A 144179-nucleotide genomic window follows, 5' to 3' on the forward strand; every position below is an offset into this window, starting at 1 on the left:
CCGGGTCTCAGGCACTGTGAGGCAGCAGTGCTAACCACTGTGCCACCGTGCCGCCCACAATTGGGTTGGGATATCTGGTCAGCATGGACGGGTTGGACCAAAGGGCCTGTTTCCATGCTGTACATCTCTATGACTCTATAAGTACAAGAAGGACGGATTGCATCTGAATTGGAAGGGGACTAATACAGGGAGTATTGCTGCTCATGAGGATTTGAACTTGTAAACTAGTCAGGTGATGGGGCTGGGATCCAAGGAGGTAGTGAGGAAAGAGATCAATCTGAGACTGGTACAGTTAGGAAAAGAAGTGACTCAAACAGTTAGGGTAGACAGGGACAAAACAGAGAACAAGGCCGGACTGATAAATTAAACTGCATTTACTTCAATGCAAGAGTCCTAACAGGGAAGGCAGGTGAACTCAGGACATGGTTAGAAACATGGGATTGGGATGTCATAGCAATTACCGAAACATGGCTCAGAGATGGTAAGAATTGGCAGCTTAATGATCCAGGATACAAATGCTACAGGAAGGACAGAAAGGGAGGCAAGAGAGGAGGGGCGAGTGGCGTTTTTGAGAAGGGAAGCATTACTGCTGTACTGGGGGAAATGTTCTTGTGAATATATCCAGGGAAGTTATTTGGGTGGAACTGAGAAAAAGGGATGATCACCTTATTGGGATTGTATTGTAGACCCCCTAACAGTCAGCGGGAAATTGAGAACAAACTTGTAAGGAGATCTCAGCTATCTGTTAGAATAATAGGGTGGTTATGGTTGGGGATTTAACTTTCCAAACATAGAATGGGACTGCCATAGTGCTAAGGGTTTAGATGGAGAGGAATTAGTTAAGTGTGTACAAGAAAATTCTCTGATTCAGTATGTGGATATACCTACTAGAGAAGGTGCAAAACTTGACCTACTCTTGGGAAATAAGGCAGGGCAGATGACTGAGGTGTCAGTGGGGGAGCACATGGAGGCTAGTGACCATAATTCTATTCGTTTTAAAATAGTGATGGAAAAGGATAGACCAGATCTAAAAGTTGAAGTTCTAAATTAGAGGAAGGATAATTTTGAGAGTATTAGGCAAGAACTTTCAAAAACTGATTGGGGGCAGATGTTCGCAAGTAAAGGGACGGCTGGAAAATGGGAAGCCTTCAGAAATGAGATAACAAGTGTTCAGAGACAGTATATTCCTATTAGGGTGAAAGGAAAGGGATGACTAGAGAGGTTGAGGTTTTGGTTAAGAAAAGGAAGGAAGCACATGTCAAGTACAGACAGGAGAGTCTGAGTGAATCCTCAGAAGAAAACAAAGACAGTAGGAGTATACTTAAGAGGGAAATCAAGATGGCAAAAAGTGGACATGAGATGGCTTTGAAAATAGGGTTAAGGAGAATCCAAAGTGTTTTTACAAATACATTAAGGACAAAAGGGTAATTTTGGAGAGAATAGGGCCCCTCACAGATATGCAAGGCAGCCTTTGTGTGGAGCCACAAGAGATGGGGAGATACTCAATGAGTATTTTGCATGTGTTTATTGTGGAGAAGGACATGGAAGATATAGAATGTGAGAAATAGATTGTGACCTCTTGAAAAATGTCCACATTACAGAGGAGGAAGTGCTGAATGTCTTGAAACACATAAAAGTGGATAAATTTCTGGGACCTGATCAGGTGTACCCTAGAACTTTGTGGGAAACTAGGTAAGTGAATATGGGGTCCCTTGCTGCGATATTTGTGTCATCGATAGTCACAGGTGAGGTGCTGGAAGACTGTAGGTTGGTTAATGTGGTACCATTATTTAAGAAAGGTGGTAAGGAAAAGCCAGGAAACTATAGACCAGTGAGCCTGACCTTGGTGGCGGGCAAGTTGTTGTAGGGAATCCTGAGAGACAGGATTTACATTATTTTGGAAAGTCAAGGACTGATTAGGGATTGTCGGCATGAATTTGTGTATCGAAATTCATATCTCACAAACTTGGTTGAGCTTTTTGAAGAAGTAACAAAGAAGATTGATGAGGGCAGAGCAGTGGATGTGATTTACATGGACTTCAGTAAGGCGTTCGACAAGGTTCCCCATGGGAGACTGATTAACAAGGTTACATCTCATGGAATACAGGGAGAACTAGCCATTTGGATACAGAACTGGCTCAAAGGTAGAAGACAGAGGGTGGTGGTGGAGGGTTGTTTCTCAGACTGGAGGCCTGTGACCAGTGGAGTGCCACAAGGATTGGTGCTGGGTCTACCACTTTTCTTGATTTAAATGATTTGGATGTGAACATAGGAGGTACAGTTAGTAAGTTTGTAGGTGACAACAAATTTGGAAGTGTAGTGGATCGCGAAGTTTACCTCAGAGTACAAGGGGATCTTGACCAGATGGGCCAAAGGGCTGAGGACTGGCAGATGGAGTTTAATTTACATAAATGTGAGGTGCTGCATTTTGGAAGAGTAAATCTTCACAAGACTTATACACTTTATGGTAAGGTCTTCAAGAATATTTCTGAACAAAGAGACCTTGGAGTGCAGGTTCATGGTTCCTTGGAAGTAAAGTCACAGGTAGATAGGATTGTGAAGAAAGCATTTGGAATCCTTTCCTTTATTGGTCAGACCATTGAGTATCAGAGTTGGGAGGTCATATTGCAGCTGTGCAGGATGTTGGTTGGACAATTTTGGAATATTGTGTGCAATTCCTATCATAGGGATGTTGTGAAACTTGAAAGGGTTCAGAAAAAAATTATAAGGATGTTGCCAGGGTTGGAGGATTTGAGCTATAGGGAGAGGCTGAATAGGCTGGGGCTATTTTCCCTGGGGCATTGGAGGCTGAGGGGTGTCCTTTTAGAGGTTTATAAAATCATGTGGAGCATGGATAACATAAATAGATACAATTTTTTCCCTGTTCAGAACTGCCCTGTGGGGAGTTCAGAACTAGAGTGCATAGATTTAGGGTGAGAGGAGAAAGATATAAAAGGGACCTAAGGGGCAACACTTTCATGCAGAAGGTGGTGCGTGTATGGAATGAGCAGCCAGAGGAAGTGGTGGAGCTGGTACAATTGCAGCATTTAAAAGGCATCTGGATGGTTATATGAATGGAAATGGTTTAGAGGGATATGGGCCAAGTGCTGGCAAATGGTACTTGATTAGGTTAGGATATCTGGTCGGCATGGATGAGTCAGACCGAAAGGTCTGGTTCTGTGCTGTACGTCTCTATGACTCTATCTGCTTGCATTTCCAGCTTCTATTCATTCCATAATATGAAAGGTCCCACAGGTTTCCTCACAATATCCAGCATTCTAGATGAATGTGAAAGTTTATTTTGGAGAGACTTGACTGAAACATATCGAAATCTTAGGGGTTTTAATAGGGTAGATAAAGAGAGGTAGTTTCCCCTTCTGGAGTATCTAGGACCAGAGGGCATAATCTGAACATAAGAGGTCATGTCAGTCAGCTACTCTCACCCATTGGGAACAGGCAGCATGATGCCCAGATGAGAGCAGTTAAGTAGGTGATGCCTCTGATGTGGGACAATAGCTGATTGAGTGCCACACTCCTTGCACCCAAATCATGACAGCACCTGACTGGATTTCCTGCTCCCTGCACCCGGTGAACACATAACCACAGGATTGTTAGTGTGGAAGGAAGCCATCCAGCATATTGTGTCGTCATTGGCTCTCAAGCTAAGTGTTTTGCCTTAGTGCTATTCTCCTGCCTTTTCCCTGCAACCCTACATATTGATTCATTCAAATAATCACCTAATGCTCCCTTGAATGCCTCGATTGGACCTGCCTCCACCATTCTTCTAGGTAGTGCATTCCAGAGTCAAACCAATTGTTAAGTGAAAAGGTTTCTTGCACGTAATGTTTGCTTCTTTTGAAAACCATTTTAAATCTGTGCCCTCTCATTCTCAACCCTCATACAGGCTGACAGAATTTCTTCCTATCTACCCTGCTCAACCCCCTCTGATTTTGTACATTGCTACCAAGTCTCCTCTTCTCCCCAAGGAGAAATTCCCAACTTCCCAACTTATCTTCATGGCTGAAATTTCTCATCCCTCAACCATTCTCGTAAGTCTCATTTTCTATTCACTGATAAGGTGTAGGCTTCACTGGCTATGCCAGCATTTATTGTCCAACTGCAGTTAAGAGTTAACCAGATTGCTATGTGGTCCGTCATCGCATATAGGTCAGACCAGGTAAGGGTGACAGATTTCCTTTCCTGAAGAGCATTAGTGAGTTTTTGCAGCAATCAGCAATGGTTATTGGTCACCATTAGGCTAGTTCTTCTTCTACCAGACTTTTATTGAATTCAAACTTCGCCATGAGCTTCATGGGATTCAAACCCATGTGCCCAAAACATAAACTATGGACTATGGTTCATAAATAGTCCAGTGACATTACCACAATGCGTCCATGCTCTGCCATGCCACCAATACTTCCGTTCTTCACTTTCTGCAATGCATTCATCTCCTTTCTAAAGTGTGCTACCCAGAACTGTACACAGTAATTCAGCAGAAGTCTTACGGATGTCTTATGCAATTACAGCATAACCTCTCTGCTCTCAACTACTTTATTAATTCAGTATGCTTTATTAGCTGCTCTCACCACTGTTTCTCACATCTTTCATTATTTAAGTAGACATTGTATTAAGGTTTGGGCAGGGGTTGTTGTACTCTGGATAGTCTCCCACTGCCCCAGTGATGGGGGACAGTGGTACACTGGGCTGTCTCCCTCTGTCCACCAGTGGTGGGGACAGTGGTACACTGGATGATCTCCATCTGCCCCAGCTGGGTGACAGAGGTACACTGGATGTTTTCTCTTTGCCCCAGGTGGGGGAGGGGGGCTGAGATAATGGTAAACTGGATGATCTCCCTCTGCCCCCAGTGGGGTGACAGTGGTTTACTGGATGATCTCCCTCTGCCCCAAGTGGGTCACACTGATGATCTCCCTCTACCCCAAGTGGTGGGGACAGTGGTACACTGGGTGATCTCACTTTGCCCCCAATGGTGGGAACAGTGGTACATTGGGCGATCTCACACTGCCCGCCAGTAATGGAGACAGTGGTACACTGGGTGATCTGCCTCTTCCCCCAGTGGTGGGACAGTGGTACACTGGGTGATTTCCCTTTGCCTCCAGTGGTGGGGACAGTGGTACACTGGGTGATCTCATTCTGTGCCCAGTGGTGGAAATAGTGGCACACTGGGTGATCTCCCTCTGCCCCCAGTGGAGACAGTGGTGATCTCCCTTTGCTTCCACTGGTGGGGACAGTGGTACACTGGGTGATCACCATCTGCCCCCAGTGGTGGGGACAGTGGTACACTGGGTGATCTCCCTCTGCCCCCAGAGGTGGGGACAGTGGTACACTGGGTGATCTCCCTCTGCCCCCAGAGGTGGGGACAGGTACACTGAATGATCTCCCTCTGCCCCCAGTGGTGGGGACAGTGGTACATTGGGTAACCCCCCTCTGCCCCCAGTAGTGGGGACAGTAGTACACTGAATGATCTCCCTCTGCCCCCAGTGGTGGGGACAGTGGTACACTGGGTGATCTCCCTCTGCCCCCAGTGGTGGGGACAATGGTACCCTGGGTGACCTCCCTCTGCGTCCAGTGGTGGGGACAGTGGTACACTGAGTGAGCTCCCTCTGCGTCCAGTGGTGGGGACAGTGGTACACTGGGTGATCACCATCTGCCCCCAGTGGTGGGGACAGGGGTACACTGGGTGATCTCCCTCTGCCCCCAGTGGTGGGGACAGTGGTACACTGGGTGGTCTCCCTCTGCCCCCAGTGGTGGGGACAATGGTACCCTGGGTGACCTCCCTCTGCGTCCAGTGGTGGGGACAGTAGTACACTGAATGATCTCCCTCTGCCCCCAGTGGTAGGGACAGTGGTACACTGGGTGATCTCCCTCTGCCCCCAGTGGTGGGGACAATGGTACCCTGGGTGACCTCCCTCTGCGTCCAGTGGTGGGGACAGTGGTACACTGAGTGAGCTCCCTCTGCGTCCAGTGGTGGGGACAGTGGTACACTGGGTGATCACCATCTGCCCCCAGTGGTGGGGACAGGGGTACACTGGGTGATCACCATCTGCCCCCAGTGGTGGGGACAGTGGTACACTGGGTGATCACCATCTGCCCCCAGTGGTGGGGACAGTGGTACACTGGGTGATCACCATCTGCCCCCAGTGGTGGGGACAGTGGTACACTGGGTGATCACCATCTGCCCCCAGTGGTGGGGACAGTGGTACACTGGGTGATCACCATCTGCCCCCAGTGGTGGGGACAGTGGTACACTGGGTGATCACCATCTGCCCCCAGTGGTGGGGACAGTGGTACACTGGGTGATCACCATCTGCCCCCTGCTGCCTGAATGGAGGATCCGCCTCCCCGTTTATTACGTCACGGAGTTCCCTGATTGTCACGTGACCCCGGGTGCCTCTCTCGCAGCTGCAGCCATGATGGTGGGTCTTCTCGGTTGGAGTTCATTCCTGGATTTTTCTTGGTTTTTTTTTGTAACGGAGCACAATGTAAGGCGCGGATATTAGTGTTGCTGTTGTGCAGTGACAATGTTTTGTTCTGTTCAATCAGCAGGAAGGGTTGGACGACGGCCCCGACTTCCTGTCAGAGGAGGACCGAGGAGTAAGTTTTTGCTGTTCCCAGTTTCTGTGTCTCCAGTCTTGGGCCCTCAGTTGGGCCTTTCCTGGGAAATCAGGGAAATTCAGTCACCTGAGGGCTTCAGCCCTTCCCTTTCGTGGATCACTCACCATTTCATTCGCCAGCCTGTTCTGTTTTCGTAATTTATTACACTTAAGACGCCTTTTATCAAATGTGTATCTGTAGCAGCTTTCGTATGTCCCCAAATTCTTTATTTTCTCACATCGACGTAGAGTCTTAAGTCTTAACATTAATTTACATTCCTATTTGCTATTGCAGGTTTTGATTTCTAGTTATTAAATCAGCTTTTAAGAAGTTTAGCTGCGAAAGTGACCAACAGGCTATTCATGTCATTTGTGTATGTTGGTTAAAGAAGCGCGTATGAATATTGCGGTTTAGGAAGGTCTTTCGACAATTGTAACTTTTCATTCCTCAGGCAGCTTATTTTTTTTCTCTGGGAGTAGATAGGCAGAGATCAAGGGTCTCCAGTGGCTGTGATCTTTGCAGCTCCATTCCCACTTCAGTCTGAAATTCAGCTGTTTGAACTGTAAACAAACAGAATAAACTAGAAATCTGTTTGCTGTTCTGCCTTCATAAAAGATCTGGAGCATTGTGAAATCAGACTACTTTTTTTAAAGCAAGTTATTGATACTGCCACAAATTATCTCCTAAGATTATAATGTTATTATTGTGTTTTATTTTCTCTTTCCCATGTCCTGCTTTATATCAGTGGGAACAGTTATCTTGATCATTTTGTGATATATTTTTGAGATTGCCCTCTTGCAAAAGTAGTGGCTAAATCAATTTGCCAAATTATGTACAGGAATAGCATGCATGGAAACATGTTGCAAGGGTGTTGCATAGTGCTGAATGAAATTGTGAATTCACCCCTCCATAAAATGTGAATAGATAAATTGGATCTAACATATTTTGAATTTTTGTGTGAAAGTGCATAAGTTTTGTTAATGGTAATCTAATAATGCCGATGTTTTTGTCTAAAAGGATAGATGAATGTACATGTTTATTTGCATATCAAATAATACTCCAAGGTACTGATCGAGCACAATATTTAAAGCCAGTATTAAAATCACTTCCCTAAGTCATCAAAATACCTTTTCCAACATACATCGTTTGCAACTTAATAAATGATATTTAACTGAGAGGTGGTGTTTGTTAATTATTTGCATATTGGTTTCCTCAGGATAGATCTCTTGTCAGCCCTTAAGAAGAAGAAAATCCTCAGTGCTTTAAGTCCAGTGGTTTTGAAGTTAGAGATGTTGATCAAATATGATGAAGGACACAATTATTGGTCACACTACTAAGTTGTAAGTGGCTGTTTGTGTCAAGATCATGTACAGTTTAATTTTCATGTGAAGAAAAAAACAGTTGACCAGGTTTATTTCTAATTCAATCAACCTGACCTGGTGTTTCCTGATCGTTTTTCAGTTTAGCTCTGAACCATTTCAAAGTTGTTGAATAAACACCAAAGTTTATATTTTATCACACAATTTGCTGAATGTTGTTGAACTGGCTAAGGGGGAGGCTGAAGAGAATGAAACGTTACACAATTAATTGCTACTTGGCATTATTGAAAATATTTTAACAGAACAAACAGAATGCTTTGTTGTGAAATTAGTGTAGAGCATAAGTTTGAAGACATGGTACAAAAGTTATTTTGTGTTCTGGTTAAAGTTTAACTTATGTAGTACATTTGGTATCAGTTACTAAAGCTTAACCAGAAAACCAAGCTTGGAATCAATACAAAGAAGAGCTGCAGGGCAGACTCCTGAAACCTGATTTATATCTCTGTGCAAATGGATGAGTTTTGAATAGGTTAAAATCAGGCCTGCAGCCAATCTCAGCATAGCCCAATTTCACAAATAAGCAGTATTTGAGGAATAAATGGTGAGTGGAAAAGTTGGTTTTCCCATATTGACATAAGTTACCAAAGTAGATTAAAAGTCGTTAATTTAGGGCACTACTTTAAACTAAACTTTTAACTGTTGTGTAAAGAGAAATTGTTAGATACTGGTCAGGGAAAAGTTAAGGATTCAGGTGGCACTCCAGAGTGATTAATGCTTAGCTTAGTGAAAGTAAAAGCTGGAATCATTCAAAATGTAGTTTGTGTTGGAGGGATACTAAGTTTCTACAATAAAATAACCTTCCTTATCTGTGCTTTATTTTTGTATGCCAAGGTCTTTTCCTGGGTTGGGGAAGTCCAAACTTAGAGGGCGTAGGTTTAAGGTGAGAGTGGAAATGTTTAAAAGGGACCTGGGGGCAACTTTTTCATGCAGAAGGTGGTGCATGTATGGAATGAGCTGCAGAGGGCATGGTGGAGGCTGGTACAATTACAACATTTAAAACACATCCAGATGTGTTTATGAGTAGGAAAGGTTTAGAGCAATATGGGCCAAACACTGGCAAATAGGACTAGATTAATTTAGGATATCTGGTTTGCATAGTTAAGTTGGACCAATAGGTTTGTTTCTGTGCTGTTTGACATATGTGTTTGCTTTGGGCAGATTGATGAGGACAAAGCTAAAGTAAGTTTTTGTTTGGTTTGTCTCCTGGCCATAGCATACCAGCAGCCAACAGTCAGTAATGGTGCTACTGAACCATTCTTAGTGTTAGTCATTAAAGTTCCTCACCCAGAGTTAATTCTGTGTTCGTCCCAATTGTTGCTCAACATAAAGGAGTGCTGATTTATCAAACATGTTGTGGGGGGTGTGTGGTAGGGGTAAAAACAATGACTGCAGATGCCTTCCACATCCATCAAAGTTTTACTTGCACATCCACTAATATCATTTATTGTATCCGTTGCTCCCGATGTGGTCTCCTCTACATTGGAGAGACTGGGCGCCTCCTAGCAGAGTGCTTTAGGGAACATCTCCGGGACACCCGCACCAATCAACCACACCGCCCCATGGCCCAACATTTCAACTCCCCCTCCCACTCTGCCGAGGACATGGAGGTCCTGGGCCTCCTTCACTGCCGCTCTCTCACCACCAGACGCCTGGAGGAAGAACGCCTCATCTTCCGCCTCGGAACACTTCAACCCCAGGGCATCAATGTGGACTTCAACAGTTTCCTCATTTCCCCTTCCCCCACTTCACCCTAGTTCTAAACTTCCAGCTCAGCACTGTCCCCATGACTTGTCCGGACTTGTCCTCCTGCCTATCTCCTTTTCCGCCTATCTCCTTTTCCACCTATCCACTCCACCCTCTCCTCCCTGACCTATCACTTTGATCCCCTCCCCCACTCACCCATTGTACTCTATGCTACTTTCTCCCCACCCCCGCCCTCCTCTAGCTTATCTCTCCACGCTCCAGGCTCACTGCCTTTATTCCTGATGAAGGGCTTTTGCCCAAAACGTTGATTTCAAAGCTCCTTGGATGCTGCCTGAACTGCTATGCTCTTCAGCACCACTAATCCAGAACCAGGTGTGTGGTAGGGGAAGAGTAATTGATAATCAGCACAAAGTTTCCTTCATGAGATCCAAAATGTTGGAGGCAAGTCATTCCTGATTGTACATCACTATACCACACCATTTGATGCTTTATGCTGTCAGGAGAACAGGACACATCCAGAGATGATAATACTGGTTTCTGGGACATGATGAATTAGAATTCTGTGAATATGAGTATGTAAGGCTGATACTTGACTAGTCTGTGAACAGTTCTCCCAATTTTGATACAAACTTTCAGTTGTTAATAAGGAGGACTTTGCAGGGGGAAGTGTTCCAAGGATATGTCATATTGCACTCAATTTCAGCTCTGTTTCTCTTTCCACAGATGCTGTCAGACCTATTGAGTTTCTCGAAAATTTCTGATTTTATCTCAAATCACCTCTGTTTGTAGGGCTAATGTTCAGATTTATTAGGTAAAAGAATAATGGTAGATAATAAACATATGTTCAACTTGCTTCAAATAAGTTGATTAATGTGAAAGTCCTATTTTGTACCAATTGAATTGTGGATCCAATGTCTACTAAAGCTTGTAATATTACTTTAGCAGAAAGAAAATTCTGTCAAAACAAAAATGATCATTGTTTTCAGATTTTCAGTGTAATAATGGACATTGACTTTATATCTATTTGTGCTAGCAGTTGGGCATTCTTAGATTTAATGAGATTACCTTCATGTAAGTCTAACCATTCTTCGAGCACAATTAGAATTGTAGACCCATTACACCTGCCATATTTTGTGCCACGTGGTCTATCCAAATATGCTGTCTTTATTCTTAATACATGAAGATTTTCCTTTTTGTTCTGTTCAGGCAGCTGTTAATTCTTCTGTCAGAATTTGTGTACCCTGCTTTAACAATACTATGAGGGATGGGGTTTCTACTCTGAACACTAGCTACGCAAAGATTATTTTATTAATACATCCCCATTGGTTCTATTTGTGATTAGTAAAAAATTGTTAGTGTTCGCAAAGTAGTGAGAATGATCCACAAATTTTTCAATTCTCTTTCATCACTTTGAAGATTATGGTCGATCAGCCTTCAACCATTTTGGCTCCAGTCTAAAATCTTCAACTTTGCAATTGCCTTCAGAAATATAACCTTGCCTGTCTGGCAATTTCCAAGTGAATCCACGTAGCAACTTTTTATGTCACCTTTCAACCTTTCTTATAATGGGAAAACCATGAACAATGCAGCTGACTGTTTAGACTCCATAGAAGTTGAAAATCATCTATTTGTTTTGTATTCTGTGGTTAGAGGCATTATTTTGACAATTGTACTACTACCTTTTGTGACTCACATACCTACTCCCAAGTTATTTTTTGCTGCTTTTTCTAAAATCTTACCATTTAGCATTTGTTTTTAATTCCTCTTCTTAGTATCAATGTGTATTCATTCATATTTTCTGCATTAAACTTCAGATTCAACTGTATTTTTGAGGTAATGTACATGTTAAGGCTTATTTTTATTTATTTTTACATTTCAGCCGAGACCCGTGATTGTAGATCTCCAAACAGATGCCATTCTTCAGGTTGACATTTCAGATGCTCTGAGTGAGAGAGATAAAGTGAAATTTACAGTTCACACAAAGGTGAATTTAAATTCTTTCTCTTATGTTGTAAACAGTGAAACATTGTGCTGTAAATTTACAGCAAATTTTTTTTTAATATTTATCTTCAGCTTTAAGTAAGAGAACAATGTAGCTTTTATCACATCATTTCTGTTAAGCATAGCTTTAAGAAGAGTTTGAATCTCTTGCCTGAATTGTTTTAGGTCCTGCCTGAATTTTCAAGTACGTTTGTCAAGAGTGTTTTGACATGCTGGCATCAGTGACCCCTTCCAGTTGAGTTGAGACAAAGTTTTGGTACATTTCTGTTCAAATAATGCACACCTTCACAAAATTGGGGCAGCATGGTGGCTCAGTGGTTAGCACTGCTGCCTCACAGCACCCGGGTCCCAGGTTCGATTCTAGCGTCGGGCGACTGTCTCTGTGGAGTTTGCACATTCTCCCCGTGTCTGTGTGGGTTTCCTCCGGGTGCTCCGGTTTCCTCCCACAATCCAAAGATGTGAAGGTTCGGTGAATTGGCCATACTAAAGTGCCCATAGCGTGAGGTGCATCAGTCAGAGGGAAATGGGTCTGGATGGGTTATTCTTTGGAGGGTCGGTGTGGACTTGTTGGGCTGAAGGGCCTGTTTCTACACTGTAGGGAATCTAATCAAAACACTTGATGTTTCTATTGCTTGGCATCTTTGGTTCTTAAAGTGCCAGAGCTAAAAATATATACAAATGATAATTAATATTGCCCAGTTAAGTGGCAAAATTGATTGCTGGTTAGATGGCCTCTTGTGCACTGTGGTGCTTATTAAGATTGGGAACTTATTTGGGGAGAACTCTGGTGCAATGATGTGGTGTATTTTAGAATGTACAGAAAGTAGTATTTACATACCAATTCTAATTCTGTATTGAAATATCAATCATTGTTGAAAAGAAGCTAGAATTTTGTTTGTATTTGTAATTGAATCAAATGTGGTTACTTAATATTAAGCTTCATTATGATTGTATTGTTTCTAGAAAATGGAAACGACTGCGTCGGCTTTCCTTATATGTTTGTAATTTCAATGATTGTGGAAACCACAAATGGATTTGCTTCCTAGATTGCTTCTGTGTTTTCCATTGTTGAAATCATAGTTGTATGTTGTCAAAGTTACCTTGAATCTTTTGCTCAGTTCTTTGTTATTTAATACTACACGCTATACAAATTGTAAAGCTTCTTCAAATCAAATTTATTAACAGTTTGTATGTAGTTAGGGCAATCTCTTCATGTTAACATCAACATCCTTTAAAATGGAAGGTCAATTCTGAACTTAGTTTCTAGTCATTTTTGTGCTCTGCATTATATGGTGAAATAACACACTGATTAATTATATTGTGTGTGGGTGGGGTCAGTCACTAGACTAGGAATCCATAATCTCAGGCTAATTTTCTGGGGACGTGGGCTCAAATTTTGTCCTGTTAGATGGTAAAATTTTACTTCAATATATTAAAAAAGAATCTGGAGTTTAAACACTAATTTTAATGTCAACCATGTAATCACTATTGTTGTTTTAAACAAAAACCCATCTCGTTACCAAGTTCTCTGTAGGAAACAAAATCTGCCATCTTTATCTGGTCTGGCCTACATGTGACTCAAGACCCATAGAAATGTGTTTGACCCTTCTGTGCCCTCTAGGCAATTAAGGATGGGTGATAAAATAAGCTAGGAAGGCTCACATCTCGTGAACAATTTTTTAAAAAATGATTTTTTTTTACACACCACCGTGGTTAATTATAAGGTGCCAAGTAGATATATAGTCTTAGTTACAAAGCTATTTGTAAGAAAATAATTTTCAAAGTTTTGTTTAAGTAGCAGAAATTAAAATTTTGGACAAGTTCAAAAATCTATTTAAAAACGGAAAACGCTGGAAATACGCAGGTCTGGCAGCATCAGTGAAGCGTGAAATAAGAGTTAATGTTTCAGGTCAATTTTGTTTTTGTTCTGGTTTATTTAAGTTACTGTTTATGTTGTGTCAGCAGTGATTGCTCAAACAGAAAGCAATTTTGAGATGTCACCTTGTCTAATGCCAAAGCAATATTCAAACAATGTAAAAACTTCTTTAGACTATACCCCAATCATTGTCATCTGGCCCTTTTGAACTATTTTATTCAATTTTGAAATGTAATTCTTCACTATTCATCTTCTGACTTGGCACCTTGTCCCATACACACACACCACTGTCTGCATAAAAAGGTTACACTTCAGGTCCTTTTTAAATCTATCTTCTCTCACTTTAAATCTATACCTTCTAGATTTGGACTCCCCGCCCTCAGAAAAGACCTTGGCTATTTACCCTATCGACTTCCTTTATAATTTTACAAACCTCTATAAGATCACTCCTCAGCCTCCAATGCTCCAGCGAGGCAAAAAAAAACCCAGCCCATTCAGTATCTCCATATAACTCAGACCCTTCAGTCCCAGCAACATGCTTGTAAATATTTTCTGCAGCCTGTCAAGTTTAATAATATCCTTCCTTTAGAAAGGCGACAGGAATTGTACGCAGTCCTCTAAAAGTCGACTCACAATGTCCTGTATAGCTGGGACATGATGTCCCAACACCCATACTCAGTATTCTGATCAATGAAGGCAACGTGCCAAATGCTGACTTCACCACCCTGTCTACCTGCGACTGTACTTTCAAGGAACAATGCACCTGCACCACAGGGTCTCTTTTGTTCAGCAACATTCCCCAGAGCCCTACCTTTAACAGTATGAATCCTGCACTGGTACCGAAATGCAATACGTTTATCTACATTAAACTCCATCTGCTGCTTCTTGGTCTATTGGCCCATCTGATCAAGGTCCCTTTGTAATCTTAGTAATCTTCTTCACTGACCATGCCACCACCTATTTTACTCTGGTTAAGAACTTTTTTCCTAAATTTGTAAAATTTTTTTTTAGTGTTAATTGTATCTACCACATTTTTCTTTTTAAAAGAAATGAATTTATGGATGCTGTTTTTTTTAAAAAATGTGTTTGTTTTCCTGCAGAGCACCCTACCTAATTTTAAACAGGATGAATTTTCTGTTGTCCGTCAACATGAAGAATTTGTCTGGCTTCACGATGCTTTTGTTGAAAATGAAGATTATGCTGGTTATGTTGTGAGTATGATAGCATTCAAATAGTTTTGAGTACAAATTTGGTTTTATTAAATCAAGGGTCCTGACAGAAATTGGAGTTATTATTAATTTTTATTTATTGCAAGAAAATCTTAAATTATTTAAGAAAATGTTGCATTGGGATATGTAATGTTGTGTTCTTCCTGTTCCAAACAGTAATCTCTCCTTTAATTGTTAAGTGCTGGTATTGATAGTGAAATCTAATAGCTTGCAATTTACTTATTGACCATTTTTTGTCAACAGTTACTGGAGATAAACAAACCACTAGTACTCAGTACTTAAGCACATTTGCCAAGCTACTTTACATACAGTTTGTGCAAACAAGATAAAGCACAAGAATAAATGTTAGAGTGCAGGAAAATCTTAAAGGGGGAAGCCTACTGATGTGACAGAAGCTAAGCTCTGTGCTGCTGCAGATTATAAACTTATACTTGTATGAATATTAATCTTTTTCCTATGATGCACGGGTGTCCCCATTGGTACTGAACTTGGCTATCTGCTCGGCCACTTTTCATTGTTGCCTGTCCCGAAGTCCACCTTGGAGGACAGTCAGCTGAAGGGCCAAGGTCGAATATCCTGAACCACTGAAGTGTTCTCTGACTGGGAGGGAATGGTCTGTTGATTATTGTGCGGTGTCCATTCATCCGTTGCTGTAGCCTCTGCTTTGTCATGCCATTGTACCATGCCTCAGGGCATCCTTGCCTGCAGCGTATGAAATAGGCAACGTTGGCTGAGTCGCATGAGTGTCTGCCACGTACGTAGTGGGAGGTGTCCCATGCATAATGGTGGTATCTGTGTCAAAATTCTGATACGTTTCGCAGCGTCCACCGTGACAAGGTTGTATGGCGTTGTCCTGAAAGCTGGGCAGTTTACTATGAACAGTGATCTATTTGAGGTTTGGTGGTGGTTTTAAGGTGAAAAGTGGGCGTGTGGGGAAGGTCTTGGTGAGTTGCTCATCCTCATTGATAACGTGTTGCAGTCTGCAAAGAACATGGCATAGTCTTTTGGCTCCCGGGAAGTACTGCATGACAAAGAGTACCCTGTGGTTGCAGCTCGTGTCTGTCTCCCCAGGAGGTCATTACAGTTTCTTGCTGTGGCACATGGGAACTGGCGGTCGATGAGTTGAGCATCGTATCCCGTCCTTATGAGGGCATCCTAGAGTACTTCCAGGTGCCTGTCACGTTCCTCCTCATTTGAACAGATCTTGTATTTGCAAAGGGCTTGCCCAGAGGGAATGTCTGTTCTAATATGTTTTGGGTGGAAGCTGGAGTAGTATAGCATCGTGAAGTTATCTGTTGGTTTGCAGTAGAGAGAGGTACTGAGGTACCCATCCTAGATGGAGATGTATGTGTCCAAGAATGAGACAGATAGTAGAGATTAGTCCATGGTGAGCTTGATGATGGGATGAAACTTGTTGATATCACTGTAGCTGTTTCAGTGACTCCTCGCCATGGGTCCAGAGGAAGTAAATGTCATCAGTGTAACTGGTGTATAGTGTTGGCTGGAGGTCCTGTGTAGAGAAGAAGTCTTGTTTGAACCTGTGCATGAAAATGCTGGCATATTGAGGTGCAAATTTGGTCCCCGTGGCTGTTCCATGTGTCTGGATGATGAACTGGTTGTCAAAGGTGAAAATGTTGTGGTTGAGGAAAAGGGGGTGAATTGTAGGACTGTGTTCAGAGATTGGCACTTGTTGGTTCAGAGTACTGAGGCTGTTGCCATGATGCCATCATTGTGGGAGATGCTGGTGTAGAAACATCTATTGTGACTAGGGATACTCCTGGTTCAACTGGTCTGTGGGTACTGAGTTTCTGTAAGAAATCTGTAGTGTCGTGACAGAAGCTGGGGGTCCCCTGTACAATGGGTTTCAAGATGCCTTCAACATAGCCAGAGAGGTTCTCAAGCAGGGTCCCATTGCCTGATGTGAAGGGATGTCATGGTGTGTTGGCTTTGCGTATCTTTGGAAAGCAGTAGACATCGCCTACGCGAGAAGTACGAGGGCGATAGGGAACTCTGAAGGACTGGATCCAAAGTTCTGATCAATGTGTTTAGTTCACGGGTGTGCTCAGTCGGTAGTTCCCTGTAGTGTTCCTGGTTATTTAGTTGTTGGTACATTTCCTTGCAGTAATCTGTTCTATTTTAATTTTTTTCCCCACACTACCGCCCAACAGCAGTAGTGCTTGTATTCTCCTGTTTATATATTTTTTTGAAAGAAAAGGGGGGAAAAAAGACAAAGAAAACTCTTCTCCTCCTCAATTCCAGCAGTAACACATTGACTGGAGCATCAGCCAGCACAGAGTCAGTGCTCCAAACTGAAGAGACTCTAAAATCTCTTGGTAATATTTTTTGCTTTACCCCCCCACTACCGCCTAACCGCGGTAGTGCTTATTTTTCCCCAGCACCCTATTGTGTCTGTGTGCAGGTGTGAGACAAAGTGAAAGATACAGGTGTATAAATCTTTATACAATTTCCACCACCAGGAAAAACAAAGAAACACCCAAGTGGCCAGTGACGAGCAGTGTCTTTCTTTCTCTATGATCAAACAGTGAAGAACAGGGCAGGGATTAAACCAAAATAGAGTTGGGGAGGGAAATAATACACTCCACTCCCGGTGGTGCCCACCTCTCCCTGAACAGCTTGAGGGTGTTGGTGGACACCGTGTGCTCCTTCTTCAGAGACACCCTGGCTCAAACATAACTGCAGAATAGGAAACTGTTCTATTCTGAATGACTATAGCTCCTCCTCCACCCAGGAACACTACAGGCAACTGCCGGCTAATCTGACCAAAGAGCACTCCGGTGAACTAAACATGTTGATCTGGACTTTTCCAGTCCTTCAGAGTTCCCAACACGCCCTCGGATTTTTCACGTAGGCGACTTCTACCGCCTTCCAAAAATGCACAATCAACACACCAGGACGTCCCATCGTATCAGGCATTAGGACCCTGTATGAGAATCTCTCTGGCTACATTGAAGGCATCTTGAAACCCATTGTACAGGGGTCCCCCAGCTTCCGTTGCGACACTACAGATTTCTTACCGAAACTCTGCACCCATAGACTGGTCGAACCAGGACCCTTCCTTGTCATAATGGATGTTTCAGCACTCTACACCAGCATCCCCCACACTGATGACATCGCGGCAACAGCCTCAGTATTCAATACCAACAACTGCCAATCTCCGAGCATCGTACTACAACTTATCTGCTTCATCCTCAATTGCAATGTTTTCACCTTTGACAACTAGTTCTTCATCCATCCAGCTGTGGGGACCAAATTGATCTGTCACGGTAGATGCTGCAAGATGTGTCAGAGTGTTGACGTGGATATCATCATTATACGTGGGGGCACCTCCCACCATGTCCATGGCAGGTACTCATGATTTGGTCAATGTTGTCTATCTCATACGCTGCAAGCAAGAATGCCCTAAGGCATGGTACATTGGTGAGTCCGAGCAAAGGCTACAGCATTGGAATGCACACAGCACAACAATCAACAGACAAGAATGTTCCCTCCCAGTCAGAGAACACTTCAGCAGTCTGGAACATTCAGCCTCTGACAGGCGGACAGGTGCGCGTGCTCAGACAGGCAGGCGGACAGGTGTGTGTGCTCGGGCAGGCGGGCAGGTGTGCGCGCTCTCACTCAGGCAGGCAGACAGACAGACACACGCTCAGACACACTAGCTTAGACAGACAGATAGACACGGTCAGCCACACTAGCTTAGACAGATAGATAGACACGCTCTGACAGACAGGCAGACACACACATCGCTTAGGCAGACACTCGCTGTGACAGATAGACAGACACACTCGCACATGCTCAGACATGTGCTCTGACAGACAGCCACGCTCCGGCAGATAGACGCGCGGGCGCACAGGCAGGCAGGCAGTCACGCACACTCACGTTCAGGCAGGCAAGCATGCACACGCTTGCGGACAGACATGCACGCTCACAAGTTTTTGGAGTGAATTTGTACTTATAGAATTACATTTTATTTTTCTCAAAAGCCGCTTGAATCCATGGAAGATTGTGTAAATCCGTTTTTTAGGTTAGAATCAGTCTGAACATTGTGGCACAGACAGCCTCACACAGGGCACCTCACACCTTCGGCGCATTATCTGGGCTAGCATGGCACGCGCTATTGATAAAGTTCACTTGAGAATGTAACTTTTAGAAAGTTCTGGAATTTGCATATGAAGGAACTGAAACCAACATTCCCATTCTAAAAGATGAGAGACTTCACAAACAATCCAGGTCTTTTTCAGTTTCAGTTTCATCACACTGTAAACTTTTGCTATAAGTTGTATCCTACGATCTAACACTCCACAGCCCCCTTGATGAAGGAACAGCACTCTGAAAGCTAGTGCTTCCAAATAAACCTGTTGGACTATAACCTGGTGTTGTGTGGTTTTTAACTTTGTACACCCCAGTCCAATACCAGCATCTCTACATCATGAAGTTTAGAAGGAATTCCAGAGGAATTTTCCATCCAAAGTGTGAATGCTTCACTGCTTGATTTGATGATAGAGGGGAAAACCTTCAACATTTAGAAAGTACTGAGACACACACTTTAAACCCCACAAGGTTATGGACTGAGATCTTAAAGAGATTAAACTTGATGTTAGGTGTCTGCCTGTTTTGGCAATGGAGCCAGCAACACCTGAAGTGCTATAATTTGGGCAAGGCTACAGACCAGGTCCTGTAAAGTGAGATTAGAATGAACAGTTCATTTTTTTGATTACTTTTTTTTCAGTTAGTGCGAACATACTGGACTGAATGGCTGTCTATGTTGCCCCATACCTTTCCTGTGGTCCCATCATTGGCTGACCTTGACACATTGGACCAGCAGACTTCCTCTGTCATATTTTTGAGTTAATGATGAAAGATGAAGTTAAATTCTATACTGTCTTTTGTATGCCAAAATCAGCTGGAATTTATGCCTGCTTTAAGTATAATCTTAAAGATTCTGAAAATACATAGCTATCAATTTCAGTAGACTTAATTAGGTGTAGAGCTGGTGTTGACGTTTGAGTGGACTGAGATTGTATATTAAAGTTGGATTAGATAAAGCTAAGTAAGCATGTGAATATGTGAAGGCAATATTTAACTCCGATGAAGGCTTTATAAGCTCGGGCCTAATTTACTGGTAAGCAAGTGCACTGAGTTGTGGAAATTTTAAAATTTCTGGGTATTATATACTTGGATCAAATGTTGACTTATATTTCTTTCTGGTAAGAAATACCTGTATTGAGAAATTGTGTGGTCAAGCACAATTATATTGAAAATGTTTCCTGGTACAGAGAATCGCAGTATAATGGAATATCATAGAATCCTTTTAGTGCGGTAGCAGGCTATTCAGCCAATTGAGTCTGTATGAACCCCTGGAGAATATCCTAACCAAATTACGCTCCTTAATCAAACTATGCTCTCACCCCCCCCCCCCCCAAAAAAAAACAAATCTCTGCAACCCTGTATTTCCAATGGTTACTCCATCCAGTCTACACATCCTTGGTGCTAGGAAAAATTGAGCATGGCCAGTTCACCTAACCTGCACATCACCTGGAGGAAACCCATGCAGACACTGGGAGAATGTGTAAAGTCCATACAAACAGTTGTCAGAGGATGGAGTTGAATCTGGGTCCCTGGCACCATGAGGCAACAGTGCTGGTTATATTGAGCCACCGTGCTGGTTATATTTTTATGGTCCTTGATAGTTGTGACCATAAAACTGGGTTTTTGTTTTCTTTTTGTTGAGCTGTGTATTCTAGAGTTTATAATTTTCTTTTAGTCTAGAATGTCTTGGCTAGCCAGGTCAGCTTTCCTCTCTTCAACTTTCTCTATGCTGTGCCATTAATTTCACTGCAATATTACAAGGGCAATCAAGGATTTTGGTAAGTTTGGTTTGACTACCTAATGCTAGAATCTGATATTGCTGAAAACGTGAGGGGTCAGGTTGCTGGATCTGCTTCAGGAATGCAAGAAAATAGTAAGGATGAGAAAAAGCAGTTTGGTTCTTTCAGCTTAACACTGGTGAAATTTCAGTTCATTGTAGCGAGTACTGAAGTGCATTTTGTATAACCTTGCTATCTCTGATTCTAGAATTTACCTGATGGATAATTTGAGACACCATTGTTATTTGAATAAAATATTTATCATCTTAAACACAACAGTCATGATGCATAGTATCACTCTAGGAAGCTGAATTTCAAAATATTTTCTTTGCAAGATCGAAGAAAATGATTACTGTTCCACCAAATCAAATTCATAGATTTAGTTAGTCTATTTTGGTTTTAATTGGAAAATGAGGCCTAAATTGTGTTTAGGCTATAGTTCAAGCTTCCTGTAAAATGTAATTTCCCAATCACAAATGCAAACCTATTCATGAAACAGCACTTTCAGTCCATGTAATGGAAAGTTCACCCAATTCTTCCAAAGAGTGACAGTCATTGTCTAGTTCTCAGTCCACTCCTGCTTCTGCCACTCTTTCACATTTTTGATTGGGTCTTCCATAAGACCATAAGACATAGGAGTGGAAGTAAGGCCATTCGGCCCATCGAGTCCACTCCGCCATTCAATCATGGCTGATGCGCATTTCAGCTCCACTTGCCAGCGTTCTCCCCGTAGCCCTTAATTCCTCTAGACAACAAGAACCTATCAATCTCGGCCTTGAAGACATTTAGCGTCCCGGCTTCCACTGCACTCCGTGGCAATGAATTCCACAGGCCCACCACTCTCTGGCTGAAGAAATGTCTCCGCATTTCCGTTCTGAAATGACCCCCTCTAATTCTAAGGCTGTGTCCACGGGTCCTAGTCTCCTCGCCTAACAGAAACAATTTTCTAGCATCCACCTTTTCAAAGCCATGTATTATTTTGTACGTCTCTATTAGATCTCCCCTTAATCTTCTAAACTCCAACGAATACAATCCCAGTATCCTCAGCCGTTCCTCATATGCTAGACCTGTCATTCCAGGGATCATCCGTGTGAATCTCCGCTGGACACGTTCCAGTGCCAGTATGTCCTTCCTGAGGTGTGGGGACCAAAACTGGACACAGTACTCCAAATGGGGCCTAACCAGAGCTTTATAAAGTCTTAGTAGTACATCTCTGCTTTTATATTCCAACCCTCTTGAGATAAGAGACAACATTGCATTCGCTTTCTTAATCACAGACTCAACCTGCATGTTTACCTTTAGAGAATCCTCGACTAGCACTCCCAGATCCCTTTGTGCTTTGGCTTTATTAAGTTTCTCACCATTTAGAAAGTAGTCCATTCCTATATTCTTTTTGCCAAAGTGCAAGACCTCGCACTTGCTCACGTTAAATTCCATCAGCCATTTCCTGGACCACTCTCCCAACCTGTCTAGATCCTTCTGTAGCCTCCCCACTTCCTCAGTACTACCTGCCTGTCTACCTAACTTTGTATCATCGGCAAACTTCGCTAGAATGCCCCCGGTTCCCTCATCCAAATCATTAATATATAATGCGAACAGCTGTGGCCCCAGCACCGAACCCTGCGGGACACCGCTCGTCACCGGCTGCCATTCTGAAAAAAAACCTTTTATCCCAACTCTCTGCCTTCTGTTAGATAGCCAATCCTCAATCCATCCCAGCAGCTCACCTCGAACACCATGGGCCCTCACCTTGCTCAGCAGTCTCCCGTGTGGCACCTTATCAAAGGCCTTTTGAAAGTCCAGATAGACCACATCCACTGGGTTCCCCTGGTCTAACCTACTTGTTACCTCTTCAAAAAATTCCAACAGGTTTGTCAGGCATGACCTCCCTTTACTAAATCCATGTTGACTTGTTCTAATCAGACTCTGCTCTTCCAAGAATTTAGAAACCTCATCCTTAATGATGGATTCTAGAATTTTACCAACAACCGAGGTTAAGCTGATTGGCCTATAATTTTCCATCTTTTGCCTTGATCCTTTCTTGAACAAGGGGGTTACTACAGCCATCTTCCAATCATCCGGGACCTTTCCTGACTCCAGTGACTCTTGAAAGATCTCAACCAATGCCTCTCCAAACCTAGCTGCTTCAGAAATGTGAAAAAGATTTTATTAGTTCGTTCTGTTTTTTGGCATTCTTTTGTTTTTGTTATTTAGTCACTTATTTGAGTTCTTGACATAATGCTTTAAAATTTTTTTCCCTGAACTTTACTCTGAAGTTTACAGTTGTCAAATCTTACTTTTCTAAAATTTTCTCACTAACCCCACAAGTGGTAAAAAAAAATTGAAATGTGGCCCCCTCCGTGTGAAAATGTTCCAAAACTAAACAGACAAAGAGCATCATTTAGTTTGTATTTTGGAGAACATTGGGTTAAAGGAATGTAACTTAGATTTTCAAAATGTAATAGGAAGAATTAAATGAATGGAATTAAATATGTAAAGTGGCCTTTATTTTCAGGGAAACATTTTTGAGTGGTCAATAAACTAGATTTTACAGTTTGGTTTCCATTTTGAATTTACTTTTGTTTCTGACCATGTATTTTTCATGGCTCCTACATGTGGACGTCATACTTGAAATGCAAAAGCGAGACAACACTAAATGAATACAGTAACTAAACTTATATAAACTGAAGTAAATATCATCTCAACAGATCCCACCAGCACCTCCAAAGCCTGACTTTGATGCTTCAAGAGATAAATTGCAGAAACTAGGGGAAGGAGAAGGATCAATGACCAAGGAAGAGTTCACAAAGATGAAGCAAGAACTTGAAGCGTGAGCATTCTAGTTATTGTGCTGTATAACGCAACCTGCACATTGTCTTGCAGTTCTTAATGGTGACTTTAAACGATTTTCTTGTTACAGAGAATACTTGGCTATATTTAAGAAAACTGTTGCCATGCATGAGGTCTTTTTGTGTCGTGTTGCTGCACATCCAGTTCTTCGAAATGACTTAAACTTCCATATCTTCTTGGAATATAATCAAGATGTCAGTTGAGTTTATTTTTATAAGGTCTTTCTAAATGTAATATGTACATTGATGAGATCACTTTTATTTACAAACTGTCAAATTAGCAGTTAACGGAAAAATGCCTTCTACTTCGTCTGTATTTTGACAGTGCTCATATATACTGTGTGCTCAATTGCTTTCTTTATTCTCTGCATTTCAAGTATTTGGTTTGCTTGGAATGCACCTTCAGTGCATGTTGTTCAGTAATGGAAACAAATGAGACATTTATCAGTGTTTTAAAGGTTTGAACTTTAGTACAATTTACACTGCATGAATGTTGTTTAGTTTGGATTAGATTAGACAGTATGGGATCAGGCCCTTTGGCCCAACAAGTCCACACCGACACTCCGAAGTGTAACCCACCCAGACCTATTCCCCTACCCTTTATTTGCACCTCACACTATAAGCAATTTAGCATGGCCAATTCTCACCTGACCTGCACATCATGGATTTTGAGAGGAAACTGGAGCACCTGGAGGAAACCCATGTAGACACTGGGAGAATGTGCAAACTCCACACAGACAGTCGCCCGAGGCAGAAATTGAACCCGGGTCCCTGGTGCTGTGAGGCAGCAGTGCTAACCACTGAGCCATGTCACCCCAAATATTGCAATATCGAAAGTGTATGTTTTATTTTGTTGGCTATTTTGGGCAAATAGTTTTGGTGTTAGAACTTGATATGAATAAGGACTTCTTTTTAATGGGCAGCAATCTCTAGTGATCTGAATCTGATCCCCAAGTATAAACATTTCAGAGGACTTGACAGCTTTACCTAAGTTCAGAATGGATAACTTTCTCCGTGAGATAAATTACCTCTCTTTATTAAAGAATTGTGCTGTTGAATTAATAATCTTTTGTTAAAATTGAATAAATATAGTTGCAAAACCTCTTGTTCTGATCATAATCAAGCTTAGCATTGCAGACTGAGCTATTTATAAATTTTAAAATGTAGTCTATTCCTGTTAATTTACTGAAAATATTAGTTTGTAGAATTATGGTTGTAGGTTTGTTCGCTGAGCTGGTAGGTTTGTTCTCAGACATTTTGTCACCATGCTAGGTAACACCATCATTGAGCCTCTAATGAAACGCTGATGTTCTGTCCTGCTTTCTATTTGTGTCTTGGACTTATGGTAGGTGATATCATTTGTGGTTCTTTTTCTCAGAGGTAAATGGGATCCAAATCGATGTGTTTGCTGATGGAGTTCTGGTCTGAATGTCAGGCCTCCAGGAATTCCCCAGGCTAAATTTCTGCTTAGCCTGTCCTAGAATGGATGTGTTGTTCTAGTCGAAGTGGTGTCCTCCTTCGTCTGTGTGTAAGGATACTAGTGAGAATTGGTTATGTCTTTTGGTGGCTAGTTGGTGCTCGTGTGTCCTGGTGGCTAGTTTCCTGCCCCTCTGTCTGATTTAGTGCAGTCATTGTAGAGTATTTTGGAAATGGCATTTGTTTTGCTGTTGGTTGGTCCTTTAGGTTCATCAGTAGCTGTTTCAGTGTGTTGGTAGGTTTATGAGCTACCATGATGTCAAGAGGTCAGAGTAGTCTGGTAGTCATCTGAGATGTCTTTGTATGGTAGTGTGGCTACAGTCTCTGGCTGTGTTGTGGCTTATTGTTTGGGTTTGTTGTTTAAGAATCGGTGGACTGTGTTTATCAGGTACTCGTTCTTGAATATGCTGTGCAGGTATTATTCTTCTGCTGCTAGTAGTTCCTGGGTGCTGCAGTCTTTAGTGGTCCGTTTAAATGCTGTCCTGATGCAGCTCTGTTTGTAGGTGTTGAGATGATTGCACCTGTAGTCGTGTATCTGGTCTGTGTGTGTTGCTTTCCTGTAGACACTGGTCTGTAGTTCTCTTGAGCTACAAATCTCAAAAATCGCAAACTCCTGTGGGCGCAATATGCTCAATCTAGCCCAAAGATGGGAAACCAACACCATCTGACTGAGCGCCACCCACCAACAACTGTACTTCCTACATGAATGTCTCAAAAAGCAGGTATGACCAAAATGTCTCAAGTACAAACTACCCCTCAACACCTCACAAGCCAGAAGAATAGCAGAACAGAATGATTGCAGAATGTTGCGAGAAATGATTAATAATGCCTACAACCAACTCCACAAATACAAATGGGTAATTTCACACCAGAAAACTTTGTACACCAATGCAACTGACCAGGAATGGACAAGCGCATTAGAATGAGCCATCAGCATCAAATAACAGACCAAGACAAAGAGAAAAACTATCCCCACAAGAAAAAGTGGACAAGCTTGCGCAAAAGAACAACACAGGCAATTCAGAAGCTTGGATTAAGAACCTGTCAGACTGACCACAAAAAGATTGGAAAAAGCTGTCTTAGTAAGAGCAATGAACTACAACTACAGAGACACCGACAAAAGGACTTCCAAGCAACATTGGACTCGACCCTAAAAGACAACGGACGTACATAAGAAACCCAGAAGACCATCAGACAGACAGTAGCATCAATGCTAAGCAGGAAGAAAAAAGGGAGCACCCTCAATACACAGGAAAGGAGAGCCCTAGAAGGACTTGGAGATATTGTAATCCTACTTGCAGACAAAGGGCGCATGACTGGCATCTAAAATACAACACAGTTCATTGAAAAGGTGCTCTCAGATGCTGACATCCACCAGTGGGTGGCGATGGAGTCCACTCCACAGCTAGAAAGCCTTATCACAGTAATCACTGAAGAAACTTCACAAATCAGGTGAAATTAATGATAGACTTTCAAAGAATGAAATCTGAAGAATCCGACGCATCCCACTTCTACAGAATGCTGAAGGTGCACAAACCTGGAGCTCTCCTCAGACCCATAGTCTCACTTCCCAGCACACCGATATACAGACAACAAAGGAATTTCACCATAAACTGAAATATTTAGAAGACTCATGCCACTCCATCCACTCCACCTAGGAATTCCTGAACATCACCAAAGACAGCAGGATAGAAGAGGATGAAGTCATAGTCTCCTTCAACATAACCGCCCTATTCATATCAATTAACGTCAGCCTTGCCAAAGAAACACTGACCGCACTACTCGATGAACCAAGGAGACGAACACCAGATAGCATCAACTCCATCACCAAGGACAGAATCCTCAAGCTAGTAGGTCTATCTCATTACCCACTTCACCTTCAATGACGAGACATACAAACAAATCAACGGAACACCCGTGGGATCACCAATATCAGGATTCTTACCAGAAGCAGTGATACAGAGACTCCAACAGCTCTCCCCACAATCCAACCCAAGCTTTGGGTCCACCGTGTGGATGACACTTTTGTCACCACGAAATGGAACACATTAGAGGAATCCTACAATGTCATTAACAACAACCTTACTGGCGTATATTTCACCAAAGAGGAAGAGAACAACAACAGACCCCCCACCCCCTCACTTCCTAAATGTCACAGTGGAATGAATAGGCAATGGAGAACTGCAGACCAGATACTCCACTACAGGAGCAATCTACTCAACATCCACTAATGGACCTGCATCAGGACATTATTTAAATGAACCACAATACAACCAGGAACTACGAGCAGCAGAAGAAATATACCCACACAGCGTAGTTAAGAACAATGGGTATCCAATATACACAGTCTGCCGATTTATAAAGCAACAAACCCAAACAAGAAATCACAACACGCTCAGAGACTGTAGTCACACTATCAGGCTACTTTGACACCTTGACATCATGGTAGGTCATAAACCTACCAACACACTGAAACAGCTACTGGTGAACCTAAAGGACCAACCAACAGCAAAGCAAATGTCATTTCCAAAGTACACTACAAGGACTGCAACAAACACTACGTCTGACAGATAGGCAGGAATCTAGCCACCAGGATACACAAACACCAGCTAGCCAACAAAAGACATGATCAGCTATCACTAGAATCCTTGCACATAGACGAAGAATGACACCACTTTGTCTGGGACAACGCATCCTTCCTAGGACAGGCTAAGCAGAAATTTAGCCTGGGAAATTCCTGGAGGCCTGTCATTCAAACTGGAACTCCATCAATAAACACATCGATTTGGTACCCACTTACCAACCTCTGAGAAGAAGAACTGGAAATGATATCACCCACCTTAACAGGCCAAGAGACACAGATAGTGGAACAGAACATCAATGCTTCACCGGAGGCTCACTGATGTTATCTAGGTTGGTGACAAAACATCTGAGAACAAACCTACCATTTCAGCAGTAAACTTACAACCTGAACCTCGACCTGAGCTACAAATCTTCTCAAATTGTAGAATTATGACTGATAAAACTAAAGTCGCAAGATTTCTCATTTTCTACCCCAGACACAATGATTATTATATATTCAGGGTAATGTTAGAAGAGATGTGAGCTTCTTAACTACATCACACAAAGCTGGTCGAACATTGAAATGGTCAGAAACTGAGGGTCTGATGGTGGGTTTGCTCAGCTTTTAGGGAAGAAAACCCCTTGGGGAGATGTTTCCCTCTCCACCCAGTCAGCTTTTTAGAGAGGCCATTCCCTCCATGATTTCCTTGTCAGATCCATGCCCTCCCAACCCATACTCCACTCCTGGCACCTTTCCCTCTGCAAGAAGTGCCCACACCTTCTCCACCCCCCCCCCCCCCCCCCCCCCCCCCCCACACCTCTGTCCAAGACCCCAAAGGATCCTTCCACTTCCGACAGAAATTTACCTATACTTCCATAACTGTCATCTGCTGTATCCGTTTCACCCAATATGGCCTCCTCTACATCGGGGAGATAGGACGCCAACTTGCGGATCATTTCATAGAACATTTGTGGGACATCCGCACCAACCAAATCCTCCACCCTGTGGCTGAACACTTTAACTCCCCTCCCACTCCTCTAAGGGTACGCAAGCCCTGGGCCACCTCTGTCGCCAAACTATAACCACTCGACGCCTGAAAGAAGAATGCCTCACTTTCCGCCTTAGAACCCTGCAACCACACAGGATTAATGTGGATTTCACCAGTTTCCTCATTTCCCCTCCCCCTATCTTATCGCAGTCCCAAGCCTCCAACTCTTGACCTGTCCATTGTCTTTTCCATCTAACTGCTCTACCCTCCTCCCTGATCTATCACCTTCTCTGCCAGCTTCATCCACCTATTGCATTCTCAGCTCCCCGGCCCACAAGCCTCCATCCCTGGTGAAGGGCTTATACCTGAAACGTTGATTATCCTGCTCCTTAGATGCTGCCTGACCTGCTGTGCTTTTCCAGCACCTCTTGACTCCGCTTTTAGGGACTTAAGATAACCTGTTATAAAATTTATTGTTTCTTTTGCAACATGTCCAATTTCTGCTTGCTGATATCCAGTATAGTGGAGAGGATATAGAACTCATCATGAACAAATTAAATAATCCTCTGATAGCTGTAGCATTGTGTTTTGTTCATTCACTGTAATTTACTGTCATTATTTAAAAATGTAATTTGGAAAAAATAATATGTATTTTCACCCTTATGGTTTTTTGTAATTCTCTTGGCTACAGAGAATAGTTGAGCTGCTTTCGTTTCTAATTCATTTATGTTAAATCCATGACAAATTGAGCAAAATGACATGAAATTAATACCTGTGCTGAAATTAATATGTTGTGCTGGATTGCACTCTTATTTTCAGATATACTGGGTATGCTAGATATTGGGAACAAGGAGAGCAAAACTTGACCCCCTGTCAATCCTTATTTTGTAAACTGTCCTTTGTATGATTTCAGTTGGGAAAATAATAATTGTAAATGTTTGTTTAAAACCAAGATGTTAGTTTGTATTATTTTTTGGGAAAATGTTTCAGTACATATTGTACCAACTAAGGTAATGTTTTTCTTTTGCATGTAAGTTGAGTATTCGTGGGAAAAATAAAAAGGAGAAATTGGAAGATTTTTTTAAGAACATGGTAAAGACAGCTGATGAAGTTCTTGTTGGAGGTGTTAAGGTGCGTTAATTTTCTTTATTTAAAGACCAAGAAAATTGATAAAACTGTTACAAAAAGATTAATCTGTATTATTGTCATGCTGTGTTGTAGTGAGTATGTACTGTTGTTGTACATGTGATACCATATATCAGTGCTTTGCAGACTTATTTCCCACTGTGACACTGTGTAGCTGCTTGAAAGTTTGTGCAGCTCCAAATTGAGTGTGGAGGGTGGGTGGGTGGGGGTGCGGGCACGGTAAATTGAGAGTAGTAGAATCAAGGAACAGAATTGGTGGCATTGATCAAGTCTTGGAGATCAGTTCTTTAGATATGCCCTCTAAGGCACAGGAAGTAAATAAAATCTGTCTGTACATTTCATGGGGCTATGAACCTTTTCAGCTGTTCTGCTCCATAGCCACCATTTTGCGTTGGTCGGCCTTGAAACTGGATTGTAACCTGCGGTTTGGGAACTCTTTCCATTTATTACATCTAATATTTGCTTAACCTACATTATGAGCGGAGAAACCCACCCAAAGCAAAATGTATCAGAATTCCTATTTATCTAACTGTTTCTTGATTAATGTTTCTTAATGCGTGTGAGAGGAATTTCTAGAAAGCACAGCAGAGATGAGGAGTAAAGCACTTCTGAAATAAAACTAGAATCAGACAAGAAAGCAGGAAATTTTCTTAAGTAATACATATAGGAGAGGGAGTAAGTTGGCTGTAACTAAACCACCACCTTGATGTCCTAATTGTTATCACCAGCATCCTGAGGGAAAAAATGAGAGCAAAATCCATGTAAATCTATTCAGAGAGTCACAAAATCAGTTAGTTTTTGTTTTAAGTACCATATACCAATATAGAATTAGGGTGCTGAACTTATTGAGTTTACCAAGCTGTAGGTTGCTTGGAAAAGGGAGTGTAAATTTCATGTATTTTTGTTTGCATCATTTCCAGTAAATGCCGTGGTGGATTTTCAAAATATGTTTTCCTAATTGAGTTGTTAATGTGGTTTAAGAAAATTCTAATGTGGCCAATTTTAAAATATATGGAAACACTTGCTTTACTCAGTTGTGAGTCTCCTGGCAGTATGCCAACATGGATGTTTGCAAAATTATCCAAAAAAAAATGTTTGTTAGATAGCTACTAACCTAATTTTTTTTAAAATTAGCTGCATTACTGATCCTTTACAAATACATGTTTTTTTTGAGAATTTTAACTGTATCTGAGCATAAACAGATATTACAGTTTGTGAATTAATATTTTTAATCTTAAAACATTGAACACGTTATGTGTACAGGAGAGCCTCGATTATCCGAACAAGATGGGTGGGGAGTATTGTCACAAAGCTGGACCTTTTTTCTCAAAGCTGTTCCTTTTCTCAAGGATACTGTGTCCTTGATTTTTTTTTCTTGATAGGTCGTAAAGCAATCCAGCTCTGGATCGGCTGGGTTGGTACAGAGATGAAAAGGATATTGGGAGGCCCCTTTTTGTTTATACGTAAGCAAGTGAGACTTTAGGCCACAGCTTTCATATATTAGAAGTAACCTGTATAATGAAAGGGGGAGTGGTCAGTCCTGAAAGCTGAAGTCTTGTTTGAGTCAGTTCAGCAGTGGGCTGTGTGGAAACAGGCTGCTAGACACTCCCTCCTTCTGCCCTTCTAACTTTGACCTGTAAGCCTCTGTTTCATTTTTACTGTGTTTAAGGAGTTTGTTTATTGGGACTGTTGTGCATATTCGGGACAGCATAATTAAGTCTAGGTTGGATAGACTGAGTTCTGAGGGTATTCTTTATTCTATTCTTTGGTTTATTCCGTAATTTTGTGAATAAATTTTTGTCTTGTTTTAAAACCTGGTAGTCAACCTAGCTAACGTACTCTGGGTAATTTTCACTGTACACTTACCAAAACAAATTGCAAAGTTATGGCCTGAGCTGCCTGCTTAAGAATGTTTTGAGTGGTCTGGCCTAGTTCATAACAGTATTTTGTTCAGATAATTGTTCGGATAATCGATCTGATCGTAAACAAGTGGTAATTTATGAGTGCCAGTTATCCGAACATTTCTCGATTATCCGGCAATGCACGCCTTAACTGATAACTGAATGCTGAGTTGCCTAATGCCATTTTTTAGGGACCTTGAGATCTTGTTCGGATAATCGAAATGTGGATAATTGATATTCAGGTAATCAAGGTTGTACTGTATTCACGTTTATCAATATATCCAAGCTTGTTCCTTGCCAGAAGATTGCTTTAGGTCTGTTGTCTCTTTTTTTTAGTGGAAATATTACTTCAGGCCTTTTGAAGATATTTATCTGTGAGGTAGCTGCTGCATATAAAGAAGATATACTACAATAGACTAGGAAAAAAAGCAAGAAAGAGAATTTAGCTACATTTTAAGGTTTGACTAAAAGGTCGAAATTATAAATTCAAATTCATATTGAAATTGAATAGATATAAATGTCTGAGTTTACCATATCATCAAATTAAATCATGTAACTAGTTAATTAAACTACATTCTGCATTAGTGTTGTTGCTGCATAAACTTGATATTTGCTTAGTAGACTTTTTACGTTTTCTAAATTTTGAACTGCAATTGGAAAGCATTTTCACCTTTGCCTCAACACCACCCCGATGTTTTCAAACTCCAAATAATTTCTTCTTCACTATGTTCTGTCCTTGCTAATTTATGTTAACTCTGTATTCCCCAGAATATTCCATTTTAAACTTGCAATAACTGTTTAGAAAACCTTCCACCACCTTGTATCTGGCTTATTTCTTGGTTCCTGTTCTCCATTTCTCTGAATCTAGTAAATCTCTGTATTTTGCTATTGTCCCTTTCTCAGTTGGCTCAGAATCCACTACTTAGTCAAAAATTTTGATCACTTTCCAATTATTTTCATTTGACTTTCCAGCTTCTTTGGTGTGAAGGATTTCCAGATTGATCTTAAAGTTGTATACCTATCTACATAATGAGAAAATTGAAACCTCTAAATGTCACATCATTATCAATTTTTAACAAAAAGCAAATCTGCTTGTTATCCACTTGCAGTTGCATAAAGGAAAATTTGTTAGGATACATCTAACCAGAAATGACAATATGGCAACCATTGATTAGCTGACTAAGATTAGCTATTATTTTGATTTAGATCTGAGACCATAGAAGTACTCTAGCAAGTATGTAAGAATTGACTTGCTGTTTAAGCAAACCAAGTTTTTGAATTATGTATTAAGTTGTTTTTAAACTAGCTGCAAAATATTTTTAGGATGTTGATGATTTCTTCGAACACGAGAAAACCTTTCTTCTTGAATATAATAACAGAATAAAGGATGCAGCAGTCAAGGCTGACAAATTGACAAAATCACACAAGAGTAAGTCGCTTTTTTTTGTTCTAAAGCTTTGAATGTGAAGCAATACTATAGATACATTTAAAATATGTGAAACAAAATTTTTTTGTAGTATTTTATTTGTTTCTGTGGGGCTAGTACCTAAATCAATAGAAAAATTTAGAGACTGAGTATTTTTTGGAAAAATTATTTAGTTTGTCTAGTTACTCAAATAATAATTGCAATTTTAAATAGTCATTTATTCAGTTCCTAATGATGGAACACATTAATCTTTTTTAAAAAAAAATGAATAGCTGATGAACCCATAGAAGTAGTTATGATGGTATTGTTGACTAGCATAGAGATACTGAAGCATAAATCAGTATTGTGGTGGGAAGGTTTAGTTGAAAGTGAAAAAGAAAGTTCAAGATTGGGAAAGGAATTGAAAGTCAAAAGGGAAGATAGAAAGAGGAACTAAGACTCGGGTGACTTTGATGTAATAACTGGGGTTGAAGGGAAAGACTACACACAATACACAAGCAGGCATTTTGAACAGTTACTGAGAAACCATTTCTACTACTTTTATGTAAAATATCTTACTGTAGTACACTACATGCTTTTGCTTTTCAGATGTGGCAGATGACAATAGTAGAATTAGTTCAACATTGCACACACTAGGAACTCAAGACTCAACAGATCTGTGCAAGTAAGATTTACAATATTTTTTTCTAGATATTTAATTTTACTTTTAGTGTCACTTGAATTATGAAATAGGAGATTTCATGATGGCTTGTTGGTCTTGATGGAATATTAAGTCTTAAATTTGGAAAGTGTTATCTTTGATTTCTGTATTTTGTTCACTTCAGTATTATGCTCACTTCAGTTGAGACCATGATGTGGAGATGATGGTGTTGGGCTGGGGTGGACAAGGTCAAAAGTCACACGACACCAGGTTATAGTCCAGCAGATTTATTTGAAATCACAAGCTTTTGGAGGACTGCTCCTTCATCACGTGAAGTGGAGAGTGTATCCAGGACAGACTTTATAATCAGAGAGATTAGAAAAACCATACAGTGGTATGAGTGGTTTGTATGATCTTTTCATCTCTCATAATTATGAAGTCCTGTGCCTGGGTGCTCTCTTCTCTTCACCTAACAAAGAGGCAGCGGTCCGAAAGCTTGTGATTTCAAATAAACCTGTTGGACTATAATCTGGTGCTGTGTGGCTTCAGTTGAGGCAACAGTTGAATTATTGGCTTTGCTGTCTCTGTATAGTGGGGAGAAAAATACCAGCCTGTTGTTGATGCCCATTGTTGTTTTTGTTACTGACTCCTTAGAAACATCATGTGATTAGAATAGAATCTGCTTTGGTTATGATGAAATAGTCAATTGATAAGTCATTGCCACACATGAAGAAAGATCACCTGAGTGAGGCGACCGAGTACTACTGGTGTCTGTGGAGATGGATTTAAGAGAGAACGGGGTAGAAATTAATATTAGAGTGTTTCTTTATAACAAATGAGTAGTGCAATTAAAATTCAGTCAACAGTGTGATTATTTTGCCTAGTCTAGTTTTACAGCAATTCTTATTACAAGTGTTTTTATTTTCACACCCTCCATAATGATTTGGAACTGTATGTTTTACTGATAGGCTTGCATGATATTGAGGATTAACATGCAATAATTACATAATATGTTCATTGTTGTAGGCAAATTCTCATGCATTACTGAATGAAGGGAGGGTTTTGTACATAATTGAACAAAAAGAACAATGAGAAAACCTGATCAACTGTATCTTATTCATTTAGAGGTGCAACCTTACGCATTACTCACCAACCTCTAAATCCTATTACCCTAGGAGAGGGGGCAGAAACTGCAGCCAGTTCTAGGATGATCGTTTGTGATTGGAAAGACAACCAAGAAAAGTTGCAACCTATTTGGAAGTGCAGCATTTCCTTGTATGCCTGTGTCAAGTTCTTTTCTATTAATCACTCAGCGCTCAGAATGTGTCAGGAGATTGTCCTGCAGGCTGATGATTGCCATTTATTCTAAATCTGCATTTTGATTTTATGGAGAGAGCCTCTATTCCTACCTTCTGTGTACATTTTAAATAATACTCAGCTAGACAATATCCAGTTTGTTTGCTTTCAAAGCCAGTGTTTATTGCCCATCCCTACTAGCCCTTGTGCTAGCTTTTTGAACTGTAGATGTGTGCTGTAGGTAGATCCATGGTGCTATTGGGAAGGGAGTTCCAGCATTTTGACCCAATGACCCAGAAGGAATAGCAATATATTTTTATGTCAGAGTGGTGAGTGGCTTGGAGGGGAATTACGGCAAATTAATTCCTGTGGTGCAGTGTTTAAGTCAACATTCCAGGTCACTAAAGAAGTTGGCAATTGTAAGTGCATTGATCACCATCTTCTGAAATTCTATACAGGAAGGCATTTTTAACCAGTACGCTGAGGAACCCACTAGAAAGCATGTAATCTTAGATTTGGTTTTGTGTAATGAAATGGAGTTAATAATCTTTTTGTGTGAGGTACTTCAGGAAAAATGGGATAACATGATTGTATTCATCTCTGGGATTGAAAATGAAGTAGTCCAATCCAAAGCTATGCTTTAATCCTAAATGAAAGAAAAATTGAAAGGTGAGTTGGCTGCGACAGACAGGGTAATCTCACGAAAAAGCATGATAGTGAGTAGGCAGTTGTTACAATTTAAAGAATGAATGCATGCATTGTCACCATTCTACTTTCTTCTTGGGCAAAGGATTACATCAGGAAAAATGGTCCAATTATGGCTAACAAAACAAATTAAGTATAGATTTACACCCAAAGAGGAGTCAGATAAAATTGCTAGAGAAAGTACCAAACCTGAGAACTAGGAGTGGTTTGGAAATCAGTGAAGGAGGACCAAGAGGTTGATTAGAGAAGAAAAATAGTGAGAGTAAACTTGCAAGTACATAAAAGTAGACTGTAAGAGCCTCTATAAATTTGTAAAAAAAAAAATTAGTGAACACAAATACAAGCCTCTTGAGGTCTGAAATGGGAAAATTGATAATGGAGAACAAGGAAGTGGCAGAGCAGTTGAACAACTGGTTTAGATCTGACTTCACAGAAAAAGACAAAAAAATCCTAGAAGGGCTCGGGAAGCAAATATATTTTGGAAAAGAGGAATGGAAAGAGACTAGTATTAATTTATTAAAAAGTGGTAGAGAAAGAAATGGGACTGAAAGCTGACAAATCCTCAGGGTCTGATAATTAACATCCCAGGTCACTAAAAAAATTGGCAATCAAAATCACAAATACATTAATTGCCATGTTTTGAAATTCTATACATCGGAGGATGAGAAATATAAACCACTATTTAAAGATGAGTGAGGCAGAAAAATGAGGGGGGATAAACAATAAGTCTAACATCAGAAGGCCATTAGAGTACCACAGGGATCAGTAACTGGGCCCACAATTATTTATAATATATATTAATGATTTGGATGATGGAAGTAAAGGTGCTATCACCAAGTTTGCGAATGACATGGAGTTTACAGAAGCTAATTAACAGATTAAGTGAGTGGGCAAAAACTTGGCAGATAGAATATAATGTGGAAAAATGAGGTTATGCACGATGGTAGAAAGAATAGAAGGGCTGATTATTGTTTAAATGGGGGAAGACTGCAGAAAGCTGCAAAACTAAGGGGTTAGAGGGTTCTTATGCATTAATGGGGGTGGGGAGGAAGCTAGCATCCAACTTCAGGTTTTAGGGAGACAAATGAAGTGTTGATCTTTATTCTAAAAGGAATGGAGTATAAGAATAGGGATGTCTTGCTAAAACTACAAGGCGCCAGTCAGACCACTTGGTCTCAAAAGATTCACGAGGTGAGAAAGACTGTTTTCGAGAGGTTGAGTAGGTTGGGGTCGTACACATTGGAATTTAGAAGAATGAAAGGAAACCTGGTCTGTTTTGATAAGATTCATAGGAGCTTGTCAGGCTGGATACAGGGAGCTTATTCCCCTGTGTGCGTGTCTCGGACTATAGGGCATAATCTCACAGTGAAAGATCATCTATTTAAGATAGATGAAAATTTTTTTCTGCTGTAGTAAATTTGTGGAATTCTTCACCACAGACTGCTGTTGAGGTTAGGTTATTCAGTATGTTCAAAGCTGAGAATAAGACCATAAGACATAGGAGCGGAAGTAAGGCCATTCGGCCCATCGAGTCCACTCCGCCATTCAATCATGGCTGATGGGCATTTCAACTCCACTTACCCGCATTCTTCCCGTAGCCCTTAATTTCCTGAGACAACAAGAATCTATCCATCTCTGTCTTGAAGACATTTAGGTCCCAGCCTCCACTGCACTCTGCGGCAATGAATTCCACAGGCCCACCACTCTCTGGCTGAAGAAATGTCTCCGCATTTCTGTTCTGAATTGACCCTCTCTAATTCTAAGGCTGTGTCCACGGGTCCTAGTCTCCTCACCTAACGGAAACAATTTCCTAGCATCCACCCTTTCCAAGCCATGTAATATCTTGTACGTCTCCATTAAGTCTCCCCTTAATCTTCTAAACTTCAATGAATACAATCCCAGGATCCTCAGCCGTTCCTCATATGTTAGACCTACCATTCCAGGGATCATCCGTGTAAATCTCCGCTGGACACGTTCCAGTGCCAGTATGTCCTTCCTGAGGTGTGGGGACCAAAACTAGACACAGTACTCCAAATGGGGCCTAACCAGAGCTTTATAAAGTCTCAGTAGCACAATGTGCTTTTATATTCCAACCCTCTTGAGATAAGTGACCACATCGCATTCGCTTTCTTAATCACAGACTCAACCTGCATGTTGACCTTTAGAGAATCCTCGACTAGCACTCCCAGATCCCTTTGTACTTTGGCTTTAAGAATTTTCTCACCGTTTAGAAAGTAGTCTGTGCTTTTATTCTTTTTGCCAAAGTGCAAGACCTCGCATTTGTTCACGTTGAATTCCATCAGCCATTTCCTGGACCACTCTCCCAAACTGTCTGGATCCTTCTGCAGCCTCCCCACTTCCTCAGTACTACCTGCCTGTCCACCTAACTTCGTATCATCTTCAAACTTTGCTAGAATTTCCCCAGTCCCTTCATCCAGATCATTAATATATAATGCGAACAGCTGTGGCCCCAACACTGAACCCTGCGGGACACTGCTCGTCACCGGCTGCCATTCTGAAAAAGAACCTCTTATCCCAACTCTCTGCCTTAAATGATAGATTTCTAATCAATAAAGGGAATTATAAGGCTTTATAAGACTCTTGAGGCGGGTGGGGGGGTGGGTGGTCAGACTACGTTTAGACTATTGTGAGCAATTTTGGGCCCCATAGCTTAGGAAGGATGTATTGGCTCTGGGGCAGGTCCAGAGGAGGTTCATGAAGATGATCCCAGGATTAAAAGGCTTAACATATGAGGAATGCTTGAGGACTCTTGGACTATACTCGATGGAGCTTAGAAAGATGAGGGGGTATTTGATTGAAATTCCAGAATACTGAACCGTCTGGACAGAATGGACGTTGGGAAGATGTGTCCATTGGCAGGAGAGATGAGGACCCAAGGGGCACAGCCTTGGATTGAAGAAGGGAATACCTTTTAGAATGGAGATAAGGAGAAACTTCTTTAGCCAGAGAGTGGTGAATCTGTGGAGTTCATTGCCACAGAAGGTTGTGGAGGCCAGGTCATTGGGTATATTTAAAACCGAGATAGATAAGTTCTTGATTGCCAAGGGCATCAAAGATTACAAGGAGAAAGCAAGAAAATGGAGTTGAAATGGCGGAGCAGGCTTGATGGGCGAATGGCCTAATTTCTGCTCCTATGTCTTATGGTCTGATGGAATTCAGGTTTATGGGGATATGGCTGGAAATTGGAGTTGAGGATTACAAGATCAACTATGTTCTTATTGAATGGAGGGATAAACCTGATGAGCAAAGTGATCTACTTCTGTTCCTACATTTTATGATCTTGTGTTGTAAGGTGTATATACTGGATTCTATTGTAAAGTATGTGATAACAGTCACTTAGAAAACACCAATAGCATTACACAAAGCAGCATGGATTTATGAAAGTCAATTACATTTGACAAAACTATTGGAGTTTCTTGACAACTGAATTAGTTGAATAGATGAGGAAAAATATGTGGATGTGGTGTATTTTGATTTTCAGAGAAGTTTTGATAAAATCCCACAATAAAAACAAAGCATGTCATATTGGTTGTAATATACTGGCATGCATTGTGAATTGGTAATCAGGCAAGAAATAGTCAGAATAAAGGGATCTTTTGCAGAGTGGAAGCTAGTGGTAATCAAATGTATTATTTTGAAGCTTATTGACAATGCAAAAGTGGAATTGAGTGTGGTAAGGAGGATGTAAAGAGCATTCAAGGTAATTTAGACAGGCTGAATGAATACACATCAATATGGCGGATGCAATATAATGTAGTTAAGTGTGAAGTTGTCCACTTCAGTATGAAAACTATAATGGCAGAATATTACATAATCGGCGATAACTTCTGAAATGTTGACGTAGAGTGAGACCTTTGTATCATCCTCCACTGGTCACTGAAATTAAACATGCAAGTGCAGTAATCGATTTAAGTCAAATGCTAATTTAGCCTTCATTGCAATAGAGTTTGAGTACAGGAACAAGGAAGCTTTACTTCAGCTGTACAGGGTGAGACCACACTTGGAGTTTGTGCACAGTTTTGGTCTCCTTACTTAAGAAAATACACACTTGCTATAGTGGGAATGCAACAATGTTTACCAGACTGATTTCTAGAATGGCAGCTTTGTTGTAGGATGAGAGATTGAGTCTGCTAGGACTGAATTCACTGAGTTTGGAAGAATGAAAGAAAATGCTATTGAAGTATATAAAACTCTGACAGGGCGAAATAGACTGAATGCAAGGATGATGATTCCCCTTGGCCAAGGATGGTCCAAAATAAGAGGTTGTGATTTCAGGTTATACAGTAGGCTATTTTGGACTGAGGTGGGAGAAATTTTTTCATTCAAGAGGTTGGTGTACCACAGGTTAATGTAGAATCATTGAACATGTTTAAGAAAGAAGTATATTTCTAGAGGCTGAAGGTGTCAAAGCATATGGGAGGAGAACAGGAGACTGGCATAAGGGATGAGCTGTGATCATGTTGAATGGCAGAGTGAGTTCATTGGACCAAATGGCTGCCTTCTACTTCCTATTTTCTATATTTCTGTGTTTGAGGTTGTGCCTCTTAAGATTGTTTTTCAGTGCCCTTGAAGTGGAAAATGTATAGGTTAGCTCATTTAATATTGTAGTAGCTGGTCATGTCATGGTCCCCAGATCATGCTATTATTTAACGCTCTTTATAATTGTACAGCTTATGAATGATCTGTGGTACTGAATTGTTCAAAACCTGCAAGTTGAAATAGTAATGGTTAGGGCTGGGTCTAAGATTGACTTCCTCTGCTATCTTTCCATAGTTTTTTTTTCACTCTTTTCAGCAACAAAAACTGGACATGGTTCTATAAGTTGGAACCTGCCAAAGTCTATGTTGCCTAAGTGCCAATTGACTTTGGCAGTGCAGTCTATAACGTTGTCTCTACTGTTTGTGCATATTAACAAACTATTACATTTCATAGTGTCCTGCATTGAGAGAATATGGCAGGAGTGACTGAGCTTCTGACAGTCACTGCATTTGTCTGCATTATAGAACATTCACCTCACGTGAGCTCTTCTGCTTAATATCTCTTGCATAGTCTGAGTTATGGGCTTTCCCATTGCCTTGAGCAACTTTGAGAAATTAAAGCAACCGATCTTTAGTAAATTAGACTTGCCTAAAACATTTGTGGTTAGAATCATAGAATTTTACAGTACAGAAGGAGATTATTCGACCCACTGTGTCAGAAAGAGCTACCCAGCCAGTCCCATTCTCTAGGCCTATCTCCACAGCCCTCTAAATTCATCACTTTCAAAAATATATCCAGCTTTTTTTGTTTTGAAATGTCTTGCGGAATCAGCTTCCACCACTCTCCCAGGCAACATATTCCAGATCCCAGCAACTAAGTAAAGAAGTTTCTCATCTCACGCCTCGCTCTCTTGCTGGCAATCTTGAAATTGTGATCCCTAGTTCCTGGCACACCAACTAATGGAAACAGAAAATTCTCCTTTATCCTGTCAAAATTGTTCATAATTTGAACATTTCAATAAAAAGTCACTTCCTAACCATATCTGCTCCAAAGAAAATAAGCCCAATATCTCTAATCTTTCCTTGTATCTGATGCAAAAATCTGTTCTATTCGTTGTATGAACTGTACCAAGTCTTTTAAGAACTTATGCAGTCCTTGATTGCCCTCTGATGTTTAACATAGGTGAGTTAAGGTTTGCAACTGTCCGGTATTTTTAATGCTATTTTTACATTCTTTGTGTGAAAACATTTATCTTTTGCTAATGTAAATTTATCTACATTTAAATATAGCTATGAAGCACAAATGTTTTCCTGTACTATTTCACAAAATTAACATTGAAATTTGTAATAAGTTAATCTTCGTTTTTGGTGATTTATCCTGGAGAAATAACCTTTCAATTAGGTTACAGGCATGATGAAGTCAACAGCTTAGTTTTATTTATTTTTCATACTGATGCTGAGTTCAAGCATGTGTAATGTACTCTTCGTATTGTGGCGTTTTCCACCGTACCAGAATTATTAAGCTAAAGAAAATGTTCAAACTTTTAATGTATGATTTATAAAATATGATCGTTCGCAGGTCATTCATGACCATACAGACTATGTTTAACAGTATTGTAATTCACAATACAAAAATGTTAAATATTTGACATAGAAAAGGGAGACCAAATTAGTTATAACTTGCATTTTTGCATACTTGACATACTGACTATTTCTTGTAAATTTCTTTGCAATCTGCTTTATAATTAGTATGAATTTGCACATTGACTATTCATATCATAGGTTATAATGATGGTTAAGCTCAAACAGTTCATAGCTCATCTCCTGAACCCACAAATTTAATTATGCTCTTATCTGTTTTAACAATTATAACCTCAGTCAATCGAACTACATATTTGCAAGCCAAAGGGCACAATTTCCTTTGAATTGTATGAAGTTAAATAATAGATATGATCTAGATAAATGTATGACTATTACATAACACATAGAAACAATCCTTTCCTGAGAGACCCATGACAGCGTGATCGTTACAGATCAGTGTACTTCATGGTTCACAGAAGTGTGATAGTAAAACATTTTATGGTTCTAAAGGGAAAGTTAATTGTTTTATGTCTGGTTTTGCATTGTGCAATGTTGAAATATGCATTAAAAAGCACCAATATAAATCTTTTTTTAATGTATTCATATACCAAAGACACAAGTGTCAGTAAATATTAGGAAGAATTAACCTTTGTGGGTTTAGTTGGATATGCAGGTCCAGCCAAAATTGTTAAATGTAGTTAATCGGTACACTTTGGGAAGAAAAGACTGTGTGGACCAGGCTCTTAAGTATAACTATTCTGATGTGATACTCAGTGAAAACTAGACTGTTACATTCGCATTTTAAATCTTAGCTTTCCCACTGAGCAATAATTCATTTTTAAATGAATTATTTTCTCTTGCAGATATAGCCAACCAAGGATTAACATTGACAAAAATATGACCATAAATTGGTTTTTCAATCAAATTGTTTTGTTAATACTAAAAATGTATTATTCTGTATTTACTAATTTTGAATATAATGTTTTAGGAGTAAAATGCCCTTCTATCCAGAAATCACTTCTTCCAATGTCTGCATCAAATTTCTGAATCTGTTACTGGCACAGATGAGATCATTTGATAATTTGTCAAGTTTCGAGCAATGGTTCAAACTCAGTAGCATCCCCACTGTTCAACAGCATGTTACAGTTTTGTGATATGCCCATTAAAGACTAACTAAACTTGTTTCACTTAAGAAACCTTGAGGTTATCGTTTAAGAATAGATTCATTCTTTAAATGCAGGCCTAGGAATTGTTGAGACACCAAGTGAATTGCATGATTTCCCTTTAGTTTTGAATGGTAACATATAAGATACATTTGTTGGAATGATCACTTTGATAAATTCCCATTGCTCATTATTTGCCATATTAGTTTTGGAAAACTACTTTACAGCTTGGTAATGTGTTCATAATTTTGTTTCAGATTTTTCTTGAAGGTATCAGAATTATTTGAAAAAACAAGGGTATGTCACTTTTGCATGCATATAGTTTCACTAACTTTCCAAATTTTGAAATTTAGCTGAACTTTCCTTCATAGGTTTTTTTGTACGCCATAAGCCTATTGTCATTTTATTCAGCATTGTTATAGATTTACAACTCCTCCATACATGTAGCACATTTTAACATAGAGAGAAAAAAATTCTTGGTGTTTATATGGGTGTTAGAAACACAAACCAAAACCTTGGGTGAAGGACATGAATTTATTTTTAGGAGAATCTTGGAGGAGGAGGTATGAATAAAGGAGGATTCTGGAGGGATCTCCAAAGTTTGGGACTTGGGTAGTTGAAGGCGCAATTATAAATGTTGAGATGGAGAAAGAAGGAAATGTACAAAAAGCCAAAGTCAGGAATGAAGAATTTGGTGGTTTTAAGGGCTAGGGAGGAGTTCTAAAACTAGGGTCAGATCAGGTCATCAAGGGACCTAACGTAAGGTTGAAAGCGTTAGTTTGTAAATACTAGGAGATTCTGAGAATACGTGGGTCAGTGTGGTTGGGGTGATATGTTTCTACGTGGGGTTTGGATGATTTGAAGAATTTGGAGCATTAAGGAAGGGAGAGCATTGAAATAGTTGAGTGGAAGTGAAAATGGCAGTAGTTGAGTTCTTGTTAGATTGGAGGAGGTCAACAAAGTTACAGATGTGCAAGTAAAGGAGGGTATGGGATCAGCTACTTGGCTCCGGCTCTCAGGATGCTGAGTTTGCAAAATAGACAGGAAGGAGGCTGGAAGAACACAGCAAGCCAGGCAGCATGAGGAGGTAGAGAAATTGACGTTTCAGTGTAACCCTTCTTCAGGACGGGGAGTGGGTGTAGGGGGAGCTGCAGATAAAGGGGTGGCGGGGGCATGGTGATGAAGTGGAAATGGGTGAAGACAGGTAGAAGGTAGGACCTGCTTAGTTAATGGGAGGAATGAATCCGGCTGGTGGCAGGGACCAGTATCAGTGAGGGGGAGGGGCTGGGAAGGGAGTCAGGGGATGGGAAGGGAGGTTATTTGAAATTGGAGAACTCAATGTTGAGTCCTCCAGGCTGTAGGCTACCCAGGTGCCCTTTCCATCCCTGACTCCCTTCCCAGCCCCTCCCCCTCCCTGCCACCAACCGGATTCATTCCTCCCATTGACCAACCAGGTCCTACCCTCTATCAGTCTTCACCTATCCCCACTTCACCACCCTGCCCTCGCCAACCCCTTTATCTGCAGCTCCACCTCCAGTCCCTGAAGAAGGGTTAAACTCAAACTGTCGATTTCTCTACTTCCTGATGCTATCTGGCTTGCTGTGTTCTTCCTGCCTCCTGCCTATCTACTTTGGATTCCAGCATCTGCAGTTTTTCTTTGTCTCGGTAACCGAGTTTGCAAAGTGGAGAGTCTGATGGAATTGGCAAGAGTATTGAGTTTATGATCAGTTTCAAAGGTGATCCCAATGTTTAATTGGAAAAGTCTAAAGGTTGTCTAAACTTGGATGTCAGACAAAACATTTGATAGCACAGACTTTAGAATTGGGGAAGGTGGTGGAGAGGTAAAGCTGGATGCTGTCGGTATATTTGGACAAGTTGGGCCAAAGGGCTTGTTTGAGAGCTGTATACCTCTGTGACTCTATATGTAAACGTTTTACTTCTTGGAAATTATATCCAAAAACAATGTGCAGCTGAGACAGGAGTTGGGTTAGATATTTAAAATATATTAGTGTAAGGATAGAAAGAAAAGGACATCCATTTACTTGACTGAATAAGTAAGATTATCTTTAAATGAGGGAAGTCCCACTGATTTGAAGCAATCTTGGAGGAGGATGATCTCAAGAGTTGTAGCAATTATTCCTTGTGATAATTCTGAATTTGGGAGGATCGGCTGGATCAAGGGACAACTATTTCAGAAGGGCTGTAATGGCAACCTTAATAAACCTAAAGATTAGGATATGAAATTGATCAGAAATTTAAGAGGAATGATGTCCAGGAAAGTGGAAGAGTGTCTTTGGGAGAGCTCAGTGAGGGCACTTGAGGATAGGAAAGAGACAGGCTAGGTCTGGGAGGAGGCTAGGGGTGTTTGGGATGGGGCGGAGGGACATTGAGAAAACTTTCCATAGACTTTTCATATTTGTTAAGAGATGTGTGGGGGAGGGGAAGAGGAAAGGTTTAAGCAGATAGATAGTGGAAAAAAGATGAATGTTTTTTACTCTCCCAAATTATCCAACAGTTGCATGGTAGGTTTTGGTGATGGAGAAAGTTGCCCAACAACACATGATGCGCACCAGCCAGATTTGTTGACTAATAGCTAACTAGTTGTGTTTTGGTGGATACATTGAAGTCTACATTCCTTAAGTTGAGGGAATAATGCTGATTCTGCATCAGTGGGAATTCTCAGATGGAGAAAATTTACAAGAAAAAGTTTTATGGAGATAAGGCCATCAAAGATGGAGGTGAGATAGAAGCTGAACAAATGAAGAGCTGCAAAAGTTTTGCATTGAATCAAACAACAAAAATTAATTAAGCACTTGCGAGTTTGAGAAGTACAGTCGAAAATAACTTGAGTGTTTTTATTGCAAGGTGTTTGAAGTGATTGGATACTTGTGGTTGGCGGTTATGTAAGATGGCCTTGTTGGTATTTTTGACCATGAGGATAGAGTTAACGGGGATGACTAGATTGAAGTTGTTACTTTGGATATAATTTGGAGTGTATATAGAAGAAGAGATTTGGGGAGAACAAGATGAGTGAATTTACAAGAGTGAATTGAGAAGGAGATTGAAATCAGTTAGGATAAGTTAGTAGTGCAAATGGTGAAAGAACAAAAAAGGAAGGATAACTTGATGAAAAAATTTAAGGTGGCTGGAAGTTGATGATTATTTTCAACCACAGTTTAAACCGATGAGATGTTCAAAGAGAGAGAAAATGCTAGAAGAAGAGACAGAAATACCAAAATGTAGAATACTTTTTCTCGTTATGACATTTAATAGGTAGAAAATCATGTTCTGGGAATCCACAACTTTCCAGTACGTGGTCCCAGTGTGTGCTGGGAACACAGAACTGGATAATCTTCCCATTGACTTCCCTGTTGGGTCAGAGACCTTGTTGTATTGGAAGTTACAGGTGCCACGTACATCATAACAGTGTCCAGCACAGTATGTCAAAATGAGCTGATGTGATCTCTGGATGTTAGCAGTCATTAAATTTATTTCAATATAGTTTGTAGTAAACTTTTTATGTTAAATAAGTCCTGACTACAAAGCCTTGGGAATAACGATCCGAACATGGTAGATTGACGCACTTACAGGGGTAAGTCGCAGGAAAATGTGCGGTGGTCTCCTTCTGTGTTGTAATCTCTATAAATTCCCTTTTTTATCCTCGCTGAAAATTTCTGACTTTAAAGTAGCATATTGGTTTTTAAAAAAAACTGTTTTGAGTTGCATCTGCTGCATTGCTGCTATTTGTGCTTATACTAATTTCCTTTACTTTAACTATTGCAAGAAAGAGTTTACTTTGTATTCATACTGTTTGATCATTCAAATAAGTAATAGGCTGAGTTAAAATTATAATCTGATATCAAGTTTATCATTTTTGGAGAATGTGGTGGATTAAAAAAATCAGAAAAATGCATTTAAATTATAGTTTTTTTTAACTGGCAGTATTTATAGGTTTCAGGGTATTTTCTAAATTATCTGTATGCAAAGGGTCATGTTAAACATTTGTGTAGTTATTACATTTATCAGAAATAGGTACAAAAAAATTACAACTGCCTATTTGATCTTTATGTATGGACAGGTTTTAATCATTCAATTTAATTTAACTGTTATGCATGAATTTTTGAGAAAACATAGACTGATTTTGACATTAGATGACTTGCTTCTCCAGAGCCAACAGTAGAGCTTACTATCATTTTCTACTTGATTTCTTGCATTTATTTTACAGAAAATAGAAGCACGGGTGTCAGCAGATGAAGATCTAAAACTTTCTGATCTTTTGAGGTATTATCTAAGGGAATCACAAGCTGGTAAGGTAAATATGTTTTAATCAGTTGCTGTATTACGTAACTTGTGTATTTCTGATTATATTCTTAGGATGTTTCCTTGATTTTCGCAGTAATTACTGTTTTATAAGTAGTATTGTTTTGAAACTTTGTGAAACTAAAAGATCAAAACAATGGCACTTTAAAAAAGGAGGAAGCAGATAGCATGTGGGAGGTGAAAAAGAAGCAGTGACCCTGCACAGCTTCTGACATTAATGATATTTAAAAGGCACTCGGATGGGTAAATGAATAGGAATGGTTTAGAGGAGTATGGGCCAAATGCAGGCACATGGCACTAAACTAACTTAGGATATCTGGAGGCATGGATGAATTGGATCAAAGGGTCTGTATCCATGCTGTATGGCTCTGTGACTGTCAATGACTACGGTACCTGATTTGCTTGGTCTGTTTTAGTTCTGCTTTTTCTTTTCCTCCTTTTATAATAGAATATCCCAAGGCAAACTATATTATTTTCTGGGTCCACGATTCATTCCTTCAACAAAATGTGCCTGCCTGAGTTCTCTGTTACAAGAAACTGATTGAAATGAAGAATAGCAGAGGCTCCTTTCTGCTATAACTTAGAAGTAATTTAGGAAAATATCTTCAGAGCCCCTGTGCCTTTTGTTTTTAGATGTCCTGTGAAATGAAATGGCTCAAACCCTTAGGATATCTGTTCAGCATGGATGCTTTGGACCGAAGGGTCTGTTTCCATGCAATATAAGTGAGTGTTTTCTAAATCCTAAACCTGAAACCCTACCTTTGTAAGGCCTCCCACCCATCCACCTCCTCTAACCTTAAACATCAGGGACACATCAGGTAAGCTTCTGTACTTTTTTTACATTCTGATAAGGGGACTAGCAGGGATGGAAGTGCAGGGAGAGGAAAGTTCCTCCTCCATGATATTTGAGGTGAGTGACGCCATTCGTGTCCCATCCAAGTACATCTGCAAGAAGTGCACTCAACTCTCGCTCCTCCAAGACCACATTAGGGAACTGGAGTGGGAGCTGGATGAACTTTGGATCATTCAGTAGGCAGAGGCTGCAATAGATAAGAGTTACAGGGACATAGTTACTCCTAGGCATGAAGAAAGCTAGGTAACTGTTTAGAGAGGAGAAACAGCCAGTGCAGGGATCCCCTGTGGTGGTTCCCCTGAAAAACAAGTATACCATTTTGGATACTGTTGGAGGGGACAACTTACCATTGGCATGCAGTTGGGTGCAGGTCTCTGGCACAGAGTCTGTCCCTGTTGCACAGAAAGGAAGGAGGGAAAGGAGGAGCGTGTTAGTCATTGAGGACTTGATAGTTACAGGGTCAAATAGAAGGTTTGTTGGGAACGAACAAGACTCACGGTTGGTGTGTTGCCTCCCAGGTGCCAGCGTCTGTAATGTCTCAGATCGTATCTTTGGGGTTCTGAAGGGTGAAGGTGACCAGCCCAAAGTTATGGTCCATGTAGGTACCAATGACATAGGTAGAAAGGGAGATAGGGATGTAAGGCAGGATTTCAGGGAGCTAGGGTGGAAGCTGAGAACTAGAACAAACATAGTTGTTATCTCTGGTTTGTCACCCATGCCACGTGATAGCGAGGCAAGGAATAGAGAGAGATATCAGCTGAACACTTGACTTCAGTGGTGGTGTAGGAGGGAGGGGAAGGTGAGACCTCTACAAACAAGACAGTCTTCACTTGAACCAGAGGGGTACTAATATCCTAGGTGGGAAATTTGCTGGTGCTATTCGGGTAGGTTAAGCTCAGCAGGGGGATGGGAACCTGAGGTGTAATTCCAGTGCATAGGAGGATGAGAGTAGGGATAGCATGGACAGGATTTCATGGTTACTGGAATGTGGTGGCAGACAGCAAGCTGGTTTGAAGTGTGTCTATTTCAATGCTACAAGTATCCGAAATAAGGTAGGTGAGCTTGCAGCATGGATAGGTACCTGGGACTTCAATGCTGTGGCCATTTCGGAGACCTGGATAGAGCAGGGTCAAGAATGGATGTTGCAGGTTCCAGAATTTAGATTTTTCATTAAGAACAGGGAAGGTGTTAAAAGAGAGGGAGGTGTGGCCTTGTTAGTCAAGGACAGTATAACGATGGCTGAAGGAACTTTTGATGACTCAATATTGAGGTGATATGGGCTGAGGTTAGAAACAGGGGGGAGAGGTCACACCGCTGGAAGTTTTTTATTAGTCTCCGCAGAGTTCCAGGGATGTGGAGGAGAGGATCGGCAAAACTATTCTGGGTAGGAGTGAAAGGAACAGGATGGTCATTATGGGGATCTTTAACTTTCCCAACATTGATTGGAAACTCTAGTACGTCGGATGGATCAGTTTTTGTCCAATGTATTCAGGAGGGTTTCCTAACACAGAATGTCAAAGGGCCAACGAGGGGAGGCACAGTCGATCTAGTACTTGGTAATGAACCAGGCTAGGTGTTTGAGTTAGTAGAAGGTGAGCACTTTAGAGAGAGTGACCGTAATTCGGTTCCGTTTAGTGATGGAAAGGGACAGATAGATGCCATGGGCAAGAGTTATAAATGCGGGAAGGGCAATTATAATGCGATTAAGCAAGACTTAGGATGCATAGAATGGGGTAGCAAAATGCAAGGGATGGCGATAATGGAAGTGTGGAGCTGGTTTAAGGAACAGATATTAAGTGTCCTTGACAGGTATGTCCCTGTCAGACAGGGACGAAGTGATAAGGTAAGGGAACCATGGTTTACTAAAGAAATTGCATCTCTTGTTAAGCGGAAGAAGGAGGCTTATGTGACGTTGAGACGAGATGGTTGAGATGAGGCGATGGTGAGTTACAGATTAGCTATGAAGGATTGAAAGAGAGAGTTAAGAAGGGCAAGGAGAGGACATGAACACCCTCACAACGCGCAGCCCTTCAATCCCTCTGCTCTAATCCCAACCTCACCATTAAGCCAGCGGATAAAGGGGGCGCAGTGGTAGTCTGGCGCACTGACCTCGACACCACTGAAGCCAAACGGCAACTCGAGGACACGTCTTCCTACTGCCCCCTCGACCATGACCCCACCCCCCCATCACCAAACCATCATCTCCCAGACCATACTGAACCTCATCACCTCAGGAGATCTCCCACCCACAGCTTCCAACCTCATAGTCCGGGAACCCCACACTGCCCGGTTCTACCTCCTTCCCAAGATCCACAAGCCTGACCACCCTGGCCGACCCATTGTCTCAGAATGCTCCTGCCCCACTGAACTCTCTACCTACCTCAACACTGTCCTATCCCCCTAGTCCAGAAACTCCCCACATACGTTCGAGACACCACCCACGCCCTCCACCTCCTCCACGACTTCCGTTTCCCTGGTCCCCAACGCCTCATCTTCACCATGGATATCCAATCCCGCTACGCCTCCATCCGCCATGACCAGGGCCTCCAAGCCCTCCATTTTTTCCTCTCCAGACGTCCCCAACAGTACCCTTCCATTGACACACTCATTCGTTTGGCTGAACTGGTCCTCACCCTTAACAATTTCTCCTCTGAATTCTCCCACTTCCTCCAGACCAAAGGCGTAGCCATGGGCACACGTATGGGCCCCGGCTATGCCTGTCTCTTTGTTGGCTATGTAGAACAGTTGATCTTCCGTAATTACACCGGCATCACTCCCCACCTCTTCCTCTGCTACATTGATGACTGCATTGGCGCCACCTCGTGCTCCCGCGAGGAGGTTGAGCAATTCATCAACTTCACCAACACATTCCACCCTGACCTTAAATTTACCTGGACCATCTCTGACACCTCGCTCCCCTTCCTGGACCCCTCCATCTCCATTAGTGACGACCGACTTGACACTGACATTTTTTTACAAACCCACCGACTCCCACAGCTACCTGGATTACACCTCTTCCCACCCTATCTCTGGCAAAAATGCCATCCCGTATTCCCAATTTCTCCACCTCCGCCGTATCTGCTCCCAGGAGGACCAGTTCCACCATAGAACACACCAGACGGCCTCCTTCTTTAGAGACCGCAATTTCCCTTCCCACGTGGTTAAAGATGCCCTCCAACGCATCTCGTCCACATCCCGCACCTCCGCCCTCAGACCCCACCCCTCCAACCGTAACAAGGACAGAACGCCCCTGGTGCTCACCTTCCACCCTACCAACCTTCGCATAAACCAAGTCATCCGCCGACATTTCCGCCACCTCCAAAAAGACCCCACAACCAGGGTTATATTTCCCTCCCCACCCCTTTCCGCCTTCCGCAAAGAGCATTCCCTCCGTGACTACCTGGTCAGGTCCACACCCCCCTACAACCCACCCTCCCATTCTGGCACTTTCCCCTGCCACCGCAGGAACTGTAAAACCTGTGCCCACACCTCCTCCCTCACATCTATCCAAGGCCCTAAAGGAGCCTTCCACATGCATCAAAGTTTTACCTGCACATCCGCTAATATCATTTATTGTGTCCGTTGCTCCTGATGTGGTCTCCTCTACATTGGGGAGACTGGGCGCCTCCTAGCAGAGCGCTTTAGGGAACATCTCCGAGACACCCGCACCAATCAACCAAACCGCCCCGTGGCCCAACATTTCAACTCCCCCTCCCGCTCTGACGAGGACATGGAGGTCCTGGACCTCCTTCACCACCGCTCCCTCACCACCAGACGCCTGGAGGAAGAACGCCTCATCTTCCGCCTCGGAACACTTCAACCCCAGGGCATCAATGGTGACTTCAACAGTTTCCTCACTTCCCCTTCCCCCACCTCACCCTAGTTTCAAACTTCCAGCTCAGCACTGTCTCCTTGACTTGTCCGGACTTGTCCGACCTGCCTATCTCCTTTTCCACCTATCCACTCCACCCTCTCCTCCTTGACCTATCACCTTCATCTCCTCCCCCACTCACCCATTGTACTCTATGCTACTCTGTCCCCACCCCCACTCTCCTCTAGCTTATCTCTCCACGCTTCAGGCTCACTGACTTTATTCCTGATGAAGGGCTTTTGCCCGAAACGTCATTTTCACTGCTCGTCGGATGCTGCCTGAACTGCTGTGCTCTTCCGGCACCACTAATCCAGTATTTGCTTTCCAGCATCTGCAGTCATTGTTTTTACCTCATGGGCTGTCTTTAGCAGGTAGAATAAAGGAGAACCCTAAAGCTTTCTATCGGTATGTGAGGACTAAAAGGATGACTAGGGTAAGAATAGGTCCAGTCAAAGTCAGAGGTGGGAGGTTTTCTGTGGACCCTGTGGAGATTGGAGAAGTGCTGAGTGAATATTTCTCATCTGTTTTCACTCAGGAAAAGGAGAATATTGTAGAGGAGAAGAATGAGATACAGGATATTAAACTAGAAAAGATTCAGGTTAGTAAGGAGGAGGTGCTACCAATTCTAGAAGGAATGAAAGTACACAGGTCCCCTGGGTCCGATGGGATTTATCCAAGAATTCTGTGGGAAGCTAGGAAGGAGATGTTGGAGCCTTTGGCCTTTATCTTTGAGTCATCATTGTCTACAGGTTTAGTGCCAGAGGACTGGAGGATTGCAAATGTTGTGCCGTTGTTCAAGAAGGACAGTAGAGATGACCCAGGTAATTATAGGTCAGTATGCCTTGCGTCTGTTGTAGGAAAAGTTTTGGAAAGGATTATAAGATGCAGGATTTATAATCATCTAGGAAGCAACAATTTGATTGCAGATAGTCAGCATGGTTTTGTCAAGGGCAGGTCATGTCTTATAAACCTCTGAGTTTTTTTTTGAGAATGTGACCAGGTGTGTGGATGAGGGTAGGGCAGTTGACATGGTTTACATGGACTTCATAGAACATAGAACAATACAGCACAGAACAGGCCCTTCGGCCCACGATGTTGTGCCGAACTTCTATCCTAGATTAAGCACCCATCCATGTACCTATCCAAATGCCGCTTAAAGGTCGCCAATGAATCTGACTCTACCACTCCCTCGGGCAGCGCATTCCATGCCCCCACCACTCTCTGGGTAAAGAACCCACCCCTGACATCTCCCCTATACCTTCCACCCTTCACCTTAAATTTATGTCCCCTTGTAACACTCTGTTGTACCCGGGGAAAAAGTTTCTGACTGTCTACTCTATCTATTCCGCTGATCATCTTATAAACCTCTATCAAGTCACCCCTCATCCTTCGCCGTTCCAACGAGAAAAGGCCGAGAACTCTCAACCTATCCTCGTACGACCTACTCTCCATTCCAGGCAACATCCTGGTAAATCTTCTCTGCACCCTCTCCAAAGCTTCCACATCTTTCCTAAAGTGAGGCGACCAGAACTGCACACAGTACTCCAAATGTGGCCTAACCAAAGTCCTGTACAGCTGCAACATCACCTCACGACTCTTGAATTCAATCCCTCTGCTAATGAACGATAATACTCCATAGGCCTTCTTACAAACTCTATCCACCTGAGTGGCAACCTTCAAAGATCTATGTACATAGACCCCAAGATCCCTCTGTTCCTCCACCTGACCAAGAACCCTACCATTAACCCTGTATTCCGCATTCTTATTTGTTCTTCCAAAATGGACAACCTCACACTTGGCAGGGTTGAACTCCATCTGCCACTCCTCAGCCCAGCTCTGCATCCTATCTAAGTCCCTCTGCAGCCGACAACAGCCCTCCTCACTGTCTACAACTCCACCTATCTTTGTATCATCTGCAAATTTACTGACCCACCCTTCGACTCCCTCCTCTAAGTCATTAATAAAAATTACAAACAGCAGAGGACCCAGAACTGATCCCTGCGGAACTCCACTTGTAACTGGACTCCATGCTGAATATTTACCATCTACCACCACTCTCTGACTTCTACCGGTTAGCCAGTTTTCTATCCAATTGGCCAAATTTCCCTCTATCCCATGCCTCCTGACTTTCCGCATAAGCCTACCATGGGGAACCTTATCAAATGCCTTACTAAAATCCATGTACACTACATCCACTGCTCTACCCTCATCCACATGCTTGGTCACCTCCTCGAAGAATTCAATAAGACTTGTAAGGCAAGACCTACCCTTCACAAATCCGTGCTGGCTGTCCCTAATCAAGCAGTGTCTTTCCAGATACTCGTAAATCCTATCCCTCAGTACCCTTTCCATTACTTTGCCTGCCACAGAAGTAAGACTAACTGGCCTGTAATTCCCGGGGTTATCCCTATTCCCTTTTTTGAACAGGGGCACAACATTCGCTACTCTCCAGTCCCCTGGTACCACCCCAGTTGCCAGTGAAGACGAGAAGATCATTGCCAACGGTACTGCAATTTCCTCTCTTGCTTCCCACATAATCCTAGGATATATCCCATCAGGCCCGGGGGACTTGTCTATCCTCAAGTTGTTCAAAATGTCCAACACATCTTCCTTCCTAACAGGTATCTCTTCTAGCTTATCAGTCCGTTTCACACTCTCCTCTTCAACAATACGGTCCCTCTCGTTCGTAAATACTGAAGAGAAGTACTTGTTCAAGACCTCTCCTATCTCTTCCGACTCAATACACAGTCTCCCACCACTGTCCTTGATCGGACCTACCCTCGTTCTCGTCATTCTCAGGTTTCTCACATATGCATAGAATGCCTTGGGGTTATCCTTGATCCTATCCGCCAGGGATTTTTCATGCCCTCTCTTAGCTCTCCTAATCCCTTTCTTCAGGTCCCTTCTGGCTATCCTGTATCCCTCCACTGCTCTGTCTGAACCTTGTTTCCTCAACCTTATGTAAGCCTCCTTCTTCCTCTTTACTAGACATTCAACCTCCCTCGTCAACCAAGGCTCCCTCACACGACCATTTCTTTCCTGCCTGATCGGTACATACATATCAAGGACACGTCGTATCTGCTCCTTGAAAAAGTCCCACATTTCCACCACATCCTTCCCTAACAGCCTATGCTCCCAACGTATGCTCCTCAAATCCTGTCTTACAGCATCGTAATTTCCCTTCCCCCAATTGTAAAATCTACCTTGTTGTGCGCACCTATCTCTCTCCATAACCAAGGTGAAAGTCACAGAATTGTGGTCGCCATCACCAAAATGTTCACCCACCAACAAGCCCACCACTTGTCCCGGTTCGTTACCGAGTACCAAATCCAATATGGCCTCCCCTCTGGTTGGACAATCTACATACTGCGTTAGAAAAGCTTCCTGGACACACTGCACAAACACCGCCCCATCCAATCTACTTGATCGAAAGAGCTTCCAATCAATATTTGGGAAGTTGAAGTCGCCCATGACTACGACCCTGTGGCTTCTGCACCTTTCCAAAATCTGTTTCCCAATCTGTTTCTCCACATCTCTGCTGCTATTGGGGGGCCTATAATAAACACCCAACAAGGTGACTGCACCTTTCCTATTTCTGACTTCAGCCCATACTACCTCCAGAGGCAGATCCCCCTCAAACTTCCTTTCTGCAGCCGTTATACCATTTCTAATTAGCAATGCCACCCCCCCTCCTTTTTTACCACCCTCCCTAATCTTACTGAAACATCTGTAACCAGGAACCTCCAACAGCCATTCCTGTCCCTCATCTATCCATGTTTCCGTGATGGCCACAACATCGTAGTCCCAGGTACCGATCCACGCCTTAAGTTCACCCACCTTATTTCTGATACTCCTTGCATTGAAGTATACGCACTTGAGCCCATCTCTGTGTCCGCAAGTAGTCCCTGTCAGTGCTACCTTCTCCACAGCCTCCCTACAGTCTTGGACATCCTGACACACAGCTAGCTTACTTGCTGAACTACAAGTCCGGATCCCATCCCCCTGCCAAATTAGTTTAAACCCCCCCGAAGAGTGCTAGCAAACCTACCCCCCAGGATATTGGTGCCCTTCTGGTTCAGGTGCAACCCGTCCTGTTTATACAGGTCCCACCTTCCCCAGAATGCAGTCCAATTGTCCAAATATCTGAAGCCCTCCCTCCTACACCATCCTTGCAGCCACGTGTTCAACTGCACTCTCTCCCTATTCTTTGCCTCTCTGTCACGTGGCACCGGCAACAACCCAGAGATGACGACTCTGTCTGTCCTAGCTTTTAGCTTCCAGCCTAACTCCTTGAGCTCTTGAATGACCTCCCCACCCCTCTTCCTACCTATGTCGTTGGTGCCAATGTGTACCACGACTTCTGGCTGCACACCCTCCCCCTTAAGGATTCTGAAGACACGGTCAGAGACGTCTCGGACCCTAGCACCCGGGAGGCAACAAACTAGCCGAGAGTCTCGCTCACGTCCACAGAACCGCCTGTCCGTCCCTCTAACTAGAGAGTCCCCTATAACTAGCGCTCTCCTCTTCTCCCCCTTTCCCTTCTGAATCTCAGAGCCACAGACCCCTTCACTGCAGCTTACACCTGCAAGGCTGTCCCCCCCAACAGTTTCCAAAGCTGCATACTTATTTTTTAGGGGAACGACCACAGGGGAACCCTGCACTGCCTGTTTCTTCCCCTTCCCACCTCTAACTGTTACCCAGCTACCTCTGTTCTCTGGCGTAACTATGTCCCTGTAGCTTCTATCGATCACCCTCTCAGCCTCTTGAATAATCCTCAGCTCATCCAGCTCCAGTTCCAGTTCCCTAACTCGTTCGGTGAGGATCAGGATCTGACTGCATTTCCTGCACACGAAGTCGGCAGGAGTATCGGTGGTCACCCCTACCTCAAACATCCTGCAGGAGGAACATTCCACCGCCTGCGCTGCCATGACTGTACACTGTCTCCAAAAACAAGAACACTGAGTCAATAACCTGTGGACTTTAAAGTTAGGTTAGAGGAGGAGGGTGGGAGGGAGGCCCTACGGAAGTAGGACCTGGGGTCTAGAACACACCCACTCAAATACTAATCACTTACCTTCCCGCCCAGCTATGCGCTCCAACCTCACTTCCGCTGCCCGCTACAGGTAAGTAATTTTGAAACAAACTGTCTTACCTTAGCTGTAGTCTCCCGGGTTCGTTTTTCCTCGGCCGCTGCTCCCACTCAAATGGCTTCAGTAAAGCCTTTAGCAGTTTGGATTAGAAACTGGCTTTCTATAAGAAAGCAGCGAGTGATGGTTGATGGAAAATATTCAGCCTGAAGTCCGGTAACTAGTGGTGTGCCACAAGGATCTGTTTTTGGGACCACTGCTGTTTGTTATTTTTAAAAATGACTTGGGCGCAGGCATAATTGGATGGGTTAGTAAGTTTGCAGATGACACTAAAGTTGGTGGAGTAGTGGACAATGTAGAAGAATATTGCAGGTTGCAGAGGGACTTGGATAAACTGCAGAATTGGGCTGTAAGGTGGCAAATCAAGTTCAATGCAGATAAAGGTGATTCTGGATTAGTGGTGCTGGAAGAGCACAGCAGTTCAGGCAGCATCCAAGTAGCTTCGAAATCGACGTTTCGGGCATCTGCAGTCATTGTTTTTACCGAGCAGATAAATGTGAGGTGATTCACTTTGGGAAGAATAACAGGAAGGCAGAAGACTGGGTCAATGGAAAGATTCTTGGTTGTGTGGATGTGCAGAGGGATCTTGGAGTCCATGTACGTGGATTCTGGAAAGTTGCCACCCAGGTTGATAGTGCTGTTAGGAAGGCATATGGTATGTTAGGTTTTATTGGTAGAGGGATTGAGTTCTGGAGCAGTAAAGTCATGCTGCAACTATGAAAAGCTAGTGCTGCCGCACTTGGAATATTGTGTACAGTCCTGTTTGCCCCATCACAGAAAGGATGTGGAAGCATTGGAAAAGGTGCAGAGGATATTTACCAGGATGTTGCCTGATCTGGAGGAAAGGTCTTATGAGGTAAAGCTGAGAGGTTTGGGTCTGTTCTCATTGGAAAGAAGAAGGCTAAGAGGGAATTTGATAGAGACATACAAGATGATCAGTGGATTAGATAGGGTAGAAAGTGAAAGTCTTTTTCCTCAGATAATGACGTCCGCTTGTACAAGGGGGCATAGCTACAAGTTGAGAGGTGATAGATTTAAGACAGATGTCAGAGGCAGGTTCTTTATGCAGCGAGTGGTAAGGGAATGGAATGCCCTGCCTGCCAATATTGCTAACTCAGCCACATTAGGGACATTTAAACAATCCTTGGATAAGGACATGGATGATGTTGGGATAGTGTAGGAGGATGGGCCTATATTAGTTCACAGATCAGCGCAACATCGAGGGCCAAAGGGCCTGTTCTGTGCTGTATTGTTCTATGTTCTAAGCCTGCAAATTCTGCCTTCTGCCATTTGCATTTAGTATGGCTGGCATTTTGGTTTGCACCCACTGGGGATGTTTTCCTCCATTGATATTCCCAAAGTTTTAAAAACCATTTTTAACCTCAATAAAAGGGTTAGATATCACTATTAATAATCATACTAGAATGATGGTTGTTTAGGTAAGATATCAGATATTTCTAGATAGATGACTTCTGTCTGTTTTAGGAGACAGTGTGTGCCTGGAGTATATGTTGGTTTTGGATTTATCATTGACTATTGTGGCTGCAGTGGCAGATTTGTAAGTGACAGACTCTTTTTACAGCTGGCGCAGATGAACAGTATTGGCCTGAGGTTCTCTGATTTTTTTTTTTCTTCTCCCTTCTGGCGAGCTTGTTATTGGTTTCCTCTATTGTCTGGTCATTTCTTTTGCCCTCTGCTTTTCCCCCTTCCAGACTGTTTGTCTCCAGGCACTCTGCTCAATAGTGAGGACTTCCACACATCAGTTTGAGTCACAGTTAACTTGAGGTCTCTGGTTGATGTGATGCATCAAATGTGTTAGTTTAAAGGGTGGCACATAGTAATTTCTCTGCTTGTTACCTCTTGCCTTCAGCTCTTGCTTCTGGTTTGTGTATCAGTGTGTAAAACTATATAAACATCTCCAGTTTATACATAGCCTTTTTTTCATCAAACCCTACAAAGTGTTTCCCTGTGGCAATATAGATAAATTGTGTACTTTTGTGGACCACTGCTACCTGCAAAGTATTCGGAGGAGAATTCCAGTTAACTATGCGATACACATCAACAAAGAATGAATGCTTAAAGTCAGAAAGGGTGAATAACACCTTTCATAATGTTTGTTTTCCATTTACTTTTGGCTTAATGCAATAGCAGTTGCAGTGGATTCATTCAAAACTGAGTCATATACTGAAGTTCAGTTTGATAATCTTGAATAAGTTTATGAACTTTGTTTATTCTAATTTAAAGCAGTTATTCATGCTGCCTGACTTTTGGGTATAGGATCTTCTTTATAGACGAGCACGGTCACTAGTGGATTATGAAAATGCAAACAAGTTACTGGATAGATCAAGAGCTAAAAACAAAGATGTGCTTCAAGCTGAGACCAACCAGCAGTTATGTTGTCAGAAATTCGAGAAACTTTCAGAGTCAGCAAAACAAGGTAAATACAATTATTATAACTAACATCGTTCTCCACACAAATGAGCATTTTGCTAGTGGCTGTAGAGATACTTTTCAGGAGGTTTGGTTCTCAGTCTGCTTCTCTGGCCTTTCAATTGAGTAGCAATGCAAGAAAATAGAAATGACTAATGTGCCTATTTCTTTTTTGCAAGATGAATAAGGAAAATAGCTGTAAATTTTTCTTTTTGTAAGTTAGAAGTAACTTCATAAAGTCTTGTCATTGCAGTGGGGGTCCCAACGAGAGGCAGAAAGGCTTAAGGGAAGCCTTGTAAATTCCTTGCTGCCTTCCACATGGATCAGACAACTGATTAGTAGCTGTCAGAAATGAAAACAGAATTTGCTGCCAAGACTCAGCAGGTCTGGCAGCATCTGTGGGTAGAAAACAGAGTTAATGTTTTGAACCCATTGACTCTTCATCAGAAGTGATGTCAGCTAGGAAAAAGTTGCATTTATGCTGAAGATGGCTGGGAAGAGGGCCGGTACAATACAGCAAGCCAGCAATATATATTTTGCAGAGGAATGCAGTGGTGTACTAAAGGTAACTGGAAGCTCAGCAGGTCTTCTGCAAAGCGGTCATGTAGTCTGTGTTTCGTTTATCCAGTAGCGAAGAGACCATACTCTGAATAGCGAATACAGTAGACTATGTTGAGTAAAGTACAAGTAAATCGCTGCTTCACCTGGTGATGTTTCTGGGGCTTGGGAGGGAGGAGGGGAAAGGCAAATGGGCAATTGCTACAACTTCTGTGATTGCATGGGAAGGTGCTGTGGGACTGTTAGAAATTAAGGAGGAATAGATCAGGGTGTTCTGGAGGCAACAGTCCCTGAGGAATTCTGACAAACTAGGAGATGGGAATATGTATCTGAAGGTGGCATCCCACTGGAGGTAATGGAAATGCCAGCTAATGATACTTTGGAGGCTGGTAGGATGGTAAATCAGGGTTAGGGAAGCCCTATCACTGTTGAGGGGGAAGAGAAGGGGTGAGGGCTGAATTGCAAGAGATGGGTCAGGTATGGTTAATGGTACTGTCAATCACAGTAGCAGGGAATCTTTTTTTTGAGGTAAAAGATGGATGTTTCTGAGGCCCCCCCTGCAACAGATGGCATTGTTAGAACAGATACAATGGAGAAATTGTGAAATGGAGACCTCACAGGAAGCAGGATAAGGATGTATATTGCAGATAACTGTGGGATTTGGTGTGTTGGTGGCTGTCCTATCTGCAGATGTCAAGGAGGGGAAAGGAGGATTCAGAAATGTACCAGGTGAAGGTGGGAGCAAGGTGGAACTATAAGCAAAATTGATTTTTTTTAAATTCAGGACAAGATAGGGAAGCAGCACTGATGATATCATCAATATTCAGAAAAGGATTTGTGGGGAAGGGCCCAAATGGGACTGGAAGAAGGGATGTTCCATGATTGCCAAGCTGCTTTCTCTCCGGAATAGCTATTGATGCATCTTGCCCTTTTAAAAGAATATCCCCATCTCAGCGAACTGCCAACCAATAGGACTCTTGTCAGCTCAGCAGTCTGTGACATCACTGGAAGCAGTGGTCCAGTAAGTGGGACTGCACCTCAAAGAGGAGGATGCTGTAGAAGCACAACAGCAAACAGGTAAATGAGGGCACCAGTTAGGGAGGATCAGGATGGTTGTTGGTGAGCACTGTTAGGAGTGACTCCTGCTGCCCAAGGCACCATGCTGTAGGTTACAATGCCTGAAAAGAAGACCGGCGCTTCCCAAACCTGCAGAGAGGTTCACCCAAGTTGTCATCTTAGGCGATGGAGGCCCTAATTGCAAGTAAGATTCTGGAAGGAAATGTTCATTGGCAATTTTAGTGGCTCATTTGGCCTGAAAGTGTGAAGACTATTCTCCTTCCACACCCCCCCCCCCCCCCCCCCCCAATCCCTCCACACTGTTAAAATGCATGGCAGCCAGAAGATGATGGACGTTCCACTTGCTGCATTCCTCCTACTCCTCCCCATTTTACAGCAACCCCTTTGCCTTCCAGCCTGTCCACAGTAGATTAGTAAAATCCAGCAACAGTACCTTGGTCTAAATTTTCTGCTGACTAGATCATTGTTATGACACTGTAGGTGCTTGTGCCTCGGCATCTTCCAGAATCTTCACAGTAACGCAATCTGTGGAAAATAAAATGCCCAGGAAATTGAGTTTCCTACTGGGAAACTCTCCGAAAATTTCCATTTAAATTGGAGACTTTGGAGGATTCTGATGAAGTTAAGTGAGTAGATAATTAGTAAAAGTTAAACTATTAAATACATAGTATAACTCCTGAGTAAGTGGACTAATTTTCTAATTGAATAGGAAATAAGAATAGGAAAATATATTAGAACATCTATCATTTGTTGTCTTGATGTTTAAAGGTGTATCAACTTATTTAAAATTATGTATTTTGATAATTGAACTTTGTTTCTAGAGCTTATAGACTTTAAAACTCGGAGAGTTGCAGCTTTTCGAAAAAATCTTGTAGAATTGGCAGAACTGGAACTAAAGCATTCTAAGGTAATATCTTTTTGCGCGTGATATCCATTTGAAATCTTTCTTGGTTTATGGCTTGCATTGATGTGTTAAGGTTTTTAAATTTGAAGAAAAGGAACAAAACTTCATGTTCCACTAAACCTGCATTTGCTTTCATATTTTCATATATCAAAACTAAATAATAAGCTGCTGTAATAAGGCCCTTTAGTCTACATCTTTTGCTTGCTATATGACCTCACCTATAAATTATAAACCTCCTTTATTTAAAGAGAAAGCAGACAGTATCAGAAAAGGGAATGCAGTTGATGTCAACTTAGATGCTGTGGCTGGTTTCAGAATACATTAAAAATGCCCCAAATATACTTCGTAATGCATAGTCCAGGTTAGCTGCTTCAATTTGATTTGTCCAATCTACATGAAGGTAACAATCTACCAAGATTATTGTCATAGCTTTCTTACAAGTCCTCATTATTTCTTGATTGGTGTACAGTCTGTTTTTGTTAGCGGTCTATAAATTAGCCTACCTTGACAACTTCTCTTTACTATTTCTAATCGCTGCCCAAACTGATTTTCCATTTGATTCTCCAAGTCAATGTCTTTTTCAACTACTGTATTGACATCGTAGATTGCTAAAAGTGTGATCCTACCTCCTTGCATTTCATCCTGTCTTTTCAAAATGTTAAATACTCTTAAATAAGGTCCAGCTGTGGTCACTTTGCAGCCATTCCTGTAATGGTTAAAATAATGCTCACTTATTTCTATAATAAAACAAAAGAACTGCGATTGCTGAAGATCTGAAACAAAAACAGAAATTGCTGAGAAACTCAGCATGTCTGGCAGCATCTTTGGAGAGAAAGCAGAGTTAATGTTTTGAGTCCAGTGACCCTTCTTTGAAATACTTATTTTTTTCATTTGTATTATCATTCCATTTTTGTTATGGATACTGCACACATTCAGATAAAGAACCCTTTCACTTTGTCTTTTTCCTTCCTGTTGTACACTTGTTGTCGTTACCTGTTTTACTACCCTGCAGTATTGCACATCACCTCCTCTATCACCTTTACAGTGTTTTGTTAAATATACTAGGTTCCCAGTTAAGAAATTTTACTCAATGATTTTCTTTAGTTACGTATAGAGCTGAAATAGTTGAGCTATTAATTTAGTACAATGCTTCTTTTCTATCACCATTGAACCATTTAAACTATTGTCTCAATTTAGAGAGGTAAAAGAAATGAACCTTCCTGATCAGCTAACTGCTAACCTAATCAATGACTCTAGGCTTCATCCATCCAAAAGAGTGTCATAATTGGACTTGAAATGTTAACTCTGTTTAGATGCTCACAGACCTGCTGAGTTTCTTCAAGACTTTGTTTTTATTCCATCTGTCAGTCCACTTTTTTTTGTAAAAGACCAGACAGCACAAACTCCTTTACTTACCAACGTTCTAGAATTGAGTACTCTGCCTCACCATTTTTGCTTAACAAAACCTTATATTTGTGCAGTAACACTTTTCCATTACCCAGCTCAGCTAACTGCCTCTTCTCATTCCACATACTTGCACTGGAGTTTTTTTATTCCTGAATTATTACTACTGGAGTCTTCCAATGATCAGACATTGACTCTCCCACTTATTATTGTCGACGTGTTTTTCCCTTGTCAACATCACGTGAAGTCCCAATATCGGTTTTTCATGCTGTACCTCACCGTGAATTCTATTGATTTGTCAATTGCCTGTGTTGTCAGCCAGCTATTCCCAAATCTAGTACTGGTTAAACAGAAATGTTCTCCAATTAAAAATTGTGAATGTTAACATCACTGTATTTGACAAAAGCAAAAGATGGGAATTTTGAAATAAGATGGCAAGACAGGCAATATTTGTGTGCAAAAACTTTGAGTTAACGTTTCAAGTTGATCACCCGTTGATAGAAGTTGTTGAATTATTTGTAGTGATAGACAATAGTTAAAAACTCTTTACTAACTTGTAACGAAAGCAACAAGTACTTTCAAACCTTGCATCTGTTATCTGTTATACCCCAAACACGTGGAGATGACAAATGAGCTAAGCCCTAACTCTCAAAAATAGTGTTTCAATTTTGTTGCAAGGATTGCCACTAATTAAAAAAGGTTTTCCTGAATAATGTAGCTCTGTGAATATTGCAATATTTGAAATGACAGAAGTTCTTGTATAGAACAGAAATTATTTTGTTTGCAAGCAAGTGTTTCAACATTTTTCTGAGAATTAGGAGCAGGGAGCTCTTTTTATATGTATGTATTTTAGTTTTGTAAATATTGTTCTTATATATGCATGTTGGGGTGATAGTATTATGGGGAACTGGTTAACTGTTAAGTGTGATTCGAATACTTATTGACATGAAATTTTAATCATGCTTACACGTTTCTAGACATTTATGTATCTCATATCCTTGCTATCAAAAAACCTTAAATATCTCAAGTATTTTCAGCTGCATAAACTGTACTTATGAACTTGGTGCAATTGATCAAGTTTCAATTCAGAAAACATTGAGTTGAATCAGATGTGTTTTCTTTTCCTCAAAATCTTAGCAAAGTGATTGCATTTCTATTTTTTATCCACAGGGACACTTGCAGTTGCTGCAGAGCTGTCTTGTTGCACTTAAAGGTGACAACTAGCTGCTTTATGATTGTTGGATTAACAAGGGCTGTATGCACCAGGTCTAAAAGGAAAAAAAGCTTCTGTGGCTTCTTAAAGAAGAGGTACAGCTAGGAAGATTCATGTATTTCAGAAGGAAACACCACCACTACATCTGACCAGAAAAGAGAAACTTCAGTGCAGAAAATCCAATTCTGTGATGCCATATAGCACGTCATTTGTATTTGTTTCTCCAGAAGCCAAAATATTTTCTCCAGTTGCTGTATTTTGGAGACTATTGTATATTTGGTTGCCAACTTAATTCATTTTTAAAATAATCATCGGCTGAATTACAATTTTTTAAAAGAAAATGTATCATTAGATGTACTCAATACTGTCACATAATGCATTATTTGACATTTAGTGCTATTCCAACATCTTAATGTGGCATTTAGTTTTTTTTATATTAATAACACTTGACTCCTCAACTAAGATTTATGTTATAAGTATAATTTCTAAATCAAATTTAAAGTGTAACTGCCTTAAACTTGTAGAATGATTCTTAACCATTGTAAAATAAAGTGTTAAATGAGAGGATGTTTTCATACTTTGCTTTATTAATTTACTTACTATCCATACAGGTAAACAGAGTAATGATTTCTTGTTGCTCTGTACTGATTGTGCAGCAATTCAAAAAAGAGAACGCCATCTGAGAAAGCCTGGTAGAATGATTTCAACTGAAAGATCAGCTTGTGCAGACTCCTCAAGCTAAATTTCTAGTGCTAAAGTAGCTAATAAATAAATAATTTAATTTTACTGCAAAACTTTGGTCATTGTTTGCCATGTTGACTATAAGGTAATTCTAATTGTTCCCACTTTTTAAAGGAATGATGTACTTTAATTGGGAATAATCGAAGAATGACTCCAAAAACCTGCCAAATGTACAGTTTTTAAAAATTTCTTCACATTAGGGATTTCAATTAGAATTTTTCACACTGGACTGTACTTAGGTGTATTTTAATGTGCCAATATAGTTGTGGTTTCTATCACCATTTATTACCACAAACCTCTGCACTCTTCAGGGTTCAACAAAATTTCACAAGATATAATTCAAATTTAGAAGTAACAAAAGCAATAGTTTGTTTGTATTGCTGGATTTTTTTTTACAATTCCGGTGGACATACTGAAAGCAACATGTGAAAATGTCTGAGTAAGCATCTAATAATGCTGTAATACTTAAGGGTGCACTGCCCAGACAGTGCTTTTTCTCTCTGCTTGCTTGCTAAAATATTATAGCTAATAATTATAAATGTTGAATACAGAATTGGGATAACTTCAGAATCATATTGAAGTTGGTTAAAGGTCATACAAAGGTCCAGAAAGGGCAGAAATAAACAGTCAAACATTTATAAATGACTATATCAGGGCCGATAGTCAAATTAAAACGTTTTTAACCTGTTAACAATAAATATGGCAATTTGTGCACAGGTATTTTGTATAGTTTATTGTGCAGTGAGAAATAAAATTTTGAATTTTCCTTGGAAATTTAATTTTATTTAGTTCTATAATTCAGAACAATTGTTTAAAATTATTGGCTTCCCTTAATGGTTGCTTGCACCTTCTAAATATAATGTAGCAAAATGAATCCAAAAGCTAGTGTCTGCATAGAATGTGAGCTTTGAGGGCAAGGCCAATACTCATTGCCCATCGCTGAATACCCTTGAGAAGGTGGTAGTGTGCTTTTTTTATTGTGAACTGCAATAGTCCTTGCGATGAAGGGACACTCTGAGTCCTTTCAAAATGTGAGTTCCAAATGGTGGCCAAGCAACAGTGAAAGAATGGTAATGTAGCTGCACTTCAGGATGGTATGTGGCTTGCAGGAGAACTTGCAGTTTGTGTTCCCAGGTATCTGTAACCCTTGATCTTGAGGTCCCAGGTTTGGAAGGTGCTGTCTTGGAAACCTTGGTGAGTTACTACAGTGCATCATTTAGATTGTACAGGTGACTGGTACTGTTTATGTGGTGGAGGGTGAATGTTTCAAATGATGAAAGGAATATAAATCAAGGCTGCTTTGTCCTAAATGGTCTTGAGTTACTTGAGAGTATTATTGGAGTTGCAGTTGTAGACAAGTAGAAGTGTATTGCATCACATAAGAATCACAGGAATTTGGAGCACAAAATGAGCTATTGTTTAGACATGAAGTCATCTAGCTTATCTCACTTTATCTCCTGGTCTCTAGCCTTGTATATAATGACACTTTGTATCCAATGTATTTTTTTGAAATGTTGAGTGTTTCTCAATGTTAAGTTAATGGGAATCATGAGAAAATGCTCCACTGTTTGGAGCTGTTTCTAGCATGAAGATTGTAGTTGTAGAAGGCTAATCATCTAACCCCAGGACATTGCTGCAGACATAGGTATTTTCCTAGTTAATCTGCACAGCTCTGGAGCAGGTGGGACTTGAATCTGGGCCTTCCAGTTTAAAGATAGGAACACTTCCATTGCACCAAAAGAGCCCCTTGGCTTTCTGCAGAACTAGATATTTGTAATCAACCTATTCAGGAATGTTATTACAACCTCGAGCAGGTGGAACTTGAACCCTGGCCTCCTGATCGATAGGTAGGGACACTACCACTATCACAAGAGCCCATTTGGTTTGCTGCTGAACTGTGTAGTCCTTTGTAGGTGATATAGCTTTCTTTGTTAGCCCACATAACAAAAATGAGAGCGATTTGGATTCTTACTGAGTCAAGTATCTGGACGTTTATTAACAACTAACAACGTACACTGATATGGCATCTCAGATGTGCATATAGTCTTTGTTCCATGCTTAATTATATTACTATTCCATTATAGACAGTTATAATCAAACCTGGATTAGTGGTGCTGGAAGAGCACAGCAGTTCAGGCAGCATCCAACGAGTAGCGAAATCGATGTTTCAGGCAAAAGCATCACTAATCCAGAATTTGGTTTCCAGCATCTGCAGTTATTGTTTTTACCTAGTTATAATCAACCTGTTCAGATGTATTATGATACACCTCTGGAGCAGGTTGTATGTAAACCAAGACCACCTGGTTCAGAGGGGTAACATTACCACTGCACCACAAGAGTTCCAGAAAAGGGTGAGGGGTGACCTTATAGAGGTTTATAAAATCATGAGGGGTATGGATAGGTAAATCGACAAGGACTTTCTCCTGAGATGGGGGAGTTCAGAACTAGAGGGCATAGATTTAGGGTGAGGGGAAAGATTTAAAAGGGACCTGGGGGCAACATTTTCATGCAGTGGGTGGTGCACGTATGGAATAAGCTGCCAGAGGAAATGGCGGAGGCTGGTACGATTACATTTAAAAGGCAAATGGATGGATATATGAATAGGAAGGATTTAGAGTGATATGGGCCAAATGCTGGCAAATAGGACTAGATTAATTTAGGATATCTAGTCAGCATGGATGAGTTGGACCGAAGGGTCTGTTTCTATGCTGTACATCTTTAAGACCCTGACTATAACTACGAATTTTGATGACTTTTTAATGTTGTAGTGTTATTTGTTACTCATTGCTCTTGAGATTAATTCCACTTGGAGCATGTATCCTTGTCTGCTTTTTTCAAACATATTTTCTAACCAACCTGCTCAGTGATGTTATTATACACATCTGAAATAGATGAGAATTTGAACCCAGGCTTCTTGGCTCAAAGGTAGGGAAACTACCACTGAACTACAAGAACCCTTCTAAGATGTAGATTTGCTCACTGAGCTGGAAGGTTCATTTTCAGATGTTTTGTCACCCTACTAGGTAACATCTTCAGTAAGCCTCCGGACAAAGCTTTGTCATTAACAAGTCTAAGTAGGGATGTTAGTGATTGCGCAATGTTCAGCTGTATTCGGGACTCCCCAGATCTTGAAGCATCATGCAACATGACACAGATAAATTTCAGTGTGGGTTACAGCATTATAGGAAAATGTGGGGGATGGATGATGATGCCTGTGGAGAGTCTGAGTAATGAGCAAAAAGTAGGCTATCATCTACTTTATAATAAAGGTTTGTCATGAATTTTATAAAAGTGAGTTGTCTACTTAGCATAGATTTAGAGGGTTCTGTTCCCTTTTGATTTGCCTCTAAGTCTTCTGGTGCTGGTAGTCCTGGTACCTTCTCATAAAAGTAAAATGCTATGGATGCTGAAAATCTGAAATAGAAACAAAACTATTGGAATAACTCAGCCAGTCTGATAGAGGTGGGAAAAAGTTTTACCCTGTTAATGTTTGTAGACCAGTATAACTGTTTAGAATTGCTACTGGACTCAATATTAAACTATTTCTCCACAAATGCTGCCAAACCTGCTGAATTTCTCCAGCACTCCATGATTACAGCACTGGTTCATTCCACTGGTGACTTTGTTTCCATTCTCAATATTTACTGATGGGCTAAAGATTATTCCTGCTACTAGAAGCCTCCAGAGGCTTTGTAAAACTATGGGATCAATAGTATTTTAACAATACAGTAACTTGCTCCTTCAATAGGACTTCTCCTTTGCTGGTGAGGTTTGTGGAAGCTGATCCAAGAAGATCTAACCTTAGGGTTCCAGAGAGTGTTGCCGAAAGATAATTGGATGAAAAAGGAAAATCATTCTAAGAATTGAGAAAAAGATTTGACAAAGGTTTTTTTATTGGGTAATGTTTAAATCTTGGTTTTTTTTCTATTAAATATAAAGAGCATATGAATAGTGATTAAAATCTAGCTGGGGTTGTTACATGGAAACAATCAGTGGGACTGGAAATGGAACTCGTGAGCAATTTTTCAATTCGTTTGAGCATGGAGATCTGTATCATTTAGATTCAAATGTGCAGCTTTTTTTTTCTTACATTAAATGGAATTGTGTATTTTTAGTTCGAGCTGTAGAGATAGGCTGCTGAAGCTGATGTTGCTCACCCTAAGATCAATCCAGGGTGGGACAATGATAGTTGTTGGGTCATCCAGAGGAATCACTAAAGAGGGAACAGATTACTTTGGTCACACGGCTGGATTTATGGAAGATGAAGTGAGCACACTGGGATAAATACAGCAAGAAGCCACAGATGCAGCATGAGGAGGCTTCTGTGTCATTGATGGTGTGTATGTATTGAGCAGGAGTAGCTAATTAGCCTGTGCTGACTATCACAGCAACTAAAATGAGGAATGTAGGCAGCAGACATTTAGGGTGAAGGGTAAAATGGTAACAGCATACATTGGTAAATTTAGTATGTAGCAAACATTGTCATTTTCTCCTTAAAATATTATTCAATGTATAGAGAATGAAGATGTGTAATGCATTAATGTTGAGAAATTAAAAACTGAATATGCAGTCAAACCACTCGATCAGAACACAATTGCAGTAATAAGAGACACAAACACAAATCTATAATGGAAGGGGAGATGTTAGCATAGTGATATTGCTGTTGGATTTGTAATCCAGAGACCCAGTTAATGTTTTGAGAATCTGGGCTTATATTCTACCATAGCAGAGGTGGAATTTGAATTCAACAGTGTCTGGAAAAAGAAAGTCCAGTGATTAACTGAAACCATTGTTCATTTTGTAAAAACACATCTGATTTTGTACTAAAGGAAAACTGACAGTCATACCTGGTTTGGCCTATGTGTGGTTAACTCTTAACTGCCCTCTAAAATGACTTCGCAAGTGACTTAGTTGTATCAATTACTGAAAGGTCTCAAAAAAAAAAGAAACTGGATGGACCAAATGCCATTGACTAAGGTGCTAAAAAAGACAATGGCAAACTCAGCCCTATCGACTCTGCAAACTCCTCCCCACCAATATTTGTGCACTAGTGCAAACATTGGGAGACCGAGCTCACAGAACTATGAAGCCTGAAACGTCGACTCATCCTCCTCAGATGCTGCCTGACCTGTTGGGCTTTTTCCAGCACCACAATTTATCAACTCTGACATCTTCAGCATCTGCAGGCCTGACTATCTCCTGTTTTACAGAACAGTTAAACAACAGTCTGACATAGTCATACTCAAGGAGTTATACTTTACACACAATATCCAAAACAACACCAGTGCATTCCTGGGTATGTCCTGTCCCACTGGTAGGATAAACTGAGGAAAGATGGTGGCACAGTGGTATTTGTCAAGGGTATTGACCTGAGAGTCAACATTAACTGTGGCCACTAAGAAGCCTTCTGGCATCAGATCATACATGAACATGAAAACCTCCTGCTGATTACCATGGACCATCTTCCTTGAGCTAATGAATCAGTACTCTTTCATGTTGAATGACACTAGGAAGGAGCATTGAGGATGGCAAGGGTGCAGAATGTACACTGGATGGGTGACCTCAATGTTCATCACCAAGAATAGCTCAGCAGCACCACAACTGACCAAATTGTCTTCAATGACAGTTGCTAGACTGGATCTGTGGGAGGTGGTGAGGGAACCAACAAGAGGGATAACCATACTTGACTTTATCCTTACCAATTTGCCAACTGCAGATGAGTAACCTCTACATAGTCCTTGTGGAAAGAAAGTCCTATGTTCATATTGATGATGCCCTCCATCATGTTGTCTGGCACTATCATTGTGCTAAATGGGATAGATTTCAAAATGATCTGGCAATTCAAGGCTGTGTGGCTGTGAGGCACTGTAGAATTTTACTCCATTAATTTGCATCTCATGGATCATGAACTGCACCTCATGGTCCAGCATATCCCCTACTGCACAAATACCATAAACAGGATTAAACCTGTTTCAATAAAGAGTGCAGGAGGTGATGTCAGGAGTAGCACCAGATACACCTAAAAATAGGCGTCAACTACTTGTGTGTCAAACAGCATCAACAGAAAGTGATACACTTGAACTAAGTGATTCCACATCTGATAGATTCAGCTCTGCCGATTTGGATTGAGTTGTGAATGGTAGTGGACAATCAAACAACTCACTGGAGGGGTAGGCTTCACAAACATCTCCATAATGTGTCAGCAGGTCTGGCAGCATCTGTAAGGAGAGAAAAGAGCTGACGTTTCGAGTCTAACTGAAAAGGGTGACTTAGACTCGAAACGTCAGCTCTTTTCTCTCCTTACAGATGCTGCCAGACCTGCTGAGATTTTCCAGCATTTTCTCGTTTGGTTTTAGATTCCAGCATCTGCAGTAATTTGCTTTTATCTCCATAATGTGAACAGGCCAGCATATTAATGCAAAATATAAGGCCAAAATATGTTCAACAATTGTCAGCTTGAAGTGTTCAATAAACAGTCCATCTTGGTCTCATTCAGAGATTCCAACGTCACAGTTTTCAGCCAATACAATTCACTCCATGCGATATCAAGAGATGGCTGGATTCTGCAAAGATATTTGCCCCTTAATACTTTCTGAAAATAGTATTGAAGACTTGTGCTCCAGAATCTGCTGAACCATAAGTCAAGCTGTTCTAGTACAGCATCAACACTCATATCTATCAGACAATATGGAAATTGCTCAGTTATGTCCTGTACCCAAAAAGAGGACAATAAATGCTGACCTCGCAAACGGCTCCCACAACCCATGAATGAATAGAAAAATAGAACGATCCTAGTTTATAGGTCTTATTTCATTACAAGTAAAAGAACATTAGTCACAACAAATGGTATTTTGATTATAGAAATGAAAAAAAATGCTTAAATTATAAGAACGAAGAGAGCCTAAAACGTCATTGTTATATCCCCCGTTCCCGAGACCTGACTCATCTTCACATTAGATATTAATATCAAAGTTGACGTTTTAAAATTATTCTTAGAATGCATTCAGGATGTTTGGATAGAATGATTTCTGGGAAGGACATTGAAACATTCTTAGCAACTTGAATGAAACAAACATTCTGGCCGAGAATATTGCTCTCGATTCAGGGGTTTGCTGTGACTCAGGGTCTGGCGGTGGGGGTGTTGCAGAGACTGGGGAAGGTTTTCTCTTCAGCCCAGGGGAGCCCTCTTCAACTTGCAATCAAAACCAAATAAAAATCCAGGCCCATGGGGACAGATAGATCGCCCTCAAATGCACTGGCCCTGACCGTTACTCCGACTGCGGCTGTTCCTCCGGAGCGGTGGCGGCGCTGTGAGCGGCTGTTCCTCCGGAGCGGTGGCGGCGCTGTGAGCGGCTGTCCCTCCGGAGCGGTGGCGGCGCTGTGAGCGGCTGTCCCTCCGGAGCGGAGGCGGCGCTGTGAGCGGCTGTCCCTCCGGAGCGGAGGCGGCGCTGTGAGCGGCTGTCCCTCCGGAGCCGAGGCGGCGCTGTGAGCGGCTGTCCCTCCGGAGCGGAGGCGGCGCTGTGAGCGGCTGTCCCTCCGGAGCGGTGGCGGCGCTGTGAGCGGCTGTTCCTCCGGAGCCGAGGCGGCGCTGTGAGCGGCTGTTCCTCCGGAGCCGAGGCGGCGCTGTGAGCGGCTGTCCAGGGCGGCTCCAGCTGCAGCTTGAGCTCCCGCTCTGCTGCTGTCGACGAGAAGGGATCGGGTGACAGGACCGGACGGAGATCATTAATGTCTGGTACGTTGGCTCCTGCTTGGCGGCGAGAGTTTGGCTGTTGGGAGTGACTTTACAGCGGGTTCCGGGTGAGGTGAAGGCGGCGGTTCCGGGCCGTGCTCCTTCCCCGAAACCCTGGTCCTTGACTGGGCCCGGTGTGGGAGATTATGCCACACCCGCCGGGGATAGTTAATACCCCATTACCCCATTACCCCTCTCCGACAGACTCCCTTCTACCGCAGACTCTGACCCCACTCCGTTCCTGCACCCCCACTCCAATCCCCTCTTCCCCTCCTCCCCCCCACCCCCTCCTCCCCCCCTTCCCCCCCACCCCCCCTTCCCCCCCACCCCCCCCACCCCCCCCTTCCCCCCCACCCCCCCCTCCCCCCCCACCCCCCCCTCCCCCCCCACCCCCCCCTTCCCCCCCCACCCCCCCCTTCCCCCCCACCCCCCCCATTCCCCCTCACCCCCCCCATTCCCCTCACCCCCCCCATTCCCCCTCCCCCCCATTCCCCCTCCCCCTCACCCCCCTCCCCCCCTCCCCCCCTCCCCCCCATTCCCCCCCATTCCCCCCCATTCCCCCCCACCCCCCTCCCCCCTCCCCCATTCCCCCCCATTCCCCCCCATTCCCCCCCACCCCCCTCCCCCCCCATTCCCCCCACCCCCCTCCCCCCCATTCCCCCCCACCCCCCTCCCCCCACCCCCCTCCCCCCCACCCCCCTCCCCCTCATTCCCCCCCACCCCCCTCCCCCCCATTCCCCCCCACCCCCCTCCCCCCCATTCCCCCCCTCCCCCCCCATTCCCCCCCTCCCCCCCCATTCCCCCCCTCCCCCCCCATTCCCCCCTCTCCCCCCCATTCCCCCCTCTCCCCCCCCATTCCCCCTCTCCCCCCCCCATTCCCCCTCCCCCCCCCATTCCCCCTCCCCCCCCCATTCCCCCTCTCCCCCCCATTCCCCCTCTCCCCCCCCATTCCCCCTCTCCCCCCCCCCCCATTCCCCTCTCTCCCCCCCCCCCCATTCCCCCTCTCTTTCCCCCCCCCCATTCCCCCTCTCTCCCCCCCCCCCCATTCCCCCTCCCCCCCCCCCCCCATTCCCCCTCCCTCCCCTCCCCCCCCCCCCCATTCCCCCTCCCCCCTCCCCCCCCCCCCCCTCCCCCCCCCCCCCCCCCCATTCCCCCTCCCCCCAGTAAATGCGTGGAAAGACCACCACTTGCAAGTTCTCCTCCAGGTCTGGTACCATCCTGACTTTGGAAATATGTCACTGTTTCTTCAATGTCACTTAATCAAAGTCCTGGTGCTTCCTTCCTAATGGCATTGTGTGTCAACCGGCACCAAATGCACTGTAGTTCAAGGAGGAAGCTCACTACCACATTCTCAAGGGCAACCAGGGATGGACTATAAATGCTGGCTCAGTCAGTGATGACCACATCGCATGAATGAGTTTTGAAAAGACAAAATTGAAAAGGAGGAGCAGTCATTCTGATGAATGCCAGAAGCACAGTAAGAAGAGTGCTTGCTCAAATGGCCAGGAAGTAAAATCAGTATGGATGTGGATTAGTTAAATCAAGAGTCATAAAGCATTTGTGGAAAATTATTATAAGGTCCCTAATTGCTGTATCTCGTTTAGAACCTTGGACAAGAAATGATTTGGAGCCTATAATTAAGGCAGTATAATAATTCTGTAGAATGTTCAATATTCATAGAATGGGATGATAAAATTGACAGAAGTAAACTGGAAATGAATTTCTAGAATACTTTCATGACAGTTTCATGGAACAAAAAAAAGTGAAACTTAATAGGGATAAAGTTATTTTAGATCTAGTCGTGCGGAATGAAGTGTCATGCAAAAGGTTAATGTGCAAGATAAAGGTTTATAATGTTCAGAGTAATATCTTGGCATTGTTAAAGGATTGCTCAATGGATAAAAAACAGGGAGTAAGGATAAATGGGGCATTTTCAAGTTGATATGCTGTGACTAGTGGAGTGGTGCTAGGATCGGTGCTGGGGCTTCACCCATTTACAATCTATGTTCATGATTTAGACAGACAGGTTCAGATTTGCTAATAATGCAAAACAGATGCAAATGTAAGCTGAGGAGGACACAGAGGCTGCGATGATATGGAGAGGTGATGTTAATGGGGGAACAAGATGGTTCATGCCATATAATTTGGGGGATTGAGAGGTGATTCACTTTGGTCCAAAGAATACAAAGCTGAATTTTTGTTGTAAAAGGCACAAACCTTGTAAATGTTGATATTCACAGGTCTCAAGATGCACTTGTTCAGTGCAACACCAAATTTTATACAGACCCAACAAACAATTAGGAAACTGATGGCACGTTAGCCTTTATTTGTATGGGGATTGGAATACAAGAAGGAAGAACTGCCTTCCCCACCCAGAGTACATTCTGCACTGTTGCCATCCTCAGTGCGTTAATCAGCATGGAGAAATACCGATTCACCAGTTGAGAGAGGATGGTCCATAGTAATCAGCAGGAGGTTTCCTTGCCAATGTTCAGCTGATGCCCTGAAACTTCGAGGGGTCTGGAGTCAATGTTGAGGACTCCCATGCTGACTCCTAGGACACCCTCTCCCTGACTATATACTCCTTTGGCACTGCCTCTACTGGATCTGTCCTGCTCTTGGGATAGAACATTGGTGAAGATGGTATCTGGGACATTGTCTGTAAGGTGTAATTCTGTGAGTATGACTGACTGTCAGACTTGTTGCTTGCCTTAGTATGTGAGACTGCTCTCAATTTTGGCAGTAGCTTCCAGATGACAGTAAGAAAGACTTTGACAGGGTTGTTGTTCTTGTCATTTCCAGTGCCTAAGTTGATGTCAGGTGGTCTGTCCAGTTTTGTTTGAGACTTTGTCATGAATGATACAACTGAGTGATTTGCCTGACCATTTCAGAGGACAGTTGAGAGTCACCGCACTGCCATTAAGACCATCAGATTAGCCAAGAATGGTGAATGGCAGTGTAGGCTTGAGGAATCTTATGACCTTTTCCTGCTCCTATTTCAATGATATCCATTGTCATGTTATCCTAATCTGCATTTGTCACTGGAGCTTAGATATCTATTATCAATATCTCCAAAAACTGGAAAGAACTAAAAAATGAAAGTCTTCTTAGGATTGGACCTGCGACACAGAGTTTGGGCCTTTAGCAAAGTTTTGTTGTTTCCCACAAGGTCAAACTCAGCATGTTTACAGGTCCATTTGAAAACTTTAGAAAAGCAGCTTTGCTTTTTGGTCCATTCAGATTCAGCAGATTTTTTTTCCTCAAAGGCCTCAACAGATCCAAATGAACTTTTGTGAACCCAAAAACCAGGGAAAAAAAAACCCTTTAACTGAAAACCAGTTGGGCCTGAGTTTTTCAGATAAAGGATTCCTAACCTGTATCATGTAATTTATTGTGACATTGGTAGTGTTCTCTTTAATGAAAATAGATACAAAGTGTTCAATGTCTGAACAAGCTTGTGCTTCCACCAAATCACCTTTTTAGCTCCTAATCCATGTTATCCTTTTTTATTGCTGCTTCTTTTACTAATTATATGTTTGGGTTCCTTGTTAGATTAACAACTCTCATTTTCTCTTTGTATCTCTTATTTGTATTTTTTTGGTTAATGTGCTTTCCATATTCAATTTTGTTGCCTATTTTAAATGTTTGTATGAAGCTTACAAGTCTCTTTCAAGTTTCATTTTAATTTCTTGCCTGTGATCATCCAGGGAGTTCCAGCTTTCAATGCCCTTCCTTTTCCTGCTGTGCAGCATTAGAGTAGGAAAAGTTTGCAGAATGTGACTGTGTATACGCAAGAATCCAAGTTGGGGCGTCAACTATCCACATTATTTATTAATGGATTAGAAAACTGGATATAAAGTCATAAATCCAAATTTGCTGATGGCACTGAGATGGGTGACATTGTAAGCAATGTATATAGATCATAAAATTATGAGATTATTATAATTTGTGAATGTTCATTTAAATTATCGACAAGTCTAAGTGTATTTTGGATAGGAAAGAATAAGTCAATTAGTTTAAGCAGTGAAAATCTAGAAACAGTGTCTATGGAGACTTGGGTCGTGAGTTAATACAGAAAAAAAATACTAAAATATGCTAATGGTTACTGGATTTTCTGTCTAGAGGATTTTATTACATGCTGTTGGAAGTCATGCTACCACAATACAAAAGCCCTGGTTGAGTGCGCCTGCAGGACCTTGAGCAGTTCTGTGCATCATGCTACTGGCCAATTTCTGAATCAAGTCAATAATTTCTCCTCAATTCCACAAGCTTCAATTTTAGTTAAAAGTGTCAGTATCAATTACAACACAGGAGGAGGCCGTTTGGTCCATCATGGCTCTCCATGGGACAGTCTAATTAGTTTCACTGTGCTTTTCCCCATAGCCATGCATGTTTATTCCAGATAAATGCCTGTTCAATTTCCTTTAGAAATTGATCAATATTTCTGCACCATCAGATGTAATAAGTTCTGAGTTCTTATTTGAGGGAAGAGATATAAGAGGAATTTTAACAATGTGTCCCTTAGTCCTTATACGATCAGCTAAGGGGAGCATTATTTCCTAGTTTGCATTATGCAAATCTGCCAGAGTCTTGTACATATCTATTAAACCTTTGTTCCAAGGTGGAAAGTCCTAACTTTTCTAAACTATTTTATATGGGACTTTTTAAATTGTTATCTGACAGTCTATATAAATAATATTCAGACATTCCATATTTCCATGTCCACTATTTCAGTTATCTTTCCAAAATATTCAATCAGGCTCATCAGTCATAACCTATGCCCATTGTCTCTTTGGATTTGAAACATTTCCTCAGTCCTCCCATTGTTTAATTACTATTTTGATCCCAATTAAACTGACCTGGATCCTTTCTCAACTCAATGATTTAGGTCCACCAGTTAAATGTTTTTGTGATTTTTCTACCCTTGTCCTTTTGCATAACCATTCTAAACTTGGCCTATTGCTTGACAATTTTTTCTAAAATAGTTTTTGCCTGGCTATACAATGCACTACTGGCATAAGTGTAAACTACCTATACACAAAACTTAGTTTGAATTTGTTTCCTTTAAAATAGTTTCTCCACAGAATTATTTTTTAAACATAATGTCTATTTAAAGCCATCTTCATCTGAACCAAAGGGGATATCCTGAATAAGAGCTTTCTGCAGTGAACTCTACCAGTGCTTCTATACATTTCATTTTGTGGTATGTTTTGTTTTTCGCATTTCTCAACCTGGGAGGATATTAATTATTAATTTCCTAGATGTGAGAATCTTGAATAATGTGGCTGGAATGTAAATGAATATAAATTAGATTTTATAGTGTCACAACCACTGAAAGCGTGTCCACAAAGTGGTTGATGAAATGTGAACTTTTTTGTTTCAATTTAAAGCTAAAAGCAAAGCTGTAGTCTTAAACAAGTAATAATTAGCAGATACAACTATTGCTGAAAGTTATTAAGCAGTGTCAGTTATCAAAAACACCAGTATAAAGCTTAACTGTGTGGATAAAGGTGAAAGTAAGATAAGTCTGTTTTTGTTGCAGGGTTTTTACTTGAAGATTTTTCTTTCTGAAGTGACAGGGTTGCAAGTTTGAAGTCAGAATTCAGCAGCTGCAGTGGTGTTTTTTCAGTCAAGTAGTTGGAGGTTTCTTCTACAGGTGAACTGAGCAGAACAGATTCTGAGAGATGGTGAAACTCCTTTACTTTGCTTTTACAGTACAGAATTTGTAACCTTTGAGAGTCTGCTTCAATATAGCAATTCTTTATATCTCCTATTCACTATGTCGGGCTCAGTGGTTATCACTGTCTCAAGATGCCAGGGACCCGGGTTTGATTCCACCCTTGGGGGACTGTGTGGAGTTTGCATTTCTCCTTGTCTTTGCGTGAGTTTCCTCTGGGTGCCCCCATTTCCCCTTCGTGTAGGTTTAGGGTGAGAGGGGAAAGATGTAAAAGAGACCTAAGGAACAACTTTTTCACACAGAGGGTGGTACGTGTATGGAATAAGCTGTCAGAGGAAGCGGTGGAGGCTGGTACAATTGCAACATTTAAGAGGCATTTGGATGGGTATATGAATAGGAAGGGTTTGGAGGAATATGGGCTGGGTGCTGGCAGGTGGGACTAGATTGGGTTGGTATATCTGGTTGGCATGGACAGGTTGGACCAAAGAGTCTGTTTCCATGCTGTACATCTGTCTCTATATGCAGGTTAGGTGGATTTGCTATCTCAATTGTCCTGTAGTGTCCAGGGATCTGCAGGTTAGGTGGATTAGTCATGGGAAATGCAGGGTGGGTCTGGGTGGATGCTTTTCAGAGGATCTTTGTGGACTCTGTGGGCCAAATGGCCTGTTTCTATACTGTAGGGTTTCTATTCTGTTCCATTCTCTAGCTGTGTTACCTTTCTCCTTCTACCTCTGGTGATTCTCAGCTGCACTTGGAGTTCTGTCAAAATGATGTCTCATAGCATGTTTTATACAGATCAAAACCTAAGATGGCTACTTCGTTAACTTTGAATCGTTGTTCCACAAAGCAAAGTCAATTATGCTGTAATTTCCTGTTCTCTCAGATGCATTTAATTCTCTCATCCTTAGAAGGACCTATTGTTCCCCAGGGGGTAATTAGATTTTAAATGTCCGCATTCATTGATACTGCAATAGCACTCTGCCTATGTTTTTTTTGGCTGCAGTTAATCAATAAGGACAGTGATGTGGCTAATGGGAGTCTCTTTGTAGGATTCTGTGTTCATTTTTACAGATTAGTCACCTTTACAAAATATCATACAAAGTACACAGTCATGACAATTGCTTAAGCTCCCCTTTGGTCGTTAGACTAAAGCAAGGAAGCACATTGCAGATCTATTGGATGATCCCAACTGTGTCCGGCTCAGGGTAAGTGCGTATGAAATGTTGCAATGCACTCTTCAAAGAAACCTCACCATTTGGATGGAAACTTGCAGCTGTAGTAAAAAATGTGTTGCCTGGAAACGACAAATGCATTTAACAGTGAAAGCCCATGTGTTTAGCACAGTGTTCTGGAAACATTTGCACAATCTCTTCCAGGTTTATCACTGATCTTTATTGTCATTTAGACTCTTTGGCCTACCTCTGTATACAGTGACTTTGCTGTGCAGATGGATAGAAAGCATGAAATTATTGCTGTGGTCCCTTCTAGTAAAGGTTTTTTACTATGATATTGCCCACATTCTGACAGGCAGTGACTATCTCCAGCAGGAGTAAAAGTCTACTCATCACAATATTTAATTAAATTACCATAGCTGAAGCCTTCACTTAAATATCTTGAGGTTTACCATTGACTAGAAACTGAACTGGACCAACCATATATTCATATATCCTGTCATCTAACCATAAATAAATATATAAAAGACTGGCCTGGATGTTGCAGCTTCAACAACAGTCAAGCTTTGCAATATCCAGAAAAAAAGCAGCCCAAAGAAGACCCTCTCCACGTCTTTTAGCATTTGTTGTCGCCATCACCTGTGTGGTAGCAGTGTCAACTTTTTACAAGATGCACTGTATTATTTACCAAGGTGCCTCCAACAATGTTTTTCAAATTTATGATCATTACCACCTAGATGATCAAGGATAGCAGTTATGTCGAAGTGCCCTCGCCTGCAAATTTCTCTGCTCGCCATTCTGACTTAGAACTATATCACTGTTCCTTGACTGTCACTAGGTCAAAATTCTGGAACTTTTTTTCCTAACAGCATTTAGGCATTCCTTAGCACTAAAGACTGCAACTCCACCACTTTCTCCAGGGCAGTTAGTGATATGTAATGAATGTTGACATAGTCAGTGGCATCCACATCTTATGAATGAATTAAAAACCGTTTCTTCTGTGAGAACTGACTTGATTCAACATATAGGGAAGTGGGAGTACTGTGCTTTCCTACTTGGTTTGTCATTATTCTGCTAAAAAAAAGATTGGGAGTGATAAATCTGGCCTATTGATTTGATATTATTATTTGTGGAAAAAGTACAACTACCTTTGCATGCAAAAATTAAATAATTTTCAAATTATAGCAGATAAAGCAATGAAGTGTCTTAATATCTATTTCTAAGTAATATAGCCCATAGAATTGTGAAGAAAATTCATTGCTCTGAAATTTTGCTCAAGACTCAAATAAGACCTTATCCATTGAAGCAGAAGTGAATGTGTAAAGAAATTGCAAGTTTTAATTACCATGAGAAAAACCTCGCCGGCAGTGAAAATTTGCTGTTATAAATATCATTCCTTCAGATTGTAATTGTTGTTGGAGATTTAATTTGTTTTCTTTAGTCTGTCTCAATTCATCTATCTTTCTTTATATTTCATTTCTGCACCTAATTTTGCATGAACTATTCCACCTTGCACTTCCTGGTTCACTCTGCATGCCTCAGAAGATTCATCAATCAGATTTGGTTGAGGAGACACAACGTTCCTTACCTTGTTTACACATGTCCCTGCACTGGATGCTGGCTATGCTGTTTTGGCTCTCAAATTACCCTAAGTTCTGGTGAAAATATCCACAGAAAATGTAAGTGTTATGAATGAAGAGCACCATTCATTTGTTAATTTGTAAATTCTGGGCCAATAATTAGTTGTAATGACTTTGTATTGTAATGACTTGCAAAATAGTATGGAAACAAGAAACTTCAAGTCAAAACAAAAACACAAATTTCTGAAAATTCTCTGCCGGTCAGACAGCATGTGTGGCAAGAATCAGAGTTAACATTTTGAACCAAGATGAACTTTTATCAGGACTGATATTCTCCCCAACAAGATGTTGCTTGACTCATCTCTCATCTTTCATCTCTCTCACTTTCTACTTTTCTTATGATGTGGAGGTGACAGTGTTGCACTGGTGTGAACAAAGTAAAAAATCAGACAGCACCAGATTATAGTCTATCAGGTTTACTTGGAAGCACGAGCTTTCCAAGCGTTGCTCCTTCATCAGGTAGCTGTGGAGAAGGATCATGATGCACAGAATTTATAGCAAAAGATTACAGTGTCATGCAACTGAAATGCAATAATGAACAAACCTAGATTGCTGTTAAGTCTTTCATCTTTCGGAATGGGTTGCAGGTTTCAGTTCATTAATATGTAGATGCCAGAACTACTTTCAAGTCACATTCTCAAGATAACGTAAAGTTTTATATATAAAAAAGTGACATCTCAGCTCAGATAATGCATTGAAGGTGTGGGGTTATAGCCTGTATGTATCCCAATCTAGAGTCAGACTGTTTCTATTTCCAAAGTAGGAATTTATAAAATGTTACATGGATTGACTGCCTGTAGATTGTGCGCTTTTTAAACAAAATAGAATGTATCTGCAAATGCAAATTTACCCCTTAGACTCGTGTGTATGTACATGAGAGAGAGGGAGAATGTGTGCGCGCGCCTGAGAGCTTGTTTGTATCTGTGCATGCTTGGTCAAGTGTGAGTGTGTGATGGAGTATAAGCCTGTGAGAGGGTGTGGGGGGGGGGGGATTGTGTGTGTAGGATCTGTGTGTGTGTGTGTTTGTGTGCGTGAGAGAGTGTATAGTGTGTAATGGAGTCCCCTGTAGTGTGACATGAACCCAAAGTCCTGGTTAAGGGCATCCTCATGGGTTCCAAACTTGGCTATCAATCTCTGCTTGGCCACTCTGTTGTTGTGTATCCCAAAGTCCACCTTGGATGATGGTCAGCTGAACTTCCGATGCCAAGTGTCCCTGACCGCTGAAGTGTTCCCCGACTGGGAGGGATCAACCCTGTCTGGCGATTGTTGTACGGTGTCCATTCATCCGTTATCGTAGCATCTGCTTGCTCTTGCACACTCACACTCAGTCTCATAGGCTTATACTCCACACTCACTCTCACTTTACCAAACATGCACGCACACAAACACACACTCTCACGTGCACTTATACTCCTGCATGCAGACTCACGTGCACACTGGCTCTGTCTCATGCACACGCACACATAAAGTTGATGGGGTCAGTTTGCAGGTGCAGAATTATATTTGCAGGTACATACTATTTTGCTGAAAAAGCGCACAATCTGCAGGCAGTCAATCTATGTGATACAGGTACACAATTCTTTATCCGAGCTGCTTGGGACCAGCTAGTTTTTGGAATTCTGAGCTTTTTGAATTTTGTGGATAAGTGACAGTTCAACGGTGAAATTTCAAAAAGTCTTACCGAACAGCAGACTCACTGAGTAACGGGCCCTGAGACAGAATTGAGTCCTGCCAGTGTTGGGCCACATTTCTCCCTTCTTCCCCCCCCCCCCCCCAACCCCCACGTCGCACCTGAGTGGTATGCATCAAGGGGGTGTGGAGTTAGGTTAAGACTTTTTCAAGTCAAACAACCTTGTTAATGCTATGAAAACCTAACTTTTCAGATTTTGAATAAAGAGTTGTCTATCTGCATATTATAAATTCCTACTTTGGAAATAGAATCAAGTCGGACTCAAGATTGGGATACATACAGACTCTCACCTAACACCTTTAATGCATTGTCTGAGCTGAGATGTCACTTTTTTTTATAAAGCCTTAATTTATCTCAAGGATGTCACTTAAAAATAGTTCTGGGATTTATTTGTTAATGAACCAAAACCTGCAACCCATTCTAAAAGATGAACGATCTAACAGCAAACTAGGTTTGTTCAATATATCATTTCAATTGCATGACACCGCAAACTTTTGCTTTAAATTGTGTGTCTTATCCTCTTCCAAAGCTATCTGATAAAGGAGCAGTGCTCTGACAGCTAGTGCTTCGAAATGAACCTGTTGGACTATAATCTTTCTCTTTTGTGCGCACCACTTAAGCTATTCAATCTGTGTGTGCCTTACCATGAATGTCCCCTCCCTTTTCCCTTCTGAAATACATTTTTCTGTGCTTGTCTTGGGGAAAAAATCTGTTTCCACGAATCAATTATAGAAACACTAACAAATTCCCAACTCTGTAGGCATTGGCTGTTCATTGATGATATTACTCCAGCTCATTACATCCTTTCCTCTACCTTTGGTGCCATTAAAAGTATTGCCTTTGGCCATCCATTGGTATGGTGCTTAACTCCATTTCCTAAAGTCCCAAAACCACAGATGACTAATTTAGCCATTTGTCATTATGACTGAACGACGTATTTGATGCTCTAGGGTTGTGTCCTCTTCTGCTGAAATTGCACACTCTCCATGGTCATCCTTAATTGTAAAGTTATGCCCTGATTTTCCTCATTCACTGCAAATATGTTCTTAAACACTTCTGTATGTTCTCCATTCTAACCTACAATGACAATGGCCAGAAGATGCTCATTGATTTTTGTGTCACTCAGATTGAATAGTCTCAATCAGTTGCCTCTCTTGTTTTCCCTCCCTTCCTGAGCCCATCGGATCAAATGTTCCCTTCGGTCCAAGCAAGTTTTCAGTATCTCCTTTTTTTTTTATTTAACCTATTTTTCTAATCGACCTATTTAGATATGTTAATACACACCTCTGGAGCAGGTGGGAGAAAGTGAGGACTGCAGATGCTGGAGAGTCAGAGTTGGCAAGGGTGGCACTGGAAATGCACAGCAGGTCAGGCAGCATTCAAAGAGCAGGAGAGTAGATATTTCAGGCATAAGCCCTTCATTCCTGATGCTGCCTGACCAGCTTAGCTTTTCCAGTGCCATAAGTTTCAACTCTGGAGCAGATAGGACTCGAACCCAAGTCTCTTGGCTCAGATGCAGGGATGCTACCACTGCACCTGATTGAGTTCACCTTGTTGCTCACATGAAGTGCACCTCTGGCTCACGAACTACCATCCTATTAAACTCCTAACTATCCAGCTGTCTTCCCCCTTTGCTTGAGCCCAATCCATGAAAGCTTATAATGTTTATGGTGTTTTTGGCAATTCCTATTCTCCACCTCGATATAGTGTTGATAGCAACCTCTGCTACAATTTCTTAGATACAGGCATTACTTAACCTTGCAAGATATGTACTATTGTATCAGTTGTTTGAACATTCATGTAAACTCCGGAAACACAGCCACAAGGTCAATGTATGAACTAATGGATTGCAGATGCTACCAAACACAGCTCTGCGTATCAGGTTCAGGAGCTGATAATAAATCTGAATGGAAAGTCACTTTGTGTAAAATGTTCGTTTTAACAAACGAGTCCGAGTCACTCAGTTTCCCCCAGTGTATTAAAGATTTGCAGTTGATGTTACTTCAAAAACAGCAACTTATTTTAAGTAACATTATAAAAATGCAAAAACTATAACCAGGAGCAGGCCATTTGAATCCTTGAGCCTACTACACCAAAGGATAAGACTTTGTGGTTTTAGCTTTGCTTTGCTACCTTTCCTGCATACGTCTTAACACTCTTATCAATCGAAATCTATCTAACTCCATCGTGAATGCAGTCACCAACCTAGAGTTCACTGCTCACTTGGGGACAGAATTCTAACAATTAATTACCCTCAGAGAAAACAATCCTTATAATATCTGCCTTAAATGGAACACCCCTTATTTTGAAATTGTACCGTCTAGTTCGAGATATCCCCACAAAGGGAAACAACTTCTCACCATGAATTCTGTCATGCTCCTTCAGAATCTATTGTGTTTCAATAAGACTACCTGTCAGTCTCCTCAGGCTCCAATGAATTATAGACCCATATTCTCTGACTTTAGTCATAACACAACTCCTTCATCCCAGGAATCAGCTGAACTGCCTTCAATGAGAATATGTCTCTGCCCAAGTCAGGAGACCAAAAGCTGTACTCTGTACAGTTGCAGCGATATTTCCTTATTTTTATATTCCATCCTCTCTCTAATAAAGCTCAACATCCAATTTGCCTTAATTGTGTAATTTAACCTCCTGGCGAACATTTTGTGCTTCATGGGCAGTCACATCAAATTCCTACTATTATTGCTTTCTGTAGTTTCTCCTAGTTTTATTAATAATAAACTGCTTTTCTGTTACCCTGCCAAAGTAACTAACCTCACATTTTCCCACATTATGCTTGATTTATATTAATATAGTGTTTTCAAAGTAAAATATTCCATGGCACCTAGCAGAAGTTTGATAAAACACAATAGAACAACAATTAACATGGAATGTTGGGAAAAATGGCTAAAAGCTTTGATAGAGGGGTAAGCTTTACCGAGTTTTAAAGGAAAATCAGCAAGTGGAGAGGTTTTTGCTTTTGTGGAGTTGGATGATGGGAGGGGGAGGAATCTCTGGGCTTGGGACCCAGGTAGTTGAAGGTCACCAAAAGTCAAGTTGAGTATTTAAGAGGCTGAAATTAGGTGAATACAGCTATCTCTTACAATTCTACCATCTCCTCCTCCCTGCCTCTCTGTCTTGATTTTTGCCCTTTCACTCTTCAAAACGTTCTTCTTTGATCATCTGACCCAATATCTCCTTACGTGACTCCATGTCATACTCTGTTTTGTAAAGGGACTGTATAAATACAGGTTGTTATCCCTTGCAGCGCTGGAGAAGGTCACATGTATATAGAGAAGTGAGGCAGTAGAGAAACTTGACAGCAAGTTTGAGAATTCTGAAATTGAGATGTTGTTATACCTGAAGCCAATATGGCTTGGTGAGATCAGAATGTTGGGTAAATGACATCTAGTCTAAGCTAGGTCACTGACAGCAGTGCTTTGTCTGACACATTCACAGACACATGGGAAGTTATCACAATTTGCTTTGCAATAGTTGAGGCTTGAGGTTGATGGTTTCAGCAACTAAGACTGGGCTGGAGTCCGACAATATTACACAGGAAATAGCGGTTTCATTGCTGGATATGTGGTCATAAATTCAGCTGTGAATTAAATGACAGTAACCTTTGAAAACTCTGGTTCAACCTAAGAGAATTGTTAGGGGGAGAAAGACTGGTGGTGTGAGAGAGTTAAAGGGACCAAAGCCAATGGCTTGTCAGTATTTACTCTGAGGAAGTTTCTACTCATCCAGAGTTGGATTTTGCATTAACAATCTGGAGACAGTAGAGTGTCAAAAGAGGTGGTTTTGAGGTAGAACTAGGTGTTGCCAGTATCGACTGATGCTATCTTGTTGGATGGTGTTGCCTAGGGTACATGTAGATGAGAGATTGCCAAGCAGGAAGATGATCCAGAGAAGAAAAGGCACTGCAAGTGATGCTCTGGATATGATTAGATGGATAAGAATTGGCACCAGGCAAATGCAGTTTAACCCAGGTAGATGGTGATGGGAAAGACGCTGTTTGACTGAGAGCCATTTTTCTCACTGTAACGTGAGTGGAGCCCTGACTTGGATTAATTTAAACATGAGTTCTTGGGAAAATATGACGTAATATTGCAAAGATCTTGGAGAGGGCAAACATTGTTTTTATCATTTACAAGAACAGAGGTCAAAGGTTTGTTTTTTTGAGCTATCTGAGGGACTAGAGCTATTAGCCATATCAGCTAACAGGGGAGTCAGCAGGAAGTGAAGTTGTGTGGTCAGCAGCTGAGTGGGGATTGGGTCAAAATGGGTCTCATCGGCAAGATGTTTGGAGAGAATATGAGGGTATTGAGAAGGGAAACTAGAGAAAGTTTGGCCTTGGAAGAAAGAACTTTGGCCTGGCGTACTAGGGGAAGGGAGAGAGATGATTGGATGACTTGAATGTGAAGCTGAAGGAAGACAATAATGAAGATAACATGGTGAGAAAATCAATACAATACTTTGGACATTTGAGAGTGAGGGGAATGGAATAAGATGAGATGCTCAAAGGAGAAATGCAATAATAACAACGGGACTTAAGCAAGGTTGATTTGGTTATAAACCACAACTCAAGGTCGTACGAGGAAAGGCTGAGGCACTTGGGGCTGTTTTCATTGGAGAAAAGAAGGTTTAGGGGTGACTTGATAGAGGTGTACAAGATGATTAGGGGTTTAGATAGGGTTGACCATGAGAACCTTTTTCCACGTATGGAGTCAGCTATTACGAGGGGGCATAGCTTTAAATTAAGGGGTGGTAGGTATAGGACAGACATTAGGGGTAGATTCTTTACTCAGCGAGTTGAGAGTTCATGGAATGCCCTGCCAGTAGCAGTGGTGGACTCTCCCTCTTTATGGGCATTTAAGCGGGCATTGGATAGGCATATGGAGGATAGTGGGCTAGTGTAGGTTAGGTGGGCTTGGATCGGCGCAACATCAAGGGCCAAAGGGCCTGTACTGCGCTGTATTGTTCTATGTTCAACTGCATGAACATTTGGAACAGGGAAAAATATAGCACGAAAATGTGTTCAATTGATTACTTACAATGTGTGGCTTTTTTAAAAAAACTATTTCATTGTTGGATATTTGTACTGTAGTTAACTCATGAATTTTCACCAAAATAATAATTTCAGGCAGTGACATTGAAGTATGGATAGCTTAAGCCATTGCTTCTCAAACGTTTTCCCATGGCAATCCTATTGAGACTTGAAAACTGTCCTGACCCCTCTGTGACCAAAGGCCTCCTTTGGTAGCTGTGCTGTTGCTGTTCTCCTCGCAGCCATTGCTGTCTCACAGCTCATGATGCCAAAATGTCAACTCATGATCTGACTTGGGCACCTAACCCCCACTCTGGGAATGGCTGCCTCAAGCTGTCTTGTCTTTTGGTTTTGTATCAAGCAAAGAATATCCCACCCTGTAACTTTCATTTTGGATTAAAGAGAAATATTGTTTTTCCAGGAAATAAAAGTAAGATAGTGACTAATGAAATGTCTGTGTTCTTGCCAGCTCGTTACAGTATTTGGAGGAAATCAAACCAGTGACCATGGCACTGGGAACGGCATGGAAGCAGATGTCTTGGCTTTACTACCAGTATCTGTTGATTACAGCACTCTACATGTTAGAACCCTGGGAAAGGACCATATTCAGTATCCTTTTAAAATGTGAATGTCTTTTTTTTTATTTGTAATTTGAGAGCATGATTGTCCAAGTTAACCATCCTGACTTGGCAATGTATTGTCATTCCTTCACTTTCGCCACATTATAATCCTGAAATTCCCTCCCTGTTGCCATTGTCAGGTCTACTTATAGCACGTGGACTGCAGCACTTCAAGAAGGCAGTTCACCATCACCTTTTCAAGGGCAACTCTGGATGGGCAATAAATGCTGGCGTAATCAGTGATGTGCTTATCCCATGAATGATTTTTTTTAAAATTCAGACTTTTGTGTTGTAAGAAAATGCTGTTATAAAAAAATTGGCTAACAAAATCAGATTATAGAATATCTTAAACAAAAATTACAACCATTGAATACATGACTCTAATGACAGGAAAATAAATTTGATAGCGAATGCGAAATACTGGGAGATGCAAATAGTACTAAAATAGAGAATAGTAGATTATTACATGGAGCTGGAGTAACTGCAAAAGTAATAGTCCAAATCTAGGTACGTTTTGTGAATTCATAGAATCTAGTTAATAAGATTGGGGATTACAGGCCTTATGGGGTTATGGTGTGTTGATAACTGAGTCTTAATTTAAAGAAAGGCAGGTTTGGTGTTAAATATTTCTAGTTACAAGATGTTCAGAAAAGATTGGAAAGGACAATGTTGATGTTTTTCTTAATGATAGTATTGTGGTACTATGAAAAGAGAGTGTTTCAAAAAGCTCAAGGACAGAATTGATTTGGCTAGAGCTAAAGAATGAAAGGGATATAGTTATACAACTAGGTGTAATGTGTAGGCCACCAGTTCGTGGGAAGGATATAATGCAGTATATCTGCAAGATAATTATAGAAATGTAGACATCATTGAATCGATGTAAGGGAGGATTTTAAGCAATGTTCCCTTTTAGTGCAGTTATCCAGAAATACTAGCGTGCTAATCCAGAAGCTACTGCTGCACACGTATCTCAGAGGCCTACATCTTAGTAAGTGAAGTTAGAGATGATGTTGATTTTAAGTTGACTGGGATAGTGGTAGTGTAAGGGCAGCAAAAAATGACTGTGTTCAGGAGAATTTCTTACAGCATTCTGGCCAGTCCAACAAGAAAATAAGCACTACTGGATATGATTTTTGGGAATGAGGTGGGCCAAGTAGAGCAAATGATAGTGAGGAAATATTTCAGAGATAGTAATCATTGTATCGTTACATTTAGGGTGTTGGTGAAAAATGACATGCATCAATTTTGGGGAGATGTTACCCTAATTACTGGATTATTAAAGCAGAGACCTAGGTAATGTTCTGGAGGCCTTGGTTTGAATCCCACATGGCAAATGGATTTTAAATTAGGAGTCCAGTGATGTTCATGAAACCTGTTGTCGATTGTCAATAGAGCAATGGTTCCCTACTGTCCTTCAGAGAAGGAAGATGTTACGTGAACCAGGTCTGGCCTACATGTGATTGCAGACCAGGTAAGGATGGCAGTTTCTTTACTTAAATAACTGTTCACCTTTAACTGCCCTCTAGGCATTTAGGGATAGGTTATAAATACTGGCCTAGGTGCTGGAGGAACTGTATTTCCATTATCTGATTAGTCATTCAGCAGCCTTCTGAATTCACTGCTGAGTTCAACATGTTCACATCATGAATTCTGTCCTCAATTTGTATCTCCTGCTGCTTCCTCTTCCTCACCTTGAAGTGTCTAGTTTTCTTGGTATTGCTTTCAGTAGAATTGACATATTTTGCAATTTACATCTACTCTTGAACTAAATCTCTACAAATATTCCACTTCTTTTGTCTTTATTTGGTGACACCTGGAATCTTTGATCTCATTCAACCCCTAACTTAGCCCAGACGTTCCCTTCTGTTCAACTGCTTCCTCCCACTTTTTTGTACAGTATAAATCCCATCACTTTCCCATCTCTTCCTTCACATATGAAAAAAGTTATACTTGACTCAATGTTAACTGTTTCTCTCTTCATAGCTCTAACTCTAGCTCTACCGGCTGAGTTTTTCGTCACTAGTTTTGTTTCACTGTTTTAATTTCCGATTTTAAGCACAACCTATTCTGCTGTTGAAAATGCTTCTGTTATGTTCTAATGTTTAATTTGTTTAATTTGAAGCTTTTGATTTGGGGATTTACTTTAATCCCGTTGAATCCCAGCTTACTTGTGCTTCACTCATTCTGGTGAATAACATGGTTGCATCTGCACATTTGTACAATTATAATATAACATTTTTAAAGTCAAAGCTGCATGCATAGAATTCTAAAATGCTAATGCAAACATAACATTTTTGACTTTAAAACTAGCCAAAGCCAGTTAAAACTGGCAGAAACTCAATTTTGAGTATTTATTAACAGTACCAGTGAATGACTTTGCTTGCGATCCATTTGTTAAATTCATTTGAAGTTTGTTCGAAAGCTTTTTGCTTCCATCTGGAGCAAATCAATACTTTGATGATTTACAACATGTTCACAGCCCTTTATAATTAAAATTATTCTCACATCCTAAGAGTGGTGATATTGATTGTGGCACTCCTTATTGGTTAATGTTTGTAATTTCACCTTTTCCTGTCTAAGATTTAGTTGTCAGAGATCAGTATTTCATAGTCTATTTAGTGCATCAGTTAAAACCTAAGGTGGTATATGAACAGTTTTGAAATACATTTGTATGTTTTGTTCTTAAAATAGGCTCATCAGATTAATTAAGTTAAACCGTGCAAATCGAGAAGCTAAGTTCTCCAGCTGAAACCAAAATTGCCGTTCCCCTTTGCTATTCATTAACTTCACAGTAGAATTTATATGTATGGAGATCAATTGAGGTGGTTTTAAAATATTAAGGGTAATAGAGTCATAGAGATGTACAGCATGGAAACAGACGCTTCGGTCCAACTCTTCCATGCCGACCAGATATCCCAACCTAATCTATTTGCACTTGCCAGCACCTGGTGCATATCCCTCCAAACCCTTCCTATTCATATATCCATCCAGATGCCTTTTAAATGTTGCAATTGTACCAGCCTCCTCCACTTCCTCTGGCAGCTCATTCCATACACATACCATTCTTTGCATGAAAAAGTTGCCCCTTAGGTGTCTCTTTTATCTTTCCCCTCTCACCGTAAACCTATGATCTCTAGTTCCGGACTCCCCGACCCCAGGGAAAAGACTTTGTCTATTTATCCTATCCATGCCCCTCATGATTTTATAAAGGTCTATAAGGTCACCCCTCGGCCTCCAACTCTCCAGAGAAAATAACCCCAGCCCATTCAACCTCTCCCTACAGTTCAAATCCTCTAACCCTGGCAACATCCTTGTAAATCTTTTCTGAACCCTGCCAAGTTTCACAACATCGATACGAAAGTCGGAGGAGTTGTAGACAGTGAGGAAGGATGTGGCAGGTTACAGCGGTATATAGAGAAGCTGCAGAGCTGGGCAGAAAGGTGGCAAATGGAGTTCAATGTAGCTAAGTGTGAGGTGATTCACTTTGGTAAGAGTAACAAAAAGATGGGGTACTTGGCTAATGGTCGGATACTTGGTAGTGTGGAAGAGCAGAGGGATCTTGGTGTCCATGTACACAGATCTCTGAAAGTTGCCACTCAGGTAAATAGTGCAGTGAAGAAGGCATATGGCGTACTGGCTTTTATTGGTAGAGGAATTGAGTTCCGGAGTCCTGAGGTCATGCTGCAGTTGTATAAGACTCTGGTGTGGCCGCATCTGGAATATTGTGTGCAGTTTTGGTCGCCATACTATAGGAAGGATGTGGAGGCACTGGAACGGGTGCAGAGGAAGTTTACCAGGATGTTGCCTGGTATGGTAGGAAGATCCTGTGAGGAAAGGCTGAGGCACTTGGGGTTGTTTTCATTGGAGAAAAGAAGGTTTAGGGGTGACTTGATAGAGGTGTACAAGATGATTAGGGGGTTAGATAGAGTTGACAGTGAGAACCTTTTTCCACGTATGGAGTCAGCTATTACAAGGGGGCATAGCTTTAAATTAAGGGGGGGTAGATATAGGACTGATGTTAGGGGTAGGTTCTTCACTCAGCGAGTCGTAAGTTCATGGAATGCCCTGCCAGTAGCAGTGGTGGACTCTCCCTCTTTATGGGTATTTAAGCGGGCATTGGATAGGTATATGGAGGATAGTGAGTTAGTGTAGGTTAGGTGGGCTTTGATCGGCGCAACATCGAGGGCCGAAGGGCCTGTTCTGCGCTGTATTCTTCTATGTTCTATGTTCTATCCTTTTGATAGGAAGGAGACCAGAATTGCCCGCAATATTCCAAAAGTGGCCTAACCAATATCCTGTACAGCCGCAACATGATCTCCCAACTCTTGTACTCAGTACTCTGACTGATAAAGGAAAGCATACCAAGCACAGCCTTCACTATCCTATCTACCTGCGACTCCACCTTCAAGGAGGTGAATCTGCACTCCAAGGTCTCTTATACATTTAATGGTAAGGTCCTGCGGACCTAACCTACAAGTGTATAAGTCCTGCTCTGATTTGCTTTCCCAAAATGCAGCACGTTGCATTTATCTGAATTAAACTCCATCTGCTGCTGCTCAACCCATTGGCCCATTTGTTAAAGATCCCATTGTAATCTGAGGTAACCTTCTTTGCTGTCAACTACGCCTCCAATTTTGGTGTCATCTGCAAATTTACTAACTGTACCTCTTATGCTCACATCCAAATTACTTATGTCAATGACAAAAAGTAGAGGACCCAGCACCGATCCTTGTGGCACTCCACTGGTCACAGGTCTTCAGTCTGAAAAACAACCTTGCACCACCACCCTCTGTCTTCTACCTTTGAGCCAGTTCTGTATCCAAATGGCTAGTTCTCCCTGTATTCCATGAGATCTAAGCTTGCTAACCAGTCTCCCATGGGAAACCTTGTCAAACGCCTTCCTGAAGTCTGTATGGATCCTGTCTACTGCTCTGCCCTGTGCAAAATATATCTTCCCTTTTATGTAAATTGTGCCAGAGGAATTGTATTATGTTCAATAATCACTGTCTTCATCCAGGTAATACTCCTATCAAAATCTATTCCTTAACCTGACTTTTTAGACTCCCTATTAATATCTATTGTTGGGATGGCTATATACACTGGTTACGTGTTTATGCCTCAGCATATTATGGCAATATTGCACTACTTTGAGATTGTCCAATGACTGCCTTAAGCCAGAATGAAGACCAGAAATACACAAGGAAGAAAGAAGGTTCCTCTTCAATGGATGGTTACTTCTCAATAACTGGCAAGAATGCTGTTGAAGATCAACCCTGTTGCATTATAAAGGATTTAGAAGCTTATAGAGTGGCAAATAAAAATAGTGTGGAGTGTATTTCATGGTTTTGTATTTATTGTTTTAATATGCCTTCTTGCAACATAATGAGGTGCCCTTGTTTGTTAATCTAGTTATTATATTTACTAATGTGAGTACTTTAATTGCCTTTGATAGTGTGCACGTTGCGATGTGAATGCGTTAGTTGTACATTTTTAAACAAAAATGTCAATTGGTGTGAGGCATTCCATATACATATATATGTAATTCAAGTATAACTTGGACCTAAGATTGATTAAATATTTGGTATGTGTCAAGCTATAAAGAAAACAAATTTTTAACTTTTCTGAGTTTTTTGGCAATTGGGGATCTAATTGGAATTTTCACGAGATGCATATTTTGAAGTATGTTTCATTTTTAATACCATTTGAAAAGTGATATTGCCCACCTGTAAGACTTGTATAGAATTCTAAATGATGTCATATTTTTGGTGTCCTAAAATTCATAATAAATATAAAATACTTGTGATGACTTTCCATTGTGTTTTGTTTTCTTACATTTTAGACCATAAGACATAGGAGTGGAAGTAAGGCCATTCGGCCCATCGAGTCCACTCCGCCATTCAATCATGGCTGATGCGCATTTCAGCTCCACTTACCAGCGTTCTCCCCGTAGCCCTTAATTCCTCTAGACAACAAGAATCTATCAATCTCGGCCTTGAAGACATTTAGCGTCCCGGCTTCCACTGCACTCCGTGGCAATGAATTCCACAGGCCCACCACACTCTGGCTGAAGAAATGTCTCCGCATGTCTGTTCTGAAATGACCCCCTCTAATTCTAAGGCTGTGTCCACGGGTCCTAGTCTCCTCGTCTAACGGAAACAATTTCCTAGCATCCACCTTTTCCAAGCCATGTATTATTTTGTACATCTCTATTAAGTCTCCCCTTAATCTTCTAAACTCCAACGAATACAATCCCAGTATCCTCAGCCGTTCCTCATATGCTAGACCTGTCATTCCAGGGATCATCCGTGTGAATCTCCGCTGGACACGTTCCAGTGCCAGTATGTCCTTCCTGAGGTGTGGGGACCAAAACTGGACACAGTACTCCAAATGGGGCCTAACCAGAGCTTTATAAAGTCTTAGTAGTACATCTCTGCTTTTATATTCCAACCCTCTTGAGATAAGAGACAACATTGCATTCGCTTTCTTAATCACAGACTCAACCTGCATGTTTACCTTTAGAGAATCCTCGACTAGCACTCCCAGATCCCTTTGTACTTTGGCTTTATTAATTTTCTCACCATTTAGAAAGTAATCCATGCTTTTATTCTTTTTGCTGCTTGCTAGTTTATGCTGCTGCTCAGTCTCCAAATAGGATTGCATGTCTGTTTTCAATCAGTGTTACTGGTCTCAGTATTCTTTTCTCACATGAGGTGAAATACAATATAACTCGCCTTCTGATGTCCACTGCTGGTTTTAAACACAAAATTCCATCCAGACTGTTCCTCATGCTGTACAATTCTGTTTGGGCTTCTTAGTAAAGAAGAAGCAAAACTTAGTGAACAATAACTAATCAGTGGCTGAATTTGCAGTTAAATTAGTTGTTGACCATTATAAGATCTTGACAAATGCCCTGACTATTGTTTCATCTGTAGAATCAAATGATTAATGTTATTGGGTGTCCCTATTTCTTGCCAGCCACTTAGGTATAAAATGTTATGTTCTGTTATCCTTGCACTTTCACAAATTACTGGAAGTTACCAAACAGACTAAGTTGCTTAATGGGTTTCCTTAATTATTTTAAGAAGGTTCCTGATCTTTTAAAACAAAATCAGGAAGTGCTAGAGAAATATAGCACATCTGGCTGCATCTGTAGAGAATTGATGGTTTGTCTCAAGTAACCTTTTGTCAGCTGTGTTACTGGACTAAACATTAACCCTGGTTTTCTCTTTACAGTTGCTGTCAGACCTGCTAAGTTTCTCCAGCACTTTGTTTTTCTTTCAGATTTCTAACATTTGCAGTTCTTTGTTGGCGTTCTGATCTTTTTGTCCTGGGAAGTGTTGAAACAACTATCCAAATGTAATGTCTAGGAGATTTCCTATTGTCTGAGTTTGGACAGACTGTCTCATCTGCTGAGAAGTGGTTTTGAGGACCTGCAGACAATTAAGCTTATTAAATGGGTCATTCAGATTGATCAGTTTGGGTTGGAACATTTCAGAAAACACTGCCAGATCATCCATTTGAATTGAGCAATAATCTTTACTTATATAGTATACATTTTGAACAACTCTACTTTTCAATAGATCACGTTGGCACCAGATTTGATATTAGTCCTTCACACTGTGCATGCAAACTTGATAGTTAACCTCTGTACTTAGAACGTTACAATTTATCGGAATCCAATAGAGTATTCATTGTAAACTAATAATGAGCAATTGCTGATTCATTGAGATATTAGAGATGACAGGAAAAGGGATGTGTTGTGATTGCAGAATGTAGGAGTTACTGGATGCAAGGATGATGGAGAACAACTGCATGTGCAGTGTGCTTGCAGCTGCAGGAACTTTGGGCTCAGAGATATTAGAATAGAAGCTGAGCTGCAGTGCAGCAGGGAGGGGTGCTGTTACTGGACACTTTAGTCCAAGAGGCGATCACATCCCTTTTAAAGTCTCGTGACTTGAGTGATCAGGGACAGATGAGAGCGATGTCAAGTGAGGCAGGTAAGGGAATCCAAACTGCAGCAGTGCAAGATCTTCGTCTTTTCTGGATGAAGTGAGGGCCATGCTGGTTGACTGCTCGTGGCACTGTGGTACAGGAAGCCATTCAAGATAAACATAAAAAATACAGTAAGACCTGCACAATATCCTGAAAATTGCCATCTCTAACAATAGAGATTCTAAGTGTTGCCCTTTGCCATTCAATTGCATTATAGTCATAGTCCTAGAGATGTATGACACAGAAACAGACCCTTCGGTCCAACCCGTCCATGCCGACCAGATATCCCAACCCAATCTAGTCCCACCTGCCAGCACCTGGCCCATATCCCTCCAAATCCTTCCAATTCATATACCCATCCAAATGCCTCTTAAATGTTGAAATTGTGCCAGCCTCCACCACTTCCTCTGGCATCTCATTCCATACACATACCACCCTCTGTGTGAGAAAGTTGCTCCTTAGGTCTCTTATATCTTTCCCCTCTCATCCTAAACCTATGCCCTCTAGTTCTGGACTCCCTGACCCCAGGGAAAAGACTTTGTTTATTTATCATATCCATGCCCCTCATAATTTTGTAAACCTCTATAAGGTCACCCCTCAGCCTCCGACGCTCCAGGGAAAACAGTCCCAGCCTGTTCAGTCTCTGCCTATAGCTCAAATCTTCCAACCCTGGCAACATCCTTGTAAATCTTTTCTGAACCCTTTCAAGTTTTACAGCATCTTTCTGATAGGAAGGAGACCAGAATTTCATGCAATATTCCAACAGTGGCCTAACCAATGTCCTGTACAGCCGCAACATGACCTCCCAACTCCTGTACTCAATACTCTGACCAATAAAGGAAAGCAAACCAAACCAAACGCTGCCTTCACTATCCTATCTACTTGCGACTCTACTTTCAAGGAGCTATGAACCTGCACTCCAAGGTCTCTCAGTTCAGCAATTGTTGAATCTCTCACTATCAATATCATAAGGATTAACATTGACTAAAAACAGAAATGGACTAACTATATAAATACTGTGGCTGCAAATGTGGGTCAGAGGTTAGGAATCTTGCAATAAGTAACCTACCTCCTGATTTCTCAAAGGACTGTCCAATATCTGTTAGGCATAAGTCAGGAATGTGATGGGACATTCCACGTTTGCCTGGATGAGTGCAGTTCCAACAATACTCTGAAAGCTTGACACCATTTAGGGCAAAGCAGCCTATTTGGCACTACGACCACAGCATTCACTCCCTCAGTCACTGAGGCCAATTTGTAGTATGCACAATTTACAAAATGCCCTGCAGAAATTCACCAAGGTTCCTTCATACTATCGTCTAAACTCATGACTACTTCCATCTAGAAGGACAACGAAAGCAGTTAAATGGTATGACCACCATATACTTGGAATATATATCTCCCTTCAGTGGTGCTGCATCAAAATCTTGAACTCTCTCCTGAACAACATTGTGCATCAACCTATACCAAATGGACTGCAGTGCTTCAAGAAGGCAGTTTGATACCATCTTCCTATCTGCTTGAGGATAACTAGAAATAAATGCTGCCTCAGCCAGTGATGACTACATTCCATTGATGAATTTGAAAAAACAAGCTATTTGGAAGTTTTGGAGGCAGTATAGTGAGGAGATTGACACTATACAGCAAACATTGAGGGTCCACAGATGCCTGTGTTGTCTGCCCAGTGCTGGTGTTTGAGATATTTGTTTTGGAGTGGAGAAGAGCTTAAGAAGAGAAGAGAAAGATCTAGTGGTAGTGCAATGACCAAAAGCACAGGTCAAACTGAGAAGGAGTTTCTGCTGAGGGAGTATGAGAAGTTAAGTGCTAAATTTAAAAAAATAGAATCTCAAAGTTCTGGATCACTACCCAAGCAATGTGCACATTGGCAAGGGTTGAATAAGATTACAGAAGTGAATGTGTAGTTTGAAGATAGGTGTGAGAAAGTGGGTTCTAGTTTGTGAGGTACTGACACAGGTATTGGGAAAAGTAAGATCTTTACTGATGAGATTGTCTTTACCTGAATGGTGTAGGCCGTGGTGTTCTTGTAAGCTGCTTAACTAGGGAAATGGAGAAGTGGGTGAGGGATCAAGCATGAGTAAATATACCAAACCAAGGTATGGAGTTGAGGCAGGAGAACAATGTAGTAATATGAAAAATGAAGCTCAGAGAATGGTAGGAAGGATCAAAGAGAAAAAAAAACCCTAAGAATATACCAGCAGTCAAGATGAAATACTCCATGGATAATAAAAATGTCTCCATCTGAATGTGCATTCACAACAATGTAAGTGAATTCATATCGTACATTGATGTGAGCAAATGTGATGTGGTAACCATTCCAGAGATGTAGCTGCAAAATGGTAGGGATTCGGTTCTGAGTATTGACCGTATATGACATGTGGCTGATGCTGGTTGTCCAACATTTATTGTCTGTTCTGAGCTGCCTTGAGAAGGTGCTGATGAGTTGCCTTCTTGATCCGTTGCAGTCCACTTGCTGTAGGGTAACCCACAATGCCACATATATAAACTGGAAAAAACAGATTGGTAAACAGAGTCTCAAAGAAGAACTCATAAAATATGTAATGTGACAGGATTAATTAATGACCTCAGGAAAAGTGGCACCGAGGTAACAGCAACCATATTATGATTGAATTTTGCATCTAGTTTGAAAGGGCAAATATTGTATCTAAGAGTAGTAATTTGGCCTTAGACGAGGGTAACTGTGTGGATATGAAAACAGTTAGCTGAATGGATTTGAGATATTAAGCTTGGAAATAGATCAGTAGAGAGGCAATGATAGATATTGAAAGAGCTATTTCAAAATACTCAGAATATGTATATTTCTATTATAAAGGAGAATTCTAAGGGGATGACCCTCCACATGTGGTTAACTAAAGAACTTAAGGAAAGCATCAAACTTGAAGTAAATCTTATAATTATGCTAAGATGAGTGGCCAAGAAGAAGACTAATCAAAATACAAATGGCAGTGAATGACTAAAAGATTAATTAAGAATAGCGTGCGATGAAGCTAACTGGAAATGTAAAAACAAGTAGCAAGCATTTTTATAAATATCTAAAAAGGAAAAGATTAAGTTAAGTGAATGTGAATCAGAAGGTGAGAACGGAGGCTTAGTAGATAATAAAGAAATTGCAAATGTAATGAATATTTAGCTTATGTCTTCATTATAGAGGAAAATATAATAAATAACCAGTACTACCTATAAATAAGGAGTTTGAAGGAAAAGATGAAATTGATATAATTACAGTTGCCAGGGAAATATTGCCAAGCAAACTGATGAAACCATGGGTTGATAAGTTTCCAGGTCCTAATGGGCAGATTTCACCTCAAGGTCTTAAAGACGTGGCTAATAAAGTAGTAAATGCATTTTCCAAAATTTGTTACATTCTGAAGAGGTTTCATTAAACTGGAAAGTAGCAAATAAAACCCCACTATCAAGAAAAGGAGGGATATAGCAAACAGGAAGCAGGGCGCTCCAAATAGAGCTCCTCCACTTCTTTGGTTTCCTTCTCTTTTATTTCATTTATTTCTCTTTTCTCCCCCTTTGCTCTTTCAGCAGGTCCTGACCTGGTCTCTCTGCAACTTGTGACAGGTCCCAGCATATATGAACTGGAAAAAACAGATTGGTAAACAGAGTATTTGGCTGGTCTCTCAGTGGTGTGGTGGGTCCCGGCCTGATCTCTCAGCTGCTCATGGCAGTGTCTCCGCAGCGTGCAAGTGGATCATGCCTGGACATGTTCCCCAGGGGCAATGGGGAGCTGGTGGTTTCAGCAGCAGCAACAGTATCTGTGGGAGCGTCCCTGAGAACAGATAGCAGAGCAAGATAAGCTGAGGACTCATCGAAGACTGTCGAACATCTAACTTATTCCTTTTTGTTCCGAGTTTAAACTATGAAAGACTTTAATGTAAACTATTACCTATTCCTTTATTTTGCTACTATTCTATAAAGTAACGCTTACATTTTTCATTCTCTTTTCTAATACTACTTTTTACCTAAGCTTTGTTTTGAACCTTGGTACCTAAGATGGCGCCATGTGTGATGGCATGATACACTTTTCATTGAACCCCTGTACTTGAGTACATGTGAGAATAAAATGTAGAATCTAAAAAAAATCTAAAAGCTAAAAAAGCCTAATTCAGTTAGCTTGATTCTGTCAAGTGGAAGGTGTTAGAATCAATAAGAAGATTAATAGGCACCTGGAAACCCCCCAGGAAATAGGGAGGAGTCAGCATGATTTTGTGAAAGAGAAATTGTTTTTAACCAACTCATTGAAATTCGTTGAAACAATAAGTGGTCTGGATAAAGTGAATGCTGTATTTCAATTCCCAAAATTATTTAATAAGGTTCCACATGAAAATTTATTGTGCAAATTAAAAGCTCGTGATAAGTGGAGTTACACAGTAGCATAATTGGAATTTTTTTCTGGTTGTGCAAATGAGTCTGTGTCAGATTGGCAGGTGGTGGTAAATAGAGTCAATATGTGTCTGTACTTAGGCCTCAATGTTTTACAATTCATTTCAATTATTTAGAGGTAGGGATCAAAGGCATTTGCAGAAGACACAGACATAACACATAGAAAAGTATGTTGTGAAGATGATATAAGAAGGATATAGACTAACATATCCAAGTTAAGTGAGTGGGCAATATTCTCATACATGAAGCATAAAGTGGGAAGATGTGAAGTTTTTCATTTTAGCAGCAAGTCTAAAAGCAGATGATTATTTAAATGGTGAATATTTGGAGAAGTTTGATGTGCAGAGAGATTGACATTTTCTAGTCCATGAGTCACAGGAGGTTAGAATACAGGTGCAGTAAATGATTAAGAGCGTTAATGGAATGCTATCCTTTATTACAAAAGGAATTAAATATGAAAGTAAGGATGTAAATGTATTGGAGGCAATTCAGGGGAATGATTTGGTTGTGTTATGAAGATATGTTGGATAGACTGGGCTTATTTTCACTGGAGTGCATGAAGAGTGAATGGGATTTGATTGAAGTTCATAAGGTTCTGAAAGATCTTGACAAGGTGGATATGGAAACGAGTTTAGTGTTGGGTGAGTCCAGAACTGAAGGATCTATCTTAACCTTGAGGGACACCCTGTTAGGAGACAGATGAGGAGAAATCTTTTTCTGAGTGTTTTATAACTTTGGAATTCTTTACCTTAAAAGTTGGTGGAGGTAGGTTCACTAAATATTTTAAAAGTAGGAGTAGATAAATTCTTGTTGGACAAAGCAATCAAAGGTTATTGGGGGTTAGATGGGAATGTAGAAGTTGGAACATGAACAGTTCAACTATGATCTTGCTGAATGGCATAGCAGGTTTGAATGGCCAAATGGCCGACTTCTGCTCCCAGTTTGTACAAAATACCTAAAGGCAGACTGCAGATTGAAAACTCAGCCAAAAGTTTTTGTAGGAATGGCTAATATTATTCCAGAAAATATTGCACCAGTAAGATTGTAACAAATAAATACCATTTAATGTGTCTACAGTGTGTGTAAATAAGGACATAGAAGATTATGGATGTTTTATATTGGAGGATTGCATCAGTTCCTGGACGCAGTTGGAGAGGTCACCAGGGAGCAGCGGAGCCTGTCGGCATACGTGAGTATACGGTTTAAATTTCTTTTAGTTCCGGTTTTTCTTCAGTTCCTGGACGTAGTCGGAGAGGTCACGAGGTCACATATTTGAGCGGTTGCTTTACCTAAAACACTACTCGGCTAGTGACTCCCAACCATCCTCCTCCTCTAACCAAAAAAACGTTGTGTGCATCGGTTGATAAGCTGACAATTGCTTTCTTTCGTGTTTCTTTTTTTTCCCGGAAGTCTATTTGGGAATTTGGAATAATGGGAATGGAGGTTAGGGCAGTTGAATGTTCTTCCTGCAGTATATGGGAGGTGAGGGTCACCACTAGTGTCCCTGCTGACTGCATCTGTGGGAAGTGCAGCCAACTCCAGCTGCTTGAGAACCATGTTAGGAAACTGGAGCTGGAGCTGGATGAACATCAGATCATTCGGGAGACAGAGAGGGTTATTGAGAGGAGATACAGGAAGGTAGTTACTCCACAGCCATGTGAAGAAGGTAGATGGGTTGCTGTTAGGGGTAGGAAAGGGAACCGGAAAGCAGTGCAGCGATCTCTTGTGGTGGTTCCCCTCAACAACAAGGCTAATATTTTGGATACCAATGGGGCCCAGGTCTCTGATGCAGAGTCTGTCCCTGTTGCTCAGAGGGGAAGGAGGAAGAGGAGTAGAGCTTTAGTCATTGAGGACTCCATAGTTAGGGGGACAAATAGGAGGTTTTGTGGGAACAAATGAGACTCACGATTGATGTGTTGCTTCCCAGGGGACAGGGTTTGTGATGTCTCTGATTGTGTTTTTGGGATCCTTAAGGGGGAGGGGGAGTAGCCCCAAGTTGTGTTCCACATAGGCACCAATGACATAGGTAGGTAGGAAGAAAGGGTGGAATCTAAGGCAGAAATTCAGGAAGCTAGGACGGAAGTGTAGAGCTAGAACAAACAGAGTTGTTATCTCTGGTTTGTTGCCCATGCCACGTGTTAGTGAAGTGAGGAACAGGGAGAGAGCAGAGCTGAACACGTGGCTGCAGGGATGGTGCAGGAGAGAGTTTTGGATTCTTGGATATTTGGACCTCTTTCTGGGGAAGGTGGGACCTCTACAAAGAGGATGGTCTTCGTCTGAACCAGAGGGGTACCAATATCCTGGGAGGGAAACTTGCTAATGCTCTTAAGGGTGGGTGGGGGGAAGGTTTAAACTAATGCAACAGGGGGATGGGAACCTGAATTGTAATTCCAGTGTACAGGAGTAGTGAGGTCAGGGATAGGTTTACAAGGTGGCAAGAGGGTACTGGCAATCAGGATGTTGGTTTGAAATGTGTGTACTTCAATGCCAGGAGCATCCGGAATAAGGTGGGTGAACTTGCAGCATGGGTTGGTACCTGGGATTTTGATGTTGTCGCCATTTCAGAGACATGGCTAGAGGAGGGACAGGAATGGTTGTTGCAGATTCCGGGATTTAGATATTTCAGCAAGAACAGAGAACGTGACAAAAGAGGCAGGCACGTGGCATTGTTAGACAAGGGTAGTATTTCATCAGTTAAGAGAACGTTTGAGGACTCATCCACTGAGGTAGTTTGGGCTGAGGTTAGAAACAGGAAAGGAGAAGTCACCCTGTTGGGAGTTTTCTATAGGCCTCCGAATGGTTCCAAGGATGTAGAGGAAAGGATAGCAAAGATGATTCTTGATAGGAGCAAGAGTAACAGTGTAGTTGTTAAGGGAGACTTATAACTTCCCCAATATTGACTGAGAATACAATAGTTCAAGTAGTTTAGATGGGTCTGTTTTTGTTTAATATGTGAAGGAGGGTTTTCTAACACAGTATGTAGACAGGCCAACAAGGGGAGATGCCATATTGGATTTGGTATTAGGGAATGAACCCGGCCAGATGTTAGACTTGGAGGTAGATAAGCACTTTGGCGATAGTGACCATAATTCAGTTATGTTTATAATAGTAATGGGCAGGGATAGGGAAAGAGGTATAACTGGAGGAAAGGCAATTATCATGCGATTAGGCAAGATTTAGGATGCATAGGATGGGGAAGGAAACTGCAGGGGACGGACACTCTTGAAATGTGCAGCTTATTGAAGGAACAGCTACTGCAGGTCCTTGACAAGTATATCAGGCAGGGAGGTAGTTGTCAAGAGAGGGAGCTATGGTTTACTAAAGAAGTTGAAGCTTTTGTCAAGAGGAAGAAGAAGGCTAATATGAGGATGGAGGCATGAAGGCTCAGTTAAGGGGCTTCAGAGTTATAAGTTAGCCAGAAAAGATCTAAAGAGAGGGCGAAGAAGAACCAGGAGGGGACATGAGAAGTTGTTGACAGTAGGATCAAAGAAAACTAAGGCCTTCTATAGGTTTATCAGGAATAAAAGAATGACTAGGGTAAATTAGGGCCAATCAAAGGTAGTAGTGGAAAGTTGTATGTAGAATCTGAGGACATAGGGGAAGTGCTTAATGAATACTTTTTGTCAGTATTCACATTGGAAAAGGGCAATGTTTGTGAGAATACGGAGATACAGGCTACAAGATTAGATGAGATTGAGGTTGACAAAGATGAGGTTTTAGCAATTTACAAAATTTGAAAATAGATAAAACCCCACGGCCAGATGGGATTTATCCTCAGATTCTCTGGGAAGCCAGGGAGGAGATTGTAGAGCCTTTGGCTTCGATCTTGATGTCACCATTGTCGACAGGAGTAGTGCCAGAAGACTAAAGAATAGCAAATGTTGTTCCCTTGTTTAAGAAGGGCATTTGGGATAACCTAGTAATTATAGGCCAGTGAGCCTTACTTCGGTTGTGTGTAAGGTGTTGGAAAAGTTTATAAGAGATAGGATTTATAATCATCTGGAAAGGAATAATTTGATTACGGATTGTCAACACGGTTTTGGGAAGGTTGTGCCACACTAACCTTATGGAGTTCTTCGAGAAGGTGACAAAACATGTAAATAAAGGTAAAGCGGTTGATGGGGTATACATGGACTTCAGTAAGGCATTTGATAAGGTTACACATGATAGGCTATTGCACAAAATATGGAGTTTCGGAATTGAAGGTGATTTAGCGGTTTGGATCAGAAATTGGCTAGGTGAAAGAAGACAGAGGGTGGTGGTTGATGAGAAATGTTCATCCTTGTACTCAGATACCAGTGGTGTGCTGCAAGGATCTGTTTTGGGGCCAGGGCTGTTTGCCATTTTTATAAACAATCTGGAGGTGGGCGTAGAAGGATAGTTTGATAAATTTGTGGATGAAACTAAAGTAGGCAGAGTTGTGGACAGTGCTGAAGGATGTTGTGGGTTAAAGACATAGATAAGATGCAGAGCTGGGCTGAGAAATGGCACACGGAGTTTAATGCGGAAAAGTGTGAGGCAGTTCACTTCAGAAGAAGTAACAGGATTGCAGAGTACTGGGCTAATGGTAAAATTCTTGGCAGTGTAGATGAACCGAGAGATCTCGGTGTCCAGGTGCAAAAATCCCTGAAAGTTGCCACCTAGGTTGATAGGGTTGTGAAGAAGGCATATGGTGTGCTGGCATTTATTGGTGTGGGGATTGAGTTTCAGAGCCACAAGGTCATGCTTTAACTGTACAAGACACTGGTAAGGCCACATCTGAGTATTGCGTACAGTTCTGGTCACCGCATTATAGGAAGGATGTAGAAAAGTGTTCAGAGGAGATTTACTAGGATGTTGCCTGGTATGGATGGAAGGTTTTACGAGGAAAGGCTGAGGGAACTGAAGCTGTTTTCGTTGGAGAGAAAAAGATTGAGAGGTGACTTAATAGAGATGTAGAAGATAGTTAGAGGGTTAGATGGGGGTAGATTTTGAGCCTTTTTCGTCGGATGGTGAAGGCTAACACATGGGGACATAGCTTTAAATTGAGGGGTGGATTTAAGACAGATATCAGGGGTAGTTTCTTTACTCAGAGAGTAGTAGGGGTGTGGAATGGCCTGCCTGCAACAGTAGTAGACTCGCCAACATTAAGGGCATTGGACATATATATGGATAATAATAGAACGGTGTTTGTTAGATGGGCATCAGATTAATTTCACAGGTTGGCGCAAATTCGAGGGCCAAAGGTCCTGTACTGTGCTGTAACATTCTATGTTCTATGTTTTATGAAGTAACTCTATTTTTGTCTGATAAATTAGCCTAAAAGATTGTTAGTTATTCGTTGAGACAAGTGGCTGGCTCAAACTCTGATGTTCGTGAAAGACTTGAATTTTTCTCCAGAGTGTTTGTTAAATAAATGTATATTAGTACAGGTACAGGGCAATTGTTGAGCTGATTCACTGTGTAGCAGGAGTTCAAACTGTGACTGTTATTGTTTCTGTGTCTAAATTGCCCCTTAATATTGACCTTAATGTAGAAAATCTGCTGCCTACAGATGTTTTCACAAGTTCTAGTGAAATTATTAAGGATAAAAATGTATTTGCAAGTTCAAGCAGCTTGAAAAATATTTGTCTGATTTTAGATGCATTGGATAAAACAATGCTCTGACTAGCTCTGGGTAAAGGCTATCAGATCAACCTTAAGAATATCTTCCACTTCAACTGATTTGATTGTATTGTGCATGATCTGTTCTTCATCACTGTGGATATGGTTTGACTCTGATGAATTTTGACTACTGAAATCTGTGCATACAGGTTGTCCTGCTATTGTTGGACTATTGGCATCCACCAGGTGGAAGATTTCAGGAAGCCACAATAAGCTTTTGTAGAGAGGAACCTCGATTATCCGAATACCAATTATCCGAAAATCGGATTATCTGAAGGAGATCTCCAGGTCCCGATGGAAACATTACATCAAAGACGTGTTTCGAACAGTGATCGCGTCTTTTGTTTACGGTGATTAAACAGGCACTGTCTCCAAATGACTGACTGCCCTGCAGAAAGCATAAGGGACTGTCAGAGAATGCAGGAGGATATAGATAGACTGGAGAGTTGGGCGGAAACGTGGCAGATGGTTTTCAATCCAGAAAAATATGAGGTGATGCATTTAGGCAAGACTAATTCTGGAGCGAATTATATAACGAACGGAAGAGCCTTGGGAAAAGTTGATGGGCAGACAGATCTGGGAGTGCAGGTCCATTGTACCCTGGAGGTTGCTGCACAGGTGGATAGAGTGATCAAGAAGGCATATAGTATGCTTGCCTTCATTGGACAGGGTATTGAGTATAAGAACTGGCAAGTCATGTTAAAATTGTACAAGACATTTGTTTGGCCGCATTTAGAATACTGCGTACAGTTCTGGTCACCACATTACCAAAAGGACGTGGACGCTTTGGAGAGGGTGAAGAGAAGGTTTACGCGAATGTTGCCTGGTATGGAAGGTGCTAGCTATGAAGGGAGGTTGAGTAGGTTGGGTTTATTTTCATTAGAAAAAAGGAGATTGGGGGGGGACATGATTGAGGTTTACAAAATCATTTAGGGTATAAACAGGGTGGATAGAGACAAGCATTTTCCCAGGGTGAAGGATTCAATAATGAGAGGTCATGCTTGCAAGGTGAGAGGTGGAAAGTTTAAGGGGGATGCACGTGGTAAGTACTTCACACAGAGGTTGGTGGGTATTTGGAATGCGTTGCCAGCAGAGGTTGTAGAGGCAGGCATGGTAGATTCATTTAAGATGTGTCTGGGCAAATGCATGAGTAGGTGGGGAGCAGAGGGATACAGATGTTTAGGAATTGACCGACAGGTTTAGACAGTACATCTGGATCAGCTCAGGCTTGGAGGGCCGAAGGGCCTGTTCCTGGGCTGTAAATTTTCTTTGTTCTTTGTTCTCTCTCTCTCTCCCCACATTTCCCCGGAGTTCTACAGAAGGGTGTACCCTAAACCCTCCTTCCCTAGATAATCTCTCGAACATTGTTCTGTACAGGGCAAATATGGAACCTGTCAAAAAAGTTGCAGTAAAAAATTGTGTGGGTGGCTGTGGCTGTGCATGTGTGTGTGCTATTTGGAGACTCACCCCACAAAGGCAGCAAAGGGGGCAAGTGTATCCGGGGGGGAGCGCGGACGGGGGTGTGGTGGGGGGGCAGTGTTGGATGGGGTTGGGGGCAGGGGGTGGTTTCGGGGAGCGGGGGCAGTGTTGCACGGGGCGGGGCGGTGTTGGGGGCGGGGTGCAGTGTTGCACGGGATGCAGGGATGGTGTGGCACAGGATCGAGGCAGGTGGGCGGTGTTGGGGGCAGGGGGACAGTGTTGCATGAGGTCAAGGGCGGGGCCTCACACGCTGTGTCCTGCTGCAGTCTCCTGAATGAGGAGCAGACTTTAAAAACTCCGAGCCCCAGAGGAAAGGCATTTAATCAATTAATCGAATAATCGATTATCCGAACGAAATAGCACCCGCCCCTCACGTTCAGATAATCGAGATTCCTCTGTACTGGGACTGCCGTGTGATTCTGCTAATGCTCAGAATTGAGCACCACATGCATAATATCAGGCCTCCCTGGGGTAACTGTGCTGGAGGTCAAGCCCTAAAATTCCCAGAGTCATTACAAAAGTTGAAGATTTTGGTCAAACTATGCAAGGTTCCCCAATTTACTTGTCTTTTTAGACTCAGGTTGACAGAAAGCGTGGACTAGGTTTTTGTACTTTACAAATATGTAGCGTATAGCTACAGATGAACAAGTTTGAACTATTGACATACTGCTTTGCTTGTTAAAGCTCTGACCTCCTTATAAAACTCCCCTTACACGTACATACACACAAAAATGGTGGAGGGTAAGATTAGGAAGCCAGTTCAAAGGCCCCTGTCCAAGGAGTTCACTGAGATGATGCTTTTGTAAGCCAGACTTCCTGCTCCTCAATCTTTCTTCTCCAGGTAGCGTCCCTTGCTTGCAGAATGCACAGAGCGGCAGATTCATAATTTATAAAGTCTTTGACCTGTTACTTAAAAGCAGCTGCTTACAGAAATTGATTTCCTTTGGCCCGGTGTGGCAGTGTCTCTGCCTGGTATGACAGTGTCTCGGTCCAGTGTGGCAGTGTCTCGGTCAGGTGTGGCAGTGTCTTGGCCTGATGTGGCAGTATTTCAGCCTGGTATGGCAGTGTCTTGGCCCAGGGTGGCAGTGTCTCGGCCTGGTGTGGCAGTATCTTGGTCTGGTGTGGCAGTATCCCGGTCTGGTGTGACAGTCTCGGCCTGTGCAGTGTCTCGGCCCGGTGTGGCAGTGTCTTGACCTGGTGTGGCAGTGTCTTGACCTGGTGTGGCAATATCTTGGCCCGGTGTGGCAGTGTCTCGACCCAGTGTGGCAGTCCCTTGGCCCGGTGTGGCAGTCCCTTGGCCCGGTGTGGCAGTCCCTTGGCCCAGTGTGGCAGTCCCTTGGCCCGGTGTGGCAGTCCCTTGGCCCGGTGTGGCAGTTGCATGGCCCGGTGTGGCAGTCCCTTGGCCCGGTGTGGCAGTCTCTTTGCCCAGTGTGGCAGTCTCTTGGCCTAGTATGGCAGTCCCTTGGCCCGGTGTGGCAGTCTCTTTGCCCAGTGTGGCAGTCCCTTGGCCCGGTGTGGCAGTCCCTTGGCCCGGTGTGGCAGTCCCTTGGCCCGGTGTGGCAGTCTCTTTGCCCAGTGTGGCAGTCTCTTGGCCTAGTATGGCAGTCCCTTGGCCCGGTGTGGCAGTCTCTTTGCCCAGTGTGGCAGTCCCTTGGCCAGGTATGGCAGTCCCTTGGCCCGGTATGGCAGTCCCTTGGCCCAGTGTGGCAGTCCCATGGCCAGGTGTGGCAGTCCCTTGGCCAGGTGTGGCAGTCCCTTGGCCCAGTGTGGCAGTCCCTTGGCCAGGTGTGGTCGCCTTTTGCCACGGTGTGGCAGTGTCTTGGCCCAGGGTGGCAGTGTCTCGGCCTGGTGTGGCAGTATCTTGGTCTGGTGTGGCAGTATCCCGGTCTGGTGTGACAGTCTCGGCCTGTGCAGTGTCTCGGCCCGGTGTGGCAGTGTCTTGACCTGGTGTGGCAATATCTTGGCCCGGTGTGGCAGTGTCTCGACCCAGTGTGGCAGTCCCTTGGCCCGGTGTGGCAGTCCCTTGGCCCGGTGTGGCAGTCCCTTGGCCCAGTGTGGCAGTCCCTTGGCCTGGTGTGGCAGTCCCTTGGCCCGGTGTGGCAGTTGCATGGCCCGGTGTGGCAGTCCCTTGGCCCGGTGTGGCAGTCTCTTTGCCCAGTGTGGCAGTCTCTTGGCCTAGTATGGCAGTCCCTTGGCCCGGTGTGGCAGTCTCTTTGCCCAGTGTGGCAGTCCCTTGGCCCGGTGTGGCAGTCCCTTGGCCCGGTGTGGCAGTCCCTTGGCCCGGTGTGGCAGTCTCTTTGCCCAGTGTGGCAGTCTCTTGGCCTAGTATGGCAGTCCCTTGGCCCGGTGTGGCAGTCTCTTTGCCCAGTGTGGCAGTCCCATGGCCAGGTGTGGCAGTCCCTTGGCCAGGTGTGGCAGTCCCTTGGCCCAGTGTGGCAGTCCCTTGGCCAGGTGTGGTCGCCTTTTGCCACGGTGTGGCAGTCCCTTGGCCCAGTGTGGCAGTCCCATGGCCCGGTGTGGCAGTCCCTTGGCCAGGTGTGACATTCTCTTGTGCAGGTGTGGCAGTCCCTTTGCCTGGTGTGGCTGTCTCTCGGCCCGGTGTATGGTCTTTTGGTGATACATGACAGTCTCTTGTCACAGCGTCGCCTCAGTGTAGACTTCTGGCCTTGCGGTGGTTCTTTGAAGTGTCGTTCCACGTTGCTAACCACTTAAGAAAGACTGTAATGTTTGAACTTGCAGCTTTATTTCTTTATTTTCTACATAATACTAGGAAGGTTGCAATGTGCAACTTTTAACCTTATCTCGTATGTTTTATGCTATACTATAATTACTACAACGTTTAACTTTTAACTTTGTTCTTTCTTTCTACCTTGTTCTTAAGATTCTATACCTAGGTACTTGTACCGAAGATAGCACCTTGATGGTGACATTATACACATTTTACTGTACTCCTGTACTTTTGTACTTGAGTGTACGTGACAATTAAATCAAATCATTTCACTTTTATTTTTCTTGTTGTTTTCCTTTAATTACATTTGATTGTTTAAGAAATACCTGCAGTAATAACAGGATTCATCCACTAGATGGAGTCTGCTCCAAATAAGGAGTGCTGACATCACAGGGTTTTCCTCTTCATTGACCTTGAACTGGAGAGACAAAATGGTGGGACCAATTGAAATAGAAATTGGTGCTATTAATTTTCAAACGACTTTGAAGTGCAACATGACAGACGCCCCTTCTCTACCTAATCTGAGGTGCCATAGGGTACACCACCACCAGCAGTCTCTCTTTCTCTCTTTGTCTAATGAGACAAAGTTAAAAATCACACAACACCAGGTTATAGTCCAACAGGTTTAATTGGAAGCACACTAGCTTTCGGAGCGACGCTCCTTCATCAGGTGGTAGTGGAGGCTCAATCCTAACATTGAGTCCTCCACTATCACCTGATGAAGGAGCGTCGCTCCGAAAGCTAGTGCTTCCAATTAAACCTGTTGGACTATAACCTGGTGTTGTGTGATTTTTAACTTTGTACACCCCAGTCCAACACCGGCATCTCCAAATCATGTCTAATGAGACAGCAATTGACAATGATAACAATGTTACCTTTACTTTTCCTTATTAAACTGGTTTATGATGCATGTATGGTCCCAGTTAAGATTGAGTTTAAGACCATAATAACTTCTGGGATCATGCTGTGATACAGTGATGATATCGTGGACATGTTCCTTAAAGGCATAGTGTGAATTAATTGAGACGTTAACAGTGACAGCAAAGACACTAGCAAGCAAGTTGTGGAGATGGCAGATGTTGACAGTGCCAAATGGGGGATGGGCCCTGACAGTGAAGACCTCTGGACATGGACTGAAAGGACATCGGAGAAGGTGAGCAGAAATGAAAACTTCAAGTGACTGCAAATGGGGCACAGAACAAGCAGAGGCCATCTAATTGTATATCTTCTCTGCCCACTGTTGTCTGCTCCTGCAAATACAGCAGAGACTGTCATGTCAAAGCTGACCCCCACAGCCTAAAGCGTTCTTATGAGACAGAAAGCTGCCGCCACTGCATTGACATTAAGACATGACAGTTTTCCAGATTCTTTTGCTGGTGTTCATCTCAACCAAGGGTGATTGGTTGTAAAGCATTAGTTTCACCAAATTGTTTAAACACTACCTGTCATCTGCTGAATAATATATTATACAACTTTGATTTATATTTTCTATTTAAATTCTGTTGCTGGGTAGATTCGCCAATTTTTGCCTGTCCATAATATACAAGTCACAGGTCAGGAGTGTGATGGTATATTCTGCACTTGACTGGGTGACAGCAGCTCCAACAATACTCAAGAAGCTTGACACCATCCAGGTCAAAGCAGCCCACTTGATGAGCTTCACCTCCACAAACATCCACTCCCTTTGCCACTGATGCTCAGTAGCTGCAGTGTATCTACAAGCACTATCTACAAGACGCAAAGCAGAAATTCATCAAAGATCCTCAGACAGCACCTTCCAAACCCACAACCACTTCCATCCAGAAGGACAAGGGCAGTAGTTGTATGGGAATACTACCACCTTCAAGTTCCCCTCCAAGCCACTCATCATCTTGACTTGGAAATATATTGTTGTTCCTTCACTGTTGCTGGGTCTAAATCCTGGAATTCCTTCCCTAATGGCATTGTGGGTCCACTCATAGCAGGTGGACTGTAGTAGTTCAAGAGGGCAGCTCACCACCACCTTCTTAAGGGCAACTAGGGACAGGCAATAAATGCTGGCCAATCAGTGATGTCCATATTCCCACAAAATTATAAAATAAGTAACAAATCAGCAGGAGGATCCCCATGGCAACTGTTTTCCTAGGAAAATGTGTCACTGTCCCTCTGGTGGAACTCACCTCTAGTGGATCTGTCTTGTTACTGTTATAAAGGTTAATCGTTTAATGGACAGCTGTCTCCCTATCCTCAGCTTCATACCCTAGCGACATGAACAAGGAGTGAGTGGGCTTCCTGAATTCCACCTTTGGGATGATTGGGAAGTGAGCCAGGATGGAGGTGACTTACTGGAGCTGAGTCAGTGTGATTTGTTTTCCATTGGTTGGCCGTGTAATTGAATTTTCCTGAGTGATTGAAAGCCTCTCTGGGGTCAATCGTTCTGTGTACTTTGAGCACTAATCTGTATCCTAACCATTTCGGCTTCAGATCCTTTAATTCTGTTTACCAGCAAAACTGTCACTCAGATTTATTGTTATGAAGTGGGCTAGCTTCACAATGTTGTGGTGAGGCAGAGTTCATCATGTCCACCTCCCTTTGGGTGAAATGTTTCCGAACTTTTTGTCTTAAAGACCTGACTCTGACTTTTATGTAACCTTGTTCTGGACACCCTCACCTGTAGAGGGAGAGTTTTACTTTATCAATTTCATTCAAAGTCCTAATAACTTCGAGCAAATGATCTCTTACACTTCTATATTCCAATGACCATGTCTCAGTTGATAGTGCTCTTGTTTCTGGGTCCAAGCCAATGCTCCAACAATTGAACATACAATTGAGCTGATACTCCAGTGCACTACCGAGGGAAAGCTGCCTTATTTGAGGTGCCTTCTTTCAGCTGAAATGTTAAACCAAGGTCTTAAAAAGGACATAAAATATCCTATGGCAAAGTACAGTTGGTAGTTCCTTCTAATGTCTTGGCCAATATTTATCTTCTAAACTATATCACAAAAGCAGATTGTTTGCTTCCTATCCCGTTGCAGTGGGAATTTGTTGGGTGCAGGTTAGCTGCTGTGTTTCCTAGATTATAATAACATGGACACTTCAAGAGGAACTTTATTGGCTATAAAATGCTTTGCAACATTCTTTGGCTATGTAAAAGTATTAACAATTTGGGAAAAGTATGTATTCATTCATGTCAATGTGTTACCTAAAATATTAATTTATAATATGATGGACTGGACATATACATCTTGAAGGTTTTTGTGGAAAGAATGCATTTACTTTAAAAAGACACTGTCTGCAGCAACAAAGAACAAGATGCTTAAATAGAGACGCCAAGTTTACAGCACTTTCAGAAAGGTGTCCCATGACCCATTGCATGGTGGGAAGTACATTGATATGAAATGCAATCAGTTAGAACTTGCCACAAGGGCAATTTAGATGATTCGAACCTTGGAGAACTGTCAATTCTGGTGAATCTAAGCTGCACTCCTTTCAAGGCAGCTGAATTCTTTCAAAAGGGTGGTACCTCAAAACTGTAACCTATTACTTACTACTGTGGTCCAATTAGGGCTTTATATGATTACGATATAATAATAAAACCATAAGATGTAGGGCATTTGACCCATTAAGTCTGCTCTGCCATTCAATGAGATCATGACTGATATGATTTGGAGATGCCGGTGTTGGACTGGGGTGTACAAAGTTAAAAATCACACAACATCAAGTTATCATCCAACAGGTTTAATTGGAAACAGCTGAAAAATGTGTTGCTGGAAAAGTGCAGCAGGTCAGGTAGCATCCAAGGAGCAGGAGAATCGACGTTTCGGGCATAAGCCCTTCTTCAGGAATGAGGAGGGTGTGCCAAACAGGCTAAGATAAAAGGTAGGGAGGAGGGACTTGGGGGAGGGGCATTGGGAATGCGATAGGTGGAAGGAGGTTAAGGTGAGGGTGATAGGCGGGAGAGGGGGTGGGGGCAGAGAGGTCGGGAAGAAGATTGCAGGTCAAGAAGGCGGTGTGCTGAGTCCGAGGGTTGGGACTGAGATAAGGTGGGGGGAGGGGAAATGAGGAAGCTGGAGAAATCTGCATTCATCCCTTGTGGTTGGAGGGTTCCTAGGCGGAAGATGATGTGCTCTTCCTCCAGGCATCGTGTTGCCATGGTCTGGCGATGGAGGAGGCCAAGGACCTGCATGTCCTTGGCAGAGTGGGAGGGAGAGTTAAAGTGTCCAGCCACAGGGCGGTTGGGTTGGTTGGTGCGGGTGTGCCAGAGGTGTTCTCTGAAACGTCCGCAAGTAGGCGGCCTGTCTCCCCAATATAGAGGAGGCCACCCTCTCCGGCCTATCACCCTCACCTTAACCTCCACCTATCACATTCCCAACGCCCCTCCCCCAAGACCCTCCTCCCTACCTTTTATCTTAGCCTGCTTGGCACACCTTCCTCATTCCTGAAGAAGGGCTTATGCCCGAAACGTCGATTCTCCTGCTCCTTGGATGCTGCCTGACCTGCTGCGCTTTTCCAGGTCTGATCTCCAGCATCTGCAGTCCTCACTTTCTCTTAATTGGAAGCAGACTAGCTTTCGGAGCGTTGCTCCTTCATCAGGTGGTTGTCATGACTGATATGATAATCCTCAGTTCCACTTTCCTACCTTTTCCGCATAACCCATGATTCCCTTTACTAATCAAAAATCTGTCAATATCAGTCTTGAATATACTTAGACCCAGCCTCGATAGCCCTCTTAAACGTTTCAAGATTTGCTAACCTCTGAGAGAAGAATTTCCTCTTCATCACTCTGATATGGGTGACCTCTTCATCTGAGATTATGTCCCCTGGTTCTAGACTTTTCCAAAGGATAAAATTACCTCTCAGCATCAATCCATTCAAGTCCCACAAGAATTTTATATGTTTCAATAAGGTTGTCTCTCATTCCTCGAAATAGACCCAGGGTACAGAAGCTCTCTTCTTCAGAAGGTCCCTCTGTGCCCAGCACCAGCCATGAACCTTCCCAGTATATCTTAGTTAGGACCAAACTATTCAGTTTCTAGATGTGATCAAGCTAGTGCCTTTTATAGTTTTAGGAAGACTTCCCTGTATTTATATTCCATTCCCTTTGAAATAAAGGCAACATTCCATTTGCCTTCCCTATTACCTGATTAATTTGTTCGCTAATTTTTTGTGATTTGCACTGTTTCACAAATCCCTCTGTGCTGCAGCTTTCTGCAGTCTTTCTCTATTTAAATAATACTCTGATCCTCCATTCTTCCTTAAAATTGCATAAGCTCACATTTTTCTACATATAGTCCCACTCACTTAACTTGTCGACGTGCCACTGTCGACTCTTTGTGCCTTCCTCAGCATTTCTCTTCTCTCCACCATTTGCCCCACCCCTATCATTATTTTGAAAAGTTGGTACATTCACTATCCTTATCAAAGTAGTTTATAAATATCTTGTAGATAATTAGGATCCAGCATTGATATCCATGGCACTCCACTAGTTACAGGTTGCATTTCTGAAAATGCCCCTTATCTTCTCTTTTTTTATTAGTTGGCCAATCTCTATTCAAGCTAATATACTACCCTGACAAGCTCATATCTTAAGTAGGTAAAAACAATGACTGCAGATGCTGGAAAGCAAATACTGGATTAGTGGTGCTGGAAGAGCACAGCATTTCAGGCAGCATCCAACGAGCAGCGAAATTGACATTTCGGGCAAAAGCCCTTCATCAAAAGGAATAAAAGCCTTTTATTCCTGATGAAGGGTTTTTGCCCGAAACGTCGATTTCGCTGCTCGTTGGATGCTGCCTGAAATGCTGTGCTCTTCCAGCACCACTAATCCAGTATATACTCATATCTTAAGTAACCTAATGTGCAGTACCTTATTAAATGCTTTTCGGAAATCCAAATCTACTGGTTTCCCTTATATATTCTGCTTGCTACCTCCTCAATGAATTCTAATAACTTTGTCAGTTATGATTTTCCTTTCTTGAAGCCATACTGACTTTGCTTGATCATATCATGTATGTCTAAGTCCCTTAAAATAGACCAAAATACTCTCCTGGTGAAGATTCCTGATGAAGGGATCCTGCCCGAAACGTTGATTTTCCTGCTCCTCGGATGTTGCCTGATCTGCTGTGCTTTTCCAGCACCACTCTAATCTTGACTTTAATCTCTAGCATCTGCAGTCCTCACTTTCGCCTCCTTGCCTGGTGAAGAATGTTAAGCTAACTGGCAACACCATTATTCAAAAAAAGAAGGAAAACACAAAGCGTGGAAATATATCCACTTACCTTCACATCTGTCATCAGGGAAGTTCTGAGGAATTTATTGCAAATGATGAAACAGCAGAGCATTTAGAAATACATATTCATGCAGTAACCATAAAGACTGGTGCAATATATTTATTCAACTCCTCTATTGTTTGGTGTTTCTTGATAATAATTGTAATGAGACCTTGGTCTTTAGTTAAAAATGCTAGCATTCTATTAGAACATTACAGCACTGTACAGGCCCTTTGGCCCTCGCTGTTGTGCTGACCTGTGGAACCAATCTGAAGCCCATCGAACCTACACTATTCCATTCTTGTCCATACGTTTATCCAATGACCATTTAAATGCCCTTAAAGTTGGCGAGTCTACTACTGTTGCAGGCAGTGCATTCCACCCCCCTACCACTCTCTGAGTAAAGAAACTATCTCTGACATCTGTCCTATATCTGTAACCCCTCAACTTAAAGCTATGTCCCTCATGCTAACCATCATCTACTGAGGAAAAAGGCTCTGACTGTCCAACCTATCTAACCCTCTGATTATCTTATATGTCTCAATTAAGTCACCTCTTAACCTTCTTCTCCCTAATGAAAACATCCTCAAGTTCCTCAGCAATTCCTTGTAAGACCTTCCCTCCATTCCAGGAAACATCCTAGTAAATCTCCTCTAAGCCTTTTCTAAAGCTTCCACAGTCTTCCTACAATGTTGTGACCAGAACTGTCCGCAGTACTCCAAATGTGGCCGCACCAGAGTTTTGTACAGTTGCTGCATGATCTCATGGTTCCAAAACTCAATCTGTCTACCAATAAAAGCTAACACACTTCTTAACAAACCTATCAACCTGGGTGGCAACGTTTAAGGATCTATGTACCTGGACACCAAGATCTTTCTGCTCATCTACACTACCAAGAATCCTACCATTAGCCCAGTACTCTGCATTTCTGTTACTCCTTCCAAAGTGAATCACCTCTCACTTTTCTGCATTAAACACCATTTGCCACCTCTCCGCCCAGCTCTGCAACTTATCTATGTCTCTCTGTAACCTGCAACATCCTTCGTCACTATCCACAACTCTACCGATCTTTGTGTCATTTGCAAATTTATTAACCCATCCCTCTATGCCCTCATCCAGGTCATTTATTAGCCTTTTCTGATTCTTTTATTGTATCTGGCTACCAGTAATCTATGTATATAGACTCCTTAGTCTCTTTGGACCTCCATTCCTAGCTTTTTAACCATGTGAAAGAAATGCTCTAATCAATCTTTTCTGATCCAAAATGGGTGACCAAACATGCACCTGAATTGAAATGCATCTGTTATATTTTTGCCCACTCATAAACTACAATTTGTAATTTTAGGCTTCCATCTACACCATTTACCATGCTGCCTGTCTCTGTATCATTAGTAAACTTGCATAGATGGATTAGACATAGAGATAGACAGTGAAAATAGGAGCTGGAGTAGGCCATTGAGCCTGCTCCACCATTCAATATAATCATGGCTGATCCTCCAACTCACTAGGCTGCTCGTTGGATGCTGCCTGAACTGCTGTGCTCTTCCAGCACCACTTATCCAGTATTTGCTTTCCAGCATCTGCAGTCATTGTTTTTACCTCATTGTTTTTACCTCCAACTCACTACCCTATCTCACACGCCTTCTTGAAAACATTCAATGCTTTGGCTTTAACTGCTTTCTGTAGCAGAGAATTCCATAGATTCACCATTCTCCGGTTCAAGACATTTCCCTTAATCTCAGTTCTAAATAGATTTTCCCCATATCCTGTGACCCTGATTCTGGATTAAACACAAAATGTTGGAGCTAACCAGTGTCTGTGGACTGAAAAGCAATTCAAATTTAAAGTTAATGACCTTATTTGAAACTGGGGCAAGTTATAGGTGTTACATGTTTTAAACAAGTAGTAAAGAAGGGGCAGTGGTGGGGAGGTTGGTGAAAAATGAGCCAAAGGGGAACTCTGAATGAGGATAGAAGACAGGAGAGCTTAAATGATGATAGATATGATGGGGCAAGGCATAAAGCGATGTCACTTAGATTGTCAATATCTGATCTGACCCATACTGTGACTTCAGATCTATAGCATGTGCTTGATTCTTTACTGTTCTCTGAAATGGCCTGGTCACTCACTCATTGTATTGTTGGTGGTGTGGCTCATAGCCAAATCTCTCGATCTGTCCCCTAACTGCAATGTAACTTTGTCCTCCATTAAACATTTCATCTTGATCCAGCCCTCTCTGCTCATTTAAAATCCTCATTCTGTACTACCCAGCCAAATACTGGGAACATTTGCAAGGAGTGCATTAGAATTGCCAAGTTTGGAAGCAACACATCTAAAAAATACATGGCAGTAAGTGTAAGATAAAAGTGAGGCTGGGGTGGAGGGCTTTGAAGCAGAATTAAATTTGGAAGAGATTGCAGAGCGAATGAAGTTGTTGAGAAGTTTGAGGATGAAGATTTTCAATTTGGTTTCAAAATGAGATGAAAATCAGGTCAAGTCTCAAAAGGTTAGTATTCCTAGGTGTTTAAGATGTAAAATTACTCACAATGATGATTCAGTGGTTCTTGCATGTCATGAATTGAGTTCTTCAAGACAAGCAGGTCTTTTTAAAAATGTACTCGGATTGACTATTTAACCTGATATTGTGGCATTGAAGTTATAGTTAGTCCTTGTCCCTGAGCAATGAGAAGGAAAAATCAGACCGACTTCCTGTTCCTGATCACTGACTACTCACAATCATTTAATATAATCAGATGCAGTACTAAGGTGAGGATGGAATGATATTTGCTACAATGTCCCCTGAAATTAGGAAATATTATATTGCCAACCATATTTTAAAAATTGCAATGATGAGCAAGTTTTCAAATATTGCTGGCACGAAAACCACATTCTGGAATGATTGCTCTTGTTGAGGAAATGATAAGCAATGTGACTTACTATTATGTAAATGAGAAGTGTTAACATGTGGATATAAATGTGCTGCATAAGACACATCTGCTGCTTTGTGAATATGATTCATAAGGAAACAAATTGGATCTTGACTTACTTCCTTGTATTACAGAAAGCTAGCAGGCCTGGAAACTACCCTATGTCTCAGTAACGCCCTGTTAGTCTTGAAATTAAAGATTTGTGAAAGATGGTGAAAAGTTTCATTGCAATGCAGCTGTAGAATGTAGCTCCAGGCTCAATTATACCAGGAAGGGATTTCTTCTAATTCCACAAAAATGAGGTGTGGCAAATGCTGGCATTAGCTTGGGGTCTTCAATTAAAATAAAACGATTATCAAAGTGAAATTAAGCAGAAATAGGACCTAGTTCACACTGATTATTGCAGTTGCCAATAAAATACAAATTATTTATGGTCTGATAATTAACTCTGAAATGCAATAAGCACTGCCGCACATCGCTTGCTATGACATGCCTTTTGCATATTGTTCTGTGTTTTCCACAGAAGTCTATTGATCACGGTTTAAGCTATGTCACCTAGTTGTTAGTTGTGACTGTTTTTAGTAAAATTCTAATGATCCAAATATATTCTTGCAGCTTTCGTATTCACCTATATGTTTAATTTATGGTCAGATGTAACACTTTACTGATATGTCACAAAAAACATTCTTTGTTCTAGTTTTTTAATCTGTCAAAATATCACACCTGCAATGTTACTCAATCTTTTGCATGCTAAGACCTAGCTGTTGCTTTATTTATTTGTTTTCATAGGTTTAGGGTGAGAGGGGAGTGACTTAAAAGGGACTTAACCTTGGTGGCAACTTTGAGGGATCTATGGACATGGACCCCAAGATCTGTCTGTTCCTCCACACTGCCAAGAAGCAGTAACCTGTATTCTGCATTCAAATTTGACCTTCCAAAGTGAGTGACTTCACATTCTTCCAGGTTGAACTCATTCTGCCACTTATCAGCCCAGTTCTGCATCCTGCAAAAATCACAAAGAGCAGAGGTCTCAGAACCAATCCCTGCCCAACACCGCTGGTCACAGAGCTCCAGGCTAAGTACTTTATATCTATCATCATCCTCTGTCTTCTAGGGCTAGCCAATTCTGTATCCAGACAAACAGGTTTCCTGGTATCCTATGCCTCCTTACTTTCTGAATGAGCCTACCATGGGGAACCTTATCAACGCCTTGCTAAAATCTATATAAGCCACATCCACTGCTCTACCTTCATCAATGTTTTTTGTTACATGCTCAAAGAATTCAGTAAGGTTTGGGAGGCACGACCTGCCGCTCACAAAGCTATGCTGACTATCTCTAATCAAACTTTGGTTTTCCAAGTAATCATAAACTCTGTGTCTCAGAATCCTCTCCAATACTTTGCACACCACAGATGTAGGACTGACTGGTCTGTAATTCCCAAGATTATTCTTATTCCCTTTTTTTGAACAAGGGAATAACATTTACCACCCTCCAATCAACAGGCACTACTCCAGTGGACAGTGAGGACGCGTAGATCATCACTTAAGCCACAGCAATCTTTTTCCTCACTTCCTGTAGTAACTTGGGTATATCCCAACTGACCCAGAGCACTTATCTATCCTTAAGTTTTTCAACATTTTCAGCACATCCTCCTTCCTAACAGTAACCTGTTTGAGCATTTCAGTCTGTTTCACGTTGTCCTCAGGAACATCAAGGTCCCTTTCAGTAGTGAATACTGAAGCAAAGTATTAATTAAAGATCTCCCCTACCTCCTACATCTTCAGGTGCTAGTTCCCTCCACTATCCCTGATCGGCCCTACTCTCACTCTGACCATCCTCTTATTCCTCACATAAGTGTAGAATGCCTTAGGGTTTTCCTTAATCCTACCTGCTAAAGCTTTCTCATGGCCCCTTCTAGCTCACCTAATTCAATTCTTCAGATCCTTCCTGGCTACTTGGTAACCCTCTAGAGTACTGTCTGATCCTTGCCTCTTCAGCCTTAAGTAAGCTTCCTTCTTCCACTTGACTAGATGTTCCACATCCCTTGTCACCCAAGGCTCTTTCAACCGACTATCCCTTCCTTGCCTCAGTGGGACAAACCTGTTAAGCACCATCAGCAGGTGCTTCCTACATTTCTGGTGTGCATTTCCCTGAGAACATCTGTCCCAATGCAGGTGCCCCAGTTCTTGCCTAATAACATTGTAATTCCCCTTCTCTCAATTAAATTCTGTCCCATACTGGCTGCTCCTATCCATCTCCGTGAGTACAGTAAAGGTCAGGGAGTTGGGTGATCACTATCACCGAAATGGTCTCCCACAAATGCTTTGTGTTTATTTTTCCCATTACATAATCACTAATATAACTTTTACTCTGGTAAAATAATTTGAGCTGCGATTCAGAAGCTTTTGCACAAGGCATCTTACTTGTGACATTCATTATTTCAGTCAAATAATTTGAGAAAGTAGAGCATTCACCTGCCATGCAGGTACACCTCTGAATTGAGAAACGAATGCAATAGTCAGCATTTCAGGCAGGCAAGTAATTGCATGCCAGGCTGGATAAAAATAAATACAAATAAAGATCACAGCCACAACCCCGGCAAATGAGATATTTTGCATTTCTTGCATTTGTTATCTTCTGATATTCCCAAAAGAGATTGTCAATGTAGTCCTGAATCAGAGACATTTTCATGCTCTGGGACTTATTCTATAGGAACTGAGCTGGGAATTGTTGAATTTGAGTCACATAATGGTTCAATATCCATTTTCCAGTCTTCCACATCCACCATTCTCACTGTACTTTTTGATTTGCATCTCAATGACGTGTCATATTGTGTAGTGGGTACTAACCACTGGCAGCTTCAGGTGGCACTCTGCCAACAATCCTTCTTCCTACGTGGAGTCTAAAAGTCTATGTAATCATCAGTGATAGAAGATAGACTATTAGATAGTCTTAAAAATGAGTCACTTGTCTTGTATAACAAGCTACAGTTCATTGCACAGTACTAATATTAGTATTGTTGCAAGGCTATTAATCCAGAGACCCAGATAATGTTCTGGGGTCTGGTTTTGGATCAAATCATGCCATGGCAGATGGTGGAATTTGAAGTCAAATAATTTGGAATGAAGAGTCTGATGAATACCATGAAACTGATTGTTGGAAAAACCCATCTGGTTCACTAATGTCCCTTAGGGAAGGAAATCTTCCACCTTGACTTGGTCTGGTCTGTGTGAGACTCCAGACTTACAACAATATGTCTGGTTCTTAACTGCCATCTGGACAATTAGGGCTGGGCAATTAGTGCTGGTCCAGCCAGTGATGTTCACATCCATAAATGAATTAAAAACAAATTACCATTAACTAGTTAGGTATAATTATAACAGTCAGGCACTGGGTATATCATGTCTGCTTCCAACGAAGCCTTGTGCAAAAATAATTTTCTCCACCTGTTACATCAAAAGATTGCGTGCAGCCAATACAACCTCAGCTTTAATTTTTCGATAGCCATTTTTTTTGCGGGCCAGTGTGGTGGCTCAGTGCACCATGCTGCTTCCCAGACCCAGGTTTGATTCCAGCCTTGGGTGGAGTTTGCATGTTCTCCCCATGTCTGCATGGGTTTCCTCCGGGTGCTCCGGTTTCCTTCCACAATCTAAAGCTGTGCAGGTTAGGTGGATTAACCTTGGGAAAGGCGGCATTATGGAATAAGATGGCGGGGTTGGATGCTCTTCTGAGTCACTGGGCCAAATGGCATCTATCTCCACTTTAGGCATTCTAAAGATTCCATGATTTTCTGGTGCAACAACTTCTCTTTTTCATCATTGTTTCCAGTTATGCATTCATGTATATATCAACTTTTATATTTAGCTCTACTCCATCTCCCTCTATGTCTTGAACTTCACAAATTTAGATGGGATGGAGGTTTCAAAATTCTTCTGAAAAGCATTCTTTTTGGATCTTGAAGACTGCTCAATCTTAATTTTTAAGTCTTAATCTTGATTCTGATCTTGACTGTGGTTGGTTGTAAATATTACTGTCATGATGTTCCTCATTGGGTTCATCCCAATCAAGCATTAGTGTCAAACTGTTTGACAATGAGACAAGATTTCTACAATTCTTCCTCAATTGTACAAAGAATGCATGACTATTGCTTGTTTGTAGACATTCTATTCCTATTGAGATTCCTTGACCTGGGGCCGAGTTGGGACAGCTGACATGCACAGTGATGTTATAGTGCATACCCTGCTGGTCCCAATAGGCTGATCATTTTTTACCAATATTTTTATAGTTGCTATGAGTCAATTTATTTTATGGACTAGGGTGTTAAATCATCAGTTTTGCTCCATCTGCAATTCTGATGGCAATAAGCCATGCTAGAGTGGGGTGGATCAGCAATTTAGTAATGCTGTTTAAATGTCAGTGCTTTTGCTTATAAAGTTTTGATCATGCTTTACTTTTTTCATTTAACTGAGTGCATCTTAGTGAGTCTATTACATAAATAAAACTGAAAAGATGGCAGATGCTGTAAATAGTAAAATGTTGTGAGCCTGTCTTAAAATTCCTTTTAACTTACTTCTCTGAAATCTTTCTTCAAATCATTGGAAGTTACCTTTTTATCAACATTCATAATACTGTTTTTAATACTGCAGTCTCAATATAAATTACTCTTCTTGACCTTGTTCTGTCTATGGTAGCCAGGCTTTGTTGAGCTTACTAGCTTGCACTAGTTTCAAAGGGTAAGTTCTCCCCTCCTTGGTGAGGTCACTATCTGTATCTCTCGTGGTACTTACCATGGTTCTCTGGTGAACCAAAGACCGGAAGATGTGCACCTGAGTTGTTGTGCATTTTCTTTAATTGGTGTACATTTTGAGGAGGGTTAAAAGCCACTGAAAGCAAAAACTTAAAGCTGTTTGAAATGTATTTGAAATATAGTAATGCTACAGCGAGTAACTCACATCCTGACTTCACAAAGCCTGTCCACCATCTCCAAAACACAAGTCAGAAGTGTGATGGAAAACTCCCCAATTGCCTGAATGAGTGCTCAAGAACCTTGACACCATCCAGGACAAAGCAGCCCGCTTGATTGGCACTACATACACCACTAATACTCAGTTGCAACAGTGTGTACCACATTGCAGAAATTCATCAAAGATCCTCAGACCTTCCAAACCCACAAACTCTTCCATCTAGAAGGACAAGGGCAGCATATATACTGGAACAACAACACTTCCAAGTTCCCCTACAAGCCACTCACTATCCTGATTTGGAAATATATAATTGTTCCTCCACTGTGGCTGGGTGAAAATCCTGGAATTCTCTCTAATGGCATTGTGGGTCAACCCACAACAGGTGGACTGTAGCAGTTCACGAGAGCAGCTCACCACTACCTTCTCAAGGACTAAACGGGACGGGCAATAAATGCTGGCTAGCCAGTGACATCCACATCCCACAGAATAATAAATTTAAAAAAATTGATCCTTGAAGGTGAAATGCAAAAATTAGAGCATGATATTTGGAAGTCAGATCCCTTCAACGCAGTCTTGTCCTATATATCTTGAAGTTAACATATCAATGGTGTATTAGGAGCATATGATTTATTTGTTCATCCACTTCTGATTATTCTGTACTTCAGTTTTATTCTTCATCATGTACCTTTACATCGTTTTTGTCTTTTTAAAAGATTTTCTTAAGATTCTAAAAGAACAAGTGTGCCACAATGACCTTTTTAACCATGCCCAAAAATGTAGAACCGCAGAATACTCCCTGTAACGGGGATAAGTTCATATGTAATCTGTGGAAAATTTATTTTGAGAAGTAAGTGGTGAACTTATGGAACAGGCTAACAAGTGAGATGACGGAATCAATAACGTGGACTCAATTGAAAGCAAATTAAGTAGGTTTATTTCATAAAATAATATTTCAAGGTACAATTTGAGACTGCAATTGCATCTGCAATTTGAGACTGCTAACAACAGTTGATTGTCTACCTTAAGATTGTTTTAATAATTACACTACTCACAAAACTAAGGGTAAAACTGGACAGGTGTAAGGGATCAGACTACTGAAAGAAGTGGAAAATCACATATTCCAAGAGGAATCAGTAATTGATAAGGACATGTTACAACATTGAAACAAAAATTCTGAATATCTTTAGATAGCCTCAAAAGAGATCTGAACACAATACACAATGCCTGAAAGGCATTGGCTTAAGTAGTAACGAGAAATAGAATAGAATCCCTACAGTGTGGAAACAGACCCTTTGGCCCAACAAGTCCACACCGACCCGCTGAAGAGTAACCCACTTCTATTCCCCTATTTGCCTCTGACCAATGCACCTAACCTACACACCCCTGAACACTATGGGCAATCCTGCACATCTTTTGATTGTGGGAGGAAACCGGAGTACCTGGAGGAAGCCCACGCAGATATGGGGAAAATGTGCAAACTCCACACAGACAGTCGCCTGAGGCTAGAATCAAACCCGGGTCCCTGGTGCTGTGAGGCAGCAGTGCTTAACCATTGAGCAACCGTGCTCTGTAGTAGGAAAGGAAACCCTAGGTGGGAGCATCACTTTCATAGTCTGTGACAATACTGTGCTGCACAATAATTGCTACTATTTTTGCAGCAGATGCCATCAGCTTCTCCCCGCTAATCCAGATCCTGTCGGGTAATTCTGCCAGAATGTGCAGACCTGATTTGTGAAATCTTAAAGGTGGGCCCATTTTAACAACACTGATTCTTGCTGTTCTTTTCTTCTAGTAATGCCACTGAAAACATGATCATCTCTATTGGGAGCCATCCAACGTGTGGGTAATTCTGTTACTCTCGGGGATTGGTGGAACGCTGCTACATAAGCTATTTTAAGAAACATAGCTTCGACTGGTGCCATTGTGCCCAAGTGAGATGCCATCTCTGGCGATCAACATTGTTGTGCATACGACAGCATGTAGACAAAAGAGACCTGTTGTGCAGCCTGAGGTCCCTGGCTTCCTTTCAACTTGTCTCCTTGCATGCACATCAACTCAAAGTGTTCCTTTTGAGAAACCCCACAGTGCCATTAAGATTGAATGGGGGGCAGTGAAGAGTAGAAAATCAATGGAGCAACTCACATGAATGTCCATATGAGCTTCAGTAATATGGGGAGGAAATAAAAGAAACTGGTCTGATGTACGTGGCCTTAAACTGCTTGTATTTACATCACTGTGTCTTTCAAATCAACCCTTGTTTATGTCTCAGCTCCTGGCAAACCTGAATATCTGGCTTGCTGGATACATTTGGCAGGCCACCACATTGAAATTGTTTGCAGGTCATCCTGCATCAGATTGTGTGTGTGTTAATGAACCTCCACCTATTTTGAAAGTCAACTGGAATAGGTGGAGATTAGTCACAGCTAATGACTCAAATGAATTTCTGCTGTGTTACATGCTGTATGCAGTATTTCTCGAGCATTATGGAGACTAAATGAAGTTTTGCCTCATCCTGAAGCTTAGGTAACAAGCCAACTGGAAGCATTACCAGACAAGAGGGACAAAAAATGTTTTCTAATTATTTGGCATTCTTTCATTCTCATGTGAAATAATACATTGATTTTGAAATTTAGATCTCTGTCGTAATACTATAGTGAACACATCCCACACCACCCCTCAGTCCTCTACTTCAGTTGATGTTCTGAAACATCTGCATAATTTCCCGCCAACTCCATGTAGCGAGGGCCCCCTTAAAATCTTATGTATTGCCTCAGTCTCTAAAGTTCTGAGAAATGGTGTCAGCTACCTGAAGGAAAATTGCACAATCACAATAGTTAATTTACAGCATTAGAACACAACAATGGAAAAAGAAATTCTAGTAAGCAACTTAAGACAGAAAAAATGCAAGTACAGAATTCACAGGAAAATATGCTTGTAGAGTATAGGATACCTTGCCCCAGATTGGCAGATATCTGCTAATATTGTTGAATTCTGAGATCCCTCATGAACTGAATATTCTTTCACTCAGCTGATCCAATGCATGTGTTATTTGCACAGTGTCCTTCTTCCACCAGCTTCCCACTTCTCCACTTTACTCAGCTGTTCCTCTCCTACCTCATTGTACCAGGGACCCAGGTTCGATTCCATCCTCAGGTGTCTCTCTGTCTGTGGAATTTGCATATTCTCCCCGTAGCTGTGGGTTACCTCTGGGTGTTCTGGTTCAAAGATTTGTGGGTTAGGTGGAGTAGCCATGGATAATGCAGGGTTACAGGAATGGGGTGGGGGGCTAGGTCTGGGTGGGATGCTGGTTGGAGTGTCAGTGCAGGCTCGATGGGTCAAATATCCTGTTTATGCACTGTAGGGATTGTATGATTCTGTGAATAGTCCACTTCACTTATACTCAGAATTTGAACTGGACCCACAGAAATGATCTTGCTCCTCTGTATCCCTCTTTTGTGAGAAAGGATAGATCAAAGATAAAATTCATACCCGCTACATAATAGCTACAATCTTACTTCCCGACAAACTAAACTGAATAGTTTGTCATTACATCAGAACAATCCAGCTATCACCCTCAAATGGTTAAACGACAGGTGAGTTGCCTTTCTTTGAAAAATGCTTCTATTTTGACATTTTTTTCAGAAATTATTAACATTTTACAGCAGTAACATGTTCACTGAGGTTTTCACTTTGAAATCAATTAGCATGCATAGAAACTGCTGGTTGGCTGATTCTTAATATATTAATGCGGCTTAAAATTGATGAGGAGCTTATTTAGAAAAAGATGTTGCGTGTAGATAAACTTAATATTAAAAAATGGCCACATAAAACAATCAATGTCTTTGGTTCTGCAGCCATCAATGATGCTTTCGGACTGATTTATTTTTATTAGGACTAAACAAAGGCAATATTTGCTATATTATAGGGAAAGGACAAGAGAGTGGAACAGATTAGATAGCTCTTTCAAAGAGCCATCAGAGGCACAATGGGCTGACTGGCCTCATGTGATTCTATGGGTGAGAAGTTAAATTGTGTAAGAGCTGCTTCCAGTGGCACAATGCTGACTTATCTGTGTTCTTCAGGGCCAGGCAGCATCGCAGGCAGCTACCTGCACAGCCCAGAGCCTCTCCTTGATCTGTGAGAGCAAGCTGTGGCCCGATGTGTGCCAATGCACACAGAAAAGACACTATCCTCAAGTCATTTAGCTAAATCAGCTGATATGATACCAAGATACCAACATTGACCATAACATGTTATGACTATGCCTACAAATGATACATTATTAGAACCTCTTCCACTATAAAGTGTCTGAAAGTACTCGGGTATTTTTTTTTTAGATTACTTACAGTGTGGAAACAGGCCCTTCGGCCCAACAAGTCCACACCGCCCCGCCGAAGCGCAACCCCCATACCCCTACATCTACCCCTTACCTACACTACGGACAATTTAGGATGGCCAATTCACCTGACCTGCGCATCTTTGGACTGTGGGAGGAAACCAGAGCACCCGGAGGAAACCCACGCAGACACGGGGAGAACGTGCAAACTCCACACTGTCAGTCGCCTGAGGCGGGAAATGAACCCGGGTCTCTGGCGCTGTGAGGCAGCAGTGCTAACCACTGTGCCACCGTGCTGCCCAGGTTCTGGGGTATTTTGAGGTATTTTGGTACATTTACTGAATATTGTCACATCCTTCTATGGAATTAGGAATGGGCAATAAATGCTGGCACATTCAATGATGCCCACATTCTGTGAATGAATATTAAAATAAAATCCAAAACAAAATAGAAATTGCTGGAACAGCTCAGCAGGTCTGCCAGCATCTGTGAAGAGAATTCAAAGTTAACGTCTCAGGTCAAGTAACCCCCCCCTCCCAAAAAGTTCCTTTGATCTGTTATCTGGCCCTGACACAAAACGGGCACTATGTCCTCTTGATGTTCATGAAGCTGTACATAGCGTCATTTAGATGAGCTTTCAAATGTATTGGTGTCTAACATACAGCCCATCTCCGTCCCTGCCTCAGCTCTTCTGTTGAAACCATTCTTTATTAGTAGAGGCTGGAAGAACACAGCAAGCCAGGCAGTATTAGGAGGCGCAGAAGTCGGCAGAGTGTTTCCTTCAGACTTACTCCTACCTGCCTTCCCCGTTCGACCATCTATACATTTGCAGTCATCCAGAATTCTGCTGCTTGTGCCCTAACTCGGTTTTAACACCATTCAGCCAGCTCCTCTGTGTTCACTGGTCTACGGTATTTCTTGATTAAGCAATGCCAGGATTTTAGAATTCTCATCTTGCTTTTCAAATCCCTCCATCTCCCTATCTATGTCATCCCCCTATGACCCTGCAAACATCTAAGGCATCTGAACTCTTGTAAATCGAGCCTTATGTGTATTCCTGAGCTTAATTGCTCCATATTGGTGACTCTGCAATTCCATCTCTAAACCACTCTGGCTTTCTATCTCATGCCATTCCTTTGATGCTGCTTAAACCTGGACCACACTTTTGGACCTTGTCTTAACGTTTCCTGTGTGTAAAAGCTGCTATAGAAATACAAATTGTTGCCATTGCTATCTGACAGAGCAACAAATATACCTGAATATCTCAGAATGCATTTCATTCCAACAAAGTTTCTCTCTGAGTCTCCTGTAGCAGTCCTTATTTGCGACTCTGATCTCTGGCAAACTAAGCATTTTTTTATTCTGGTCTCGCTGCCACCCATTTTTAATTAGATGACAAATTATCTGCTGATCTGTCTCTTTACTACCCTTCAAAATCTGAGTTGGTGGCTCAAGGTTTCAGATCAAGTGATAGGTCCATTTTATCTCTGCCATGCTGTAGTCTCCTTCTCTCCTTTTCTCTCTCTTTGATTTCCTCCTTGGGTTGCTGTGGCTGGCCAAGTGTAGGTTTTGAGTGTCTGAAAGCAGGAAATCAGAGGGCTAAGAGGTGTGCTGAAGGAAGGGATGTGGTCTCGGAAGCAAGGTCTGGTTACCTAATCCCATTGGACATGTCAGATTCCAGACTGAAATCTGGTTGATGGATCGTATTTTGGTTTTGATGACGTGGTCTCTCACTGAAACACAAGTACACAGTGCCACAGGTCTGGACTTAAACGTGAAACAGAAATTTATTAAAGCAAAAGAAATAAAGATAAAATAGAATCAGCCAATCTGTTTACTTATAACACAAATTCAAAGAGTTTCAAACAATATAATCTCAATAATCCCAAAACTACACTTTTCAAAAACAAAGGACTCATCACTTACGCAGTACCTAGCAGCAATCCTTGTACCGTATTCACACCTTACGTACTCTCTAATTTTTTCAACCACTGTGCAGACATCAGAGGTCATATGTCCTGGAATTTCTGGAATAGGAAGTTGATGAGGGTGCACACTGTGCACAGAGCATCTGAGTGGGCAATGCAGTTTAGGGGGAGCATTTCTCACACCAGAATGCCTTTCTATAACACCTCAGTAGTTTAATGTACTGTGACTTTGATTCCCTGGCTGGAGAGATCAGATTCTTACAGGCAGGATGAACCTAGAGGAGGCATGAAGGAATATACAAAGGATACAGAAAAAAGATTTTATTGTAAATTGAATCATCATGATGTTGTATTTGCAATGTGGTGGACTTTTTAGATTAGATTACTTACAGTGGCCCAACAAGTCCACGCCAACCCAGACCCATTCCCCTACATTACAGGCAATTTAGCATGGCCAATTCATCTAACCTGCACATTTTTGGACTGTGGGAGGATACCCACGCAGACATAGGGAGAATGTATAAACTCCACACAGTCAGTCACCTAAGGTGGGAATTGAACCTGCGTCTCTGGCACTATGTGGCAACAGTGCTAACCACTGTACCACCCCAGTTTGTTAGCACAAACTTTCTTCTAGTCTACAGGGCTATTTGTTATCGTGTGATAGAGGGCAAACTACTTGTTAGTCTATTTAGAAGAGCTCTTGTCTTAAACAAGGTGTAGATAATTTCATGACAACAACTCAGTGCAAGTTACATTAACACGTAAGGCATTATTACAGAGACAATGAGGAAGACCCAGATGATAAATCTTACCCAATTGAATCTTGAGCAGTTCTTGTTGCAAATCCATGCCGCATCTTCATTGTGGCTGGTATGTAAGGAACTCATCAGCATTAACCCTTTCAGACCCTTACACCCTCATACAACATATATAGGACAAATCGTGGGCAGGGAGGGTTTACCCCATGGCAAAAGTTTACCCCATTGGATAGGAGAGGTGGCAAAGATAGCTGAATGGCTGATCTATAACTAAATTAACTTTCCTGCATGTCATTGGAAGTGAGGGTGGAAGAGACAGGCATTTGGGATTTAAGGAGCCATCAGTTAGCTTTGCATTCCAGAGTGATACTGAAACAGTTTTACCAGATGACTTTATGTGGCCCAGCCAAAACGGGTAGTGGATGGCTAAACCTGTTTTCTGCCATACATGTTCAAGTTTGCATTCCTTGGATTTACAAATGTGAAGATGAGGACTATGCCAAGTAAAATGGCAGGGGTGCGAGAGAAAGCAATGGTTTTAATGGGATGAGGGCATCAAAGATGGAGAAGAGGTTATATTTGAATAGGTCATTATTTACAATCTCATTTTGAATGGAGGGCCCAAAACTAGAAAATTGGGAATCTGAAATTCAAACAGAAAGTGTTGGAGAGACAAGCAGGTCTGGCAATATCCATGGAGAGAAAACAGAGTTAATGTTGCCAGTCCCGTGACTCAAAGTCAACGTTAAATCCGTTTCTTTCTCCACAGATGTGACCAGACCTGCTGAGTTTCTCTAATATTTTCTGTTTTTATTTTAGATTTTCAGCTTCCACATTATTTTTCTTTTATGAGAATGCAGTTCGAAGTGAATTGGAAGATTGTTTTTTTTCTCAGGACTGAGACAGAAAGAGGTGGGATTTGGAGTAGAAGCAGGATACAAATGGAGAGTAACACATGGAAGTTGTTAGTGGGAATTAAAATTTACAGATACTATCAAGGCAATGCTCATAAAGGATTCTATAACTTGCAATTAACATGAACTTATAAAACAAGCCTTAAAATTACTGTATTTCTTCATTAATTACCATTTACTAACAGTAGATGGCAATGTTAACCTTTAGATCTAATAAAGTCACAATTCCGAACAATTATGGTTGTGTTACAAAAACTATTTACATAAATAGCCTGACACACAAGGTACTGGATGCAGATTGTTTTCAATGCAATAAGTTTGTTTTAAATCATAGATTAAACTATAATGGTTTTACTTGTGGTATGAGAATAGAATCTGGTTTAAAAAAATGTTTACTCGCCAGTGAAATGATGGTTGCTTGTGGATTAATTCCTGTTCATCTTGAACATGCCAAAGTTACCGTGGTAGGTTACACTGAGCATTCGACTCAGTCTAGGTTTATATGAACTTGCTGAGACCTTCATCATTGTGGGGCCTGCCTCAATATTGGTACCAGCCTGTATCCTATTCCTAGATCTCCTTTCCTTACACAAAATTTAATACAGAAATATATCTCTCCTTGACTGTGCTCAAAAGTAGTTGGGGTTTGAATGCATTCTCTGTAATAGTTAGAAATTCATAGAATGATTAATATGGATGACAGAATAAGCAGCTTAATACTAAAACTTGAAGCATTGTCTGATTTGTTTGCAATGCTAATTTCTCTACAGGAGGTTGTATAAGGTAGTTATTACCTGAAGAGGTTAACTGATGTAATGAGATAAGCCCTGCCTATCAGCATATGTAGGGCTGTTCTCAGTAGGAGCTAACCAGTTTTGTGAATCCAGTTGTAGGTTCAATGTAGCTAAACAGTAATGTTAGCCTTAAATGCAGCTTGAAGGCTTACAAGAGGCCATTGGGTATTTCGGATGTAATCTAACTGGCTAATAAGTACTCCATAATAAACCTATTCTATTCAAATGACCAAACCTGTTTTCTGGCAAAGACTTTGTATGGACATCCTTTCCCACTTGCTATCAGTGACTTAGACTAACACCAATAAGAAGGATTGATGGCAGTGAATCTACCCAATGCTCTGGAGTTTTTGGGCAGGACCACAACGTATTATTACCTGTGCTACTGAAAATGAGGAGGGTAATGTTTTCTCATTTGTTAGTCTGTTCATCTGTAAGCAATACATCTCTTAAAACCAATGGACAATTTCAGCAAAACTTGAGAAGGTAAAGTTCAAGTTAGAAATGATGAGTTTCTAGTGGAGATTCATATTCTGCTGTTGAAATATTTTAAGTAATTTACCCACGAGCAATGAGGGAATTAACATTTAGAATGATCTCGGTTGTTTTATTTAGACTACCTAACGTATACAACTTAACCCTTAACTTTAACTTCACCTGCCCCAGTATTGGTTATGGTCCCCAGTGAGAACTGGATTCCCAGACTGGCCTTCCAACTGGTTCTGGTGGTTTTTCACTGGGACTGAGTGTAGTAGTTCCTGTCATGGTCACAATGAACAGACATGCTGTGGTTCACCAGCAGCACTCTGATGGTAGACCTCATGCCCATTTCATGGTGGGGGGGCCTATATTCCTGTTCGTTGGAGTATTAAATGGCTGCAGGGCAGCCATTAGAAGTGAAAATGAAATCCCCACCCAATTTTGTTTGGGATATTCCATCCTGTGTCCCATGAGTGAATTAAAAAACCTGTTAAATGTTGCCCATTGTCTTTGGTTCCTGCCACAAACTGTTCCTATTGCTATCCCTGGCAACTGTGTCAGGCTCAGCCAGTTTATTTGCAAACTTTGTGTTATATTTAATCATGAGATAAGCTCCTAAGCATTTATCTGTGCTATCATCAAGAGTGCCTACAGTGTTGCCTGACTCCACTATTGCCTTAGTTGCAGCTGAAATCCTCATCCATGCCTTTGTTGTCTACATACCTGGCTGCTTCAATGTTCTCAGATTGGCTTCCTATGGTCCCCCCTCCATGCATGCTTTTCTCCTGCATAAATCGGACCTCATCCAAAGCTGTTAATAACTTATTCTGTTCATAATGACACCCATGTTTGCTGACCTCTGTTGGATCCAGTTCTGGCATTGCCATTGTTTTTTCAAATCCTGTCACAACCTCTCCACTTCCTGTCCTTGCAATCTCCGCAGTCCTACAACTCTCTGACATCTCTGCACTCCTCCAAATTGTCACTTTCAATTCATCGTCAGTGTTAATAAGTTCAGTTGCTGAGTGAAGATCTTGGAATTTGTTTCCTAAACCTCTTCTCTCTAACCTCTATCCCTTCCTTATAGAGACTAATGGTCATTCATCATTATAACTCTTTATGTGTGAAGCATTCTGGACCAGTTTCTCCCATTGGAGGTGTTGTATTAACACATGCTGTTGCTGTAATATTGTCACTCTCACATCCCTCCCCCTCAATTAGTTCTGTTTTCTGTGAGAAAACTCTGTTACCTTTCAGAAAGCCAATCCACTTTGAAATGCCCCTTCCTTTATCCACATTTCCCTTTGTTTCTTGTTATTTTCACACTGCCTCTTCCTTCACTTGCTTCTGTTGTCCTTTTAAATTCTTCTTTCTTCTATTCTTGCAACTATTGTCACTTGGTAGTTTATCTTTAATGACTTTGTGCATGTTTACATTTGAAGTGTGATTCTGTTCTCTTAGCATTTATCCGCCTATAGCTAATAATTTGCCTTTTCCTCCATCAACCATCCTGTGCATGGAGCTATGTGGAAGTGTATGCGAAGAAACATATGTGAAGTAATGTGGGGCAGTAATATGTATAAGAGCACTGAAAACATGTGTAAAGTGGCATTGATGGACTCTTAACATTGAAATTAAAATGGATTTCTGAAAATAATTGCTGTTATTCTATTTGCTATTTTTAAAATAATGTTTTGAAGGGATCATGGTAGAATGTCAAGAACCTGTGTGGCTGTTGAAAGGAGTTTGAGTAATTTTTCCAGCAGTGGAATCCCCATTTTTATGTTAATCTTTATATATAAAGTTATACTGGCACAGAAACAAACTCTTCGGTCCAACCTGTCCATACCAACCAGACATCCTAAACTGAGTTTTAGTAAAATGATTAAGAGGGCTGAATTTTAACTGACAAAAAAAAACTTGGTGTGGTTGGACAGGGATTGTAAAGTGAGAGAAAATCAGTTTCTGACCCAAATCCACTCATTTCCTGTTTTAATTGATGATGAATGTTGGGAAGTTTCCCTATCCATTTATGAATATGTTTAGTGCTAGCTGTATCATGCATAATTTGCTGGCATGGTAGTCACAATAAGAAAAAGTTCAAAAATGGAAATGATCAAAAGATGATACTTGAAGATTTCAAGTGATGGAGCTGTGATTCCTAATTTCCTTTTGCAGCTCCTTCCACTGTGCGATTGTCCTTGGGAAGAGAAATTGTTAATACACTGTCTTGAAAACTAGTCTTTGTAGTTTATGTGGCTAGCTGCCTTGTGTTTATCATTGCTGGAGGGCATTATGTACTTGTTTCTGTCAATTCTCACCAGTCCATTCCATATTTTATTGGATACACATGAACAACTTGTTTTTTCTCTCTCCTGTTTTGCTGTTGTGAATCCAATTTCAAATCTTTGATCAAACATGTGTCACTAGTGTATTTTCTGTGCTGATTTGTGAAGAATCATGCAGTCTATATTTGGATTTTTTCAATCTTATTTATATCCATCATTATATAGGGATCTCATACACAATTTACACTGTTCAGGTTTGGACAAGCAGTATTTGGTAAGCTGTAATTCTGCTACTTTTGTTGAGATATTAAAGATAATTTATTTGGAAATCCAAAAACCTCAATTGCTTTTGATGTTATTTGCTGAATGTGGAATCCCCATTAAAGATTGTTTGTTTGTAAGATAAACCCCAGGTATGATTGATTATGTGCGTGTTGGAGAATTAAATTATGGAATTTAAAGCTATCTGTTGGTGGCTCCTCTTTGTTGGTGATGTATATGACCGAAGCGTTTGACTTTCCATGCCATCTCCCATTGGTCCCACCATTTTGACAATATTAGAAGAATCTCTCACAAATAACTGATAACCTCATGAATGTTCCATGGTGTGTGGAGCCTGCAGTAATTTACAAATAGTTACACCCCCTTTGTAACTTTTTAGCAAATTATGCTCATGAAAAATACGTCTCTGTAGTTTTCTACATGACTTTTATCTCCCTTTCAAATACCTGTTTCTCACGATGCTAGCTTGACTTCATTGGCCTGGGAAGTAGCTGGTGTTAATTTACTATTGAAAGAGATTGGTCGATGTCAGAGTCAGTTCCTTAACCATAAGCTTTAAGATCCAAGGACACAAAATTTTATTTGAATTTATTTCTTGCAGCAATTTCAGAGCAACATCTTTGCCAGTGTATTCACTGCCACTTTTTACTGCTGTTGCATCAAGGGAACTATCCCAAGTTGTCATCTACTGTGTTCTCAGTCAGAGGCAGGGACAGAAAACATACTGCTCCTGGTCTGCAATCCAACCCCTGGCAGAGCACAGCAGGCACTTAAGGCCTCTGGTCCTGGTTAGTGGGGGCTCTGGTGCACCCCGATGTCTTGGGTCCTATTCTGAGTCAGATTTGCAGCATGTGCTAAGAATGCAGAATTGATATGTTCCCTGGGCAGGAACTAAACTCACTGGTGCTGCTTCTCAAAGCACGTCGTCTACTTACCCTTGGTAGCAAAGTTTAAAATTATGTTGGTATGAAACAAATCACTATTAATATCTAAGTGGTAAGGACAACAGCAGATGCCAGGCAAAAATGTTTCGAATAGAGGGATGAATCAGTAAAGTTGAAACCAAATTGAAGAGGACAAATAGAAATCCATAATAGGAAAAATAATCATTGCTCCAATAGGAGGAAACCGAAAACAGCAAAATAGTCCTTTCATCAATTGATCACTTTTTAAAAATCGAATTTTATACCTTCAGGAGTGCATTTACTGTAATATTTCACAGTATACCATGGTGACTTCCTGCCAATGGGGCAATATATTGGAATTTCCAAATCAGCAAGGCACATTAGCAACATTTCCCCAAATAATTGTAAAAATGAGACTTAAGCCAAGAAACACAAGTCTCTTGTTCCTTCTGTGCAGACCCTTTGGAAATCCCTTTGACAAGTGCAAAATGCCCATGTAGCCAAATAATTTATCCGACTATCCACTGTGTATTTACAGGAATATCTGTCCCAGAGCTGGTTTGTAGGCTCTTATTTGCTGCTAGGTTTACAAGTATTTTGGAACAATGCGTTCTGCACTGTAAGAGTTATTTTATGCTGTTCAAGTAGAATCAAAAAGCTCGACTGCTTTAGCACATTATAGTACAGATTGTAACGATTTGTGCCAGAGCCTATGTCTTTAATGGAACATTTAAGTACAAAATTTATTTTAAACCGATTTCAAGTCATTTAAAATCTGAAGAGTTCGATCGAGGTCTGTTATCTGCAATAAAACTTTATGCCTGACAATTGCTCATAATTACTAGATCAATATGGCTGCAACTGTGACTCAATATTTCCTCCAGTATCTTGTATTAAACTAGAGTTCATGATTTGTAGAACATGCAACTGGATATGAAAGTTTATTTTTAATTTTTTTAACTTGCGCTTGTTTGGGTTTAATTAGTAAACCTAACTACCAGCTGGAAACCCATCAAAGATTGTTAATACATTTATAATTTAAAAGAAATTAAGATTTATGTTGGACATATAGTATTATCATCAAATGCTTAATATGGGGGAGGGTATTTGTAACCGTAAAATAGTAAAAATGCATCTTCTCATTTATATCTCAAAGCTTTCCAACTGGTGGACTTAATGAGAAATCGGAATGGTGTGTGCATGGCTGGTCAAGTGGAATGAGTAAATTAGGATTTGCATTATTACAGTAAACAAGTAGGCATTAATTTCAGGAGCAGCTTCGCAAGTGTTGCAAGCCTAATTATAGAAAGGCATCATTCAGGACTCACTCTGCTGAACAGAATTTTAAAGGGAATTGTATGTGATAAATCTTAGATCCTGCAGAGAGAATAACAGTCTTCATTCATAGACATGAAAGAAAAACTGAGGAGAATTAGTCACCAGGATCTTGTTTGGCCAAAATAAAAAAAAAATTGCGAACAGCCAACATTGTTTTGTGAAGACGCTACTCACTGGCTTGTGGTTGAGATTGTTGTAGGATGGGGGGAGGTAAAGTAATGCCAGAAATTTAAATGTGTAATAACAGGAAGAACAACAGAAGCATAATGTGAGGCTTATTTAAGTGATTTGATTATGTGCTGTAAATTTTCCACTTTCCATGTTTCACTTAGATGCTATTGCTAACAACACTAACCTTTAGAAAATCCTAAAATCTACTTCAGTCCATAATTCCAATTTGCATTTTAGATTCATCAGACATATGTTCTAATTATATAAGCCACATTTGTTGAGGATGAGTGTGCATCTTGTGTGAAAGTTTGAGTAGCAATGGGTAAATTGGTAAATGCATGTTGTAATTTAAAAAACTCATTCACAGGATGTGTGTGTCCCTGGCCAACATTTGCTGCCCATCCCTAATTGCCCAGAGAGCAGTTGAGAGTCAAACCACATTGCTGTTGTTCTGGAAGCACATGTAGGCCAGACCAGGTAAGGATAGCAGTTTCCTTCTCTGACGGAACCAGATGGGTCTTTCCCCAACAATTGACAATGGCTTTATGGTCCTCATGAGACTTTGAATACCAGATTTTGAATTCCACCATCTACTGTGGAGGGGTCCAACCCAGTCCCCAGAACATTACCTGGGTGTCCAGATTACGAGCAGTAATACCACTATGCCATTGCCTCTGGTGTCATATAAGAAACCTATGTACTTGATTCACATTTCCTATTTTGTTAATATATTTCACCTAAGGAAAAAAGTGATGCTAAGGAAATAGCCCTTAGTATCTCTGAACTACAGCAGGGAATAATGGTTGGGTTTCCATTCTTTTGGGACCTGTGACTCCTCCCATGAGAGAACAAAGAAAGTTTAGTTGTGATTGAATAGTTTGGAAGTACTAACTGACAATTTTCATGTGGAAAATTACCAGAAAACTCTTGAGGATCTAGTTCTTGGAAGGAACAAAATTAGTGATTGTTTTTTTGGGGGGGTGGGGGGGAAGTGTCGGTGAAGCTGGTGGGCAGGACAGGATGTGATGGGGATTCTGGTGGGTAGGGTGGTGGGTGGAGAGGACTGATGAAAATATGTTGAGAAAAGCTTTATTAATGTAATTAAGGATTCTTGAACAAGTTCTTTATTTTTAAAGATGCAGGAATAGGGGTATAATCTGGACGTGAAAGTCTTCTAACAAAAGCAGCCTTGTCAATTAGTGATAGTGACTTTGTTTGAGAATTGCTACATCTTTAACATGAGCTGCCATTTAGTTAGTGGAAAGCTGTTAATACTGACCTATATTTTCAATCTAATATGTGCTCCACAGTCAGTGATAAGTGATTTCATCCATTTGCTGGTTCCAAATGTAATGTGTTCATGGTCCGTTAATGACTTGAGCAATTTACTCCCTCCATCTCACCAGTAAATCCAAACAGTAATATTCAGCTGATTTTTGAAGTGAAGTAATACAGGGTTACATGAGAAGAAATGTACAAGCTGGTTTGTTCACTGCACTGGGAATAAATACAGCAGTCCTTCAGGAACAGGTACCAACCATCTTTTCAGTCTGTGCACAGTGTACAAGTGTTCAGCTAATAGACTTTCAAAGATATAAGCATTTCATGTCCCAGAGGAATCACTCCAGCTTCCTTAATCTTCCAATTTAGGTAAGTCGGCTTGAGCTGAACAGTCACTATGTGATTTCCAGTCTCCAGTTCACAGCAAAATGACGAGTATTTTCTTTTCAGTTTTCATCGTGTGGCTCAATATGAAATCCTGTGCTGGGACTGACTTGTTCTTGGCATTAAAACCTCCTGGATTCGTTAGCTCCTATTTGTTAGCGTTCTTCATCCAATTCAAATCCATTAGGAATAGCCTGTCTAACTTTCAAAATTTGGATCCCTTCAAAAGCTGAACTGCTTCTCCAAAGATGCAGTATTAGAGATTCATCCTTAATGCTGTGAAGTTGGGATATACATTCTTATGGTAACCCAAGCCCTAAAGCATGTTTGTTGCTAGAATAAATACTTGTATTCATGTAAGAAGCATGATTGCCCGGCCAGAGACGTTTTTTTACCTTTTTCTGACCAGAAATGAGATTTTACAAAGGTTTAATGGAAATAAGCAATGCATAATATAGGTAGAACCTGCTGAAGCAGAACAATTTTATATCTAACAGTCATTTTTTAGTTTATCACGGCATATTGGAAAGTCATCGTAACTAATAGATGTGCTGATGAGAAATGATAAAATATTTATAAAAAAAAAGAAAGAGTCTCCTTCAACAGAATTGGATCTTGATATCTATCTTAACTGAAGAAAAAAGCTTTTGATATTATTTGGCATAAAAGGAGATTGCAGTGTGCAACAGTTGCATTCAAGCAGGCTGACTTGCAATTAAGCTCTTATCATTGCTCAGAGCACAAGAAGTTAGGAAGATATTCAATTGTGAGAAATAAGGGGTTCTGATTAGAGAAATAATATGTAGGGTGAGGCAGTAGGGTGGCATGTGAATGTGTAGCCTGCCGGATAAGTGGTTTATTAGGGTGAGGGGTAGGGAATGGGGTGTCATGTAAATGGGTAAGGGGTTAGGGCATTAGGTAGGTGAACAGTTAGACTGACAAGTGTACGAGGGGATGGCGTATTGGTTGTTGTGGTTGAGGAAATTGGATGCTGTGGGTGAGAGATAGTGGGTGTGAGGGGGTAGAATGTGGGTCAGAGATAGTGGGTATGAGGGGGTAGAGTGGCAGCTGAGTTGGGGAATGGATTGTCAAGTCAATAAGCAGGCAGTATGGTAGGTGAGTAAGAAATAAGGTAGCAGGTAAGTTGGTAAGGGTGAAGGTTGGTAAAGTAAGGAGGAGGGTGAGGACAGGTAAGTGAATGTGTGGGAAAGGTGGTAAGTAAATGGGGGAGGGATAAGGTTGGCAAGTGGGAGGATGGGTGGGGAGTGGGATGTCAGGTGATTAAAGAGTGCATAGAAATCTGAGATTTAGCCAGGTTAGGCCATTTAACCTTTTCAGTGTCTGCATCATTCAATGGTATGTGGCTATTCTGGTTGTGCCTCAACTCCATGTTCTTGTCTGCCCCCTCCCCAGCCCCTTGATTCCATTGTAAGATGGCAGGTGAGTAGGTGAGGGGGCAAAATGGAGGGGAATCAGTAAGCGGGAGGGTGGCAGGTGGTTGGGTGCTGCAATAGGGTGGCAGATATATGTGGGGGTACAGGGGTAAGTTGGTGAGTGGATAAGATGGGTTGGTAGTTGGGGCATTGGGTGTTGGCTGGGAATTCGGGAATCATCGGGGTCCTTTGAGGGCCCAGTAATGCTGAGATGTTGGTTGAGGGGCAGTTGCTTATCAGAGTGGCCTGGCTGTGAATGCACATTGTCAGAGGCAGGCTCAGTTAGTGGTGAGGAACTGGATTGAGTGTTCATTGATGGCTGGGTGCTGGGGTGTAGTTTGGGTATTTGGGAGGTTGGATAGGTCAGGTTCTGGCAGTGGGAGTGGGGTCTAATTCTATTTGCCAGCTAAATGAGAATTTTCTCAGTTCAATAGAGATGACAACAGTGTTTGACTGGCATTGATAAAATGTACAGGTCTGTGACACAAAACCTGATAGATAAATAGATGAATTAATCCAGTATTTGAAAGGGTGATGCAAAAGTCCAGAACGTAAAATACTAGACAGTAATACTTAACTACACTTCCCAATGTGGTGGGATCATTACGAACTTGAGAAAACTGACTGTTGAACACAGGTTAACATAGGCTGATCATGTTTCTTGCCTATGAACTATCTAGATAAGCATAGTAGATCAGGGCTTCACTGGTGTCTTCTTTGGTCAGCCTTCAGTCCCATGCAATCTTACATTATCAAAGCATAGCTACTTATATACATGATCAGTGACTATTATTAGAGTATTGCTACAGTTAACCCCTTAATCTTAAGATATATGTTGACAGGAACAAAAAAACCCTGCTACACTAGAAGTTTTAACATTGAATCATATGTGAAGATCAACGGTCACTTAATGGGATCCTTCAAAATTAATACTATTCAGATCAGATCTGTCACAAGAACTCAGTATTACATGGAGAGATGTGTGGTCAAGGATACAGCAACAATGGCAATATGAAAGCGTCAAATGAGGTGATTTACAGTAAGGGTCTGAACGGAACAAGGCAGCATTCTATATATCACAGTGCTTGAGCCTGGTAAATATGGAACAGCTCACTGCAGTAAAGTGCAATCACTTCTTTCAGCTAATTGAATCTTTTGTATAAGCCTCTCTGCTCTTCAACTTACAGGTGGTGATTGTTTCAAAACTGTGTAAATAACAGAACGTTGAAGCTGCTATCTGACACATAATGGGAGGATTGTGTTGACAGCATCGCAGCTTTAAAATTCCAAACTGCTGAAGTGTGACAAGCTCTCTGATCTCACCAGCTATCAGCTGCACTAAGGCAGGCACTTTAACTTAGGCGATCAGTTCCATTACATTTTGGCTTGTTATTTGTTTTGAAGTTCTGAATTAAACCAACAAGTAAAGAAAGCCCATGGTTACAACTGAGTGTTT

The 144179-nt window shown here is 41.6% G+C and overlaps 2 protein-coding genes across 4 annotated transcripts; both read left to right on the forward strand.

Annotated features, from left to right (window-relative positions):
- The first annotated feature begins 6380 nt into the window (after positions 1-6380).
- Positions 6381-65490, forward strand: snx6 (sorting nexin 6). 2 transcript variants are annotated; one of them, XM_072568944.1, is made up of 14 exons: positions 6381-6434; positions 6565-6612; positions 11575-11679; positions 14673-14783; positions 23395-23516; positions 23607-23730; positions 29598-29693; positions 32933-33038; positions 33624-33699; positions 43177-43216; positions 47145-47231; positions 59388-59547; positions 61997-62082; positions 64654-65490. In XM_072568944.1, exons 1-14 carry the CDS (start codon positions 6429-6431, stop codon positions 64705-64707), a joined length of 1221 nt encoding a protein of 406 aa, XP_072425045.1. In that variant the 5' UTR covers positions 6381-6428; the 3' UTR covers positions 64708-65490. The 2 variants fall into 2 exon arrangements, with proteins under 2 accessions (XP_072425045.1, XP_072425043.1); XM_072568942.1 differs by having other exon boundaries at positions 6383-6434; positions 6562-6612.
- A 7493-nt stretch (positions 65491-72983) lies between these two features.
- sptssa (serine palmitoyltransferase, small subunit A) lies at positions 72984-94826 on the forward strand. 2 transcript variants are annotated; one of them, XM_072568954.1, is made up of 4 exons: positions 72984-73169; positions 81558-81694; positions 88865-89004; positions 94076-94826. In XM_072568954.1, exons 3-4 carry the CDS (start codon positions 88902-88904, stop codon positions 94177-94179), a joined length of 207 nt encoding a protein of 68 aa, XP_072425055.1. In that variant the 5' UTR covers positions 72984-73169; positions 81558-81694; positions 88865-88901; the 3' UTR covers positions 94180-94826. The 2 variants fall into 2 exon arrangements, with proteins under 2 accessions (XP_072425055.1, XP_072425053.1); XM_072568952.1 differs by lacking the exon at positions 81558-81694 and having other exon boundaries at positions 72991-73169.
- The last annotated feature ends 49353 nt before the right edge of the window (positions 94827-144179 follow it).

This window comes from Chiloscyllium punctatum, chromosome 4 (assembly GCF_047496795.1).
Source record: "Chiloscyllium punctatum isolate Juve2018m chromosome 4, sChiPun1.3, whole genome shotgun sequence".
Lineage (NCBI taxonomy): Eukaryota > Metazoa > Chordata > Chondrichthyes > Orectolobiformes > Hemiscylliidae > Chiloscyllium > Chiloscyllium punctatum.

Bases quoted from the DNA above. Each gene is read 5' to 3' on its own strand.
- snx6 (XM_072568942.1), top strand. The intron at 6,613-11,574 runs GTAAGTTTTTGC...TTTACATTTCAG, and splicing joins TGTCAGAGGAGGACCGAGGA to CCGAGACCCGTGATTGTAGA. The intron at 59,548-61,996 runs GTAAATACAATT...CTTTGTTTCTAG, and splicing joins TTCAGAGTCAGCAAAACAAG to AGCTTATAGACTTTAAAACT.
- sptssa (XM_072568954.1), top strand. From the start codon at position 88,902: ATGGCACTGGGAACGGCATGGAAGCAGATGTCTTGGCTTTACTACCAG. The intron at 89,005-94,075 runs GTATCCTTTTAA...CTGACTTTTTAG, and splicing joins CTGGGAAAGGACCATATTCA to ACTCCCTATTAATATCTATT.